The following is a 144,179-nucleotide window of genomic DNA, read 5'->3' as shown; positions in this document are numbered from 1 at the left end:
CTTTGTTGGTGAAAGGGCTAGGGAGGAAAGCTTTCAAACCTAAAAAAAATGAAACAGAATGATTTTTAGCTTATGTCCCTGGGCAGCTCGCTCTCTATAAAAGCCCATGACATTTCTTTATTTATTTACCTACTAATGCCAACCATTGAGTTCCCCAAAGTTTATAATCCTGAGGCCAGGGGAGGAAAAACAGCACTTAAGAGGGGGAAAAAAACTCGAATACATGCAGAATTATTATTTGAAATAATGTCTTTACTTTTACAGATTTCTACCTCAGTAATTCTGGCTGTCAGTGCCTATAAGTGCTTTTTAGTGACTATTCAGAGCCCGTAGTGCAGTGCAGCCCACTGCTGACCTATTCTTCGTTCTGAGGAAAGCTAATGCACTCTGTGGGCATTTCTTAAAGCACTTCAAAAGCAAGTCATTAGTAAGAATGTAAACAGAAACACACTACATAACAATTACCCAGAATCTGGGCCTTCTAACTGTGAGAGAGAAATTCTTTTAACATCTCAAAATTGCTTCTTTTGGTTATCAAATAACACCCTCTTCCAGGTTCATTCTGGTTCAAAGCCACTAGAGTCACCCTCGGTTTCTATTTCTCCTTCTCTTACTCCCTGTCAGAGTCTGGAAAAGAGTTCTTCCGCTAACTACATCTCTCGGGTATATCACTTTCCTTGACTGGACTGCAAAAGAGGATAGGCTTTCTAATTTTATAGCAAATTCGTGGTATTTATGGGTGGGAGACGCTCACTGAGTTCATCTGGACCAGCTCCCATCTGACTAGTATCCTCCAGCAGTGCCTGTGCCATCTGGGTGACCAATTGTTGTAGCTGCAAGACTTACTGGGGTGAGACAATGAGAAACCAAGTGGAAACTGAGTTAATATCAAATAAAACACAGGCTCTCCAAGGGCTCTGGAGCCAAACTTCCAAGAGCAAACTCTCAGTTTCCATTACAAAGACTCTCTTCCACCTCAAGGTAACCGAGAGAGAGAGAGAGAGAGAGAGAGAGAGAGAGAGAGAGAGAGAGAGAGATTTGAGAATGGAACACAATAATAAAAAACTGGAAATGACCCAAGTGTCCAAGAACAGATGACTGAACCAAAAAAAATGTGGTATATCTACATATACAACGTAATATAAATCATCTATAAGCAATGCAAAGAAATGTAGGAAAGGATCAACAAGTGGCCAATGGTATCAGAACTAGTGAATTGGTTTTCAGAACAGAACTTACCTGTGTGTTGGGGGGTACAGGGACATCGCAGTAAATGCAATGAGCTGCTGGGAAATTGATGGAGGAAGGTGGGTACTCTGGTGGTGGGTGTGGTATTACAATGTAGTCTGCATGAAACTATTACTGGCAGCATTGCAACTCATGTATTGCAACCCTAATAAAATAAGGTGGGGGGTATAATGTTTAAAAGAATAGAATTCAGTGGACCAGAGAGATTAGACAGGGGTTAAAACACATGCCTTGCACATGTTCCTTCGAACATCACTGAGTACAGCCCTGGAGAGTCCTGAGCACTGCCAGGGATAGTCTTAGAGATTCACACATACTGTGAGGGTGTTCCGAGCCATTCCCAGAACCACGGGGCCTAAGCAGCACCACATCGTCAGGCTCCTGCATTGACTTATTGGCCTTCATGGCTGAGAATCATGGGGAAAGGTCCCTGGGTGGTCTGCTTGGAAGATCACCACTCTGCTCACCACCCCCTACCTCCCCCCAAAAGAACCTAACTCTGGGGGTAGATGGTTTAAATTTCTCCATGTCTTATCACTACTCATGTGAGTCAAATATGTCACACAATAGTTAAAAATCAAAGAAAAATGTATTGGCTGGCATGAAAGTAAGATGCTGAGAACGGCAGACAGACCCGAAGGTGGCCACAAAGCTCCCACTTCCACTTGTCCTTGCCTTTGTGTTTCCCCTTCTCTTTGAGTGCAGGCACAAGCAGTGACCGACTTTGAGCCAACAAGACGGATCAAAGTGGAGGGACAGCAGAGTCACGACTTTGACCCTGGAGGAAACTCTCCTTACTGACTTGCTGGATGAATGAAGCCATTTCCCACAGCAAAGAGCTCCAGGTGGATACCACACTACTGCTTGCAAGAAACTGGACTCCTGGTCACAAGAATGCAAGGAAAAGAACATCTACCAGAAACTTGAGTGAGCAAGGAGCAAGGACTCATTCCCTGATCAAGCCTCTGGGTGAGAATGCAGCTTGGCAGGCACCTTCATCGCAGTCTTGTGAGAGCAGGAATGAGCACTGGGCAAAGCAGGACTCACCGGGGACACAGTGAAATGTGAAATGTATGCTGCGGGTCAGAGAGATAGCATGGGGGTTAAGAATCTCTCCTTGTAATAGCTGAGATCAGCACCAGGAGGATTACTCCATGGCTTAGAGGCCAGCCGGGCATTCTAGGGGAAAGGGCAGCTCAGATTGAGAAGGGAGCACCAAATAAAGGGTGTCTGGAGGATCCTCCCAGGAGGGGAGATGCATGTTGAAAGTGGACTATGGACTGAACATGATTGCCATTCAATGCCTCTTTTGCAGACCACAACACCCAAAAGGAGAGAGAGAGAGAGAACAAAAGGGATTGCCCTGCCACAGAGGAAGGGTGGGATGGGGAGGATGGAGGTGGGAGGGATATTATCCATGGTGGTGGAAAATGGGCACTGGTGGAGGGATGGGTATTTGATCATTGTATAATCGAAACCCAAGCACAAAAAATTGTAAATCTACAACTGTACCTCATGGTGTTTCACTAATAAAAAAAAAAAAAAGAAAAAAAAAGAATCTCTCCTTGTATCTCGCCAGCCCCAACCTGAATCCCCAAGACCACATTTTGTCCCCTGAGCACTGCCACATACGGTCTCTTGAGCACAGAGCTGGGAATAGGCCCTAAGCATTGCTGAGTATGTCCCCAAACAGAAAGAAATGTATTTGGGGGACTGAGGATACAACTCAGAGGTGGAGATCATACCTAGATACGTGAGGCAGGGGTTTAGTTTAGTTTTCGGGCTTGGTGGACACACCTGGCTCTGCTCAGGGCTGACTCCTGAAAGTTCTCAGAGGACCATATGTGGTGTCAGCACCAAACCAGGGTCAGCCACATTCAAAGCAAGTGTCTTAACCTCTGTACTATGTCTCTGCCCCGGGGCACTGAGTTTGATTCTCAGCACCACACAGTCCCAACCTCAGTCAGGTAGAGTGCTGGTGTGAAGCATGGTAGCACGTGATCAAACACTGTCAGGCTGAGCCAAGTACACACACCACCAAGTCACACATCACTAGGCACTGCTGGAGGTGTCCCCTATTTATTTATTTTTATTTTATTTTTTGTGTTTTGGACCACACCCAGTAGTGCTCAGGGGTAACTCCTGGCTCTTTACTCAGGAATCACTCCTGGTGGGCTCGGAAAAACCACATGGGATGCTGGGGATCGAACCTGAGTTGGCCGCATGCAAGGTAAATGTCCGAACCCATGATACTATCTCTCTGGCCTCGTCCCATATTTAAAATAAATGAGTGTGGCCAGCCACATGTGCTAGGGGAAAAGGAAGCTCAGATAGAGAAGAGAGCACCAAATAAAGGGTGTTGGGAGGATCCTCTCAGGGTGGGAGAATCATGCTGAAAGTAGACTATAGACCAAACATGACTGCCACTCAATGCCTGTCTTGCAAAACACAGGACCCAAAAGAAGAGAGAGAGAACAAGGGGGAATGCCCTGCCACAGAAGCAGGGTGGGATGGGGGGGGGGCACAGGGGGTGGGAGGGATTCTGGGACCCCTGGTGGTGGAGGATGGGCGCTGGTGGAGGGATGGGTACTGGATCATTGTATAACTGAAACCCAAGCACAAAAATTTGTAAGTCTATAACTGTACCTCATGGTGTTTCACTAATAAATAAATAAATTAAATAAGTGTCATTTTAAGTTGTTGGATTTATGGTGATGTGCTATGCAGAAATAGAAAACTAAGTTCACTGAGAGAAGAAATGGGGGTCACCAGTCTGTCTCTGCCCATCCTGAAAGGCAATCAGGATCATTCTGTCCTGTTTTTGCTAAGTGCCCTCCTCTGTCAATAATCGAAGGGAGAAACATTCATAAAGTCCAGGTCAATGCCTATGAGCTTCTTCGATGCTCAGGACCCTGTGATAGAAAGCTTCTTAATCAGAGAAGCTTCTTAAACAGACAATGAAAAATAATAGGCAAAGTGACATGCTGTAAAATCTTTTTCTATTATACGGGAAACTTGAAAGTAGCTTTACTCAAGATTCCTGGAAATTCGGAACAGAGGAATCTAATTTATCTTCACCTGTCTATACAGCCCATGTTTTTACAAAAAAAAAAATCACTGAATCTCTACACCTGTGAGTTCATATCATAGTTCTGAAATAAAAATGAATTAAAAACCAAAAGCGCATAACAAAGACTTCCACATTTGGAGGTGTTTTAAAGAGCTGTAAAATGGTTAAACTCTACCTATCTTAACTTTTAGTTGTATTTCCAAGACTTCTGATAATTTCTTCACAGTTTATTACCCAAAAATTAACCACATAAATGGTGCATTGGAAAGAGGCCAAGGTGGTTTCTTCAAAGACCAGAACAGAGATTTAAAAGGGATGTCCATCTGCAATTGTTTGTTTATTGCAGCACTCTTTACAATAGCCAGAATCTGAAGAAAAAAAAAAACACCTGAGTGCCGGAGAACAGATGACTGGTTAAAGAAACTTTGGTACATTTACACAATGGAGTACTACGTAGCTGTTAGAAAAGACGAAGTCACGAAATTTACATACAAGTGGTACTACATGGAAAGTATCATGTTAAGCGAAATGACTCAGAAAGAGAGGGATAGACATAGAAAGATTGCATTCATCTGGGAAACATAAAGTAACAAAATAGGAGACTAACACCCAAGAATGGCCGAGATTAGTACCAGGAATTTTGCTCCATGGCTTGGAGGCCAACCACACATGCTAGGGGAAAGGGGAGCTCAGATAGAGAAGGGAGCACCAAATAAAGGTATTGGGAGGACCCTCCCAGGATGGGAGAAGCATGTGGAAAGTAGACTATAGACTAAACATGATTGTCACCCATTGCCTCTTTTGCAAACCACAACGCCCAATAAGAGAGAGAGAACAAAAGGGATTGCCCTGCCACAGAGGCAAGGTGGGATGGGGGAGATAGGGGGTGGGAGGGATACTGGGATCTGTGGTGGTGGGAAATGGGCACCGGTGGAGGGATGGGTATTTGATCATTGTATAATTGAAACCCAAGCACAAAAATGTGTAAGTCTGCAACTGTACCTCATGATGTCTCACTATTAAAAATTTTTTAATAAAAAAAATAAATACTTTTACTATATAATGAGGGATATATATTATTTTGTAATAAAGATACCTCTTCAACAAATACTTTTAATATATGCACGCACATAAGAAATATAAAATGCTTAAAACTAGAATGTTATCATAGTTATAGCTAAATAAAATTAAATTATTTTTTTTAAAAAAAGGGATGTCCATATACCATCTCATAAGGATGAGGAGCAGGAGTTTCTTAGAGGCTGCTTGAATTTTTATGAGGATAGTGGGTAATAGAATAACCTTTTATTAAGTGTCTCCTGGCATAATTTGGCAGAGGTCATCTTAGGCCTTATGTTAGTCTTATCCACCTTTCCTGAGACTTGCAGCTGCCATGAGGAAAGGAGGTGATATTTGATTCCAAAGGGTATATACAGGCCCTGGGTCTTGGAGCCATAAATGAAGGTGCATGATCAGAGCAGCCCAGATCAGGGCTCTACATTTATTATTTTAATAGGGCATTTACACAACTCGAAGGCCCTTTCTGTCCTGGTGGAGAAAGTTCCTGTCCATCTTATAAATGTATCAACCAAACCCAACAGATTAGAGATCTCCTTGTTCCTCGTGCATGGTGGTGGAACGTGTTTGCCAGGCATGACCTGGGTATGAGCCCTGGTTTGAACAGGTTTAACCAAGTGGTTGGCTAAGTTCTGCTCTTGGAGCTGTTCTCCAGGCATGTATCACAGTTCTGTGTGCCCTGTTCAATGACTTTAACTAACTTAACTCAATGATGGCAAGCTACCTGTGACGTATTCAATATGCCAAACACAGTAACAACAAAGTCTTACGATGGAGATGTTACTGGGCCCGCTCGAGCAAATCGATGAACAACGGAGGACAGTGACAGTGAATGATAGAGAATGAAGTTAAATATCTAAATTGTGTCTTCTAAACTAAGTGCTTTGAATATTTTTCCAAATAGAGGGATTAAAACAAATCTGATCTTTAAAACAAACAAGCAAAGAAACAAACAAAAATTAACCACATAAGGTCACATATATAAAAATGTAAAAGATGGTCTCAGACTCTATAAGTCACATAATAAGTAGAACATAAATGTAACTTATAGCTGACATCTGAACTAAAACCAGTTATAATTCAGATAATGTATGTTCACAATTCCATTCCATGAGTCATATCCTTCACTTATTAATATCAGTGTCAAGTATATTATTAGTGACAAGATTATCTAGCTACTGTTCGCAATATTTAGTTCTCAGTTGAATTTTACTACATACACTGATTATACAGCTGATGTTAATGTTAGGTTATTCCTGGTATTAAGCACAGCAGGTAGGGTGTTTGCCTTGCATGCAGCCAACCCAGGTTCAAGTCCTCCCTCCCTCTCAGAGAGTCCGACAAACTACCGAGAGTGTCCCGCCTGCACAGAAGAGCCTTGCAAGCTCCCCGTGGCATATTTGATATGCCAAAAACAGTAACAAGTCTCACAATGGAGACGTTACTGGTGCCCGCTCAAGCAAATCGATGAACAACAACAGGAGGACAGTGATACAGAACAGTGATTAATCATAATATACGGTACAAACTGAGTTAAGTTCTAAGTTAACTTCTTGGGCTGAGTTCATGAATAAGCTTACTTTTTTGAATAGTATTTACTAATTATTTATACATATTGAGTTTACATGACAAAGCAGACATAGTATCACCCATATAATGATGACTAGTTGCATAAAATAGACCAGAGCCTAAGTTTTGAGTCAGTAAAGATGTTGCATTTCCAGAAATCCTAAGGGACAAAGTATGAGAAAGATCTGGAAAATGACCATCCAGATTGACTTTTGGATAAGCTGTGCTAAAGCAAGTCAAAGGTCTGGAAGAGGAATGTAGCCACAAATCACTAAACAAATTTTCAGAGCCCTCTACATTTTTAGGGCATAGTTCTAGCGCTGGGGTTAGAGCAGTGCCTTAGACTGACAAAATCCCTGCTTTCACTGTGGTTGGCAAACAAGTAATCATCAATCAAGCAAATAATGCATCCTGGGCATCCCCGTGAGTGGGAAGATGAGACAATCCAAGACAATCTATTAATGACTACTACTAGCCAGCTGGGTAGAGATAGATTAGTCAACAAAACAGAAAATGATCCCCACCCCACTCAGATCACCTCCATGGATAACATATAATAACACAAGTCATGATGAGTGTGTCATTAATGAAAGAGGAAGCAGTCATAGCTGGGCGTGACTGGAGAGAGATGCAGAGGCAGCTTTGAATGGGATGAAAATCCTTTTTGAAGAAATGACATTTTAGCCGAGACCTCATGTCAAGGGGCACGGCATACAAAAATCTGGGAGCAGAGTACATGAGGGAGAGGATCACACAAGCAGAGGTCCTGAGGCAGGGGAGGGGTTTAGAAGAGAAGAAGAGAAAGAGGAGGAGAGACAAGGAGATGGGGCCACAGAGTGGTCAGGGGCCAGTCCCTGTAATGTCAAAAGGGTCAACTTTGGACTGAGGGACATGATTCAAGTGGTGATGGAGCACATGCCCTGCATATAGGAAGATTTGGTGTTTAATTCCCACACTCCACATTCCCCTCCTAACCCCTCCTGGCAGTGGTCCTGGGGGCCGTGAGACTCCTTCAAGCATTGTTATCTTCTCTCTGACTACAGTCCTACCAATCAGGTTCAATTACATTCTGGTATATCCCAGATTTCAAAAATTTTCTGATAGTCAACACCCAATTTTTAAAAAAATTATTTATTAATTTATTTATTTATTCTGAATACCCATCCCTCCACCAGCGCCCATTTCCCACCACCACGGATCCCAGTATCCCTCCCACTCCCCATCCCCCCATCCCACCCTGCTTCTATGGCAGGGCATTCCTCTCTGTTCTCTCTCTCCTTTTGGGTCAACACCCATTTTTTTTTTCTTTTCTTCCAGCCAAGTTTCTTCGAGGAGTCTAAATGTGCCACTTCCAGCTCCTACTCCAATTCATGCATCACTTCATTCAATGGGGTCCCTTCTCTAAAGCTGTTCTTGCAAATGCCACCATTGATCATGAGATATTCCACATGACTAAACCCACAGGACCTTTGTCCTTAACTTATCTGACTTGGCACAGTTGATCAAGATCTCTTTCTAGTAACTTTCCTCCTTCTATGTCATCTCAGCCATCCTCACTTTCTCCTGCATCTCTGACCCCTCCTGGGTCTCTCTTTTGGGAATGACCCTAAATAAATGTGGGTGTTTATGTAAAAAGAACACCTTGGGCCTTTGGTTTAACAGAGCCCATTTATCCTCATGGAGGGCTCAGGACGAATTGCTTATGCACTTGATACTCCATGGTGATGAATGTTGAGTCTTAGAACAAATGAAATCTGGGCTCACACTTTTTCTGTAACCTGGGCAATAAAATGTGTCTCCCAAACTCAGTCTTCTCATCTGTAATATGGCTTTTTAACAGCAGCTTCATAAGGCTCTTAGGAAGTTTAAATGCTTTATTCTTCTCAAAATTCTCCATCTAATGCGTAGCACTGTTCTGTTGTAACTGTCCTTCTGAAGCTAAAAAAAGGAAGGAAGGAAGGAAGGAAGGAAGGAAGGAAGGAAGGAAGGAAGGAAGGGAGGGAGGAAAGGAGGGAGGGAGGAAAGGAGGGAGGGAGGGAGGGAGGGAGGGAGGGAGGGACGGACGGACGGACGGATGGACGGACAAAGAAGCACCTTCTATATGAATAATAGAGAGAAGAAAGATAATGGTAAGGTAGGAAAGAGGACTGGAGAGATAGTACAAGGGTTAAGGTGTTTGCCTTGCACATGGCTGGCACTGGTTCAATCCTGGGCACCACATAAGATCCTCCACTGACAGGTATGACCCCTGAACAATGTCAGGGGTAAGCCCAGAGAACAGCCAGGTGTGGCCCCCAAACCAAACTAACAAGAAAACTAAAGCAGGGAGAGAGAAACACCCACCATCATTAAATTGTTCTCAGTCAAAGCTAATGAACAACAAATAAATAGTCTCTGTCTAACCCTAACATCATAAGTGTGGAAAGGAATTTCAAGCCTGTTCAAAACACCTGAAGCAAACATCAGTCCGCTAGAAGCAAACATTGATCGTGACTGAAGACTGAAGACTGAAACTGAGTCCCATCAGACATTTTCCTCTGTGCTGTTACGGCAGGAGCACTGCACAGAGCTGGGCTGGAGCTGCACCCCTGTGAGCGGCAACCCCACCCCCGAAGCTTCAGGTTCCTCTACTGTCATTTGGAGCTAATTACAGTGTGGATCTCATGGGGTTGCTCTGAAAATTAAGCGAGTTAATATAGATGAAGTATTTGGAACGGTACCTGCCACGGAGCAAACTCCTAATAAATATTAAGATGAGAACAATGACTACTATTTTTAGGCCAGCCAGTGGTGGCATTCTGGCTGCAAACCCGCACAAGCGATCTGCATTCAGATAACAGAATTCGTTGGCCATAGCTTTCATTTCCCTGCAACAGATAACAGGTGGATGCACTACAAGAATTCATCTGCAAAGCTTCCTTATCCTCAGGCTTCTGAAAATCCAGCCCCTCGGGGCATAGGCAGGAGAAGAGAGAAGCAAAGTGACTTGTAGGTGTTTGTTCCACTAGCTCCCTGTCTGCTCGGCTGCCATGCTCGAAGATTGACTTCTCCCCGGAAAGCCGGCTGGAGTCAGCTGCCCCCTCTCACCACAGCAGGACCCCTGCTCTCCGGGATCTGATCTTTCTCCTTTTGCAGGACCTGACTAGAGGGGGAAAGGCCCCCTGGCCCTGCAAGCCCCGGGCTGTATTATTATCTCCTGTTCTCCTCCCTGCCCTGAACCTATAGTTCATAATCGTTCCTTCATGGATTTCTCCCCACCTACCTGGCTGTTGCCTGCTGGGATGCAGGTCATCCCGGCTATGTGACCTCCAACCACGTGGAATGGGAAGAAAAAATAGCACCTGGAGCACTCTGTCCTTGTGGGGAAATAAAACACCCGTTGTGAGAAGGCCAAGACCCCCTGAGAGCTGTTCCGTTTCTAATGTTTGTCATTCAAGGTTGTAACTTGCACAGAGCAAGGGAATCAAATCCTTCGAGCATTCATTCTCCCCACTGACCACTGCTCAGGTCAATGTTACTTCCTCTGACAAACTACAGGATAAGAAACCTTGCTGGTGCTACTGCATGACTCCACGAATCAAAGTTTCCTCTACAGCTACAGGCAATCCACCAAGACACAGGTTAGCAATACCCCTGTGAACAAGTTCAAATACAACGGTCTCTAATCCTCCCTCACCTTTTGTCCAAGCTGGCCTCTCCAATAGTTAAAAGATATATCCCAGCGTTTTCCCTGCTAAGAATCAGTCCAGCTAGGCCAGAATCAAAGGGCTGGTGTGCATGCTTTATAGATGAAAGAGGAGGAGGAGGAAAAGGAGGAAGAGGAGGTGGAGGAGAAAGAGAAGGAGGAAGAGGAGGAAGAGGAGGAGGAGGGAGAAGAAGAAGAAGAAGGAGGAGGAGGAGGAGGAGGAAGAAGAAGAAGAAGAAGAAGAGGAAGAGGAAGAGGAAGAGGAGGAAGAAGAAGAAGAAGAAGAAGAAGAAGAAGAAGAAGAAGAAGAAGAAGAAGAAGAAGAAGAAGAAGAAGAAGAAGAAGAAGAAGAAGAGGAAGAGGGAGGAGGAGGAGGAGGGAGGAGGAGGGGGAGGAGGAGGAGGAGCGGGGAGGAGATATAGAAGGCTATCATACTACTAAGTAACCCAGGGCTATAGCTTTGAACTATAATCAGTGGATTAATTTCAAAGATGACACCACCAACAGCTTTTGACTTTAAAACATGAAATAATCATTAATTACATCTTTAGATCAAACTACACGAGAAAATTGCTCAAGAGCTCCTTGTGACCAGCTTTAGTGATAAACCACAGACCCAATTCAACGAAATGGACTGAGCATCATCCATACTGTGGAGCTGGCTGGGCTAACGAAAGGCTAAAGGAGCACTGTGAGACTGTCTCTCTGCACACTTTCCACCCATGGACTCTGGAACCCAAATACCTAATGGCAAATGGGAACAGGAATGCCTGAATTACATTTTATGAGGAAAATTAGGGGATGGAGTGAAAAGTGGAACTAGAAGAGGTATTCAGCATGGGGAAAAGGAGGGCCAGAACAGAAGAAATAGCACAAAGGAGAAAATTCAGACTCACGGCCGTGTGCTACACTGACACGTATTTCACAAATCATGACATTACTGGGCTTGTCTTCCCGCAAACCCCACAACTAAGTGGCATTCACAGCTTCTGTAAATGGTGTTGGTCTCCAAAACACATGGTGGTGGATGAAGTGTAAGTTTATGTGCTCGAGAGATATGCTGCTGAGAGCTGCATAGAAATAAGAGTTTTTTTTCTTTTTACAGAAGAATCATATTCTGAATGCATTAGAAGACGGAGCTTTATGGGCAAAATGCTCAAGTGAATACATTATAAAGTGAACAATCAAGCCCTTATTTTGGGCTCTCTCTTCATTTATGTGTATAAAGTTAAACAGTTGCTGTGTGTGTATGTGCATGCGTGCGTGCGTGCGTGCATGTGTGTGTGTGTGTGTGTGTGTGTATGAATGTCGAAGACATTTAAAACATCTCTGGCTTTCAAACACTAAAAGACGAAGGTGATTAAAAGTCACACCAAATGTCAACCAAGAAGAGATGATCTTGGAGTCATTCTAAACAAAGAAATGAAACGTCTTTTATTCCAGACGTCTTGGTGCATACCCTTTAGAAGGCTAATGGAAAAAAGAACAAAGGAAGAACCTTTGATGAAATCAGAAGAAAAAAATGCCGAGGTTTAGCATAGGGTAGATCGTCTCAAGCAGGAGGCCCCGTTCTCTTCGTGGCTTTTAGAACCATACGAGACTTTATTGAGGGTTTAATTGCTATGAGAATCTCATCATCTGTTCTCAGGTTAAATTATTTTATTGGTTTTAAATGCAAAAAAAAAAAGAGAAGTCTTTACTTTGCTGAGGCAGTGTGCAAACAAAGAACTTACAAAATTGTGTAATTTCCAACTCTTCTTAACTGAGGTCTGAAGTACATTGAAGTTGTGTGCGTTTATTCAAATTTTTCTTTTAAAAGACCACTGGGATGCAAAAGTACTGAATTTGAATGGGAAGGATTAGAATGAATTCATATATATTTTTCTAGCTCTTAGAAAGTATAAGTTTCCCAAGACAGGAATTTCAAAGGGATAGGGCACATGCATTGTGCACTGAAGGCCCCGAGTTCAATCCCCAGCACAGCATGGTGGCCATCACTGAGAGGTGGTCCCTACAGGCCTCTAGGAACTGACAGTGAGGCCTGTACTTTTAAAAAATACATAGCTGGGGTCAGGAGAGTTCATACAGCAAATATGGTGCTTGTCTTGCATGTGGCTAGCCTGGGTTCAATTCCTGGAACCCCGTAAGTCCCTGAAGAGCTGCCAGGAGTGATAGCTGAACATAGAACCAGAAGTAAGCACTGAGAACCACTCGATTTGGCCCCCAAACAAAAACATAATAATAAAAAAAATACACAATTGGAAAATATGCCCATTAAATTGATCTAGGAAATATTAAATGTAACCAGATATTGTGAACTAAGGTAAAGGTAAAGGTAAAGGCCCTCCCGTTGATCGTCGATTTGCTCGAGCGGGCCCAGTAACGTCTCCATTGGAGACTTTGTTGTTACTGTGTCTGGCATATCGAATACTCTCGGTAGCTTGCCGGGCTCTCCGAGAGGGGCGGAGGAATCGAACTCGGGTCGGCCATGTTGGCCGCTTGTAAGGCGAACGCCCTACCCGCTGTGCTATCGCTCCAGCCCATATTGTGATTGTGAACTAATTTATAAAATTATAATAAAACTAAAATTTAAAAAATGGGCTGGAGCCATAGCACAGCGTTTGCCTTGCACGAGGCTGACCCAGGTTCGATTCCTCCACCCCTCTCGGAGAGCCCGGCAAGCTACCGAGAGTATCTCGCCTGCACAGCAAAGCCTGGCAAGCTACCTGTGACGTATTTGATATGCCAAACACAGTAACAAGTGTCACAATGGAGACGTTACTGGGCCCACTAGAGCAAATCGATGAACAACGGGAGGACAGTGACAGTGACCATGATCTAGAAATAATGAGCAACAGAAACAAAGAGTAGTCTTAATGGATTGCGGTCTTTATTATTTCTCACTAAAATCATTTCTTACCAGGATAAAAGGTAAAAGGTAAAGGCCCTCCCGTTGATCGTCGATTTGCTCGAGCGGGCCCAGTAACGTCTCCATTGGAGACTTTGTTGTTACTGTGTCTGGCATATCGAATACTCTCGGTAGCTTGCCGGGCTCTCCGAGAGGGGCGGAGGAATCGAACTCGGGTCGGCCGCTTGTAAGGCGAACGCCCTACCCGCTGTGCTATCGCTCCAGCCCAGGATACTTAGGCGAAATGGTTGATTCCAGGTTAAAACAAAAAATATGAAAGACAGATTCGGAATATCTCATCACACAAGAAATAAGAGAGCCTTCAAATCCTACCAGAGTTATGTCAAAAAAAATTCAAGAGTCAGTTTTTAAGAAGCTCCTACTAGACAGACGGTAATGAATTAAAACACAGCAATATGTTTAAATCTGTGGCAGAAACATGGAAAGTGATAACAGAATTTTTTTCCTTTTGGGGGGGTGAGAGATAATACAGCGAGTAAGGGGCTTTCTTTGCACACAGACGTCCTAGGCTCAATCCCTCACACCACATATGGTAACCGGAACCCCAGTAGGAGTGATCCTTAAGTACAGTCAGGAATAAGCCCTGAGCACCCCTCAGCGTCAATCAAAAAACAAAACAAAAAATTTCTCTTCTGCAGAGGATGAGCAAACCAACTCCTCAGTTTGAAAACTGGTAAACAAAGAGAATCAAGCAATTATTCTCCCTTGCCTGTATGAGCTGAATTTCAAAGTAACCAGGAGTTGACAGGAGGGAATTCCAAGGGGCTCTGTCTGCAGAGGATGTCCAGCTAATAAATGAGGGGATGGTCAAATTAGAATGCTAAACATCTTGTAATTCCCAGTCAATAAATAGATTTACAAAAAAAATTCTGAGTCTTACAGAAATCATTCGGAGTAGAATCTGATGAAACCTCTAGATCTTACTACCAATTTATATAAAATGCAGCAACAGAGGTGGTTAAATGACACCACAGGGGACAATCAACAAACTCCAGATTCACAAGAAAATCGACCTGTTTGTTTTTCAACAAATAAATTACGAAGTAGAGCAAGAGAAAAGGAAATATAAATATAAATATAAACAAGTCCAATTCAGGTTATATGCTTGTCTATTTGCATCCTATTATATGTCTTAAATATGTGTGTGTCTCTAATATGGATCTATTCTGCATCATGTGTGTCTTAAAACATTACACACATCTATGATATATATATTACACACATATATAAAAGGTCCTATTTTTAATGAATAGGATATTATTATACTTGTCCTTGCCGGGGCCCCTTGGAGGGGAGTGGGTTAAGTTTTCCTTCCTGCCCCGACCAGGGCTCCGGCAGCCGAAGACCTCCAGAACCAGCCACCACCATGCTGAGACCACTCTCCACACGCATGAAGGTACCGGCAGAGGAACAAAGGCATGCGGGTCCCGGGGCTGAGATCTCCAAGCCTGCTTGGATCGGGGATGAGCATCCTCCACCCAGATCTTCCATATTCCAGGAGGCGGGGGTCACACCCATCAACTGGCCCCCTGGAGCTGTGTAATCCCATCAATGGCCAAGACCCAGAGACTATAAAACCCAGCTCCCGGAAGACATCTTATCATCTCATTCCTACTTTGGACAAACTGGCAGGCTACCAAATGTAACCTGCCCACACGGCAGAGTCTGGCAAACTCCCCGTGGTGTACCCAATATGCCAAATACCAGTAACAATGATGGGTCTCATTCTCCTAACCCTGAAAGAGTCTTGAATATGGCACTTTTTAAAAAATCTCAGGGCTAGGACGAAGGAGACGTTACTGGGGCCTGCTCGAGGCAATCGACGAAGAACAGGATGGTCGTGATCGTGGTTGTACATATAGTATATATAGTTGCTTTGATTGCAAAAAATCACAAAATTAAGTGTGAGCCTACAAAATTATAATCTAAGTAAATTTGGAAAACATAGGGCAGCTTCATCTGAGATACATACATTTCTTGGAGAAAGTTTAGAATTACTGGAATCTTCGTAACTTATAAGTTTTTGCAAATCTATAAAGTTTCTATTTTGAAAATTGAAATCTATCTGACATGGATGAGAATATGATAGTCAACTTTTGTCCATTTTTTACCACATGTGAGATTCTGTGCTGAATATTTTTGAGAGGCCCTCTAACACTGTTCTTCTTTTTCAAATTTGACCATTTTTAAATAGGATCTCAAGAGTTTTAGCACCTTTAATCTAATCCACAAAAATTTGAACAGAGAATTGTGAACAGAAGATGCTTAACAAGCACTCGTGAATTGAGATTTGCTCGTTGCTCATTCAGTTCATAGGAGCTGAAAATGAAAAACTTTTGTCCCAGATAAATTAATAACCATGGACACGTATATTATTAAGCTATATAGAATAGGGGCTAGAACAGAAATGAAGAATGCACACTGTAAACTGATCAGTGTCCTCCCATTGTTCATCGATTTGCTCGAGTGGGCCCAGTAACGTCTCCATCATGAGACTTGTTGTTACTGTGTTTGGCATATCAATATGTCACGGGTAGCTTGCCAGGCTTTGCCGTGCTGGCAAGATTCTCTCGGTAGCTTGCCAGGCTCTCCGAGAGGGGCGGAGGAATCGAACCCAGCTCAGCTGGGCTGGCTTCGTGCAAGGCAAACGCCCTACCGCTGTGCTATCGCTTTCCATCAAAAAAAAAAAAAACAAGCACAAAATTTGTAAGTCTACAACTGTACCTCATGGTGTCTCACTAATAAAAATTTAAAAAAAAAAGAAAAGGAAAGGAAAAGGAAGGAAGGGAAAGAGGGAAGGAGGGAGGGAGGGAGAGAGGAAATTAATTGAGGGGTTGAATAACTGCAGCACCCATGTTCATTATTGTTTCTGAAGAATTTTATTGTCATCCTTACTGATCTGTGGGATAGGCAGGTAAGAAAGATTGGAACTTGCCCAGGACACATGAGTCAATGGCATTTTTGCCAATTTCTCTAACAGAATCCGAGAGGAAGCTGTTCAGTTGCTGGAGGTATTAGGCAAAGAGAGGCTTCCATCGAAACACTAGACACGTGCAAAAATGCTTTTCTTTCTTTTGGTGTTCAGGGAGTCAGCATCTCTGGAATCCAGGCTGAGTGAGGTAAGACTGACTCCCTCAACCTGACTTTCCCTAGAGTTTAAAATAAAAATAGGCATGTGACCTGGGCTCTGCCAGCCAGGCAGACCTGCACAGAGCAGACGCGGGAGCTTACAACGCTAAGAGGGAAAGAGGGACGTTCACTGTCATCAGGAGAGTGGTTTGAGAGGTAGTGGCCACAAGGCTGAGAGCCCAACAGCGGTGCAGCGTGGATGACAGCTCAAGTCCTGTCACAAGACACCCTAGCACTGAGAGCTCAGTACAGTTGGCATTTTCTGGTCAGACCAGTTCTGAGACTTGGCATTGGATGCTGTTCCAGGAAGCTCAACCTGCATCTCGGCTCTCCAGTTCTTCCAACAATTCTCTGAGCTACCCAGGAACAATTTTGCCTTCTCAGTCAGAATCACTTCATCTGTCTCTTGTTTTAAAATCTCGACTAAGGGTCTGGAGAGATAATACAATAGTAGGACACTTGCCTTGCATGCTGCCAGCCTGGATTAAATCCCTGGCATGCCATATGGTCGATACCACTAGGAATGATTCCTGAGTGCAGAGTCAGGAGTAGTCCTTGAGCACTGCCAAGTGTGTCCCCAAAACTAAAAAAACAAATAAAATAAAAATCCTGATGGAGACTCACGAATACAGTCAGTGCTTTATTTGACTTCTAATCCCATAGTTGTATATACAACACATCCATGGATCTTACAAACAGTTGAATGCAAGCTAACATATAAGCAAGCTGGAAAAAAAGGTCATCATTTTTATTTGATAGTTTCATTGCTTAATTTACTAAAACTTAGGATATTTAAAAAATTTTGTTTTAACTCAATGTGTTCACAATGGTTATGACATGTAGTTTCAGGTCTTTTGGTTGATTTGTTTTGTTTCTTTGTTTTGTTTCTCATTTGAGGGCCACACCTGAGAGTGATCAGGGGTTACTCCTGGCTCTGCACTCAAGAATCACTTCTGGGATCCTCCAAGGATGGGAGATGCATGTTGAAAGTAGACTATGGACCGAACATGATTGCCACTCAATGCCTCTTTTGCAGACCACAACACCCAAAAGGAGAGAAATAACAAAAGGGAATGCCCTGCCACAGAGGCAGGGTGGGATCGAGGGGTTGGGGGTGGGAGGGATACTGGGATCCATGGTGGTGGAAAATGGGCACTGGTGGAGGGATGGGTATTTGATCATTGTATAATCAAAACCCAAGCACAAAAATTTGTAAGTCTACAACTGTACCTCATGGTGTTTCACTAATAAAAATTTTTAAAAAATGAGAATAAAAAAAAAGAATCACTCCTGGAGGTGCTCTGGGGACAATAAGGGATGCTGGGTTTAAACCTAGGTTGGCCACATGCAAGGCAAACCCCCTACCTGCTGTACCATCTCTCCAGTCCCAGCTTGTTTTTATTTTTGTGGTGCCAGAGATTGAATCCAGGGCTTTACACATAGGAGGCAAATGCTCTTCTGCTGAGCTAGCTACATCGCTGGCCCATCTTGTTTATGATATTGTTAAGTAAAAAGAGGCAAGATGTAAAGTATTTTGTTGCACACAGAGGAATAATTTATACCGAATGTTAACAGTCATTACCTTGGACTAGTGGGATGGTAACGATACTGATTTCCTTCATTTTGCTTAAATGCAGTTTGTAAGTTTTCTACCCTGAAAGTACAATTCTTATATGGTGAAAGGTTACTTAAAAACACAGAGAAGGTGGCTGGAGCAATAGCACAGCGGGTAGGGTGTTTGCCTTGCACGCGGCTGACCTAGGTTCAATTCCCAGCATCCCATATGGTCCCCTGAGCACCGCCAGGGGTAGTTCCTGAGCGCAGAGCCAGGAGTAACCCCTATACATCGCCGGGTGTGACCCCAAAAGAAAACAAAACACAGAGAAATATCTGTTTCCCTTTCCTTTCCAGGCAGGTTGGTCATTATTTCCCATCTCTGTTGAAATGCTTTGGCAGCACCTTTCACTGGTCCCCACATTCCCTAGGGGAGTAATCCTATAGATCTTAGGGAGTAATCCTATAGATCTCTCTGGAATGAGTTGGTCTCTTTTTTGATGGTGTTGGGAATCAAACCCATGACCTCATTCAAGGAAAGTGCTCTAACACCCAACCAACCCTACTGGCCTCTCTATCCCCAGCTTGGTTAGTCAGAACTGAGCTAGTTAGGACTGAGTGTGCATGGGACATGGACCTTGGGCTGCAGACAGACCTCAGAGGCTACACACAGAAGGGGCAGTTTCTAACTGACTCACAGTAACAGAACTGCACCCCCGTCCTTATTTTTTATTGAGGTACTGTAGTTTACCTTACTGTCAATAATAGTTTCATGCTTGCATTGTTTCATCACCACACCCTCTACCAGACAGTCCACTTCTTCAACTGACATCTCAGGGACTGCAGCCTATACCTCTCCCTAAGCTCAATTTCATAGGTTGCCTTTCCAGTTTTGTGGTCTGGTCATTTTTTATTCCCTTACTATATTTCTGTATGTGCCACATGTGAGGGAGACCATTCTGTACTTGTCTCTCCCCTTCTGGCTGAAAGCTCCATCCACCTAGCAACACACGGCATCTTTTCTTATAGCTGAGTAGTAGTCCATTGCATAGACGTGCCATAGTTTCTTTATCCAGTCATCTGTTCTTAGACACTTATCCAGTCATCTGTTCCAGATTTTGGCTACCGTGAATAGTGCTTCAATAAACATAGAAGCACAAATAACTTTTCAAAATATAGTTTCTGGATCCTTGTAGCAGGTGCCAAGAAGTAAAACTGCTAGCTCAAATGAAGACGCTCAATTCTTAGCTTCTGAGAAGAGCGTCTATGTTTACCAGAAAGGTTGAACCAGTTGACATTCCCACTAGTAGTGGATGAAGATTCTTTCTCCCCCCCAGCATCCATGCTCGCAGTGATTTTTTTTCTTTTTTATGTGTGTCAGTCTCACTGAACACGATGGTGTCTCACAAGGTGATGTCTGGATTTGCATTTCCCTGACATAAATGATGTAGAGCGTTCTTTCATATCCCTACTGGCCATCTGCATGTGTTCAATGAGGATGTCTCTTCCTCATTTCTTTTCCCGATTTTTCCCCATCTACTTCCAAAGTAAAGGTAAAAGGTAAAGGTAAAGGCCCTCCCGCTGATCGTCGATTTGCTCGAGCGGGCCCAGTAACATCTCCATTGGAGACTTTGTTGTTACTGTGTTTGGCATATCGAATACTCTCGGTAGCTTGCCGGGCTCTCCGAGAGGGGCGGAGGAATCGAACTCGGGTTGGCCATGCTGGCCCCTTGTAAGGCGAACGCCCTACCACTGTGCTATCACTCCACTTCCAAAGTATAGAGAGGAATTAAGGAATGTGACTGACTGATCCCAGGCTCACAGGATGTGTGATGACCCTGATATCCCCTGATTGTCGGTGTCCACCACAGCCCAGGTCCAGGGGGCCCAGTGAAGGAAGGTCCTTCTCCCTGTCCTAATGGGAAAGAAGACAAGAAAGCCCTCCTCCCCACAGAGACAGCCATGTGGACCTGCAGGTTCCCTCCAGGCTGCAGTTCTCCGGTATCAGCAAAATAATACCCATGTCATCAAATAAAATAAGCCACATTGGGGCCTTGTGATCCCATGCACAGCATGACATTTTAATGGGATTCCAGCTCTTTTTGCTCAGAAGACAGATACTCTTCAAGCCTCGAAGGTTTATCTATTGATCTTAACCTCTTTCTTCATAAAGTATACAAAAAGAACAAATCTTAAAATTGCAAATGTGCAGTTCTACTTTGCTCTTGTCTTCTTCTTTGCTCCTTCAGATCCAAGAGCTAAGTTTCCCAAATCAGGACACTTTATACTCAAACCATAAACCCATCTCCCCAAGACTGTATTAGCCTTCCACCAAGCAGCTGGATACAACAAGTGCTTCAAAAACCATGGTCAAATAAGCCAGCCAAATCTCAGAGAGCACACCTAATCTCTCTCTGACAGCTTTTAGGGCAGACAATAACCAAAGTCAATCACTTCTTCCTCTGGCTCTCTGATAATATTTTCCTTCCATTTATTTTCGAGTTGTAACTAAGGTTACTTGGAAGTGACAATTTAAACACAAAGGCCAATCTCTACCATCCAGCCTTGGAGTGGCTCCCCTAATGCCCCAGAATGTATGTTATCAAAATGCAAAATTCCAAGCACACAAAAATAGAATAATTTACTCGTATCTAAAGATCTTCTGATAAAACGTTTCTGACAGCATTGTTTTTTAGGAAATCAAACAAAAGGTGCTTAAGGAACAAAGAAGTTGGTGGTAAGTTCTTCCCAGTAAAATCCATAGACTGCCATGGCCTTTGGAGAGTTGGGACACAGAGGTGACAAAGGTGGGGCATGAAGGTCAAGGACACTGAGATCAGTGACTCTATGACACCCAGACGAGGCCAATCTGTCAGCTCCTAGGCATCTGAAAGGCATCAGGCATCTTTGCTGCCCTGCTTAGTCACCTATCGTGAAGTGAAGCACAAGGTTAACAGTTCCTGATGTTGGACCAAGAGGTGGACAGAGTTGGATGCTGGGTCAGTTGGCTGGAACTGACTGCTTTTCATTCAGGATGCTCGGGTTTGATTCCTCGAAGCAATCCCCAAGTACTGACCTAAAAGTAACCCCTCAGCATTAGCAGTATAGCACTAAACAATAAAATGTTCTTGATGCCGGCTTCTACAGACCATCCACCACTGTGTTAGTGCCCCTATTTCTGGTCATTTCTCACCAGGGTCAATGTATTAAAGGGAAACAAGAAAACGAGTGGAATTAAAACTAGACCAGAGAGTTGGTCAGAACAGATAAACGGATTAACTTCACCATAAACCCAAAACTCAGGACCAAGAATTAAGTGGTCCAATTAATCAGCAGTTGTTACTACAAACTTTTTTATTAGCCAAGTTAAAACGGAAACATTTAGGGGCTGGAGCGATAGCACAGTGGGTAGGGCGTTTGCCTTGCACGCAACCGAACCGGATTCAATTCCCAGCATCCCATATGGTCCCCTGAGCACCGCCAGGAGTAATTCCTGAGTGCAGAGCCAGGAATAACTCCTGTACATCGCTGGGTATGACCCAAAAAGCTAAAAAAAAAAAAAGTAACCATTTATATTCAGAAATACATACCTAGAGTAAAGGGAAACGCTGATCAGATAGTTTTGTGAGTTTTGTTCTTTCTGGTCTCTTTGTTCATTTCAGTGACTAATATTATTTTGAGGGTGGGGGTTCTGGATCACACCTGTGGTCCGGGGGTTTCTTCTGGCTGGATCCTTGCTTCCCTGGAAGGGGGTGGGATGACTCCCACTAGTGCTCCTGGAAACCATGGAGTGCTGGGGATCCAGCCCAGGGGATAGGGTTGGATCCATCACTGGGAGTCATCTCCATGGTCATGAGAAAAAAAAAAATTTTAAATCAGTGAAAAGTGTTCAAGTGAGGGCCACCCCATCATAGAACACTCTGAGTCTAAGATGGAAGAGCTCAGATGAATTTCAGACAGTGTGAAGTTTTCACCCATCTAATTCCTCATTCCCAGATCCTTCCTTGCCCACACTGCCCTTGTAAAGCACTCTACTACTCAACTTCCAGGCACCCGTGTGGACTGATGACTCAACTTTCTTTTTGTTTGGGGGCTATACCCGGTCTTGCTCAGGGGTTACAACCCACTCTGCACTTAGGAATTACTCCTAGTGGGGCCTGGGTACCATAATGAATGCTGCGGATTGAACCAAGGTCAGCCGTATGCAAGGCAAGTGCCTTACCCACTGTACTGTCACTCTGACCCCCATTTTTTATGTTTACTTTATGGGGGGTGGCACAGTCAATGATGCTCAGGGCTTCCCCTTGCTCTGTGCTTAGGAACTGCTCCTGGCCAGTTCAGGAGACCATATGAGGTAACAGGTGAACAGTATGCAAGCAAATGCCCCATCCACTGTACTATCCCCCTGACTCACATTTCTAAGATCTGACTGGTATCGTCTCTAGTACAGATTCCTCCCATGCCCTCCTGCAGCAGGAAATAAAACCCGAGTATCTGAAGGGTGCCTGCTGTACCCATACTGTCCACATGAAATCCCCCTCCAAGTCCTGATGCCTTTCATTGCTCTTTGATATGTCCCTGGTGTCCCGTTCTCCCCAGCACGCCCACCAGCCACATTCCCAACCACCACCTCCCCATCCCGTTCTCAAGCAACCTCTAAGGCTTTGCCATCCATGTGGCCAAATGTTTACAGACAGATTCTTTCTGGTCTTCAATCTTGGGAAAGGACCCCCTGATGTCCTTCCCATTGTCCTCGGAGTAAAGAGCACCATTTCCTGAGCTCCTGTGGTCTCTGGCCCTCACTCCAAATCCAAACAGCTCACAGCCACCATCTCTCCCAGGGCCTTGGGGCACCTTATCCTTCTCCCCACAGTGACTTCCTGAGTGACCCCAATAGGCTGGGCCTCCCCTCAACCACGAGCACGGACCTCTCCTCCGCAACACTTACCCACTAGAATGACAACAGTGGCAGTTGTGTGGCGTCTGTGAGACCTGTCATCCTGAGGAGGGAGGCCACACAGGCTCTGCCACTGTCACCCAATTGGTTTCAGCCACGGGAGGTGCCCTGTGAGTGCACAGCCAGTATGGACAGAAGAATGACTCCAGGAGTTCTGAGGAAGGAGCTGGTACTTGGATCTGGCGGTAACAGGCTGTCATACTCATTCTCTGTGTGTAAGAATTAGTCTTTTTTTTGGGGGGGAGGGGTCTTGGAACACCCAGGTTCTTCCGCCCCAAGAGGACCTTAAGGCTCAAAAAGGGGAGGCCATGTTATTTGGATGAGCTTTATTTTTTTAAAGATAGTAACAGCATATTTTCATCCTCTTAAACATCTGATGAATGGAATTGATTAAAGTAAAAATAACGATTTCCACTGCTACACTGCTATAGCAGCTGCCTAAACTGAGAGGTTGTCCAGGAACTGAGCAGGCAGGAAAGCTCTCCCCCCACCCCTTGCTCTCTGAGTGTAAAGGAAGGTGGTGACAGGCTGTAGGAAGAGGGCAGGGCCCTGATGTGTGCACAGACTCACCCTCAGCCTCCTGAATCCACTTCCTGGCTCTGCCGTCCACACAACTGTGAGATCTTGAGGAAGTCACATACCTTTTGTGCCTTGGGGTCCTCCACAGTGAAAATAAGGGCAGGAGGGGGCAACAGACAACAGTGAGTTGCCTTGAGCAATGAGTTATGCCGTTCATAGTATTTATAGTATTAAGTCATTATAGCAACATGCAGATGTCTGTCCTTTTATCATAACTAGGTATTTTTGTAAAAGCTGCATTATATTATCATAATATCAATCATCTGGCTAAAATGAGATTTTGGTTTTAATGGAACTCAATGCTTCAAACTAAGATGTTAAAAATTAAACTATACTTAAGGCCCAGGAGATGGTACAGTGGTTAGGGTGCATGCCTGTCATGTGTTTGACTGGGGTTTTATTCCTGGCACCCCATGATCCCTGAGCACCCCAAGAACAGCCTGGCCAAGGTGTCCCCGAGCAGTTCTGAGCAGATAACAAGCTCTGGCTCTTAGGCAGAACCAAATGGACTGCTTGGCCAAGAATTGCAGCTGGAGCCCCTCGAGCTCCTAAGTACTACTTGGAAGCTCCCTCACTCCCTACCACCAACAAATGGATTCCTAAACAGTAATGAAAATGATCAACTTGTTAATAGAACATGGATGCATCTCTGAAGAAGTACTGAATGAAGAAATACAGATACAACCGGTTCCAAACCTTATAAGTCCATATTTTAGCTGAAGTTAAAAACAGGCAAAACCACTTCATAATTGCAGAGAGCAGAACAGTGGTTATCCTGAAGTACTGGCTGATATTTATGACAAGTCAGAGAGAACTTGCAGGTAGCAGGAAGAAGGGCAGGGAATGTAGCACGCCTTGATTAACGTGCTAGTTATACAGGATTTTAGCTATGTGGACATTCAACAAACTGTACATCTGAGATTTATGCTCTTTACTATGTTCAAGCTATAACAGAGTCTTTAAAAGTCAGGCATAAGGTGGGGTTTGGAATTTTTATTGTTGGGGGGATAGAGACAGAGACAGAGAGAAAAAGAGAGAGAGAGAGTAAGTGAGAAGTTTAAGAAAGTTGCCCAAGATTGAACTCTACTTTGAAACCAAGTCAAGTCAGCCGTAAGGTACAAAGGAACTGTGTGAGAGGATTCCACCTAACCTCGTTCAGCCTAAACCCATTCAAGAAATCTATGACACAGAGAGGGCAGTTTCTCTGAGGTTCCCTGGAGAAGATAGTATTCCTGGTGCCTGCCAAATTATTACTTCGGTTTCTGTTTACTGATCAATTGCCAAGATCAACTCTGATGTGATAACACGGGAACCCTGGTTCACACCAATGCCAGCAGTTTACTGGCCAATGTATAGTTTTCTATGAAAAAGCACTAGAGGGAAATGGAAGTGTTCTGGGGTTGGAGAGATAGTACAGCAGGCAGGTGCTTGCATGTGGCTGACCTGAGTTGGATCCCTGGCAGCCAAACCCTACCAGGAGGGATCCCTGAGCACAAAGCCAGGAGTGATCCCTGAGCACTGCTGAGTGAAGCCCATAACCCAAAACAAAGTATTTTTTTTTGAAAAACAACCAAACAGGAAGGAAGCACTCTTGCTTGACACAAGGATACCAAGAGTAATGCTAGCTCACAGGATCTTGCTAATGGTTTTCACAGCTTTTCACTATTCTTTTTGGTGAAAAAAATCACTTAGGTAGGCAATTCCCAACTCTTTGTTTATTTCTATAAAGTTGCAGGTAGACAAGTACTTAAGTGTAAGTACATGTGCAATGCATGTACTGACACAGGAGTGCATATGTGTACCTGTTCCAAGATGCTACTTTTTCTTTTGTCTTGTGTGGACCTGGAGACAAATGTGGCTCTTCCACTTGGGGCCCTACATAAATGTGTATATAGCCACAGATAAGATCTAAAGTCAGAGCCACTGAGCAAGAGACATCCATAGACAAGACACGTGCACATATTTCTTTAGATCTCCCTATACAACCGTCGAGATGCCTGCATAGGACAGCATGAGTGGAGGAGATTGTAAACAAGAGCTTCACTGTGAGCATCAGAGAATCCAGTCCCTGCTCTGTGGACACAGAGATCAGCAGGATCTAGAAGATACTTCTCAAGAAGAGACAGACTCTGGGGGATTGATTCCTAATGAGGCAACTGAATTACCGTCTGCCCAACCAATCCCAAGTCAAGCCACAGCTCTGATGAGGGGCACTGCCATGGTCCCGCCCTCACCCCTCCAGCTCTCATCCAACCATTGGCTAGTGTACTGTGCTTCTCGGGGAGGGCTGAGAATTAGGTTCCTCTCTCCCAGAGACAGCTCATCTCCTGGGACCCAGTGATGGGCAGGTATGGAGGAAAAACTCCGATGCTGTGAACTCAAGGGGGGCAGGGGGGACAACCAGAAGCCATATCACAAGCCAGAGGTCCCTACGCTCCAAACTTTAAGATCACCCGCTTGTCTGAGTGCCTTCAGCATTTACAGCCTAGTCTCCCCCTGGCCCTTCCTGGTATCTGCTCCAGGAAGCCTGTTGCAAACCATCTACAAAACCAGGGTAGACCTCAGGCCAGTTTCAGCACCACGGCTCAAATATAAAGGAACAATTAACGGTAACTTCAACAACATCCGTTGGCAACCCCGATGGTGTAAGGGAATGAATGAGCCCAACACGCCATGAGATGTAAACAAGCCCCCTGCTATTGCCCAAATAGAGGAAAGAGGAATGGAAAGGAAGAAGAGAGTGTGTGTGTGTGTGTGTGTGTGTGTGTGTGTGTGTGTGTGTGTGTTGGGGAGTGGGGAGGGGGTGCTAAAATGCAGAATGAACAGGTAAGACTCACTATGCCAACACAGTGAGCCGAAACTTAACCACCTTTATGAGCACATTCTCTCTACTTCATCAAGGGGAGCCTCACTCTACAAAAAAACTACAGACATACTCAATTTCCTCCCCAGCACCTAGCAGTTCCCCCTCCTCTACCCCGCCCGTGACCCCTGACTCCTTAAACCCTGTGCTCCATCCACCAAGAGCTCTTTGGAAACAGTCTTTGCCCCACCAGTATGTTATGTCTCACCTGTAGCAGCTTAGACATATGGGGAACAGAATCTTGAGTCTTTGGACCTGCATTTCTCCCGATGCAGCCTTCAAATACCCATCAGGACTTAGGTAAAATGGACTTCTACCCCTGGCTTAACCATTCTATCCTCAAGGCTAACAAGCACCTACAAAGAGTAATAATGTGTGCCATATAGAAAGCACACTTTATACTTTTTTTTTAACTTAAGCCAAGGATGCAGCAAAAGGAATACATTTGGGCAGAACATGGGGTGTTTATGTGAAAGTGGGCTTCTTCCTTTCTTCAGCTCATTTGAATGAGGTGTATTCTATTCATGGCTTTGATTCCAATTTTCTCGCAGATTTCTCTTCTCTTTCCTCTCACCCCTAAAATGCATATCTGTGCACATGTAAAATTTCCTCATGCTAGAACAGGTTAGCATATTCATCATAGGATATTTGCAGAAATAACAAAGATATGCGTGTATACAGCTGTATGTCTACTACTCAGCTTTGGTCATTTTGAGAAGAACCTTTTATACTTGTGTGTTTCCCGATAAGTCCACTCATTCTACTACAAAGCAAAACAGGAGCTGTGTCAATTCAGAGACGAGTGTGATTCCTTGATGCTTCTTGGGGGAACTTCCTGCTAGATACTCTTGATTCACAGCCAAATGGTTAGAGTTCTGGCCCTTAGGTTAGACTTCTGGGGAAACACAGCAAAAGGCAGCCCTGCTGGCAGCTGAGGTTGGAAAGCACTTCAGCCTGGAGAGTTCCTGCAGCAACAGAGCCCACGGGACCAATGCTGGACATTTGGCCACTTTATTTACTCTCTAATAAGATCTTTTTTAATGCTGAAATGTTGGTTTTGTTTAGTTTGTTTGTTCCTTCCTTCTTCTTTTCTGATATTCTTTTCTTTTTATGGCTTACAGCACAAGCGGGGGGGGGGGGCTTTTTTAAAGTCATGAATGTTAAAGCTCTTAATTTAATTACAATATGTCGATTCAATCATTCTCAAAAAGAACAAGTAGCATTTATTTTAAAGATGGAGGATTAGGTGGTGAATTGGGTAATCAAAGTTAACACTATGATAATCTTGTTAAGCTACAATTAAAAGGGTGGAGGAATAAGATACATAAAAAGCAACAGTCTTATTTTTACTCGAATTTATTCAACATGTACCCAGCATGTAGACATATGTGCACAGGAGCATACAATACACACCATTATCTATGCAACCAAAGATGGAGAATTTTTGGTGGGTATGTATTTTGTAAGGCCGAAAGACATAAACTCAAGTGATGGTGCATTGTAGGCCAAAATGAACTGGGGTTTGCTGGCATTGACTAAGTTCTATGGGACAAATCCAACCCACCATTAATATTGTACTCCCTGGGTGTTGGGAGTGATCTACATTTGGAAATCTTAAAACTAAAAAAAAAATCAAAGGGCTAGAGTGATAGCACAGCAGGTAGGGCGTTTGCCTTGTATGCGGCCAACCCGGGTTCGATTCCGAGTATTCCATATGGTCCCCTGAGCACCGCCAGGAGTAATGCCTGAGTGCATGAACCAGGAGTAACTCCTGTGCGTTGCCAGGTGTGACCCAAAAAGGAAAAAAAAAAAAGCAAGGAATCAACATTTTGGGACATGTGAAAATGATGTGAACCATTTTAGCAACCCTGAGTTGGAACACTACGGTGCTCTTTGGTCTACATATTGTCTCCAGCTGCATCTGCATGACTGAGAAACGATGATTCTAGGCAGAGCACCCCAGACCAGCTTGCTATCTGGCCTCTTACAGAGAAAGCATGTAGACCCCGGGTGTAGGAAGGGACGTTCCTTCTGCCCAAGGTTATGATGACAGACACGATGTACTAATGCTGCTTTCCTACATCCTCTTCTGGATGTCTCCTTTCATGCTCCCATAAGAAGAAACAGGAAGGTCAGTTTTCATCATTCCCCCTTTCACAGCTGGAACTGAGGCCGGTCCTATATGGAAACTTGACTTGTCCAATGTCAGCAGGTAGGAAAGGGAAGCATGTCCTTACAAGTGACCCGTGTTCTCCACGACCCTGGAGCAATGTCAGGGAATTGGAAAACACACACACACACACACACACACACACACACACACACCTGTGCGTGCACACGCACAGACACAAACACACATACCACACACACACGCAACACACACAGGCACTCTCACACACACACTTGCACACACACATACACACACACATCCTAAGTGAAATGCATGTATACATTTATACATGTATACATACAAGGGGGTCCAGCTGGGGAGTTGGTCAGGTCTGCTGCTGAGGCTCCAGGCAAAGAAATCTTGGGGTTCCAGGGCTTCTGGAGGCTATTCTTATCTTGGACCAGAGAGTACCTGTGCTAGCCCTGCCTACTGACAACCTCTGGGAGACTCGAAGTCCTGTTTGCAGTGCCGGTCTCCTGCTGCCTCCCCAGGTGGTTCAACAGAGTCTATAAGAAACCCGAGAGAAGCAAAGAAGTCCACATGGCCTAGTATTTAGCACAATCTGGCACTCCGTAGTTATGACCTGTTTTCAAATCTGTTTTTATTCTCTGAGTGCCAGAAGTGCTGAGACTGTAAAACATGAGTTGATACGAACTTAGATTAGGCAACTAGAGAGCCACAAGGAATGCAAGGAAATGTGGACACAAATGAGGCTAGACTTTTGAGGCCAGAGAGATAGTACAGAGGGCAGGGTGTTTGCCCTGCATGCAGCCAGCCTAAGTTCAATCCCCAGCATCCCGTATAGTCCCCTGAGCCTACCAGGAGTGATTCCGAATGCAAAGCCAGGAGTAATCCCTGAGCACCACCAGGTGTAGCCCTAATCATCCCCCCGCTCCCCACCCCCTACACGCAAAAGAAAAGGTTAGACTTTCTTATTACCTAACACTATGAAAACATTCCATCTGTGGAACAAATTTTAGGTCCTTTAGGACAAAACTCTCCTAGGTAATACTAAGGGGGAAAAAATAGATTCTTGTACTTTCAAGCTATTTGGAAGAGAGGTATGAACACTATTTTTTACAGCTGGAGAAAAAGGCATTAGGTTGAAGCTGAGAAATAAGCAATTGAACTAACCATCTATCTAGAACTCTCCCGGGGGTTAGGGAATGTGGCTTGGAAAAGAGGTAGAGAAAGAATGGACAGAAGCAGGAGAGTTAGGCAGCCCAGTGAGAGAGGAAGTCAATCTCAGCCCAGTGATGCAGTGAAGGCCCCGACATTGTGCCAGACACAGAGCTCAGGAAGGAACATTTAAGAACCGAGGCTCACACCTCACACTCTCTTTTCCATTTTCCATACTAATCACTGCTTTTTCTTGGGAATAAAATATTGACTCAAAAATAAAGCCTCCCGTAGGATTATTATTCATGAACCTCCTCATCCCACCCAATACCCAGTTACATTAATGATTTGAAACAAATGTTGGGGGTGGGGGACACACAAAACTTTTGACCTTAACTGTTTTCAGTCTGTCATAAAAGAAGCCCTCTTTAAATGAATGTGATACAACAAAACACTTTTTGAAAACTGCACGGCAGAGGACACTAGTGCTGAAATCAGTTTAGATGGCTGGCCAGCAGGTGGAAAGGGCCAGTGAGACAGAACAGGGGCAATACACCTGCCTTCCATGCCGACCACTACAGTTCAATTCCAGCCATGATATGGTCCTCCAAGCACTGCCAGGGGAAGCCCTGGAGGTTCTGAGAGCTGTGGTCAAACCAGTACTGCAGCCTTGGGACTCACATTCCTGTAGACCATGGATTAAAGGGGTGAAGCTCAGAACCCCTGATCACCCTGGAATGCTCCCTCTCCCCTCACCATACCTAACAGGACAGGAATATTGGAACATATTTCACATATCAAAGGACAAGTGTTCAGATCATTTCATTGGCCACCATCCAGAGTCGCATGCCCTTCTCTCCCAGAAGGGAGCATAACATGGCACTTGCCATAACCATGCGGCCAGACCCTGCACCAGGCTGTTTCATTCGGGGCACCCCAGAGCGGAAAGGGTGAGACACTTCTCCACCCCAAGGGACCCTGCCCCAGCAGCCCAAAATCACCAGAACTCAACCGCCGCCATGCTCACGGCCGCTCTCCACATGCGTGGGCTGAGCCTCATTCATGAGTGAACCTTTTCCTGAACCACGCAGCTGCAATTGCAGCCGTACAAAACTTCATACAACACACCCATACTCCAAGAGTACCACACCATATTTTATGGGGTTCAAAGTAGGAGGCAACCAGTCTTAGAGGGAAGTATATATTTTTTACAGATATATATATATATATATATATATATATATATATGCACACAAGGCTGAACCTTCAACATGTTAGTGATCTCTTATAGAAGGACTTACTGGTCCCTTGGTGAAAGACAACAATCTTCACACTCTTTCCTCTAAGGAAACTTTTTTGTAGCATTTTCAGCGTTTTTTTTTTTCATAACAAAAAAATACAAAATATGTTATTTCAGTTCTGCTTTGGGACAGGGGTTGGGGTTTGGTTCAGAAATATCCGAAATATGGTGGTAGGAAGGTTGAATGGTGGTGGGATTGGTGTTTGAATATTCAATGAAATCAAATATTGTGAACTACTTTATAAAATAAAAAAATGAAAAATAAATTAAAAAAGAAAACAGAAAAAAATACAAGTACTGAGAAGAACTTTAGTTTCAGTGGCATTTGCGCATGTCTGTGTGTGTGTGTGTGTGTGTGTGTGTGTGTGTGTGTTTTTACAGACTCTCACCTATACTGCCAGGTTAAGATATAAATTGTATTCTCACTAGGGATCAGAGTAAAAATTTTTTTTAATTTCAAAATCCGCCAAACTACAATGTGAACCACTTTAGCATAGACCAGCATAAAAATCCTAATCAAGAAGCCAACTAATGCTTTCACATGTGCACAATAACATTTTTCTCCTTTTAAAAATTTATCCAGTCTATAGATTATTTTATCCTCTTGACAGATGTATAGAACAGAATACACAGAATTTTAAAAAATTAAAGTTTTTTATTGACTAACCATGTTAGTGTGTAATTGTTCCTATAAGTGAAATTTCTTTGTATTTATTTATTTTATTGCATCACTGTGAGATACAGTTACAAAACTTTCATGTTTGAGTTTCAGTCATACAAGGATCAAACACCCAATCTCTCCACCAGTGCACATTCTCCACCACCAATGTCCCCAGTATTCCCTCCCTTTCCAACCCTGCTTCTGTGGCATACAATTTCCTCCATGCTCTCTCTCTACTTTGGGGCATTATGGCTCACAATATAGATACTGAAAGGCTATCATATTTGGTCACTTATCTACTTTCAGCACATGTCTCCCATCCTGAATGATTCCTCCAACCGTCATTGACCTAGTGACTTTTATTTTGTTTTTTTTGGGGGGGGGGAGGTTAACACTCAGCAATGCTCAGGGGCTACTCCTGGCTTTTCACTCAGGAATTACTTCCGGCCGTGCTCAGGGGATCATATGGAATGGCTGAGGATCAAACCTGGGTCATCTGTATGCAAGGCAAATGCCCTTCCCGCTGTACTACTGCTCCAGCCTCTAAATTTCTTTAAATGACAAGATTTGTCTTCTTTATGTAAAATATGTGACAAGTTGGGACTGGAGTGATAGTGCCCTAGATAAGGTGCTTGCCCACAGCTAACCTGGGCTCTATCCCTGACACTGCATATGGTCCTCCTGGTCGAGCCAGAAGTGATCCCTGAACACAGAGACAGGAAGCACCAGGAAACACTGAGCCCCATCTGGCATGGCCCCAAAACAAAAAAGTAAAAAAATAAATAAAATAAAATATGTCCAACTTACAGAAGGCAGGGAGGATTTCTGCATACTTTGTTGAGTGTATCTCTTCTTCAAAATAAGGTACAACTAAACCACAACACCCAAAAGGGGGGAGAGAGAGAGAGAGAGAGAGAGAGAGAGAGAGAGAGAGAGAGAGAGAGAGAGAGAGAGAACAAAAGGGAATGCCCTGCCACAGAGGCAGGGTGGGATGGGGGGATGGGGGGTGGGAGGGATACTGGGACCCGTGGTGGTGGGAAATGGGCACTGGTGGAGGGATGGGTACTTGATCATTGTATAACTGAAACCCAAGCACAAAAATTTGTAAGTCTACAACTGTACCTCATGGTGTTTCACTAATAAAAATTTTTTAAAAATAAAATAAAATAAGGTGCAAATGCGCTGAAGAAATAGTATCGCAGGTAGGGCACTTGCCTTGAATGTGGTCAACCCAGGTTTGATCCCCAGCACCCCATATGGTCACTGAGTATATCAGGAATGATTCCTGAGAGCAGAGCCGGCATAAACCCTGATCACCACTGAGCGTGCCCACCAAAATTAAAATAAGGTTCAACTGTTAATACAAAATTAATCTCTAATAAAATATATTAAAAGTCATATCCAAAGATGATTACACTGCTCAGAATGATAGTTTATTAACTCCTTTGTGAAATAAACACTTGCAATAGTTTTTCACGTAATTAATCCCTCATGGAGGCTGGACATTAATTAGGGAAAGGACTGTTTTTGCCACCATCATGCCGCTGCGGTCTCCCAGAATCACCTTGCAGAGATCACAGCAAGATGGAATTTCTCTTCTGCCAAACACTGCACTTCGGAAAAGAGAAGGTCACCGGACTCTCTCAGTTACTCTCCTATGAATAACAAAAAGTGTTTAAGTCAACTAGCTCCAAGGTAATGGGAATTTGAAATCAAGCTCCTCATTAATGCTGAATGTGATGGTAATTGATTTTAAAGGGACGGGGTGTGTCAAATTACATTTTACCTGGTAGGACTGAAGATTTCCAAGAAAACGGGGTGGATGTTTTAGAGACCCCTTGAGGACTATTTGAAGAAGATAACCCTAAATCACTATAATCAGTGCTAGATAGGGAGGCTTATAAGGGTCACCGGATAGCTGAAGAAATACAAAAAGCCAAGATTTTAATGCTTAAAATAAATATTTCTTTAAAATTGTATCTAGTTGGATGTCTTTACACAAGTCATTCAGAAGTGCTATGATGTAAGAGATCATGAAATTATACATATAGGGGGGAGAAAGGAGAAAAGAATTTTTCTTTATTTAGGTGAAAGGGCACACAGTATTCTGTATAAAGATTGCAAGGAAAATGGTATCTTAGAGAAACTCAAGAAACATTACATTTCAAACAATTTAGAAATACATTTGCTGAGATGCCTTAAAGATGAAAAATATTCCAAAGTCAAAGAAGGCTATGAAGCACTTCAATAAATGGCTTCATAAAATGTGAAAGTAGGAACTCATATCTCTAAATTAATTTTATGTGATTTTAAATATATGCAAGCAAACTATTAAATTAAACCTAAGTAGACATTTTAGTCTCTTCATGTAGAGGGACTAAAATATAGATATAAATATGGACAGTCCTCAAATGGGCACATTCAAGTTGATGTAAACCAGTTTTTTTTTTTAACCGTTTCATTGGAAAATTGAGGACTACTTTATGATCAGAGTAGCTTATACATAGGCACATGGTAAACAAAACAAGCAGCATGCCAGAAAACAAAAGATAGTCAATAATTGCAAGTGGATGAGGTGAAAATACAGGTTATTGTTACGATACATTAGAATATCAGTAACAGCTATTAGACCGATTCTTATCAGCCAAAAAATGATCCTTGATGCCTCTGTTCCATGTGGAATGCAGATTGTGCATGCCCTGGCTCATCTCTCAGAGTCCACTTCAAAGAGCCCTTAGGACTGTGACAAATGACCCCAGCTGTGACAAATGCACAACCAGCTTCCCACCTCCAGCCCGCTGTGCTGTCTCTAGTGCCTCTGGGGTGAAGCACTGTAGCGCTGTCCTCCCGTTGTTCATCGATTTGCTTGAGCGGGTCCAGTAATGTCTCCATCATGAGACTTGTTGTTACTGTGTTTGGCATATTGAATACGTCACAGGGAGCTTGCCAGGCTTTGCTGTGCGGGCGAGATACTCTCGGTAGCTTGCTGGGCTCTCCGAGAGGGGCGGAGGAATCGAACCCAGGTTGGCCGGGAGGGCTGCGTGCAAGGCAAATGCTGTGCTATCGCTCCAGCCTCTGGGGTGTGCTCCGGCTAATACTGGCAGCTGTAATAGTTCAGGGAATTGAATGCCTCTAGTAGGAAATGGTGGAGAAAAATCTTAGTTTGCCCCTGCTCGGTGGACAGGGAGAAAGTACATTCTTGTAGGACACCTGCAGAACCACCTCAACATTAGCCACCAAAGAAATCTGTTCATTAACCCATTCCTCCCTGGCTATCTTTCCATCCCCACCTCAATTTCTTCACTCTTTAACTCGTGTTTCGGGGGATTATCTCCCAAATAGATGACTTGCATCCAAGTCAGGCCAAGCGTATAAATGACTTCATTGACAGATAGTGGCTGTGTGCTTCTGAAAGACAACCAGAGCTCTACCCTCATTCTTTCCATGAGAATTAGTGAGATCTTTGGGAATGTCCCATTCACCCCCTCAATACGTTTTTCACAATTCTTTACTCAAGCAATGATCTTTCCCTTGGGCTTTATAGAGTATGTCCAGATAAACTGAACACAGTTTCAGCCTCAAGGACCTTACACTTGAAAAGGAACGAGAAAGATGGAGTAAGGTAAGAAATACTGTGACAAAAGAAGATTGATACCAGAGAAGAAGATCGGTGGCATTTCTACTTCCAGCCGAAGATTTCATCACTACTCAGAGAGAGCAACTAAGTTTGGTTGAGGGAATTCATCGTTTGAGAACCCAGAACCAACTCACAACGGGGCCGTTCCCAAACAGATGCAGCCTATGAACTGATCCAGCATTTGGAAACAAGCACTGAACTGGCAGCTCCCATGTGATCCATCTATCAGGCGCTATAATGCAAAGGCAGATAAAGCACAGAAACGAATGAAGCTTCCTTCCCTGCTGTTCCCTGACCATACCAAACATGCTCCCATCTCAGGCTCTTTGTTCTTTTTTTTTTTTTTTCTTTTTGGGTCATACCTGGCGATGCACAGGAGTTACTCCTGGTTCATGCACTCAGGAATTACTCCTGGCGGTGCTCGGGGGACCATATGGGATGCTGGGAATCGAACCTAGGTCAGCTGCGTGCAAGACAAACGCCTTACCCGCTGTGCTAGTGCTCCAGCCCCACTCTTTGTTCTTAATACTTGGCTTGCAAGCCTAGAAGCCCTTCCCCCAACTATCTACAAGGACTCACTCCAGTCCATCCGTAAGTTCTCTCTGCCTGAGGCCTTTCCTGACCACTGGGTGTAAAATAATAGCACCCTTCACCTTGTCACACTTACTGCTGTCCCTGCTTATTCTTCTTTGCACTTACCACCATGTGATATTGCATATATTTGTGTGTTATCCTTTTTTAAAAATTAAAAAAAAATATTTATTTATTTATTTTTCTTTTTGGGTCACACCCGGTGATGCACAGGGGTTACTCCGGGCTCTGCAGTCAGGAATTACTCCTGACAGTACTCAGGGGACCATATGGGATGCTGGGAATCAAACCCGGGTCGGCCACGTGCAAGGCAAATGCCCTACTCGCTGTGCTATCGCTCCAGCCCCCGACTTTCTATTTTTTTTAATTAAATAAGACACCTTGATTTTAAAAATTATTCATGATTGAGTCTCAGGCCTACAATGTTTCAACACCAAACCCTTCACAGTGTCAACTTCCCTCTAACAATGTCCCCAGTTTCCCTTCCACCCCCCCCCCCCAGTCTGCCTCTATGAAGGCACATTTTTTTTTTAGGCACTGTGGTTTATGATAATGTTCCTGATAGAGTTTCATGCATGACACAGTCCAGCACCACGCCTTCCACCGAGTGACCACTTCTTTCCACCACCGTGACTGTGCCCCCTCCCTGTCCTATCTCCCTTCTCTGGGGTTAGCTTCCTACTGGAGATCAGTTCTCAGTTTCTGCTGTCTTTCAGCATTTTCTCTTCCCCACTATTCATAGTTGTTTGAAATCTCTTCCCACTGAAAGGCCAGGAATAGTAGTAATCCCCAACTTCCCAACCCCATCACGGCAACCCCAGTAGCCCTCCAACAGTGTCCAGACCAGAGAGGTGCTCTATTTCATTTCATTGAAGGAATGAACAGATGATTCATCATTAGAACCTCAAAATGAAGTTACTACTCACCCCAGCTGCAGTTTTCATAAACTTGTCTGGAATCGTGACACAACACCATACAGATTCCAAGGATCTGAGAGGACACATTATTTTATAGAAAATCGAGCATGCGATTTTTATTCCTTTTTAAAAAGGTTTATAATGTAAGTGGCAGGTATCGGCAAATACAATTGTTTTCATTTGATCACAAATTGGCATAGGCCACACGTGGTAACTCAGTGGTATAAATAAGAAAGAGCTCCTTAAATTTTAGATCAAAGATACTTTATCCAGCTTAGTAAAAAAGCATTCATGTCTCCATGCAACAAATATTTACTGAGTGTGTGTGATAGCTATAGTGTTTATGTACAGTGCTCTATTTTATTTTTCTCTGGAAAAATTCACTTTACTCTTCACTCTAAAGTCATATCCTGCCATTACAGATAGGGAAAGCTCATCTTTTCGAACACACTGAATGCCTCCTCCCATTACTTTCTATAAGCTTATTTATTTATGCCCTGATCCCTGAGAGGCAATAATCACAGGAAACACTTCAGGAGGATTTTTTTATTGCATTCAGCTAATTTTATTTTTAGTGGGGGGTGGGGCTTCCAAGATGTGCTTGAGAGGTTAGAGAAAAGGGGATGCCCAGCAGTTCAACGCTAGAATTTGGGACTGCTGGAGTCCTGAAATGACAGGGATTATCCAGCCACCCTAGTGGGGCTTGGGGGACTCTAGGACCCACCCAGAAGCACTGGGGACCCCCAGGACTTCAATATGATGCTGAGGGCAGGGAACATCAGTGACCAATCGTGCAGGAAATCAAACCTGGGTCAAATGCATGCTAGGCATGTGTCCTAACTGCTGTACTATCTCCCAGTCCCTCATTCAGTTAATTTTCAAGGTAAACATTTTTCATTCTCATTGAATTTAGGAGAAGGAACTACCATACTTAAACATTGAATGCTATTACAAAAGCTATATAATCCATTGTCGATGTCTAATTATGCAGGGCTAATTGGTTCCACCACAAATTCATGTTCTCCAAAGGCAGGAGGCCGTCATAGTTGGCTGATAATCTTTTATTCACCCCTAATTGACTCCCTGCTCCGTTTCTGCAACGCACACAACTGTCTTTGTTGTTTTACTCATGGTTTCAACTCTCTTACCTCTCCTTTGACTGAACTCGGAACTGTGGCCATTTTTCTTTCTTTGCACCTCAAATTCTCCGTGCTTCTGTCTTAAAAGGATCCTTGATTTGCCTTCATCCAGTAAGCTCTCATCTTCTTGAAGATTTCAGTCCATCAACTGAGCTCCTCCCATTTTCAATCTCTTCCCTTCCGCAGTTTCCACTCCACTTACAAAGTAAGCTCACGTCTTCCTCCCTCCTTAATGAAACTATTACATATCCTTGACCATGGCATTCATTTGATACATGAAGCGCTCTCTCTCTCTCTCTCTCTCTCTCTCTCTCTCTCTCTCTCTCTCTCTTTCTCCTTCATCATCCATTTTATCAAAAAGAAAATCTGTCTTCACTGATTTCCATTAACATCACCCCCTACATTTTAGCCTCTTGAATCCTCGCTGTCACTTCTTCCTGCTTCAAAGAGAATCAAGGAGTGGGGTCGAAGCAATAGGACAGCAGGTAGGGCATTCGCTTTCTACACGGCTGACCCGGATTCAGTCCTCCGCTATGCATATGGTCCCCTGAGCCCTGAGCTCAGAGAAGAGACTAAGACCAGTGCTATGTGTGACCCCCCCCCAAAGAAACAAAACTAAAAATAATAATCAAGGAGAACCACAGGCCCAAACCAATGAATGAGCTTCCTTCTTGATATAATTCCAAGGAGTGTGCTTCATGAACGATGGCTGGTTCCTTTCTTTTCCAAGTTTCCATGACACCATCCTACTTCCACATTCTGCCCAAATGTTCCTTGTGTTATCTTCTTTTACCTTTGCCTCTAATATATAAACATTCCCTGAAGGATCCTTACTTCTTTTCCTTCTTAGCCATTCCTGAGAGGCCAACATTGCTCTTAAATCAATGATTTACCCATTCCTCTGTACACCAACCTCTGTCTGAAGAACTACTTTTATATTCCAGTCCCTCACTTTGGACAAACTCGACATGGTCAAAGCTAAATGTTCCCCTTCCTCTTCTTCATCCTCCTTTGCACCCTTTAGCAATAATCCTGAAGCTCCCTCAGCTGGACCCGACAGTGCCCTTCTGTGTTCTGATTATTCCTGCGCCCTTTCTCCTGAGTCCATCATTCCCACTGCCACCTCATCTCCTAATTGGCTAACAGTCTCTGTGATATACTTGTCATTATTTCATTCCATTCATCACAATGAGACTAGATTAGCCTCCCAAACCACGGTTCTGTTCCTATGGGCCCTCCTATCAACCCTTGCAGGACTCTCAAGTACCTAATAAATAAAATTTGCACTTCTTCGCTTGAGAGGGAAGTGGCTTCACAACCTTGAACAAACCTCTTTCTCACCTCATTGCTCATTACATCTTTTACCACCCCCCCCCCCCCGTATGCCATTCCCCGTGTGGGCAGACACACACACACACACACACACACACACACACACACACACACACACACACTTTCCCATCAGCCTGCTCTAGGCTTTGTAGCTCTTCCTTCCCGACCAGTCGTAATCCCACCTCTACAAATCACAGCCCCAAATGCTCTCCTTTTCTTGGAATTCTCCCTGATTCTGCCTTTTGAAATCATGGCTATAACCTCTCAGCCCCACAGCAATGCAGAATATGTTTTGTGGTTTTGTTTCTTTGTTTTTACTACTTAACCATTTTCTACCCTTTTCATGGTTACATGCATGCACATTCAGACTCTTTCCAGACCATAATGTAGGATAGTTCCATTGGCAAGGATCTAAGTCCCCTTATCCTCCAAATCTCCAGCTATCCCTCAAGATTTCCCAAGCCCTACCTAGAGAACACAGGGTCTGAGACAGAGTTGGAAATTAACAAATAGTTGTAAATCAGTTCTTATCATCCAAAGGGTTAACTCTGAATGGCAGTGCTTGAAATTGTCTTTTTGCCCAAATTGCTTTATCCCCTGTAGGACACAGTCAGGTCTCCCCAGGGTATCATGGTTTTAGGCCTTTTGGACCCAAAGGTCAATTTTCAAATATCTTTTACTCTCAAGTTTTCTGAAAAGAAAACTTCTTCAAGAGCTGCAGTAATGGAAAAACAGAGCATTAATGCTACTTTATGTGAAGAAAACCCATCCACGCAAAACAAACGGCTTGCTGCAGGCAACATCAAAGGTATAACTGTTTACCAGATGGAATCACAGGATTCAAGCTGTATCATTAACCTCACTGGGCCATGCCTTAGAAAGGCCACTGGCATCATATTTTTAAAAGAGTCACATTTACATTCGAAAGAAAACCACCAAGTCCTCAGTTATTCATCAGGCTGGTGTATATTCCCAGTATCCTCAAACTTCCTTGGAAGCCTTTTACTCCGGATTTTATGGAAAGATAGCCTTAAAAAAAAAGCCTCTTAGAATGCCTTTTAAATTCCATAAGTACTTTTCTCAGAAAGAAATTGGCAGTGATAGTAAGAGAGTAAAGAACTAAGATTCGAAATTCATTTCTAAATCTATCCTTAAATCTTGGATCAGTTCCAACAACCTCGCATTAAAATTTTAGAAGGCTCAAAGGCTGGGGGTGGACGGGGGGGGGGGGGGGCGGGATGCACTCCACTATTCCCAGCTTCAAGAGCACCTGGCCTATATGTCATCCTTAATTAAGAGAAGATAAATGGGGAAGGGGGAAGACAAGGCCGACATGGACAGCCCTGGCTTTATGATTTCCAACGCGATAAAAAGAGCATGACATATTTGCCAAAGCAAACCCCAAAGGATTTTTTTTAAGGAAAAAAAAAAGATCTCGTAAGCTTCCCACCACCACCCATGCAAATATATAGTTCCATGTTCCATATTTCCTTCTATAGGCTTTGCAAAGAGGAGTGGACAGCCAGTTTTGGATTCTGACAGCAATGCAGTAGAATTTAAGGTGTCAGGGGTGAAAGCAGGTTCAACTAGTCACACCGTATTTTAATAAAGAGGCATCACGATAACCAAGTGTAAGGGTGTGTGCATTCCCAGGAATTCCACGGGAGAAGGGTAGCCCGGAGGTCTGCGAGTAGAATACCCCGAGAGGAATACCCCGTCTCCCTTCCATCTCTCTCTGCGGCCCCACACAAGCCATCTTTATCACGCAGAGAATCATTAAACAGCTACAGACTGGATGCAATGCTGTGTCCTGCCTGGCTCCCGCTGAGTGACTTATTGCCAGCCTGACATTTTCCAAATTCCCTGCTGGCAGGCTCCATCCACTGGAAAAGCAGCAGCCCCCCACCAACTAGAACCCCATCGCCATGAGGCTTGGGGGATTTCAGATCCTACAGGATGCCTGACCCCTACCCCCAGCCCTTGTGACAGGGTGGAGAGTGGATGGCGCTAGCAGCAGCAGCAAAGTATCCCCTTTGCTAAGGAAAACGCCCTGCTTGTGTGCTCTCCACCAATGTTCAGCAAACATTTCTCAGTAAGATCTTGGCTTTCTTTTGAAGCCCCACCACCACCAACCACACCCCGACCACCTCTTTCTCTACACACCTCCAGAGTTCATTGGACCAGAAACAACGTAAAGACCACCCATTCTTCACCCCCAAGATGTCCAGGGTTTAAAGGTGAGGAAAGGTCTGCCTGACACTCAAAGTTGTGGATACAGCAAGAAGAGCGTGGCCGTGAAAGCCCCCCCGCTCCCCGGCCCCACCAGGTCGGACAAGAGATAAACAATAGAAACTGCAGAGTCAGGGCGGCCGAGACCCCTGCGGAGGGAACGGAACGGGGGTTCTGAGAAGTGTCACTGCCTGGAAGCTCCCTGCACAACGCGGGTGCCAGCCAGCAAGCCAGAGAGGGTACCCAGGATCTTATTTCGCAAAAACCATAAGCACACTTTCCGGGTCAAGAGGCCAGAGAAAAGGGGAGACCACCTCCCCGCACCCCGCCCCGCGCTCCCCCAGGGGCCATCCCCACGCAGGAGCAGGACGGAGACAGCTCGCAGAGTTCCAGGGTCACAAGAGCAGACGTGGTCCCACACTCTTCAAGTCAGGGACGGGGCGAGTCAGATCTCCGGGTTTGGGGACGCAGCTTGGGGGGGGAGTGTGGACGAGATGGCTCGCAGGAGTGCGCGCACACACACATGCACACACACACACACACACACACACACACACACACACACACACACACACACACACAGGCGCGCTCGGGCTTTACAAATCCGCCCCTGCCCCGCCGCCTCCCCGCGCTCCAGTGCCAAGCGCATCCTGCCCACTTCTCCGTTGCCATCACCACGACTCTCGCCGGGAACCTCAGCCAAGAGACGAGGGATCCTAGCGGGGATTCCTGGAAATGGCATCCCCCGACACCTTGGGTTCGCCACCCCCCATCCCCTGGCCTCTACCTTTTACACACACGCGCGCACACACACGCGCACACACACACGCACACACGCACGCCACTGTCACCAGGCCCGCCCGCCCGCCGCTCCCCGGCGTGCCAGCGCGCGCCGGACCCCCGGCTCTGACCCTCAACGCCCCCCCGGTCCCAGCCCCGTCGGCTCGAGGGCTGCAGCCCTCATCCCCCCAACCCCCGGGATGCGGCCGGGGGGTCCCCGCTCAGCCGCACTATTGTTCCAGGCAGCCGCTCGCCCGCTCCGGGGCGCCCTGCAAGACAGCACCCGGGCCCCGTCGGGGGCGGGCGGCATCCACGCCCCGCAGCCCCCCGCAGCCCCCTTTGCCCCCCACCCGGCCGACCCCTCCTGGCCGCGGTACCTGGCCTGACAGCTGCGTCCGCGGGCCCGCGGGAGCGGCCGGCGCTAACGAGCGCGCGGGCGCCCAGCCTGGGAACGAAGCCGCCGCGCTCCCGCCGCTCCTCCCCGCCGCGCCTGCATCATCTTCTCCCGCGGCCGCCGCCGCAGCCGCCGGCCCCGCAGCAGCCCGCGCCCCGCTCGGGCTCTCGGGCTCCGCAGCCGCCGCTCGGGCCCCGGGGCTCGCGCGGCCCCACCCCCTTGTCCCCACCCTCCCGCCCGCCCCTCGTGACGCGCGCCGGGGCCGTGCCGGGCCGGTCCGCCGGGCGGGGAACGCGCGCGGGGAGGAGCGCGCGCCAGGGGGATGTGCGCGCGCGCGCGCGCGTCGCGGGCCGGTGCCGCCGCCTCCCACGCCCACTCGCGTGTGCGCGCGGCGCGCGAGCCCGAGCCGTGGGGGGCGGCGTCCCGCGCCCGGCGAGGCGCTCCGGGCGGGGCGCGGAGCGGGGTGCCACCGCCCCTCGTGCCCCGCTCGGGCGGGCGGGTCTGGGCGCGCTCGAGCCCCGCCCGGGCGGCCAGGCCGCTCCTCCGGCTCGGGATTGATTGGATGCGCCGAGCCGGAGACGCGCGATCGCATCCCTGGGTCGCATCCCCGCGGGGACCCTCCACTGTCCGGGGCTCAAGCCGATATAAGTAGGGGAGGAGACGGGGTGGGGGGGGTGCCTGGTTTCCCAAGTGGCCAGCCCCTGCGCGCAGACCAGGCCACGCCGCGGGGCCGCGGAGCCCGGCCGTGCGTGGGTTGCGGCTGTGCGGTCCTTTTCCTTAGTTGCTTCCGAGCTTTTTTCCCCCCCACTGGCCAGGCGGCTGGAATACCCGCCCCGCGCGCTTCTTGGCCCCACGGAGGCGCGAACCCGGACCGAGCGCGCTGCAGTCCTGCTTTCCCGTCACCAGGGAGCGCGCCGCTGGGAAGATGCGGAGTGGGGGGCGCTGGAGCGGCCGGGCGGTTCGGGGGCCCGGGGCGGGATAGGGTGGGGTGGGGTAGGGTGGACAGCATCGGGAAAAGGCGGAAAGCCTCTGGGTTAACGTATCGGGGAATGCTCGGCTGGCTTTTCCTACCTGCTTCTCTGTGGTTGATCAGAACTTGAAGTCTAAAGGACCGAGCATCAAGCACCGGCCCCGAAGAGGCCGGGAGGAAGGGATGGAGGGAGGGAGGAGAGCGGGAGGGGACCCTTTGGCAGCGGGGACCAGGTGGCAGGTGGCCTGCGTTAATGAAAAGCGGTGCGCCGGACAGGCCTCGGGAGACCCGCGTTCGGCGCCTGCCTCGGCTGTAATTGGCGGCGTAATAGGAGCCAAATCAACCCCCATCCTCGGGTCACAGATTTCTCAGCCGTAAATTACGTTTGCAGGGAGCCTGGCGGCTTCCGAAGGCTGCTTCGCACGCATGGTCTCGCTAGGAAAATGAAGATGAACCTTCTTTCTCCCCCATCCTTGGGGACATGGATCTTTTTTTACACGCCGTGTTTCCGTGTTATTTAAAAAATAAAGGACGACAGAGAGAGAGAGAGAGAGAGAGAGAGAGAGAGAGAGAGACAGACAGACAGACAGACAGACAGACAGACAGACAGACACGGAGACAGAGACAGAGAGAGAGAGAGAGAGAGACAGAGAAGAAGAGGAGGAGGAGAAGGAGAAGAAGAAGAAGAAGAAGAAGAAGAAGAAGAAGAAGAAGAAGAAGAAGAAGAGGAGGAGGAGGAGGAGGAGGAGGAGGAGGAGGAGGAGGAGGAGGAGGAGGAGGAGGAGGAGGAAAGGAAGAAGAAAAGAAGAAGAAGAAAAGAAGAAGAAGAAAAGGAAGAAGAAGAAGAAGAAGAAGAAGAAAAGGAAGAAGAAGACGAAAAGGAAGAAGAAAAGAAGAAGAAGAAAAGGAAAGGAAGAAGAAAAGAAGAAGAAGAAGAAGAAGAAGAAAAGGAAGAAGAAGAAGACGAAAAGGAAGAAGAAAAGAAGAAGAAGAAAAGGAAAGGAAGAAGAAAAGAAGAAGAAGAAGAAGAAGAAGAAGAAGAAGAAGAAGAAGAAGAAGAAGAAAAGGAAGAAGAAGACTAAAAGGAAGAAGAAAAGAAGAAGAAGAAAAGGAAAGGAAGAAGAAAAGAAGAAGAAGAAGAAGAAGAAGAAGAAGAAGAAGAAGAAAAGGAAGAAGAAGACGAAAAGGAAGAAGAAAAGAAGAAGAAAAGGAAAGGAAGAAGAAAAGAAGAAGAAGAAGAAGAAGAAGAAAAGGAAGAAGAAGACGAAAAGGAAGAAGAAAAGAAGAAGAAGAAGAAGAAAAGAAGAAGAGAAGAAGAAGGAAGAAGAGGAGGAAGAGGAGGAGGAGGAGGAGAAGGAGGAAAGGCTTGCTATAGAGGCAGGCTGTGGGTGGGGGCTGATGGAAGGGAACCTGGGGACACTGGTGCTGGGAAATGGACACTGGTGGAGGGATGGGTGTTGGAATACTGTATGACTAAAATCCAATCATGAACAGCTTTGTAAGGGTCTATCTCACAATGATTCCATAAAAAGAAAGCTTTAATAAAATAAAATAAAGGACTTTAGAAAAACAATCCAGGGGCCACATCGCCTGACACATTCTTGAAATCTTGAATGTTAGCTTTGAAATTCTTCATAATGAATCTTTTGTCTTTCATATGCCAAAAGCCCTCCCCCCTTCCACTACATTAGTAAAATTGATTTTTTTAATGAAGTCACCGTGAAATTACCAAGTTATTTATAATTGGATTTCAGGCACACAGTGTTTCAGCACCAATCCCTCCACCAGTATCCACTTCCCTCCACCAGTGACTGCCCTCATTTGCCTCCCACCCACAAACCTGCCTCTAGAAGATGTTTATTTTCTAAGTTTTTACCCTGTGGCTTACAGTACTGCTACTGATAGGTTTCATGCATAACTCTTTTTTTTATTGATTTTTTTTATTAGTGAAACACCATGAGGTACAGTTGTAGATTTACAATTTTTTGTGCTTGGGTTTGATTATACAATGATCAGATACCCATCCCTCCACCAGTACCCACTTTCCACCACCATGGACCCCAGTATCCCTCCCACCCCCGTGCCCCCCATCCCATCCTGCCTCTGTGGCAGGGCAATCCCCTGTGTTCTCTCTCTCCTTTTGGGTGTTGTGGTCTGCAAAAGAGGCATTGAGTGGCAAACATGTTCAGTCCATAGTTCACTTTCGACATGCATCTCCCCTCCTGGGAGGATCTCATGCATAACTCTTGACTCCCTTTCAGCACCACATCTCCTCCTGGTTGAATGTTTCTCTCCACCTTAGTCTTGCCCTCTCCTTGTCCTACTCCCTAAAATCAAAATCCTATGTATCCGAGAGATAGCTCTTACCTGTCCTGTGTCATTACATTGTGGGGATCTTCAGGGGGCAGTCAATGACAACAGGGCACCTGTTCTAGATATGGTCCCTGATTTCCCCAGGCAACCCAATTCTCTGGAGGAAAATGATGCTAAACAACCAAATTGATAACTAGATCCAAGTTTGATGGGTCCCATCAGCACCAGGACTAAGGGGTTGCCAAGGAACCCTTTCTAAGGATATCAGCATTTAGTTTGGGGGTTTCTTGGTTTTGGGGAGATTCTGAGGGGTATACCCAGCAGTTCTCAGGGGTTACTTCTGGTTCTGCGTTCAGGAATTACTTCTGGCTATGCTGGAAGACCATATGGGACGCCCAATATCAAACACAGCTCAGCTGCGTGCAAGGCAAGCACTCTACACACTGAACTATCACTCCAGCCCCCGAAATGACAGTTTAGGCTTCCAGGAGACAGTCCTGTGACACTCACAGGAAGAGAGAAGGAGCCTCTATAGGTGACAGACAGGCCAGAGAGGAGCAGCTGTCAGAATGCACAGGACTTTGTGGGCGATTAAAGGATTGAAGTCTTTTGAGTCTTCCAAGATCTCTTCGAGGAATTAGTGATGATCATCACACTTAAGTTCCTGAATGATTTAGCCCTGCAGGCATATTCCCAAAGTTGCTGCAAGGAGGATGGGGACCAGGATCAGGGTCAGGCCGGGCCTCATTCGGACTTACGCTGCTTGGAGGGAGACTGTGTGGTTTTCCAGTTTATACCAGCTGATCTTCTGTTTGTTTTTCATTCTGACCCTGCTTTTATACCTACCAGGGTGCAGGCTTTGGGAGTGTTTCTCTGTAATAACTCCCAAAGGTCACCTTTCTTGGTTTGAGGAAGGAAATAAACCTTTTAAGAATTTCTTGTGTGTCGGGCTAGAGATAGTATAGAGGGTACTGTGTTTGCCTTTTTCAGCCAACCTGGATTTGATCCCCAGCCTCCCATATGGTCCCCCGAGCACTGCTAGGAGTAATTCCTGAGTTGCTTGGGCAGGAATAAATCCTGAGCACCGCCAGATGGGGCCCCCAAACCAAAAAATGTCAGTGTGTATAGGTATATAGGAGGTCAGGGCAACAACAGAGCAGGAAGGGCACTTGCCTTGCATGTAGCTAACTTGGGTTCGATTCCCAGCACCCCATATGATTGTTAGGAGTGACCCCTGAATGCAAATCCAAAAATAAACCCTGAGTACTGTGGAGTGAGCCCCCCTCACCCTCCCCAAAAGAAAATAAACAAGCCAGTGTGTGTTTTGAGTGAAGACTCACGTACTGTGCACACGTCTACTTCATGATTCTCAGATCCTCCTTTTCCTCCTCCTCCTCCTCCTCCTCCTCCTCCTCCTCCTCATCCTCATCCTCATCCTCATCCTCTTCTCCTTCTCCTTGGTTTGGGACCACACCAGGCAGTCCTCCAGGGCTACTTATATCCCTGTGCTTGGGAATCACTACTAACACAACTCTGGGGGTACTGTGTCATGCAAGGGATAGAACTGTGTCATGCAAGGGATAGAACTGTGTCATGCAAGGGATAGAACTGTGTCATGCAAGGGATAGAACTGTGTCATGCAAGGGATAGAACTGTGTCATGCAAGGGATAGAACTGTGTCATGCAAGGGATAGAACTAGGTTGGTTGCTGTATGCCTTATGCCCTGTACCAACGTTCCAACCTCAGATCCTTACGTTTTGCTTTTTACCTTGTTTCTAGCAAGGCAAAGGTTCATGCTACATGTGTGAGAGATATAGCTTACTATTTTACTTCCCTCTAAATGTGGTGTCAACTCTGTGCAGATTAGAGAAAGTATGTGAAATTAGTCCACAAATATTATGTCCTATAAAAGAAAATAATAGTGGTTATGAGGATAATATAGAGACCTCGGAAACAAATTGCTTAATATTCATCTCTGGGAAATTCGCTTTCTTTGTTCCCTTCTCACTCCCCAGGAAAAATCAGAGCTCTGACTATTCCTTAGAGACAGTGTAAAGTATCTGCTTTTTTAAACTTGAAAATAGCAAAGCATACCAATATTTATCATTAGGTAACAAGATACGATGTTTATATTATGTTAATGTTGAAATTACAGGACTGCATATTTTAGGAACGCAGTTTTATTGTCACTATCATTACAGTCAAAGTCACATATTACAATGGTGTTGACATTTATGGACTTGGGGTGAAGTACCATATTAGGTGGCACATGGGCCTTTGTCTCTGAGCTTTAGGAAACTCAACCCAGATTTGCTGGTGGATAGATGTATGTGGCATTCATATCTGTGTCACCTTTTTCTCGGACCTTGTTCTTCTAACTCTAGCTTTCTTGCTTCACTGATATCTTTTTACCTTATTAAAAGTAGCCTTAAAATGGGGCTGGGATGATTGTATTGTGGGTACCACTTGTCCTGCATACAATCAACACAGGTTTGATCCTTGGAATCCCATATGGTCTCCCGAACACTCTCAGGAGTGATTCCTGAGTGCAGGGCAGTGAGTATGGCTGGGTGTGACCCCCAAACAAAATATACAAACCAAAAGAAGTAGCCTTATAAGCCCCTTCAAATGCTTGTGACTACTACCTCCATTAACCAGGTTATTTCTGTGTCCTGGATGGCAGCGTATAAAATACTGCAAAACCAGACACTCACTCCAGCAGGCAACACGAGGAAGCCATCTGCCAAGGAGCCTGGCTTTAAAGGAAAGCCTGTTCGTGGCATGTGGAACAGAGGTCTTCGAGTGTTCTGGGAAAAGCCTATACTTGGGGCAAACTCACTCTCTCCACTGGCTCATCACTTTCTCTTGTGTCACCTAACATCCCCACTGTAGTAGTCTCCCTGGTACCTACACGTACTGGGACAAATACTTTTTGTTGCTTAGGAAGATGATATTTTAGTCTCTTGGTTTTTTTTAAAAAAAAAAAAAGATCTGGGGCTGGAGCAAGAGCACAGCGGGTAGGGCATTTGCCTTGCACGCAGCCGACCCAGGTTCAATTCCCAGCATCCCATATGGTCCCCTGAGCACCGCCAGGGGTAATTCCTGAGCGCAGAGCCAGGAGTAACCCCTGTGCATCGCCGGGTGTGACCCCACAATAAAAAAGCAAAAAAAACAAATTTTTTTTCAAGATCTGAAAATTCTTGGACTCACTAAATTCATTCTGACTTGTGGATTGACCCAGATCTTGCAGACTTTAATGTGATTCTAGACAATGCAAACCCAGGCAATGCCTCTCTTGGTAGCATTTGAGGTCTCATAATTAAGCCCCTGAAAATGAAGTTCCTGAATGAGTGTCATGGGAACAGATGTGTGTGTGTGTGTGTGTGTGTGTGTGTGTGTGTGTGTGTGTGTGTGTGTTTTGAGGTGCCAGGTTTCAAGTCCAGGGCCTCCTACTTGCAAAATGGGGGCTCTACGACTGAGGGACAGCTCTGGCCTTGGATTTTCTTTTTGAATGATTTTTCTCCTCTCCATGGCCAGCAAATGCCGCCCCTTGTCATATTTAGGTCAAACCTAGATGTAACACAGAGCTGACGCAGGAGAGAGCAAGATCCAAAGACCAGAAAGAGAAGAAAACGGACAAAGGCAAGTAAATGCCGCAAGTTCCCTGCTGGTCTCAGGCTGATTATATGAAAAATGAGAACTTTAACTTACACATATAGTAAGAAGGAATTTGATGGACGAATGTCTTAACAGCAGCATATTAGGCACCCATTGAAAGATTCCACGCCCAGGCCTGGGGAGTGGTGCAAAGGGCCTGAAGCACTTTGCAGATGAGGACCCCAATGAGTGCTCTGCCAAGAGTGCTCCTTGGACTTTGCCAGGTATGGTCCAAAACAAAGACAAAAACTGACCTCCATATCCACAGACTTTGTTGTTGTTGTGAATAACATTAAAAGTAAAAGCTTACATCACTAGAACCCTGTAAAATAATTCTCATCTTGACAGACTCAGGATACAAAATGACATAGGAGAGGATTACAATTTTTTAAAAGTATACCAGAAGAAAAAATAGACCAAAATGATATATTCATTCATCCAAGTAAGAGTGTTCTTTCTATGTTCTGCTTGTTAAAGTTTCTTGCAGTGTGCATCTGTTCTTAATCATTTGAAAAAATAAGGTCATTAAACACGTGACCATAAAAATGCAAACATGCAAAAATAAATAAACCCAAACAAACAACCCCCCCCAAAAAAACACTATCCAGTCACTTTGCATTTCTAAAGCGTTTTTACCCCAGATTTGACTTCCCCTGCCAGCCTTATATCAAATACCACAAGCTTCAAGGAAGCATTTTCAGACGGTGTCACTCTCATTGCTCTGCCTTATCAGACAAACATTTGTTTGCAGTATTAGCTGCCTTCCAGCCTCGATGGAATGTCAGAAAATGAAAAGATGATAAAACTGTTTGTTCATTCCATTTAACGTTTGCTCATACACTTAGTTGCTTTCCAATTTATTTCAGTAGAAACATGCTCTGAACATGGTGGTCATCTGGTAGGGATGGCATAAAACACCGCCATAACTAATTAATTCTACAAACTAGGAGTAATTTTACCAGAGGAAAATGGAATTGTTTCTATATAAAACACAACATCACAATCAAAAATATATTTCCTTAAAAATAAGATCTCTTTTATATGTGGGACTTAAAGACACTCCGTCAGGCAGTAAAAAGGAACTGAAGGCGACATAACAAGTGAACTGATCCACAAAATTGAGGTGGAGTGGGGGAGGGGTGGGTGGATTGAAAAGGAGGTGTATTGAGGTCCTGGGTACACTGGTGATTGTGTGTGTCGGAATTATGCACACAGGAAACCATCATTAACCGTTTAGAAATCACAGAACCTCAATCAATTAAAAAAAAAGACACTGGGAAATTTAAATGCTCTGCAATTTCAGGAATCCTTTTCTCTCAATATGCCTTAGCTACAAATTTATAATTTTCTGTTGTCCCATTAACAGCTTAGAGCCAATAGCTTAAGGACAATATATAGGATAAAATATAAAACTGAGAGCACTCTGAAGTAAGGCAGAAGAAGAGACATATAGGATGATCTCACTGGTCTGTGGTATGTAGAACACTGGGTGAGGAAATGTACTGTGATAAAGGGGGATGCCTAGATCACCCTTGACTCTAGGGTTTAGAGAGGACAGGGAAGAAAAGAAATCAGGAGGAGAAAAAGAGCACTGGAAATAGAGTGAATGGGCGTCAGGGCTTCAATTATACCACTGGTATGGGAGAGTGGTATAGCCGTATGTGCAAAACACAGATACAACAAAAAGGAAAACATGAGATCCAATGTGCCTGTCAAGTTGACAGGCGGGAATGTGATAGGGGTTGAGTGGGGAGGGAATATGGGAACACTGGTGGGGAGAAGTTGATACTGGTGGTGGGATTGGTGTTGAAATATTATATGCCAAAAACTCAATAATCAACAACATTGAAAATAAGTTTTCTAATTAAAACAATTTTTTAAATAAAATTTAAAAACTGAGAGCACTCATAATCATTTTTTTTTTACCTTTTGCTTTTGTGCCATACCCAGCATGCTCAGGGCTTCCTTCTGGCTCAGCATTCAGGGATCATTCCTTGAGGAGTGCTCAGGGGACCATATAGGGTGCTGGGAATGGAACCCAGGTTGGCCAGTGCCTTACCTGCTTTACCATCACTCTAGCCAGAAAACCATTTTTTGTTTGTTTGAGGGCTACACCTAGCACTGTTCAGGACTCACTTCTGGCTCTGTGTTCAGGAATCACCCCTAGAAGGCTCAGGGAATCATATGAAGTCTCAAAGATCTAACCTGGGTCGATCGTGTGCAAGGCAAGTGCTCTACCCACTGTACTATTTCTCTAGCACCTTCTTCTTTAAAAATTATAAATCAAGAAACCAACTGGAATGAGTCTCTCTGGCACACATGCCACCTTATCCTTTGCTAGAACTGCAATAACAGAACCCCTGCTTAGTCCCCTTTCTGTGTGGGGTTCTGATGTAGGTGTACTGCATCACTTCCACATCTAGTCTAGCAGCCCTTCAAGATTCAGAACTAAATGTCACTACATTCTCTTAATATTCTCCCCCACCAAACACCCAGTGTGAGGTAAAGCACTTAGGAACCAGTCATCAAAACTTTTGTGGGGGCAGAGAGATAGTATAGGAGGTAAGGTACCTGTCTTGCACACAGTCCTCTCTGGTTCAATCCCCAATACCACACATGAACCTCCAAGTACTCCCAGGAGTGATCCTGGAGAGAGTTAGCAGTAAGAACTGTGTCTCACTGGATATGGCCCTAAGGGCCATATAAGTATATTATTGAATAACCAGCAAGTTAGTCAATAATATACTAACTTATCTCCCAATCACTCCAGTTTAGGTTGTTCAAGAAGACTATTGTGATGATTTGGCTTTGAAATATATTTTTTTCCTTTTTTACTACTTTTGTAAGCACTAATAGCCTCTGGGAAAATGTGATAAAGCCAAAGAATCCAGGTAAGATTCATGATCACGATCACAATCATCCTGTTCGTCCATTGCCTCAAGCAGGCACCAGTAATGGCTCCTTCGCCCTAGCCCTGAGATTTTAAAAAGTGCCATATTCAAGGCTCTTTCAGGGTTAGGAGAATGAGACCCAACATTGTTACTGGTATTTGGCATTTTGGGTACGCCACGGGAAGTTTGCCAGACTCTGCCATGTGGGCAGGTTACATTCGGTAGCCTGCCAGGTAAGATTAGGTTATTTTATTTTATTTAATTATTTATTTTGGCTTTTTGGGTCACACCCGGCGATGCACAGGGGTTACTCCTGGCTTTGCACTCAGGAATCACTCCTGGCAGTGCTCAGGGGACCATATGGGATGCTGGGAATCGAACCCGGGTCAGCTGCGTGCAAGGCAAACGCCCTACCCGCTGTGCTATCACTCCAGCCCCCGACTAGGTTATTTTAATAGCAAATCTGATGGGTTATTTAATAGCAAATAAAAGCAGTATCAATACTTTTTTTCAGCTCTTCATCATTCCCTCTGCAAGCTAAGGGAGATTGTCTCTCTCCCTCTCTGTGTCTCCTCTCTTCCTCTTCCTCTCTACTCTCCTTCCTCCCTCTTCCTTCTCCCTACTCTTTTCTCTCTCCTCTTTACTCTCCTTGTCCTTCCTTCCTCTACCCTCCCTTTTGCTCTCTCACACTCCTTTTCCTCCTCCTACTCTCTCTCTCTTAACACACACACACACACACACACACACACACACACACACACACACGCACGCACGCACACACACCCCAGAAGTGAGATTTTGAGAAATTCTCTTTGGTTGAAGTCCTTCTCCTTAGGAGTTTCCCCCCATATGCTTGCCTAGTGCCAGTATTCAGAATGAGTAATAGCAGTTGAACTGCCAGCCTTGAGCATATTAAAAGTATCCAGTAGGTTATATATCAAAAAGCTGCTAAATATTTAAGTGTTCATTCCACAAATGGCATCACATTCCTAATGCATGCTAGTCACCGTGGGAAGCATGGGAGGGACCAAGTCAAATATCACAAACTCCCTACCTGCAAGGACTTTTCCTCCTTCACGAAGGCAGGGAAATGCATCGCAGAGACACCTTGTTCTGATCAAAAACCCCAGAGGGTAGGAGAGTTCGACCAAGTGGTGCCTTTACTGTTCCTGTTACTATTATGTGTTCGTTTCATTAAATAAGATGTGTTCAGGGGATTAAATCAGCTCTCTCTTTTCTAGAAGGTTAAATCTATAGTTGCATCAGCTAGATTTTTTTTCCCCCGTGGAAGAAATTTCATTTCCTAACAGTAAAATATAGTGTAATCACCCAAATTTGATGATGTCCACTTAGCCAAAATGGCTTGTGAATTTCATCCAGGTGAGACAGGTATTTTATTTTTCATTTGGGTCTGGGCTCCACCTGGCAGTGCTCGGGGCATATTCCTGATTTTCTGAGTTCAGGGATCTCTCCTGGAGGGCTCAGGGGACTGTATAGGGTGCTGGAAACAGAAAGTGACTGGGTGCGTGTTAAGTGCCTGTCCAGCCCTATGTACATGTATTTTTAAAGCACCACGGGAAGATAAATGTGCCTGTTTCCAGAAACACAATGGAGGCCGAGTAGACAAATTATCTGAAAGCTGACTTTTTTACCTTAGACTTTTTCTGTCAAACAAAAAACAGACTTAAGATGAGAGGTATTAGCATAAACTTCAAAAGCAAAACAAAACAAAAACAAAAACCCTTTCTACTTTTTTAGTCCTTGGAGAAATGTATCTTCTATCCTACCGTCTACATCAAACTCATATCTTTTTATTAAATTTGATGGTGGAGATGCATCTGAGTTAGGTCCATTTTACTACGGATTAAATTTTGAAAGCACATTTTAATTTCAACATTCATGCAGCCGAGCGCTGCTAAATTGAACAGGCTGTGGTTATGGGAACTGCAGGAACTGAGATGAAACCAAGAAATCTGTTATTGGAGAAACCTTTTGAGAGCTGACAGATTTTAAGTCACTCTTAATAAGGTCTGATAGGTGAAGGAATAACATGTTCTGGGATTCAGGAAAGCAGCTTTTCACCCTGCGTCGCCATTTGGGAATTATTTTCATCCTACTGCTGCTGCTAAAACCCTCTCAAGAAAATGGAATTGAATGGGTCTCAATGAGCTGCATAGCGTAAATTTGAAATTTGCGCAACAATAAAATTCTCTTGCCAAGTGGATAGGTAAGGCTGCTCGAAGAACATCAGGCGTGCATTTTAATTCTATTTGCGTAGAACAAAGATCAGTTCTTGAGGCTTCTGTAGAATCTGCTAAAAAATGGTTCCGAGATTTTAGCTATGGACTATCTCGGGGATACAGAATCTTCAAGTATGCTCACATTTCTCTGTGGATTACACATTCTGGGGTCAGACAATAGTTATGACATAAAAAAAATTCTAGGATCAAATAAGGCTGACAAACCCTGGAATAAACTAAATTGTATTGTTTGCTTTTTTAGATGTTTTCTTTTTTCTTTTTTTTTTTTCAGGACTTCTAGAGCTTCCATGGTGAATTTCCAGAAGGGGATAGAAATGGAAGATCAGAAGCATTTCATGTTCCTTTTGGGGAACTAGAGAGATAGTACAGGAGTTAGGGCACTTGTCTTGTATGCAGCCAACCCTGGTTTAGTCTCCTGCACTGCACATGGTCCCCGCCCTGGGCACCTCTACTAGTGATCCCTGATCAGATCAGGTGTGGCTCAACCTCCTCTCCCCCAAAAAAGTATGTTGAGGAACAAGCAAGACTACGCCATCACTTTCCTGGTCCCCTTCCATTAAGAACAAATATAAAAGATGGCATTTTATAACTGTCGGTGTAAAGATGCATATATTAATATTCTACACTAAAATTTTTGTTTGACCTACCAGTTTTTAACATCTGGTTTATTTTTATTTATTTTAATTAATTTATTTGGGGGCTTTGGGTCACACCTGGAGGAGTTCAGAGCTTACTCCTGACTCTGAGCTCGGGGATCACTTCTGGACCAACGGGGTGCTGGGGAATCAAACCTGGATCAGTCATGCACCTGCTGTAATATCACTCTGGCCCTACTTCTGGTTTTAAAATGTGAAAATTTTGTGTACCTCCATTGATTATTTGGACCCGAGGCATTCTACCTATTCTATCTGAAGTTGCCCGAGGACAGGTGGCACAAGGGAGGAGTTACTGCACCAAACCTACTGTGCTTGGCAGGGCCTTCAGAGGCTTAGAGAAGGCAGCAGGGTGCAAGGCCTTCCCATGCTTTATGGGATGCTCTCTCTCTCTCTCTCTCTCTCTCTCTCTCTCTCTCTCACACACACACACACACACACACACACACACACACACAGGAGGAAAATTAGAAAGCCAACTGAATCAAACTCCTGTGTTACTGATTCTGTGTGAAAGTTCTCCATTCTGACATGCTTCTTCAGCTCAGTTACTATATTTCATGTTCTCACTGTCAGTCTCCATGGGGTTGGATAAACTACCTGGAAGAAAAATTTGTACTCAATTCTATCACTTCTATTTCTGAATCTAAACCTACACGAGAAAGCTGAGAGCTTTGATGGATGCTACCAAGCTACATTAGATATAAGACCTTCAATTCATGAGTCCATTGTTTTGCTCCCAGTGAAGTCGTAGGTTGGAGATACTGAGAAGTGAATATTATCAGGGGTAAGGAGCTATGGGTAAGTCAGCTGGACATGATTCTGTACTTTACTTCATTAGCTATGTCAACCACAGTGCCAGAGTCTGACAATGCATCTTAAAGATAAATGGGAGTTTTATTTAGGATGCTCAATTCTAGACAGCAGTCTGCTAAGTTGGAGTAGTAGTTTACTGTTAAGAACACATGTACGAGAGAAGATTACCCAAAGACAGGAAACAAAGGCCAGGAGGACTGGTTCTTGATAAAAAGTTTGCCACAACACAAGGCTCATCCTTTAATAACAAGCTAGTGATCTCTTATAGAAGGGCTTAATGGCTCCTGAGTTAAATACATCAATCTTTATACTCTTTCCTCTAAAGAAACGTTTTTGTAGCATTTTCAGTGATTTTTCATAACAAACAATACAAGTTATTTTGATTCTGTTTTGAGACAGGGGTTGGGGTTCAGGATGGAGACACTCAAAATATGGTGGTGGGAAAGTGTAATGGTGGTGGGATTGGTGTTCAAATATTAAATGTAATCAGATATTGTGAACTGTCACTGTCACTGTCCTCCCGTTGTTCATCGATTTGCTCGAGCGGGCCCAGTAACGTCTCCATTGTGATAACTGTTACTGTGTTTGTGAATACGTCACTGGTAGCTTGCCAGGCTTTGCTGTGCGGGGGAGATACTCTTGGTAGCTTGCCAGGCTCTCCGAGAGGGGCAAAGGAATTGAATTTGGGTCGGCCATGTTGGCAGCTTGCAAGGCAAATGCCCTACCTGCTGTGCTATCGCTCCAGCCTATATTGTGAACTACTTTATAAAATTTAAAAGAAATTTTAAAAAAACTTGCCACAATGGGAGGAAAGCACTTAGGTCAGAAAAGGTACCACAGTTACAATGATATTGGGAAGTGACCAAGAACTGGGAAGTTGGGGCTGGAGCGATAGCACAGCAGGTAGAGCATTTGCCTTGCATGCAGCCGACCCAGGTTCGAATCCCAGCATCCCATATGGTCCCCTGAGCACCAGGAGTAATTCCTGAGTGCAGAGCGAGGAGTAGCCCCTGAGCATCGCTGGGAGTGATCCCCCAAAAAACAAAACAAAAACAAAAACTGGGAGGTTATGAGAGGTAAAGGGATAGACATGTTGACATGTTACTCTCTCAGTAAGCGTATCACTAACCAAAGTGCCTAGAAGGAAAAGAAAGTGTCTGCTGTAAAAGCAGACTAAGGGTGGGAGGAAAACTGGAACATTGGTGGAGGGCCGGGTGCTCAAACACGGTACGGCTGGAATTCAATCATGAACAACTCTGTAACTTTAGAGCTCATGGTGATTCAGTAGATTTTTAAAAAAAAAAAAAAAGCAAGCACATCTACTAAAAAATAAATGGTCACTTTCTGAATTGAAAGCAGAGAAAAATGGATCCCAGAAATACACAAAATATATGCACATAGGACATGGGTCCATCTTAATAGATGTGAAATTTCAAATAAGTGTATAAAAGAAAGACCATAGAAACTAGTCTCCTGACCCTGAGCCTGGCTGTCCTCACCAGGGCCCCTTGGAGGGGGGCGGGTTGAGTTTCCCTCCTCCCCCAGAGCAGAGCTCTGGCAGTCAAAGACCTCCACAACCAGCCACAGCCACGCTGAGACCACTCTCCACACACATGAAGGTACCGGCAGAGAAACAAAGGCATGCGGGTCCCGGGGCTGAGATCTCCAAGCCTGCTCGGATCGGGGCTGAGCATCCTCCATCCAGATCTTCCATCTTCCAGTAGGCGGGGGTCACATCCACCAACTGGCCCCCTGGCACCGTGTAATCCCATCAACGTCCAAGACTCAGAGACTATAAAACCCAGCTCTGACATCTCATTATCTCATCTTGCTTTGACAACTTGGCGGCTACCGAATGTAACCTGCCCGCATGTCACAGTCTGGCAAACTCCCCGTGGCGTACCCAATATGCCAAATGCCAGTAACAATGATGGGTCTCATTCTCATAATCCTGAAAGAGCCTTGAATGTGGCGCTTCTTAGAATTTCAGGGCTAGCACGAAGGAGATGTTACTGGTGCCTGCTCAAGGCAATTGAGGAACAACAGGATGATCGTGATCATGATTGGGATAGAAACTAGAAGGCCAACTATCTATGACAAGATAATCTAGAGTATAATCGTATCCTTTACTCCCAAATTAATTTGATTTCTAGATGCTCTAAACATAAAAATGTAAAATACCTGCGAACATTTCATAATATGGCATGTATAAACCTTTTAAAGCATGACACAAGCCTCACATTTGGAAAGACAGGGAAGAAAGATTTATATTAAATTTTAAAAATTTATCTCCCCTAGAGAACAAAAGGGAATGCCCTGCCACAGAGGCAGGGTGGGAGGGGGGGATGGGGGGAATATTATCCATGGTGGTGGAAAATGGGCACTGGTGGAGGGATGGGTATTTGATCATTGTATGACCGAAACCCAAGCACCAAGATTTGTAAATCTACAACTGTACCTCATGGTGCTTCACTAATAAAATTAAAAAAAAATATCTCCCCAAAATATTGGGAAAAAAATCTTAGAAAATTATTTCTATGACATAAAGGACTATACAAATCGACAGAAAGTAAATAGAAACATGCAACAGAAAAAAATGACTAGCTATGTTCTAGAAATAAAATACAAATGACCAACAGTAGGTCTATGGAAAATGTGCTCAACCACTCTCTCCTACTTAAATACAAAATAAAGCAATGATAATACTTTATATCTATTAGAATGCAAAAATAAACCCTGATAATACTCCATTGTTGTTGAAGATTAAAAAGGCACGGATTTTCATGGCACACCCCAGGCTGAATATAGGTAAGCATTGGACAAGCCTGATTAGTGTAGGTTTTAACCCAGAGTTTCCATTTATCAGGATTTATCCCACAGAAATACTCGTGCATCGGAAAAACCCAGGTATGTGGAACTTTGGCTGGCGCCAGATAATCTTGTCATCCAGATCCCACATCCTTCTCTCCCGAAAGGGAGCACAACATGATGCTTGCCATAACCATGCCACCAGACCCTGCACCAGGCTGTTTCATTTGGGGAGCCCTGGAGAAGGAGATGGGTGAGAACCCTCCCCACCCCAAGGGACCCAGCCCCAGCAACCGAAAACCTCCAGAACTGATGGGAGCTGGAGTGATAGCACAGCGGGTAGGGTGTTTGCCTTGCACGCGGCCAACCCAGGTTCGATTCCCAGCATCCCATATGGTCCCCTGTGGGAAGCTGGCCCTTTAACTGACCAAGGACCTACGTGCCTGTGCTATGTATGGTTATCTTGGCCTACGTGACCCCGAACAAGCGGGTCCTGACTAGCGCAAATCTGGTACTGCGTCTGCTCTGACCGCAGCCTATGAGCTATGTATGGTTGTCTAAAGAAAACATTTGTCACAGCTAGCCCAAGAATAAGAAGTAACTAACACTGACTAATCAAGCACATGAAATATGTAGTTTCTGTAACTCTCCTAACAATATATGATATGACCTAGTGATGTAATTGCCTTCCGTGATGTAAGCATAGTTTCCTGCATCGCAAAGTATATAATACTCCTGCTGCCCTGAATAAAGTTCTGTCCTGTCTGCTGTCCTGTCCTGTCCCTTTATCTCTGTTTCTAAACTGCACTCTATCTCTTGTGTCTTGAGTCTTCATTCGGTTGGTCCCTCCTTGCACCTACGGATCCTAGGGCCACCTCCTCGGGCTGGAGAGTGGTCTGGTGGGGCACCACCAGGAGTGATTCCTGAGTGCATGAGCCAGGAGTAACCCCTGTGCATTGCCGGGTGTGACCCAAAAAAGCAAGAAAAAAAAACCCCAAAACAAAAAACAACAACAACAACAACAAAAACCTCCAGAACTGTGCTGAGGCCATGCTCATGGTCCCTCTCCAAATGCTTGGACAAGAGCATCACCCACGAGTGAATTTATTCCTGGACCACGTGGCAGCATTTGTGGCCTCGCGATACTTCATACCACATACCCTACACATACTCCAAGATTACCACACCACATTTGATAGGGTTCAAAGTAGGAGGCAACCAATCTTAGAGGGAAATTATACATTTTTAACAGATATATATATATGTATATATATAAGCAAAAAAGGCTCAAACTTTAACAATATGTTAGTGATCTCTTATAGAAGGGCTTAATGGACCCTGGGTGAAATAAAACAATCTCCACACTCTTTCCTCTAAGAATACTTTTTGTAGTATTTTCAGCGGTTTTTCATAACAAACAATACAAAATATATTATTTTGGTTCTGCTTTTGGGAAGGGATTGGGGTTTGGGGTGGAAATATCTGAAATATGATGGTGGGAAGGTGTGATGGTGGTGGGATTGGTGTTTGAATATTAAGTGTAATGAAATATTGTGAACTACTTATAAAATAAAAAAATTACATAAAAAACTCACGTAGGATTTCTATTTTAAAAATCAGACATTTAAGATAATTTTGTATTGTACAATTACACAGGCAAATCTTCAGTGTAGCATTTTGATAATAAAGAAGAGTTTATAACCAAAGTTTTCTTATCAATAGGGAATGGGCTATATCAATGAATATGGTAAATAGCTTTTTTGAGGGGGTCACACCCGGCAATGCACAGGTGCTACTCCTGGCTCTGCATTCAGGTATTACTCCTGGCGGTGCTCAGGGGGACCGTATGGGATGTTGGGAATTGAACCCAGGTCGACTGCGTGCAAGGCAAATGCCCTACCTGCTGTGCTAATGCTCCAGCCCATTTTTTTTTTTAATGAGGGAATTCCATGGGTTCCTTTAGAGAGCTATTTTTGCTTCCAATATATTTAGGTGAAAAATCAAGTTACTTAACTGTTTAGAATGATCCCACTTTGGGGGCTCCCCAGCAGTGCCTGGGGGTGTGGGGACGCTCCTGGTAGTACTGAATGCTGCTCTATCCTCTCAATGCTGGGGTGACCTTCAGGTGCTGTGGGCCCAAGTGGCTTCAGGGATCAAACTTGGGGCCTTGCATTGAGTATAGCACTCAGTACGGGTGCATATGTTTGCCCTCTACTAGATTAAGAAGTGTATGTTTTTGACTGCCACTCAATGCCTCTCTTGCAAAACACAGTACCCAAAAGAAGAGAGAGAGAACAAGGGGTAATGTCCTGCCACAGAGGCAGGGTGGGATGGGGAGATGGGGGGTGGGGGGGATGCTGGGACCCGTGGTGTTGGATGACGGGCACTGGTGGAGGGATGGGCACTTGATCATTGTATAACTGAAACCCAAGCACAAAAATTTGTAAGTCTATAACTGTACCTCATGGTGTTTCACTAATAAAAAATTTTTTTAAAAAAGGAAGGGTATCTTTTCCCCTAGTTTGACAAAGGGATTTTATACATTTTCAATAATAAATGAATGTCTTACTTATGTTGGTTAAAATCACTTATCATCACAAATTAACTTTTACTGATACATTTTCTGATAATTCCATTTGTCATTCCCTTAAGTTTTGTTGAAACAAGGAATAATAGAAAATATATCTGGTATTGCCCTGCCAAAGGGGCATGCCAGGGAGTCTGGAGGAGCCCTTAGGGACATTTCTGAGATTGGTGTAGGAACACTGTAAACCTTAAAACAACTCTATTATGAATAACTTTGTAAATCATGGCATCTTGATAAAAATTTAAAAAAGCAAAACAAAACTTGGGGCCTTGGTCATGTAAGTCACATGTTCCACTGCTTTGAGGTATTTCCTTGTCACCACCCCCCAAAACATTTTATTTTTTACATGTTATTCACCCACTCCCCTCCAAAAATTCCAGAATAACATACCAAAGCATAATAGTGATAGTCAATTCCTCCTTCTAACACCTTTTTCTAACATAAATACCTCTAACACCCAAATCTTTCATATCAAGCATTTGTTATTATCATTTTTTCTTTTTTTTTTCTTTTTGGGTCACACCTGGCAATGCACAGGGGTTACTCCTGGCTCTGCACTCAGGAATCACCCCTGGCGGTGCTCAGGGGACCATTGGATGCTGGGAATCGAACCCGGGTTGGCCGCGTGCAAGGCAAACGCCCTACCCGCTGTGTTATTGCTCCAGCCCCTGTTATTTTTTGTTGTTGTTGTTGTTGTTTTTTGTTTTTTTTTATAATTTATTTATTGAATCACTGTGGGAAAAGTTACAGAGCTTTCGGGTTTAGGTCTCAGTCATGTAGATATCAAACACATTTCCCTTTACCAATACTTATTTTTAACCCCGAACCCCAATAGACCCCCACCTCCCACCCCTCCCAATTCTTGTGAGGCAGATGAGTTCTAGTTAATACTCTATCTACTTTGACTAGATAGATTATTTCACTAGAAGATGCACAATTATTGTTTAGAGTTTACGACCCACCCCCCACAATCAGACATGCTGAAACAGCGTTGTGAAATGATTTGCTTTCTACAACTTGGTTTAAGAATAAAATGATGTTTTGAATTTCTGCTATTTTACTTATTGACCCTGGAAGAATTTCTATTAAAAGTTAGCTAGTTAAGAGATTGGTTTCTGTGCCCTGGAGTCGTGGCCGTGCCAGAGAGCCGCTCGTGGGGGGCAGCTGGCGACCTCGGTGGGGCGTGGGGGACGGCCCACAAAGCCCCCCTTCCCCTGAGGTCCCCGCCGCTCCCCCGAGCCCGGCTCAAACCTGCTTTCCACAAGGCTCCCGTGCGGCCGCCATCTTTCTTTCCAGAGAGGAGCGGGCGGGCCGGTCAACGCCCTTCCCCCTCCGGGCCGGCTTGGTGGCGCGGTTCAACACAAGTCCATTTGCTTTTCTGCTCCAAGCGGCTGGTTCTCTGTGCTAAGTCCTTGTGCCTCCTGGGCCATGGCCGTGTCGGAGAGCCGCTCGTGGGGGGCAGCTGGAGACCTCGGTGGGGCGTGGGGGACGGCCCACAAAGCCCCCCTTCCCATGAGGTCCCCGCCGCTCCCGCCGAGCCTGGCCCAAACCTGCTGTCCACAAGGCTCCCGTGCGGCCGCCATCTTTCTTTCCCTCCAGCCCCTGTTATTATCATTTTTAAAAACAATGAAGTGAAATGGCTTTCACAGAGGAAAGAGATGATGAATAGAGGAAAATCTTATGCACTCACATTGGGCTGGAAGCAGTCACAGAATGGAGTGCACTTAATGTCAGTCTTCACATTTTTCATTTTGTTTTATGGGGAAGTGCGATTCTCACATCTGGCAGTGTTCAGGGGGTACTCCTATATCAGTGTTCAGGAATCATTTTTGTTGGTGCTTAGGGTAGTGTGGTTCTCAGGAATCAAGACAGTCTCCTACATGCAAATCATGCACTCAGCCTATTAGACTATCACTCTGGCCTCAAGGAAGTTATTGTTTGCTCAGAAAAAGAGAGATTTAAAAATTTATTTTGGTTTTGGGGTCATACCCAGCAGTACTCAGGGCTTAATCCTGGCTCTGCACTCAGAAATTATTTCTGGTGGACTCGAGGGATGATATGAGATACCAGGGATGGAACCTGGGTTGGCTGCATGCAAGGCAAATGACCTACCCACTGTATTATTGCTCTGATCCCAAAAGAGACATCTTTTAAAAGAGAGTAAACAGGGCTGGAGAGATAGCACAGCGGGTAGGGCGTTTGCCTTGCATGTGGCCGACCCGGGTTTGATTCCCAGCGTCCCATATGGTCCCCTGAGCACCACCAGGTGTAACTCCTGAGTGCAGAGCCAGGAGTGACCCCTGTGTATCACCAGGTGTGACCCCCCCAAAAAAGCAAAAAAATAAAAATAAAAATAAAAAAATAAAAGAGAGTAAACAAAAGTTAGCATAAGATATTTTAGTAGAAGTGTCTTCTTTTCCTGAAAGGGTTCTTTTTCCTGACTAAAGTTCTTACTAGTTAGCTACCTTAAGTTCTTAAAGTGCTTCATGAGAGAATTTGTGGTTAGTGAATCTTTCTCCGTATGCTGACCTGTGCATGACTGCTAGTGCCAGACAGAATTTGAAAAGGTGTTGCCATTGGCTGAAAAATTAATGTAGACTTTTTCACTCAACAGAAACCTAGAATCTATGAAGAGCATATGCTATGAGTTGTCCCTGCTTACTCCAGACACTGTGGCGATTGTTTGAGTCATCTTTTGTGGTATAAAAATACAGACTTTTACATTCTCCCTGAACGTATTTTGATAAAAAAAAAAATGAAAGAACACTATTACTCATACCACTTCCATTTGAAGAAGAGACTGTTACCAGGCTCTTAAAATTTGTTTCTTCTCCATTTTTTTTATTTTATAAATATGTAGTCAATCGTACTATACAGTTGCATAGCTTATCCTCTACATTTATCACTCTTCATTACAATTTTGTTGTTGTTGACTTTGAGGGACATACCTAGCAGTGGTCAGGGCTTACTTCTGGTGCAGTGCTTAGACGTTACACCTGGCAATGCTCAAGAGATCGCATGCAGTGCCAGAGATCAAACTGGAATTGGCCATGTGCAAGGTAAGTGCCTTACCTACCGAACTATCTCTCCAGCCGTCATCACTGTATTTTGTAAAATTACTTTGTGATCGTTTTTAAGGGGCATACGTTTTTACAAGTGAGCTAATATTTTCCTGAATTACATTTATTTTTAAACTGTTTTATTGAATCACTGTGATAGACCCTTACAAAGCTGTTCATGATTGGATTTTAGCCATACAGTGTTCCACACCCATTTCTCCACCAGTGTACAAATTTGACTTTCATTTTCAGATTTGTTTTGGTTCAGGGACCACACTCAGTTTTCTTCCAGGTTTACTTCTGGTTCGGATTAAACCAGTCAGCTGCCGGCAAGGACAAGTACCTTACCTGCTGAACAATATCTCTGGCCCAATTTTCAGATTTCCTTAAATATAAGTAAGACTCGGTAAATAACTTTGTGCATCAGACTTTCCTTTTTCGGGACTCCCTGGAGGGTGTTTCCCAAAGGTGGAATTACTGTATCAAGGCTGTCAGGAGTCTTGAAATAAAAACATTACTGAAGTGTTGATTCCTATGAACATTCCCACCAGTAATGAGTATGGGCGCCTGTTTCATTATAATCTTACACGTACTTGATGTTATTAAAAACAAACAAACAAAAAACCCAGAAGTATTTGCTAATTTGATGGGTTTAAATTTTAAGAAATCTTTTATTGTGCATTTCTTGACTATTACAGGGTATTTTTCTACCCTGTTAGTGACCTTTCTTCCTTTCATGTTTGTATGAGTGTGCATGTGTGTGTGCGTGTGCACGCACGCGTGTGTGTGAGTGTGTGTGTGTGTGTGTGTGTGTGTCTAGGTCCTTTCACGTACCTGGATCTTAGAGCTATTCCTGTCAAGGTATGAGAATTCATGTATTCATAGATATATTTGAAACTTTTGAAATGATTCTAACTGTACAGAAAAATTGCAACTACAGAATAAACATTCACTTTTTGGTGGTGGGGACTTCTAAGCTGTACTAAGAAGGTGGGAGAAGGTGGGAGTGGTGGTGGCGAGGGTAATCCCACCCGGTTGATTCTCAGCTAAATGGGACAGTGGTTCAAGACTGAGGATGCGATGCTCTTCTACCATGGATAACACCGATGATGCTGGGTCCACCAGAGCCACACTTGCTCGGGTGACCATGCAGTATTGGGGATTGTATACGATTTCCTGGCCTCAACATTCACTTTATAAACTGTCGCATTCCAACACAAGCCACCTTAAATTAATGGCTTAACTTTTTTTCATTTTTCATTTCAGACTTAAAAATTGAATTTATTAGGCATTTCTTGCTTACTTACTGAAGCCAAAGATAGATGGACAATCCCAGTCAAGAAATTCAGTATTTGCTTCTAATTCTATCAAGATCTTTTAAAGGGAACTGGAATAGCAGTATAGTAACTAAGGTGCTTGCCATACACACAGCTGACCCAGGTTTGATCCTGCCATCCTGTATGGTCCCCTAAGCTTACCAGGATTGACTTCTGAGTGCAGAGCCAGGAGTAACCACTGACCACTGCCAGTTGTGGTGCCAAAAGTTAGAGAGACACACCCACAAACCACCTCCGGCTCAGCTATATAATTGGAGACAAGGCCTCTCTGGTTCCTGATCAAATTGCTTAACGGCCATGATCCCAGAGACTCAGAGACTAATCTCGGAACCCAGCGGCTTTTGGCAGAGATGCATCCGGTCCCCTCAATGGGTTACCAGTGCCGGACCACCCCAGGGGGAAAAGGGTGTTGTCCTTTTGCCTGTGCCCCCTCCAGAGGCCATTGGACAGTCAGGTTTGGGGCTGCAATGACGAGACATATAGGGACTCACAGGTTGGGGGTGGAGCCAGCCCTTTCCTCCCCACCCCAACGAGATCCTGAGTCACCGCCCACGAATGGCCTCTCTGGCTCCTGATCAAGCTATTTAACGGCCATGATCCCAGAGACTCAGAAACAAATCTTGGAACCCAGTGGCTTTTTTGCAGAAATGCGTCTGGTCCCTGTAGTAGGTTACCGGCGCCAGCCACCCCAGGTGGAAATAGGTTTCATGCCTTGGCCTGTTCACCCTGGAGGCTCGGTGACTGCCATCCTCCAGAGGCCATTAGATAGTCAGGTTTGGGCCCACAGTGATGAGACATGCAGGGCCTCATGGGATGGGGGTGGAGCCGGCCCTTTCCTCCCTGTCCCAATGAGACCCTGAGTTGCCGCCCATGAATGGCCTTTCCGGCTCCTGATCAAAGCTGCTTAACCATCATGATCCAAGAGACTCAGGAACACATCTCGGAACCCAGCAGGTTTTGGCAGAATCCCTCCAGATTTAATGTTAAAATTTAAAATGTTAAATTTTCAGAATTCCAAAATTGCACAGCACTACTGCAACCATGCAACATCATATGTTATTCATAACCAGCAATAGAAAACAAATTGTCTACTGTTGCCTTTTTGGCAGATCTGACTGTTGGGGTAAAATCTCAAATAATGGTGGGTCTGGTGTCAAAATATTGAATGTAATCAAAGTAGAGAGTAACGTGGAAATCATCTACCCCACAGGTAGGGGGAGAGGATGGGATGGGGGTTATCTTGGTTTTTTGGTGGTGGAAAATGGGCACTGGTGAAGGGTCGGGTGTTTCATTGTATGATTGAAACTTAAACCCAAAAGCTTTGTAAAAGCTCTCCCATTAATAAATAAAATTATAAAAAAAGGGGAAAAAAAAGCAAGTTGGAGTTCATGCCCAATTCAATCAGCCTAATCAATGACTGAATAAATAGCAATAAAGGTAAAAAGGTAAAGGCCCTCCCGTTGTTCGTCGATTTGCTCGAGCGGGCCCAGTAACGCCTCCATTGTGAGACTTCTGGTTACTGTGTTTGGCATATCGAATACGTCACAGGGAGCTTGCCAGGCTCTGCTGTGCGGGCAAGATACTCTTGGTAGCTTGCCGGGCTCTCCGAGAGGGGCGGAGGAATCGAACTCGGGTCAGCCATGTTGACTGCATGCAAGGCAAACGCCCTACTCCTACATAAATATATATATATATATATACATATATATACACATACATATATATATATATATATATATATATATATATAGTGGGTCATGGAGGTAGCTCAAAGGGGTGGGCCAAATGTCTTGCATGCTTGAGGCCTTGAGTTTAATTCCTGGCACTGCATGCTTCTCCTTCAGCACCACTAGGTGTGGCCCTGGGGAACCCAGAACCAATGGGCCTAAGCACCAAACCATCAGGTCGACATTCTGGAATAAGTATGCCTGGGAGAGGCCACAGGGATCCAGAACACTGACCTATTTTTTTTTTTTTTAATGATGCATCTCTTTGCAGATCTTTTCATTTCCTGGCCTTTCTTGCCGACTCACTGAAGCCAAAGATAGATGGACCAACCCAGTCAAGAAATTCAGTATTTACATCTAGTTCTCTCAAGATCTTTTAAATAGTAACTGGAGTAATAGTACAGCAGCTAACGTGCTTGTCATACACACAGCTGATCCAGGTTTGATCCCGGCATCCCTTATGGTCCCCTAAGCTTACCAGGATTGACTCCCGAGTTGTAGAGCCGGGAGTAACTCCTGACCTCTATGTAGACGCTTCATGTTTCTTAGCATATTAGAAAGCATTGCAAGTGGAATCTGCTGTATTTCAGTATGTTCTGTAATTGCTATTAGTATATGAATAGACAAAATGCCCTGAGTGACGCTTGAGCACAGAACCAGGAGAACATTCTGAGCACTGCTGGGTGAGACACTCCCCCGACAAATAAATGAACAGACCAAAAATATATGGTCTTTGAATAACAAAGAACAAATTGCATATTTATGTCTAGCACCTTACTGAATTTTAATTAACTGTAGAAACCATGTTTTATTATGACAGCTTTTCTAACACAGTTATCATTCATAAGTAATGATGCTTCATTGGGCTGGAGAAATAGCTCAATTAACTGAGTGCACGCAGAGTATATGGAGGCATTAGGTTCTGTTTCTGAGTCTACACAGTCCCCTGAATGCTACCAGAAGCAACCTGTGAGCACCACCAGGAGTAGCCGCTGAGCACTGCCAGGTGAGGCCCCCAAACAAAATTGTTTTTCGAAATTTGGATTTTAGAGCCATAAATTATCTGCATTGGTTGTAATGATAACTCATTGTTAAATAACAGTTTTAATGACACATTTTCTGTTTAGAATCATGTGGGTATTGCTTGAAGATAGCTTTTCCATATTAACAACCTTTGATTCTTAGGTTACTTCGGTTAAAAACTGTGGATAGGTGTGATTTAATTTTATGCCTCTGTACTATCAAAGGACATGACAAAAGGTTTTTATTCCCTTTTTTTAGACTAAAGTGATGTTAGTAAAAAAATAATCTTGAAGTTTCTCAGATATGTTAAACATCTCCTCTGTGACATATTATCATTTATCTATTTTCTTACTCTTTGTAGAAATTTCTTCCATTACTTCTGTGAAGACTGCTTATACAGATAAAAAAAAATTCAAAACAGGAAATGATACATAGGGTATGCTGAAGAAGTTAAGTACTTGAGCTTTTCATGCAGCTAGTAGTACGTATGCATGAGTGCATGGAAGGATTTATTTGGTCCCTTTATCCCTCCTAATGACTGGAAATGACACACATGCCTGGCTCTAGGGGTCTGCACACAGCTGTGGTGCTTACCTCAGGTTGTGATACTCAGATATCTTCCCACAGTGCTCACAAGGGATGAGCTTTTTTGAGGCTTGGCGTTTGCCTAGGTGCCAGCCAGGGCCACTGACTTTAGTTGTGATGCTCACATTCTTCCTGTACTGGTCGCAGGGGTCGTGGTGGTGCTCAGCAGAGACCCTTCGGCAGAGATACGCCTGGCTATAGTGCAGTATATGGTGCAGGAAAACTGCATGCCGCAGAGACAGCTGAGCTGCCAAGTTCAAGACCAGGGAACTCTGCACCAGGGATTGAACTCACAACCTTACTCTGTAAGGCCAGAAAGGCATTCTCAGCTACTAAGCTATCTCTCCAGACCTCAGGGGTAGGGGTAGAGTCTTATTTGAAAGAATACTGGATCTTTGAACACCCAGAAATCTTCTATCAATACTTCTCAACTGAGATTTTATTAAAGTTAGGCCATAATCAATTTGCATACTGTAATGAGCACTCAGACTATTTTATGTTGCCCTCTAAACAACAACAACAAAAAATTCAACATCTTAATTTTACTTATAAAATTTTATCAAAAAGAATTACTGCACAAAAATGATCATAACCTTTAGGATTATGGCAACTCAAGAAATTTGCTTTCTTCTGTTTTACAACATTCTGTGGAATGTTGCTTTTGTGATTAATATTGGCATCAATTTGATTAAAACCTAGATTTCTAGATAAAATTATATTCTTGTTATCTTTCAACGTACCTATACAATTCAACAAAAAAAAGGGTTTTTTTTTGAGGATTTACATCTAGAGTTTATAAATAGTGGTTACAAGACAAACAACTCAATTTTAAACCCAAGAAATAATTTGAATATACACACCACAAAAGAAGGTCTATGAATAGCCATTAATCACATAGAAAGATCAACATCATTATCAGGAAAGTGCATATGAAGACTCCAGTGAGGTATCAATATACTACTAGAATTCAACATAGTTTAATGACTCAATGGTAGAACAAATACTTCACCACGTCTGAGGCCCTTGGTTTAATACCTAACTCTGTAACAACAAAAAACTGAAATTAACATAGTTCAGATGAGGGTAACATTATTGCAATAAACAGATCCAGAAGCCACTATGAAATACTTATGATTTTATTAATGCTGCCATTGTCATTTGTCTTACTCAACAAAAAAGGAAACACTTAAATTCAACATGGTGTAACAATTCCAGTTTAGTACTTAATCACACCTACATGTGCCTGTCAAGTGTTTGTTAAAATAATAAGGGAAGTATGTTGCCTTCTATTAATTAGATGGTTTGGTTCTTAAGAATCTCCCACCTGAAACAAGAATTACAAATTAATAACAGCAGGCTGTCCTTATAAGGCCAGGGAAGTAATTAGCTGTTTTGTTATGTGTCCACAAATATTTAAAAGACAATACAGCTAATTAAAACATGAGTTTAGAGTTTGGTTTTACAACCAGGGAATTTCGATTCTTTTATCTATACCTTTGTTCCAACTGCACACTTGTAACTGGCTGAGACTGTGGCACTGCTCTTCAGACTCCAGCAAATTAAGTATAATTTTCTTGGTCTCCAGTTTATGGGCCCAGCACGTTTCTGCTTTGGCACTCTGTTAACCCCTAAATTCCAGTTTATAGTGTTTTCTTCGAATAGATGGTGACCAACTGACTGTCTAACTTGGAGAAATAATCCACTGTGCCTTTATCAGTATGTAGTTGATGTGTGACGTGTGTGTGTGTGTGTGTGTGTGTGTGTGTGTGTGTGTGTGTGTGTATCACATCAACTTTTGATTAGCAGTAATGAAGTTTGCTTTGACAATGAATTGTACCCCAATAAAGGGCAACATTAAAAAAAACTATTTAAATACATCCATTTAAAAGCCAGGTAAGAAATATCAGAGAAAAGATAAGACAGGGCTGTAACGGGTACAGCGGGTAGACTTGAGTTCGATCTCCAGCATCCCATATGGTCCCCTGAGCACTGCCAGGAGTAATTCCTGAGGGCAGAGCCAGGAGTAACCCCTGAGCACCACTAGGTGTGACCCAAAAAAGGAAAAAAAAAAGATAAAACGGAAATTAAAGTCTCACATTCATATAGTCTCCAATACATGTCATTTTTATTATAGTCTTCCAAGTGCATCTAAAGTTCTATTCCACCATGATTTTCACTAATCTTTTAATAACTAATGATGCTGAATATCTTTTCATGCCTTTTCTGGAAATTATACAAAGGAAAGTTTATTTGCTTTGTCCACTAACTGGACTTTCTGCTTTTAATGGTTATTGTAAGAGTTCTTTTTTATATTATCAAAACTAGTCTCATCAGAATTATGATTTGTAAATACTGTAAATATTTTTCTTATTTTGCATTACTTTTTCTTTATTGTGAACTTTTTGACTTTTGAACATGGTATTAGAAGAGTCTGTTTTCATTTTTCTCCGTGTGACTGACGAGTTTTCTCAGCACCATTTTGTTGTTTTTATTTTACTTCATTCATTTTTGCTCCTTTATCAAATTGTCCATACACCTAGGGATGTCTCTGGGCTCTCAATTCTATTACATTTTTAAGGGTCTTTCCTTATTCTGGTACCATACCATTTTGATAACTATAGCTTTATAGTACAATTTGAAAGTGGGGAAAGAGGTGCCTTCCGTTTTCTTTTTTCCTAGGATTGCTTTGGCTTTTGGGGGGAGTTTATTATTCTGTATGAATTTCAAGAGTGTCTGGACTATGTGTTTTTTTTTTTTAATATTTTTTTAATAGGGGCTCCAGTGAGTCTGTATGCTTTGGACAAGACTGTCATTTGGACAATACAGACCCTTCCCATCCATGACCAAGGCATGTTTCCAATTTCCTAGTGTCCTGTTTTATTTCTTTTAGTAGCTATTCATAGGGTTGTTCCCCTCCCCCCGCCCCCCCTCCCCCCGGGCACACATAAGTCTTTCCCCTTTTTTGGTAAGCTAATTTCTAGGTACTTGATTTTCTGAGGTACAAATGTAAATGAGATTTTTTCAGTTTTTCCTCCCACTTCACTGTTTGCATATTAAAAAACCCCATGGATTTCGGCATATTGATTTTGTAACCTGCCATATTACTATACAATTTTAGGAGCTTCTCTGTAGTAGTCTAACATGTCACCCATGAATGCTCTTAATGTCTGTTTCTTGTCTACTTGCTATGGCAAGGACTTTTAATACTGTATTAAGGTGGTATTAAAGTGGTGAGAGTGGGCAGCCTTGTCTTGTGCCTGATCTTAGAAAAAAGGCTTTTTTTTTTTTTTTTTGCATTTTTGGGTCACACCCGGCGATGCACAGGGGTTACTCCTGGCTCATGCACTCAGGACTTACTCCTGGCAGTGCTCTGGGGACCATATGGAATGCTGGGAATTGAACCAGAGTTGGCTGCGTGCAAAGCAAATTGTCCTACCCACTATGCTATTGCTCCAGACCCTGGCTTTCAGTTTTTTAATCATCAAATTCTAAGAGTTTTTCTGTGAAAGAAAAAGGCTAAGAAAATTTTTGCTTCTGTTTTCAAGTTCTGTAACAAAGAACACAATTAGTGTATGTATTGTCTTATAAGAAAGATATTTGTAAACTGTTACAAAGCTGACAATGTACATATCTTGCCATTTTGGACTCGAGGAATAAAAAGGAGTAATACTATTTAAATTTTCAACTTTGGGAGCCAGAGAGATAGTACGGGGATTAAGGCACTTGCCCTGCTGTGGCTGACTAATCATGGTTTGAATTCCTGGTATCACACACCATCCCCTGAGTACTACTAGGGGTCACTCCTGAGCACAAAGTCAAGAATGATCCCTGGGTACTGCCAGGGTACATAATCCCCATGGCAACACCCCCCCCCCACCCCGGCAAATTAAAAAAAAGGAGGGGCTAATCTGTAGTTTCCCCCCTAAGAGAACAAAGCAACACAAGCAAAAATGTGAGTTTCAGCCACAAGGAAAGCAATATTTGCTGAAAGCAGACAAATAATAAAAGGTCTCAACTGCCCAGCCTATCACCCTGCCTCTGTTGTTACTGTTAATCTCCCAAGAAATATCCTGTTAAGCAGTTTCCCAGAGATGCAGTTTGCTAATATGGAAGTTTTTTTTTTTTTAATATATAATCTGGAGCAATAGCACAGCGGGTAGGGCATCTGCCTTGCACGCGGCCAACCTGAGTCCAATTCCCAGCATCCCATATGGTTCCCTGAGCGCCGCCAGGAGTAATTCCTAAGTGAAGAGCCAGGAGTAACCCCTGTGCATTGCTGAGTGTGACTCAAAAAGCAAAAAAAAAAAAAAAAAAAAAAAATATATATATATATATATATATATAAATATAATCTGCCACTTATTCAAATCAAGACTGTCTTTAGGAAATTAGTTCCCTTCTCTAGCACATCAAAGCAAAAACCACTTATCAAAAATAACAAATTGGCACAAATTGACGCTGTGGTTTTAAACATTGTAGTACCTCAGAACGATGCAAAACGAATACTATCTCTTGCTTCCTACCCAAAATTGGCATAAATAGTAGCAGTACATTATTTAAAATATAACCCAGTCGTGGAACAAAATAATAAAGTACTTTCATAGAAAACCTACTTTTAAGATATTCCAATCTGAGTAAAAAAGATGTTTCTTTCATCAAATACTTTTTCAGAGCATGTGCACTGTACCATTTAAATAACAGAATGCTACATGTGGCTTAAAATAAAAATGACGAGACTCGGGATTAATAAAATGTGATGGGGCCAAAAACATAGTACAGCAGATAAGGCACTTGCTTTGCACATGGTTGAACCACACTGTGAAGGTCCCCTAGGCACTGCCATGAGTGATCTCTGAATGCGGAAGCCTGGAGTAAGCCCTAAGCACCTCTGGGTCTGTCCTTCCCCATCCCATTTTTTTTTCATTAATAAAAGGAAAAAAATGTACATTGTAACACTGAAATAACTGAGCAAAATACTGCTTTATACCTTCATCACGATGATTTTCATAATCAGTCTAAAATGTTTGCTTTTTGCACACTAAAAGCAAACCCGATCATTTCTCTTACTTCGTTTTGACACTTATGTTCCAGATATAAGTGACATTTAAAATTTTCTATAAAAACAGGAAATCCAATCACTGGGTTCACTTAAACAGCATTTCACCCAACGACTACCATCACGGCAACCAAACAAGATAAGCTGGTTTGGATAGAGCTGGGCAGGATAGAGGAATTGAAAACACCATCACAAATAGAAAGAAATCACAGTGACTACTCTTCTTAGGAGATGAAAAGTTTACTCAGAAATCACAAACATATAGCAAAGACATGAAAACCACTTTCCATATCCTACAGAAACACAATAATTTATAGCTGGCTGCATACATGGTCACATAGTGAAAATCAGAGAAAATGGAGAAAAGAATGGTTCGTTCTACTTTCCTGCCACTTTATTACAACTTAGTGAGTGTACCTGTAATCACTGGAAGACAGCTGCATAGGAAAACTAGAGTCCTAGGGCTGTTTATTAATACACATCATTGTATAAGAATAATACAAAAACAAAATAGGTACAGACAAAATTAACATGCAATTTAAGCCATCATTTTGAAGGGACAGGACGGAATTCAGCATACACGTTGATGTTGTTAATAGTATGTTGTTAAAAATCACGCATATCACGGTATTTTACATGGCATGGAATTTCTTCCCCAAATAACGCTTGGCAAGTTGGAACAGGTTGAGTCTATGCAGAGGGCAAATCTAAAATGAAGACTAAGGCAAATGAGTCGATAATTCTATTAGATACTTCTGTAAGTATACGAATTTTAAAGTACCGTAATTTCATGCCTGTCTCACCACCTCCCAATTTAATACAGTCATTCTTTGTACCCTGTAAAGCTACACTGTCCAATACAGTACCCCTTAGCCACGAGCTATTGAACATCTGAAGTGCAACTAATCTGAATTAAGAAGCATTATGAAGTGCAAAGAGGCTAAAGTATGAAGATTTACTATAGAGGGAAAGGGGGAAACACCTCATTAATAACTTTTTATTTTGATTACACACTGAAATAATATTTTACTATCTTGGGTTAAATAAAATATATTAAAATTAATTTTACTTGTTTTATGTGTTTACTAGGAAACTATACCATGTGGCTCTCTTTTATTTCTATTGGACAGTGCTGAAATAAAGAATCTACAGTCATTATATTAACCTTAGAACTAAGCATTATATTCTAAGCACCCTAGAGTACTAACGTCCAGAATAACAAAAGCAGAATATCTTTAAAATATCTTATTGCAAAATTTGTTTTTTCCCTCTGCATACATTTTAGGTATTGAAAAAAAAAAAACCAAAAAATATTTACCTTAAAAAATATCAATTTGTATTGAAAGATACAGCAACTTTAGTATGGACTCCTTACTACCTGGAGAGAAAACTGTTTAAGAAAAAAATTACGGTGCGCTTAGAAGAAACTAGAAAACTACAGCGTGCAGAGTGGTCAGAGAAAAGCCACAAAGCAAGGAGAGCGAAGCTGCAATGCGGTCAGTGGGAAACTAGAGTGATCAGAACGAAACGACCGGGCGAACAGAAAACTGCAGTGAGGACAGAGTGAACAATGAAGCAATCAGAGAGAAACTACTGTAACTGCAGTGCAAACGGAAGGGAACCACTCTCATGGTCAGAGAGAAACTACAGCACGATCACAGGAACACTGCCGTGCAAACACAGGGAAACTATAGCACAATCACTAAAACTATCGCGCGCAAAGAGGGAAACACCAGAGCAAACGGTGAAATTACACGTGCCATTAGAGTGAAACTACACTGTGATTAGAGTGAAGACAGGGAGAATCTTCAGTAAAATGAAAATAGCCAAACTTATCTTTAATGCCCCGGATCTGACTTTACACCACAGATTACGTATAGCTTGTCCATTTAACTATCCTACCGGAAAAAAAAAAAATCTCAAAACGATTTTGCAACTTACTGAAATACTTTTTTTTTTTATAGAGAGAGAATCAAGCAAAGTTAAAATGAACATACATGGTGAATTCTAGTAGCAGAATCAGAAAACTATTCTTTAAAGTCTCTCCGTGTCAAAATACACATCTACTTAGTGCTGAAGAGACTTGATTCATTTTTACTTTTTTTTAAAAAGACCCACTATCAGTTTTCATGTCTTTTACAGGTTTTGTAGCAGAGTATGTATTTGACATGCAACACTTCGTCTTTTATTCTGTCCAAGTAAAAACCGAGTTAATCTAGAATGTGTGTTATTCTTGAAATAACACATACCAAAATGCAATACTGACAGTGGTAGTCTCAGTTAGACACCAGCATCACAGTCAAGCATCCAAACTCGCTGGAAGGCAGTACCCAATTATACTGGCACTCTGCTCCTCACAGCTAAGGTTGGAATGTCTGATTGCTAACTCTTTCTTTCTAAAATAGTAAAATCGTAAATAGTCAAAAATGCCCAAAGAGCGGTAAAAGCGTTAAGAGATGGAAACTACTACATCATTCACAAATTCATAACTCATTTTGAAGATATTCTGAGAAATCCTACTTCCTATTTTACTATTACCACTTCTAAGAAAGCAACCAAAATTTGAGAAGAAATACACAGGAACTACACCGAATTAATATTGGATGTTACAGAGAAACTGACTGCAATCTAGAAACAATACCAGAAGATTATAGGGTGGAGGTCAGCGGCCTAATGAAGCATTTATTCACACTTATGAATGTGCCTTGACAAAATGGTATTAAACTTTTCATATCTCCTATTGCCAGATCTTGTTCTACATAAACATTTGAATTTTGTTATACTAAGTCCAGCCTAAATAAGCCTAATGATTCACATCAAATAATATAATTCTTCCACTTGAAACATATATTACTCTAAAAGTAAATTCCTCGGTGACAAGATGACAAGAAGCTATTTTCGGAATGCTCAGTTTGATCAATAAGTGACTACATGTGTATTAAGCACCTAAGATGATTGCAGTTTATACTCATTCTGTAAGGAAAAAGGAAGAACTGCTCCAAATACAAAATGGCATTGTGAGGGAAAATACTCTATGTACATGGACATGAGCATTTCTGGCAGACCGCTGTACGATTCAATGCCCAGACGTGTGAAATGGTGCATCCCTATGACATGAAAAGCCCTCAAAATCACTTTATAAAGGTAAAGGCCTGAACTATGCTGCATAGTACTTTAAGGAAAGTGATTGCCATAAACACCATTAAGGCTGACTTCCTAAAGCTACGGAAGGAAAGCCATAAAGAATGAGCCATAAGCAACCAGAGGCTTAATATAAAGTCTCTCACACACACACACACACACACACACACACACACACACACACACACACACAACCTGGTTTATTTAGACATTTAGTGGGTATACGTGTTGGTTGCCAGTTTTGCTTGAGGTGGCTTGTCTAATAAAACTGCCTTGAATAGGAGCACTTTTAAGTAAACGTGAAAACTAAAATCCTCCAGATAAATTTTTATTGACAAACCACTACACTAATTCAACTTCTGAATTCCATTTATATGTATTTGTGTAATATACATACAAGTATAAGCTTTTAAAAGACCTAACCTAAATTTCACTTGCACTGCTGTACAGCTGCTAATCGTTGTTCTGTACATTCGAACCTGATTATGGATCTTTTGCATTTCTCTAGAAGCAAAGAATGAGAAAAATAGGCAGAAGACAGAGAGGCGTTACTTTCGACTAGCCTTTAGCAATTCGGACCTGTGAAATTCTTACAAGGCTCAAGGCATTATGCAATACACTAGACATGTATAGGGATCTGGACACAAAATACTCTTTCAGGGAAAATGAAGTTTAAAGCAAAAGAACTGCCAGTTTGAAAATCAACAGCAACCATTTTCTTCCATAGGATTTCCCGAAACTGAGAATGATGCCAACTGAAACGGTCTGATCTGGGCCAAACATGAAAAACACAATATAGAAACCATCGCCATAGATAGCACATGTCAAAGAACACTCACAACAGAGCCACAGGGACAAAAGCAGAGAGACAATGAGGCAACCACAGAGCAACTACGAGCTATTGTACCAGTTGCAGGTTATAAAAAATACTATCTACACTAAAATTTTAAGAGCTAGTTATATATTTCACATGTTTTTGCAATTTTTTTTTTGCACAGAATATAAAATTTTGTCCTAAATTGACTAAATCTTCTACACCCTGAGGAATAACAGACTAATAGGAGAAATGACAGGGTTAGCTTCATGGACCAGATCACTGTCCAAAAAGCACAAGCTACAGAGAGCGAATATTCTTGGAAGCACAAGGTTTCATCAGCAGACGAAGGTACTGCTGCTAGGTCAGCACAGAGTTTGGTTGTACAGTGTTAACGTGGCCTAAGGAGGCTGCGCCAGTCACAGCTGAGGGCTGAGGCTTCCACACCCCAGATGCACAACTGTCACAATGGTCTCCATTATGAATGTGATGTATTAGTGCCCTTGAGGAAGTATATTATTCAGCAGTTCCCTGCAAAGCACTTTGGAATCTTTAGGTATGACTTTTTTCTTTAATGACCTGATCAGTTAAAATTACATGCTACCTCATCACACGAAATTCCTCTCCCTCCCTTCCCTCTTTGTATTCCTCCCACCATGCACTCTAAAGGATATAGTTTACATTTTACCCGTCTTTTCTTCTTCTGCAACATTTCAAAGGATAAAGGTCCCATGCCCCTTTTCCTTTCAGCTACCTCGTGTAACCCTGAATTTGGGAGTCCTTCCAATCCCTAAAATGAGGCAAGGACTCAGTTGGGACAACTATACGACCTCTTTTAGGGTGGAGTGGCATTGCTTCCATTCAAAGCCGGGACGGACAGGGTCCTGGCTGATCTTTAATGATGACTGTGATATCACCAACCTCAAAGCGGTCTCTGTCATACAGAACGCAGTTTTCTCAGCAGGGCGCTTAAAAATGGTAATTAAATACAACCCAAAACTTTCTACCTGCTCATGCCGGTATCACATTCAAGGATTAAAAAAAAAGTGCTGTGGTACCATGCCCAACAAGTGGAAAAAAGAAAGCAAGTCACAATCAAACGCCGAGACTTGCAGTTTCTGTTTTCTACCTAAGCACTGGGCTTAAATAAAGTCTTGATTCCCACCCCACCCACCCTGCAGTATATGCAAGGCACTTGCGTTAACAGTGTGTATAGATTATCTGCCCCCCTCCCCCACCCCCGGATACTGTACGACTCTGAGTAGCATTCTCAGGTTTTTCCTGCTCACCACTTTCATGACAGAGTCAGTCTCACCGTTCCTCTGCCTTCACACAGGGCCCACCATGCACCAGCAGCATGTTAGGAGTATGCCCAGCACCTTGCAGGGTGCCGGGCTCTGCAGAATCTGTTGGAGAAATGGTCTCAAGACCATTGGATTCTGCTTGCTACAGTGCACTTCAGACTTGCTAGCATACTTTATTTAATGTTTTGTAATTTTCCAGTAAATAACTAAGCTCAGAAAAGCATTCTGTCAAAGGTGAAAAGGAAAGAGTCTATGCTGCTACTTTCTGTTATCCTGAAAGGCAGAGATTAAACTGTACAGCTAGTCATAGTTGCACACCTGTGTGAGACACAATCTTGTACTATGGCAGAGAATCACTAGGGCATCACTTTCCTCCCAACAGTATTAATTCTTCTTTGTATGCACGTGCATGTGTGTCTCAGGTGGAAACTGACATGATGGGATATCTAAGTACCACAATCTACCATATGCATTACTGCAAAGCGCCACATAAAAACCCAGTAATTTTTGCTTCCGTATCTTGGACCAAGATATCACAGAAGTCCATATATGGAGATTGAAGTGGTTTCAAGTGACAACCTCAATATTTTTTAATCCTATTATGATTAAGCCTTTCATTAAATTAAAGCCATGCCACAGGAATAAGGAATAGGGCTCAATGTCTGAGCCTATTGTGTCCAAAGAGATAGGAAAATTTCGAAAGAAAATATAGGGGGGAAAAAGGAGGACATTTTAATAGGTGTCAAATCTTTGAATTTTAAAAAATGACTCACGCAAGTTTAAGAAATATCTAAAATGTCCACAGTTCAAGTTGCTGTGGAAAAAGGAGAAACACAAAATGAACATTTAGGTAGATACAGGATAAGTCTTGAAGTCAAAGCATTTCTCCAGACACCCTAAGTAGGGATCTAGCTCTATTGATAAGCTAGGACCTCCAGCATTAAAAATGAATGGAAACTTGTGTTCGTAATGCAAATGGCCTTGCTTCCTTAGATCTAGAATTTAAAAATATACATTAAAGTACTCAAATTGATCATTACAGACTTTTAGTTATTGGCTGGGATTGAATAAATTTTAACAAGATAGTTAAGTGAAGAAAAACATCTAAATTAACTTATTCTATATTTAATGGCTTCCCTGAAGCATCATAAAGCTACTTCATTCACAATTCATTGCCGTAATTCATCAATTTCTCAATCAGAACTCACTTTAATATATCCCTCATGTCTTCCCTCTTTTCAGCTAATCATTAATAAATATTTAATGAGTCCTCACAATGTACAAGGCACAGACAGATTCTGGGAACATTACATTACTAAATAGGTATACTAGGGAACTGGCGGAATAGAGGAAGAGGGCGGTGTGGAGATATTTACAGATCTTATTGCTTGTTGCTTGTCAGTAGTATTCCTGATCCGCAGGATGGTAAAACAGCCTATTATTCTTCCAATGGAAGTTCCATAAAATGTGTGTCAGTATACGCCGACATTTCCTCTTAACTAATGACATAGTCATAGAAAAAAATAAAGTGAAGACTAATAAATCCCTGAACATAGATGTATCCTTTTCACCGCATGATCTCAGTCTGTCAGAAATACCGTACTACAAATGGGGAATTTAGACACCAAACCATTCTGGGGCAGGGGTGAGGCGGGGAGAAAACCTCCTAGGGCAATACTAGTTTTTCGGTGAATGAACACAATCAGTTCAAATTTCAGAAATAAAGTAATACATACAAGTCATATATAAACAGTAACCTTTGGATAGTTCGATTTTTACTCCCTACTGAAAACTTGAATAGAAGACAAGAGACCAAGATATACTGAAGTGCTGAATGGCTTCAAAGGGTTGGGGTGCATAATGCCTTAAAATACGTGAAAGTTCACATCAAAATTGGGCATAGTTTGGGGGGAAGTATAAAAATGTTGGGAGCGCGATAAAACAGTAGCTCCAATTTCACAGGGTATTTGTTTTAGTCATATCCTGACTCTCTAACATCAAAGCTTAAGGGGCCATATTACTCGGGATACATACTATAGTGCTCAGAAACAAAGAGAATACTGAGTGAGGCCAGAATTTGGCAACATCCGTGAGTGAAATAGTGGAATATCCATAGCATCCGGGTGTGAGAGTATAATACACATAAGTTAGTCCCTGCCCCACCACCCCCTGCAGGTGCTGAAAATCAAACTAAAGATTTTATCTGTAGAGGTCTAGGGTAGACCTTGAGGTATTTGATTCAAAATATGCTTTGCACCCAAAGAGTGATGAAATTATGTTCTCAATGGCAATTATTTTCTCACCAAAGTACTACAAAAGTATAAAAAGGTCATTTTTGCCCCAAGAAAGAAGAGCAGCTTCTGACAACAGGGTCCAGTTGGACAACTTCTCTGGTGTTCTTACGTCTCAGATGACAGACTGTCAATCAATAAAATAATGATGCACGCACCAGCAAAGGGCCTGTTTTTTCCCCCATAATGCTCGGCACCTAACTCAAATTCGGTGTTTCCATAACATTGTGACAAGAGGAGTGCCTTTCCCTACCCCTGGCGGATCCTCCAGAAGGCAACCTCAGAAGCAGAAAGAAGGATGCTGGTCACAGCTGTTTCATTGACTAACAGTCCACACAGGCTTAAGACTACAGATGGCTTTCACCACTAGCAAGCTGACACAGAAGCAGTTCAGACTCCTATTGCATGTTGTTTGTTCAGTGGGTTCTCAAATTCATGAGATTACGTGTGCATCCCTGAAATAATACAGGAAAGACAAGTGTGAAAACGTGAAAGATGCCAACTATGGAATTGATTGGGAAAACAGAGAATGCTATATTGGAAGAAATCCGAGTTTCTAGGAAGGAGGAAGAGATAGATTATTGGACCGTTCCCCACTCCTACCTCATGACTTGAAAAATCCAGCCCTTGTTACTTACTAAAAAGATAAGATACACAGCTCACAGTAAGGTGGATACTTTGGTACCTCATCCCTGATAAGTTGAGTACTAAAATTTAAAAAACTGCTTTATTTTTTAAAATAAAGACCGAAGAACTAACCTTCTAAGTATTCCTCTCCTTTGGCATTTGCCAGTACACTTCTATTAACCATTTCAAGAAGTTTCATCATTCATCCAGTGTATCTTCAATAACTTACATTTTTTAAAAGGAAGACTTTAATGGACATTCTATGAATATTTCTCCATTTTTTTCAGGGTCACTTCAAAAACAAAGTAAGCATATAACAAAAAATGGCATTTCAGGTTTTCAAAAAAAGTTTACTTTTTATATGGACTGATTGTTTTTGGCATATACCAAATCTGAGGTAAAAACAATCTATCAAAACTAGTAATAAAAATAATTTTCCAGTACTGCTATTACATAAAATCTTAAAATTAGTTTCTTTAAAATAACCATTTCAAAAATGGGTCTATTGGAAGCACTTTTTCATATAAATTCAGACATTTTTCACTTTGGTTATGTGGGTCTATCACGGGTAGGGTGTTCTAGAGAAAAAAGAAATGATTTGCATTTCACGTATCCATCCATCAGGCCATTTGATTCTCAGATCAACCACTAAATTGAGTAATTTTGCATTTGTACTGTTCTTAGGTAGAACTATAGCATAAATTTTCACTTTAAAAAAAATTAGCCTATGCCGCAATTGCACTGCGGGGGGTGGCATATTTGAACCACGTTAAAAGAACCAAATGACAAGAAATCTCATGTACACAAATATAAAGGATAAGAAGTTAAAAACATTAAGACTCACTGTTTAGCAGGAAGGAACTACAGAGTTACTGTATCCCCAAAGGAATGTCAGTTCTTTAACAAAATAAATCAAGATCCCCTATGGACTTTTAATCTAAAGATGAAGAACATACATAGTTAGGCAATTATGGAAACAATTCATGCAACTAAGTAAATAAGAAAGGAAAACAATATTGCACTAGAAGGGGACCTTGCAGGGCTGATCCATTTCTTTCACTGACTCAGTGTAATCAGCCATTTTCTGTACGCATTGGCGAATCTGGCCTGCTCCACGTTCCTGCACGTAGACAATACTTGATCGATGAACCTGTGCTCCATTTCCAGGCCCAGAGAGTCAGGAGCTGGGGTCCGCTTCAGGCGTTTGGTTTCCTGAGAAAAGCCCTGTTTGTTAGAGTCACTCAGTCCATCGACCTCCATTGCCTGAGAAATGTGGGGGCCTCCTGAGATGAGGTGCAAGTCACTTACAGTTCCCCCAGGGCTGTCTGCAGGTGACAACTGGGTCACACAGTGAGGAAGCCTACCATTCAAGTGATGCTGAAGGTAGAAAACATGCCGCCTGGGAAAGAAGGAAGACAAGAGAGAAAAAACAAAAATCAAAGTCAGACATTTTTAGGAAAAACTAAAATAAGTTGGTAGTCTCAAGATGTATCAATTCTTAGTTCACTGCTTCTTTGCAACCCAGAAAGAGGGAGAATGGTTTACGATGAAAGACTGGGCCATTTGGACAGATCCTTATGTACTGGATTGTGAATACTAACTGCTCCCCTCCCCAACCAAAGACTATCAGAGCACTTACTACGATGATGATTATCATGACTATAATAAGAAACAGGCAGGCCTTAGTCCAGTCTCTGCCATAAATAAAAACCCCAAACCCAAACCAAGCCTTGCTGGTATCCCAGAATACAAATGATTTTGACTAGTGCAAATAGCTCCCTCTACATGCTTAGCTCACGGCCCTATTCAATAGTTTTTTTGGGTGGTTCATCGTCTTATTATTTTGAAATCAACTGAATTTTATTCTAAATCCATCAGTAGAGTGTAACTAAGTCTCCTCACATATGAGGGACGTACAGTGTGGCAGATGAGCATGTTGAATATTACAGCTCTTGGCAAGAGTATAGCAGGGAAGGTGCTTGAACTCAAGTTCAAGACCCCGCAACACATGTGATCCCTAAGCCCCACTTAGGAGTAAGCCCTGAGCACAGTCTGGAGTTGGCCCAGACTAACCAACTAACCCAATGTTTTGGGTGCAACCCCAAAACATTCCCCAACCACCAAAATATACGTATACATATACAATATATATACATGTATATGTGTGTATATATACATGTATATTTTATTTATATACCTGTATATGTATTTTATTTATATATACGTATATATACATATATATATATATAAAGAGAAGGTGGGGGAGAGAGAGAAAGTGGGGGAGAGAGAGAGAAAGAGAGAGAAAAATAGTTTTCTATTATTCCTTTAAGGGAAAACAAGTTTTTCTGCTCTGAGACTCATTGGTAAAAATGAAGATATCTATGTCTAGAATCCACAAATTTTGTTGACTATATACAATAAATTACACAGGTATTAATGATTTACTACACATATTAGCAACTCATAAACCCTAAAAACAGAAGTTCCCAAACTTACTTGGATTCCTGTCCCTTTAACAGGAGAAAAAAAAAAAAAGGCACACAGTGTTCTGTGAAATTTACCTTCTTCAAGGCAACAAACAGAAAGCTACCCCCAACTGCATGGATTCAAAGCTGGATCGATAGGTCCCAACACACCACCACAGGATGGGGGCAGTACCCAGCACACCGTGAAATAGTGTCTTAGAAGATGATTTTCCTTTGATGATGGAGTAGGGGGAGGAGGGGGGTGGGAGGGGAGCTGTGGGCAGTGTTGGTGGGAAATATACACTGATGGAGTCATAATGTTGGGATCCTGTATAACTGAAACCCAATGAATAGCCTTGTAACTGCGTATCTCACAGCGATTTAATTTAAAAAAATATAAAAAGAAAGATAATTTTACCCACTCTTTCTGCAATTGTAGTAGACAGGGAGCATATGATGGACCTATTTACAACAAATAAAACTTAAAAGGTAAGGTAAAGGCCCTCCCGTTGATCGTCGATTTGCTCGAGCGGGCCCAGTAACGTCTCCATTGGAGACTTTGTTGTTACTGTGTCTGGCATATCGAATACTCTCGGTAGCTTGCCGGGCTTAAAAGATAAATAAACTACCAAGAATAATGATCAATGACAGACTACTAGTCAGAGTTATACAGAGGTTCTCCCAACACTTTCTTAATCCCAAACCCAAATTCCAATTAATCTTTGTCTTAACAAATAGCACTTCGGTCCCATTAAGACAGAAAATTCTGTTTCTCGTCTGGAAGTAACAGTGGTTAATATCCAGTTGTGTAGTCAGGGTTAGAGGCCACAATCCTAAAGCCACAGGTAGAGACCGGTATTGGTAGCTTCATACTGTCAATCACAAAACGGGGAGGCAGGGAGGAGAGTAAAATAAACTCCTCCAAGCTACTCAGAGTAAAGCTCCACAATCAAGAGTATTTCTTTACCTAAGGCAGGCAGGAGTAAGATGCAGTAACTTTCACAAGGGCATACAAATTCGGGAGGGGCTTGGTTTTCCCTTCTCTTACCTATGACACCAAAGGGTTTCATGTCCTGGGTAGGAATCAATGAGATCTGTACTGAACTCAACTTCTTCTTCAAGAAGACGAGGAAGATTTATCCTTGGTTCTTCTGCTGAGGCCGATGCTTCTTCATCTTTTGGAAGAATTAAGGTATGCTCACTTCTCAAATGATTTTGCTCCAACACAGAACCAACTATCACAGTTTGGCTAATCAATGACTTTAACAAAAACTGGCGGTAGTGAAAACCGCTGTGGTCAGAAACATGCATGGATGCCCAGTGTTTAGTAGAAGAGAGTTCATCAAGAAGAATCTTGTGGAAAGAAAAAAGGAAGTTAGATGAGGAACTACCAAAAATTTCTTTCTTCGACACTGCCTACGATATCTCTCTGATATGTTACTTGGTTTTTTCTTTTTTTTTTGGTATTACCATTTCCAACAGTATGTTTTATATAAATGTCTAACATAGTGCTGTTACTTTGTGGAAACTCAGTAATTGCTGGCTTTCCCCTAAAAAGTTGTAACAGTGGGGCCAGAGCAATAGCACGGTGGGAAGGGCACTTGCCTTGCACATGGCCAAGCAGGGTTTGATCCCTAGTGTTCCATGTGGTTCCCCCAAGCACTTTCAGGAATGATTTCTGAATGCAGAGCCAGGAGTAACCAAGTCAGGAATAACTCTGAGCACTGCAGGGTGTGGTCCCCCCAAAACAAAGGACAACAAAAAGACTTATAATAACATCCTTATACAATGGGCCATGGAATGTTACTCAGTTGTATTAAGAAAAAAGAGAGAGAGAGACAAAGACAATTTTGCCTTTTGCTATGACTTGGATGGAACCAAAGGGGGTCATATTAAAAATGAAAAATGGCAGATGATCTCATTCAGTAGTGGAATATAAAAAACAAAATGGGGAGCTGACAGTATGCACCGAACACAAATCCTCAGACCTTTACAATAGAACTGAAGCCACCAGGTAGGGGGTAGTAGCGGATGGGTAAGGAAGCAGTAGAGCAGAAATGACCTAAGGACAGTGATAAAGGGTCACAGATACTTTGATGAGGGTGGAGGGGCAGGTAAGTTGTACACCAAAAGCATCAACATTAACACTATTGTGACCAAGTTAAACAATAAGATTTTTAAGGGGTATGGTGCCACCAGCAGGTCAGCCTGTACCTGTGAGGTGAGTGCATCAGCAGCCTGATGGCGCCCTCAGACTTCCAGATACCCCAAAATTGCTGCTTTGCCTTTGGCCAGACCCCAAAAACTTGCAGTGAAGTTTACCAAGAAAGGAAATGGCTGAAAGTTAGGTATGTGGGACACACACCCACAAACCACCTCCGGCTCAGCTATATAATTGGAGGCATGGCCTCTCTGGTTCCTGATCAAACTGCTTAAAGGCCATGATCCCAGAGACTCAGAGACAAATCTCAGCACCCAGTGGCTACTGGCAGAGATGCGTCTGGTCCCTGCAATGGGTTACCAGTGCCAGACCACTCAAGGGGGAAAGGGTGTTGTCCCTCTGCCTACTCCCCCATGGCAGCTCGGTAGCCGCCATCCTCCAAAGGCCATTGGACAGTCAGGTTTGGGCTCTCAGTGATGAGACACGCGGGGCCTCATGGGATGGGGGTGGAGCCGGCCCTTTCCACCCCACCTCAAGGAGATCCCCAGTCGCAGCCCACAAACGGCCTCTCCTTAATGGCCATGATCCCAGAGACTCAGGAACCCAGCAGGTTTTGGCAGAAATCCCTCCACATTTAATTGTTAAAATTTTGGAATTCCAAAATCTCGCAGACACTACTGCGGCCATGCAACATCATATGTTATTCATAACCAACAGTAGAAAACAAATTGTCTACGGCTGCCTTTTCGTCAGATCTGAGTGTTGGAGTAAAATCCCAAATAATAATGGTGGGTCTGGTGTCAAAATATTGAATGTAATCAAAGTAGAGAGAGAGAATAATGTGAAAATCATCTGCCCCCACAGTTAGGGGGAGCGTGTGGGATGGGGGTATACTGGGGATTTTGGGGGTGGAAAATGGGCACTGGTGAAGGGACGGGTGTTTCATTGTGTGACTGAGACTTAAACCCAAAAGCTTTGTAACTGCTCTCACAGTGACTCAATATATAAAATTATTAAAAAGGAAAAAAATAAAAGTAAGGTGGAGTTCATGCTGAAAACAGTAACAATAGACAGCAACAGTAGACAATTTGCTTTCTATTGTTGGTTATGAATAACATATGATGTTGCGCGGACGCAGTAGTGTCTGCGAGATTTTGGAATTCCTGGCTCTGTGTTTAGAGATTACTTCTTTTAGTGTTGGGGGACCATACTGGGTGTTGGAGATTAAACCTGAGCCACCAAGTACAGTGCAAATACTCAGCCTACTGTGCTCTCAGGACCAAATTCAGGAAAAGTTTTTGACCAATTTAAACATGTATTTATTGAGGTAACGTTAGTCTGTGTGTGCATGTTTATTTATGTTTTAGCAGTATAATATGATCAAACCATGCCTAGTATCAAACTGCATATGTATGTATTTATATCAGTATTTAAGGACTTGCCATTCTTTCCCTCGACTAATCATGTTCTGACTGGCATCCAAAGAGAAAAGTCAAATTCTACAATGATGAACATTAGGGTGTTCGTTTATGAGTAATGCTGATGCTGAAGAGAAATCTAAGTATAAATCGAGAGGTAATTATCAAGTAAATTTTTATAGTTAATGAATTTATAGCAAATAAGCTTTTATTCTTTGTTGAGAATGTTACAGAGACCATGCCTGTTTTGTTCATGACTTAATTCTAAGGCAGAGGTTAGCAAACTCATCTGGCCTATTTCCTCCTTTCCAGGAAAAAAAAAAAAAAAAAGACAAAAATACTCGACCCTCAGCACAGTGATGAAAATCTTAAAGGAACAAAGAGAAAGGACCTTCTGACTGCACTCAAGGCTACTACCAGCCATTTCAGTACCTCATGAAGGGCACTATGACCCATCCTGAGAAACACTGCTTGTAAAGGGCTTAATATAAAAACATAATGCATAAATAAAGGGTTTCTCAAGAGCTCTTGACTTTTACCCCATGTCGAAAATCACTTAATATCAATGCTACATGATTTTAAAAAGATGATCAAATTTTCACAAGTGAGTTGTTTAAATTTTGCTGTCATCAGTCCTGCAAACTGAATCTCAAATGGAATGAAAAAAAAGTAGCATTTAAGAAAAGTGAAATATTTGGCCGCCTTTTGGACAGGAAGCAAATGCAAGTGAGTTGATAAGTAGAAGAAATCCTGAGGGTTTGCACATTCTATCAGAAGATTTCCATTCCATATAAGAACAAAAGAGACAAATCTGTCAACAGTGAACGATATATAAAAACACAATGCTAAAAGGTCCCTGATTTGATTTTCAAGGGTTCTGGACATTACCTTCTCCTCTATGAAGATGCCCTCTTCAAGTCCCAAAATCCTAAAGAATTCATTCCCTCTTTTCAACCTTCATGGCTCTGATATGTTTGATCATATCTACTATGAAATTTCCTCTACATCTTTTCATACCCATTAAACTCTACCAGTTAGCATTCTTACTCATTTTTAATTAATGTTTCCATCAACCCTATACTCACTAGCATCGGGGTGGACTTACATATTTTATGAATGAAGTAACTACTTGTAGCTAGGATGGTTAGGTTGTATCAGTGAATGTTTTAAAGGTCACTTTATTCAGTCACATACATTAAATGAGGAAGCTATAGCTGGTGAGTTTCTGAGAAACGAAAAACGAGATTTTCTGATTTTACGAATGAGCACAAGGGGGTGAGACTAAATATTAACCTGGGAACAGTCTTGAGACTTATCGTACTTGAAGAATGAATTTACAAAATATAAGCTATATCATTATAGCTTTTAAAACTTTGGCATGATTTCTTGATATGAATGGAAAAGGAAAAGAATCCTGCACTTTTTTTTCTTTTTTTTTGGCTTTTTGGATCACCCCTGGCAATGATCAGTGGACCATAAGGGATTCCAGGGACAGAATCTAACTTGGCCGCATGCGAGGCAAACATCCTCCCCATTGTGCTATCAGTGTACACTTTTTAAAAGAAATTGATATAATATGAAAAAATCTCTTATTTCCTTTTTTCCTTCATTTATCTTATTTTTTTTGGTGATGCCAGGTATTGAACCCAGGTCTTATGTAGTAATACACTCACTGAGACACCCTCAGTTCCTTTAGATTATTTCTTGCTGGATTTTTGACATATGAAATTTTTAAATTATCATAATTTTGAGTAAAAAACAGAAAAAAAGCATAAGAAAAGCTTCCAGCAAAATCAATTTAATTCCTAAAAATAACTTTTATCCATAATAGCCTTCTTTCTAAGATTTAAGAATATTCTAGAGAAGAAATTTTAACAGAAATGCGGGGCATTTTCTTACTAGAATAAAATGTATATGAATATGGGCATTGGTTCCTTAAAAATACAGATGTTACATTTAAGTGACTTAAAGATACAACATTGATGCAAGATATTGACAGAATAACTGACTTCTATGTATTTTAAATGTCGAATCCATATACAAATGAAAATAAGAAAACTCCAAGAGCAGTGCTATTAAACAAAAGGCTAACAAATCTAAAATGAAAGGCAACTGAAAATGCTCATTCTTCATAAGCTGTCCACCTTGTAAATTAAAAGAAAAAAAATTTGGTTTTGCTTCTGATTATAGAAGTGATACAGGCTTGCTCTTCAAGCCTGCGTTCTCCCCTGAACAGGCATCCCACTTGTTTGCGTCTCTGTTTCTTAGCTTGTTTATTCCACTCTGAAAAAGCCCATATTCTCTCTGGAACAAGTATTTCCCCTTTTCCTCTCCTCTCACGTCTTTCTAAGCAAGTTTCAATCAGTGAAAACTATTTGCTTCATACACATGCAAAAAAAGTGATAAAAAATTAACATTTGAGGAAGTATTTTTTTTCTTTTTTGGGGGTCACACCTGGCGATGCACGGGGGTTATTCCTGGCTCTGCACTCAGGAGTTACTCCTGGCGGTGCTCAGGGGACCCTATGGGATGCTGGGAATCCAACCCGTGTCGGCCGCGTGCAAGGCAAACGCCCTACCTGCTGTGCTATCGCTCCAGCCCCGAGGAAGTTTTAAATATCTATCAATATACGGGTCAGAGAGATATTACAGTGGGGAAGGTGCTTGCCTTGCACATGGTCAAACTGGATTCTATTCCTGGCACCTCATATGGTATTCCCAGCCCTATCAGGAGTGATCCCTGAATGCAGAGCTAGGAGTAAGCCCTGAGCACAGTTGGTTGTAGCTCCCAAACTAGAATATGTGTAATATATATAATAAAATAGCAAAAATTACCAAATAGTAGGCCATTCTTCAGAGATAAATACTCAATGTTCCGATGGACAACCAGGCTGTCTTTTTTCAATGCACATATATGCAGTAAACTGTCAACTCAAACATGGGATGCTTTTATTTATTCATTTTTTTTAATGAAGCAAAATAGTTTGTACTGAAAGAAACTTACTTAGAAACTGTGAGAGGAGAGACAAAGGAATATGTGTTCAAGAGAGTATACAGACTTCTGTAGAGTAGAAAAAAAAAACCAGACAGAAACTCTGAGATAAGCAAGAGATAAGAATTTAGGGAGAACATTGAAAAGTTGAATTTCCAGGCTTGCCTTGAAAAGCAAGCCTGTGGGATAGTTGTATATTGATTTTATTTCACTTAAATAAGAAGCCTATTCCTCCTGTAATTTAAAAATATTCTATGGCATTTCTACCTTCTACATATTTCATCTTAAAGACCATCAAAATCTCACCATAACTTAATTTTACCTCCACTCTTGATAAGCAAACACGCCTTTTTGTTCTTTGGGGGGCCACAAGTAGTGGTGCTGAGGGGACCACATGGGGTGCCCTACCCACTATACAATCACTTTGGCCCCAAGATAAGTGATACTCTTAAAAACTATCTCTTCATTTGTACATCTTCTTTGCCATTTGTACATCGCCTATGAATATGATCCTGTAATGCTAGCTCAGGCCATACAATGCATCAATTTAAATTGGATGGTAATATAATAAACTGTCCCCAACAGTGAATCTTTCTTCCCTCACAAAACATGAGAACCTTTAAAAATTAACTTAAATATATGTTCACTTAAATATACAAACACTTTAGGAAAAATTTTAAAAAGTCTATTGCAATTCTACACAAAGTACTGTTGCATGCAAATATATATATATATATTTTTTTTTTTTTTGCTTTTTTTGGGTCATACCCAGCACTACACAGGGGTTACTCCTGGCTCTGCACTCAGGAATTACTCCTGGCGGTGCTCAGGGGACCATATGAGATGCTGGGAATCGAACCCAGGTCAGCCACGTGCAAGGCAAATGCCCTACCCGCTGTGCTATCGCTCCAGCCCCACTGTTGCATACTCTTTATCCTCCATTTTTTAATGACTAAACCAAATAAATGCATATTACAGGGAATACAAAAAACCATATCCATACTATTACTACAAATGTGTGTGTGTTATGTGTTTACTATGTGGCAGACACCATTCAGAAAGACTCAAAATCTTATTCAGCGTAATATGTACAACACTATATCATTTTTTATCTTTATCATGAACATTTTCCTCTAAATAATCTAACATACTTTTTGGAGCAATAGAATGTCTTAATTTATGATGAACTGGTATATAAGTGATTGGCTCGTTAGACTAAACTACTCAATCAATAGACACTATTTTATCTATCAATTTTATAATGACCAGCGGTTTTGTGTAACTCCAGAAGAATACTCAGATGACTTGGGGACCCCACCAGCAAACCTTAGGCCACGGGACCACAATTCAACCCACAGGCCCAAGGACGTACTGAAGCGCAGGGTGTACATGTGATGCCAAGAATCAAACCTGGCTCCAACATGTTTCCTACTTGCGAGGCAATCTCCTGGCCCACAAACAAAGTTCACTGAGTGAGTACTTAGAAAAAAGTATGGACGTGAGAAGACACTTTCCATGTGGAGTCATACATTTAACCGACATCACTCAGGAATGTAGGAATTACCATCCCCATTTTATGGGTAAGGACACGGAAGGTGAGAAAGACTTAGACACTTCCTCAGGGCCACACACTATATTGGTGGTAGTCAAGATTCAAATTAGACCTCTAGGTGGGAAGCTACTAATTATTGCACTGCTAGTTATTACCAATAATTGCTACACTTCATACTGCTTCTTCACAAACTGGCCGGAGCACATGCTCAGCAAGTGGGAGTCTCAGGTCGACTCCCTGGCCGCCGAGGGTCTGAGCCCAGCTGGGAGCAACCCCTAAAGCAAGGGAGCCAGGAAGAGCCCCTGAGCACTGCCAACTGTGGCCCAAATATCTCCTCACACCAGAAAACAAATCATAGGATTTTTGGTGCTTTTTCTTTCTTTCTTTCTTTCTTTCTTTCTTTCTTTCTTTCTTTCTTTCTTTCTTTTTTTAATCTTCCTTTTCATTTTGCTTTGGTGAAGTATATGATAAACGTTGCTGTTCTGCCCTTCTCTGAGATTATAAAATTTCACTTTTTGGTGGAGGAGTGTGGAGGGTGGGATGGGGGGACAATTATGCATAAAGGGGTTGTTTAAAAGAGTTTTTCTGGGGGTTGGGGGGTGCTGGAGCAATAGTTCATCCCATATGGTCCCCTGAGCACTGCCGGGAGGGATTCCTGAAAGCAGAGTCCGGAGGAATCCCTGAGCATCGCTGGGTATGACTCAAAAAAGCCAAAAAATACATTTTTTTTAAAAAAAAGTTTTCCCAATTAGGCATCACTTCCCATTATTTCCAGTAATGCAGCACTTGAGGCATTTTCACATTATCGAAAGCTTGGGATGCTGTTCCAAAGAGCACCCTCGGAAAGTGGAGAGTCTACAGCTGGTACGGCACTTGCTTAGTAAGTGGCTGCCCCTGGACTGATCCCTGGCATTGCATATGCCACCCTTCTCTTCCTGCCCTCCCCTCCCCCAGCACTACCAGGAGTGATCCCTGAGCAGGGCCAGGAGTAAGCCCTGAGCACCAATGGATGTTCCCAACGGCACACTCCCATTCCAAAAGAGAACTTAATTCTTACGGTACTGCAATACCAAAATGAAGGAAAAAGAGAAGCTTGAGGCTAGAGAGACAATACAGAGGGGAGAGCACTTGCCTTGAATATGGCCAGCCTGTTTGGGATCCCATTATCCCATAAGGTCTTCAAGCAACCCCTGTAGTGATTCCTGAGTGCAGAGCCAGGAGTTACCCCTGAGCATCACCAGGTATGACCCAACAAAAAGAAAAAAAAAAAGCTCCTTGATTCTTACTCTGATAAATAATAGTAAGTATAACTGAGGCTACGTATAAGCCATTAAAACTTACTGACTAGAAACTTCCATCTCATTTCTAAACTAAAAATTTTCCAGCCAGTTTCCATATCCAGTATCTCTGAGTCAGAAGAAAATCTTGGTATCCAAAATCCTACCCTCATTTTGTAAGCCTCAGGTAAGACTTAGAAATCCCCGGGTATCTTAGACTCAGCGAAGTTTAGAAGCACCAGGGTGAAATCTCCTGATTCCGCCCCATGAAAGAAAACCCTGAGAAGGTGCGTAACTAATTTTGCTCCAACCCTAGACCACCAAGCAAGAAGAGTTTCAGTTCTCTACGGCTGACCAATCTCAGTACTCCGTACTAGTCAAACCCGAGTTGGCTGTACCACTGTTCTAGATCTAGGAATGTCAAAAACCAGACCCAGGGGAAATACATTTTTTCTTTTTTGCTTTTTGGGTCACACCCGGCAATGCACAGGGGTTACTACTCCTGGCTCTGCGCTCAGGAATCACCCCTGGCAGTGCTCAGGGGACCATATGGGATACTGAGAATCAAACCCGGGTCGGCCACGTGCAAGGCAAACGCCCTACCCGCTATGCTATTGCTCCAGCCCAGAAATACATTTTTAATTAGCAGTCTCCTCCCCTGAAGGTTTCAGGCATCATGACCCTCTCCTGGCTGCTGGCCTGCCCATTCTTCTGCTTTTGCAGAAAAGCTCCTCTCAACAGGAACTACAGAATCGAAGGGGCAAAGAAATGTCCTAAGGGAGAAGGAGGAAGAGCCCTACCTTGACGTCCAATTTGGCCAGGTGTTGCAAAACCCAGATGCGGTGGGACCAGGCATTGTAATTGCTTGGGTATCTCCCCGCTGCTTCCCCACAGACCTCCATCTCTTCTTGTATGAGTCGCTGTGTCCTTTCTGCAGGAACGGTCCCCAAGTTTCCTTTGCTTATAAAGGCAGGCGAGGAGGTTTCCTGAATCAGCTGTTGTAGCACCCATCGCCTGTCAGGGCAGCATATGGAGAAAGAATGAAGGAAGAACATGAACCAGGAAAAAAAAAAAACCAGTTTCCTTTGCTTTGAATTTAATTTCCACTCACAGACACTGTAATACAGCACCTGTCAATAAGTCCAGCGTGGGGCGTTTCTTTCTAGACCAGCTGGGGGTGGCGATATTTTCGTGCTGGTTTTCTGTTTGCTTTGCGGTGCAAGGATCAACCCCAGGGCCTCACGCGTGAGACATATGCTTGACTGCTGAGCCATACCTATATTCCTGCTTGCTGTCTAACTGTTCTACAAGCATTCAGCCCCGGAAGTGTGGCCCTGATGTTTAACGTCTGGAGGTGTGGGCCTGATGGCTGAAGCTCCCGGAGACGGGGGCCTGATGATCTGACCCCCAGAGGTGTGGGCCCGGTGGTCTGACCCCTGCAGGTGTGGCCTGATGGTCTGGCCCCTGGAGATGCATGAGAGCCTGATGGTTTGATGCCTGGTGCTTGGGAACAATCAGGGCCATACCTGCAGTGCCTGGAAGCACTAGGTGGTCCCGAGGATCTAACCTATTTCCTCTCAAATACTTGGCAGGTGCTCTACTGCTTGAACTCTCTCCTGGTCCTGTTTCTGTTTGATTGCTTTGGGTCTTCTTTGGGATGGGGGTCACACTCAGCAGTGCTCAGGGTTTCCTCCTGTCTATGCAATTAAGGATCTGGTGGGTTTTGGGGAACCACATATTATGCTGGGGATCAAACCTTGGTTTGCATGCAGGCATAGCAAGCACCTTTTCTGTAGTGTTTCTCTCAGAGATCCTGTTTTGTTGTTTTTATTTAGTTTTCTTGGTTTCGGGGTCACACGGAGCAATGTTCAGGTTATACCCCTGGCTCTGTACTCAGAATCACTCCAGGCAGTGCTTGGGGGACCATATGGGATGCTGGAGATCTAACTTAGGTTGGTCCCATGTAAGGCAAGTGCCTTATCTGCTAAACTATCTCTCTGGCCTCTGTTCTGCTGTTTTTAAAATTCATTTCATTTAGAAACTGGGCTGACAGGGGAGAAAGAAGACAAGGGGTGGTGGTGGGGGGGGGGTGTTACGTCTTTCTAAAACTTTAAAATCTGTCCAAAGGAGAATGGCCATCATTCCACAAAAATGAAACTCTTAAACTGCATTCGGCAAAAACCTGTAAAGGCCGCTGGCCTGCTGGGGACTGGGAGATGGCTCTGTAGCTCAAATCCCCTAGTAAGCACAAGGCTGCAAATCGACCGCCAGTTCTGCAGTATGCACAGACCTTATCCTGGCAGCCTGCTTGGAGATCCCCAGCACAAGGGACGTCCAGCTGCACCAGTCAGCTCTCTGCAGGCAGCACAACTGAAAGGCACCACACTGTAAAGCTTAGGGACAAAGATGGCCGGGAGGCAACAAAGCATGTGTGTGAGTTCTGGTGAACACATGTGTGACTCAAGGCACAGAATCTCTGGTGAGCACATCTGAAAATGTGAGCCCACAGCCAAGCTTGGGAGCAACACTGGTCCCTGCAAAGTCAACTAAGAGAAGGAGAAAGAAGTCAGCTGGTGTGTGTGTGTATGTGTGTGTGTGTGTGTGTGTGTGTGTGTGTGTGTGTGTGTGTCAGGGGAGAGAGGAGAAGGCAGTATGTATTACTGGCTGGTAAATACTAGTGGACTCACAGTTTATTAGTTCACTTTTTAATATCTACATGCCTTACCCTATGTATAGTTGTTTGCAAAAAAAGAAACTGCATCATGACAGCTTTCATTAAGCAAAATTTCAACATTACAGCACAGAATATAGAAGGAAACAAACAGTATAATCAGATAAAAATACCAAGAAGACTTTAAAATTTAAAATTTGCAGACTTTATCTGCAAATTTCCCCCTGGTCTATTTAAGATTTTCATTAGCATTTATGTAAATGAAATGTAAAAAAGTGTTTCTAAACACTTAATGTCTTTGGTTTTTACTTTTCTTTTTTTTTTACAGTAAAGCATCTTTTAAGACAAAATTCCAAGCCTGAAGATACAAGAAATGAAGAAAATTCATTTTATTATTTTCACCTAACAGTTTTTTACTGAACAACAAAATCTTGCCTTATTAACTATTTTCATTTCATTTCATCATCCTGTTAATCGTCGATTGCCTCGAGCAGGCCCCAGTAACGTCTCTTTCATCCTAGCCCTGAGATTATATTCACGGCTCTTTAGGAGAATGAGAACCATCATTGTTACTGGTTTATATCATTGTTTATAAAATCATTGTTTACATCATTGTTTATAAAATCCATTAACTATTAGACTAGACAATAAATTCATGGAGGCATCTTTAATAATTACCTCCCCCAAACATAAAGAAACAAAATAGGAGACTAACACCCAAGAATAGCCGAGATAAGCACTAGGAGGCTCACTCCATGGCTTTGAGGCCAGCCACACATGCTAGGGGAAAAGGCAGCTCAGAGAGAGAAGGGAGCACCAAATAAAGGGTGTCGGGAGGATCCTCCCAGGATAGGAGAAGCATGCTGAAAGTAGGCTATAAACCAAACATGATTGTCATCCACTGCCTCTTTTGCAAACCACAACACCCAAAAGGAGAGAGAGAACAAAAGGGAATGCCCTGCCACAGAGGCAGGGCAGGACAAGGCGTGGGGGGATGATAGGGGGTGGGAGGGATACTGGGACCCGTGGTGGTGGAAAATGGGCACCGGTGGAGGGATGGGTACTTGATCATTGTATAATTAAAACCCAAGCACAAAAATTTCCAAGTCTACAACTGTACCTCGTGGTGTTTCACTAACAAAAATAAAAAAAAAAATAATTATCTCCCCTGCCACCATCCTATCACAGAGCTCTTTGGAGAGTGCCATCCCAAAGGAAGGAAATTACAAACAATTATGTGGTTGGAAAGCAGCTGATCTCCAATACGGAGCCAAAGGCGAACTTACAACTAAGACACTTTGAATTGACTTTAAGATCCTAAAAACGCTCAGTAAGTTGTAAGGTGGTAATAATTCTACTGAGAGCAGACTTCTCCAGAGAACTTCCTCACTGCTCCCAACCAGTAAGTCCCCATCACCTCAATTAAGTCGAAACAAATCTGTGAGAGAGACTGGAAAGAGGAGGACTTCAGATAGTGTTTTGAAAAATTTGCATTTATTTTTGACTGTCTGCCTCAGGCCTCTAACCTAAAAATATACTGTGCATTTATGGTTTCAGTAACTTCAGCCCAGACTACACATCATTCCACCTTAGCAGCCTTTATTTATTTTTTTAAATAGGGTTCCTTTTAATAACCACCACCATCAGTACCTGCCGTCTTTACCAGGAACACAGCTAAATGCTTTATAAAATCCACGTTTCTCACTATGCCCAAATGTCTAACTATAATCTATAGGCCTGTTCAAATAGTTATTAATTAATAATACCTAATGTTTATTGAGTATTTACTATGTGCCAGTCACTACTGTAGATAGAGCCTGCAAACATTATTTCACATCCACTTTAACTCAAATTATTTTTATTTATTTAATTATTAATTTTATGTAATTATTTATTACACCTACTTATTCATGATATATTTCATTTTGTAAATGAGAAAATGAAGGCCTCAAGAGATTTAATAATTGTTGGTGAACACACAGAATCACCGAAGTTTAAAATAGGTGAGCTGACTAATTTACTCTATGAACCAAATGTCACTGGTTTACATTCATTATTCTACTCCCCTGGCCTTAAGAATTCTAAGAAGCCTCCGGCCTAAATTAACCATACCTGTGAATCCACGTTTCTGGACTCTTTGGAAACTTAGTTAAGGCCAATTTCCCCAGATGCAGGTCCTTAATTGGATTTAAAGTGCCAGAGAGAATAAGTTCTTTCCTGAAAATTAAAAATTAAAAATGAAATAATCTTCGTTACTTTGTAATTCACAGTGATTCAGTAAATAAATAAAATGAATCATTCTTTCTCTCCAAACATAATGTTTGGCTATTAATATAACTTCATCATGAAATGAATCTTCATTAAAATTTTTAAAGCATTAATATACATCACGCATAGCAATCAAGAATTTATTCTCATAATACTGAAAAGATAATAAGCAGAAGTAGAAGCAGAAGCCCCTAACCAACAGTGGAATATCCGTTTCCTATTGAGGAGTGGGTCAAAGGGTTTCCATGGTTTGTCTTGTTCCAAAACATACCAGGGCAGATCCTCCAACATTAAGACAAGCTCTAGGGGCTGGAGCGATAGTACAGTGGGTAGGGTGTTTGCCCTGCATGCGCCGACCCGGGCTCAATCCCTGGCATCCCATATGGTCCCCCAAGTACCGCCAGGAGCGATTCCTGAGTGCAGAGACAGGAACAATCCCTGGGTGTGCATCACTGGGTGTGACCCAAAAAGCCAGAAAAAACAAAAAAAAGACAAGCTCTAGTTTCCTACGGGGACCTGATACAAAATGCACAGGCGACAACTAAAAATACAACTATGATTTGGATAAAAGGGGAAAAGTAATCACTACCCAAAACAAATTTTCTTGTATTTTTAGATTTTCACTTCTGTCTTTTCTAATATGCAAATGCATTTTATTGCCCCTTTACCTTCTATCTTTCCCCATAAGTTTTTTTTTTCTTTTCTTTTTGGGTCACACTCGGCGATGCACAGGGGTTACTACTGGCTCACACTCTCAGGAATTACTCCTGGCGGTGCTCGGTGGACCATATGGGATGCTGGAAATTGAACCCGGGTCAGCCACGTGCAAGGCAAATGCCCTACCCGCTGTGCTATTGCTCCAGCCCCTCTTTCCCCAAAAGTTTTAACAAAATCTTACATTGTGTTCTTAAAAAATTTATGGGCCATGCCACCACCATGCTGAGACCACTCTCCGCACACATGAAGGTACTGGCAGAGGAACAAAGGCATGTGGGTCCTGGGGCTGAGATCTTCAAGCCTACTCAGATCGGGGCTGAGCATCCTGGGCTGAGCATCCTCCACCCAGATCCTCCGAATTCCAGTAGGCGGGGGTCACACCCACCAACTGGCCCCCTGGCGCCGTGTAATCCCATCAACGGCCAAGACCCAGAGACTATAAAACCCAGCTCTCGGACATCTTATTATCTCATTCCTACTCTGGACAAACTGGCAGGCTACTGAATATAGCCTGCCCACACGGCAGAGTCTGGCAAACTCCCCGTGGCGTACCCAATATGCCAAATACCAGTAACAATGATGGGTCTCATTCTCCTAAAGAGCCTTGAATACAGCACTTCCTTAAAAATCTCAGGGCTAGGATGAAGGAGACGTTACTGGGGCCTGCTCGAGGCAATCGACGAATAACAGGATGGTCGCCATGGTTCTATATAACCTTACAAATCAACATTTTAATTAGTCAAATAACTATCAGTAATTTTGCTGAAATTTAAGACCTTTTAAGTGGCTTATGTTAACTAACTTAATTTTCCCAACAATCCTGTATTATGTTAAACCACATGAAATTGCTGACATTCCATTTTCCTTTTACAAGTTTCATTTTAAAATCATTTCAAATTTAAATAAAAGTTTTAAGAACAACAGAATTCCCAGGTACCAAGTACCCAGTTCCTTTTATTACCGACATCTTATATTATTATGGTACATCTTCGACAACTGATATATCAACAGTTATGTCATTATTATTTAAAGTTATACTTCACTCAGAATTCCTTAGTTTTTACCAAAAGTCCCTTTTCTATTCCTGGCATTGCCCAGGACATAACATAACATTTCTAATGTTTCCTTGAGGACCTCTTGTGCCCTCCACACACCTTTTTTTTTTTTTTTGGATGGTCAGACAACTTTTGATGAGTACTGAGGATGCATTTTGTAGGCATGTATGTTTGTTTTCCTCATGGTTAGGCTGAGTTTTTGGGAGGAAGAGATTTTAAGCATCATTTTCACTATGTCATATCAGGGAGATATATTATCAAGATAATATCACCATTGATGTTGGCTTTGATTGACTAGCTGAAGGAGTAATACGTCACAGATTTCTCTACTCTACTTTTGGGAGGAAAGTCACACTTATTGCATGGAAAGCTAATCCCTCTTTAAGAAGGGTTATCTTTCTAGATCAACTATTTGGATTTTTTTTCCCCTTAAGGGAAATTTACCTATAGTTTATTTATTTAGCCATATATTTGTGTCAGTCAGTATGGACTTACCGATAATCATTTTCCCACTTGGTGACACAAGCCAATATCATGTTATCTTATTGCTTTCAATCGGCTCTTCCATGCCTTTGAAATATGCCACTAGAAGCCCTCTTCTTACACATCCAAACTTTACGGGCTCGTCCTGAATATTTCCTGTGCTGGCCCTAGAATCAACAATTTTCCCAAAAGTCTAATCCTCTTACTAAAGAATGGTGCTAGACACCAAAACCAAGGAATTTCCAGAACCCAGTTCATTTTTGATCTATACAATTTTATATGGCTGAACCTAAACATCTCTTAATTTTACAAACGAAGAAAACTGAAGTTCAGAGAAATTCAATTACCTACTCAAGATCTCTGAGTTCAAAGTGTCAGGACCACTATCATAAATTCTGCTACGAGAAATGGACAAGAATCACCTGAACTTGCTGCCAGGTCTTCTAATTACTCAAAGATATTTTACTTAGCATTCATAGCCAATGAAAAATAGAATGTTATTATAAAGTCAACCCCTTTCATCAAAAGACTTAGCAACTTTCAAAGCAAATTCAATGCAAAAAGAACTAGTTTTTTTTTTTTAATACTGAAATTTTAAACTGCTTGCAATGCTTACTGCAATCACAGATCAACTTAAAAACTTTTTCTTGTCCTATTTTTCCTGCCTGCAACACAAATAATTTTAAGTACTCATGTATTGTGCCATCATCAACAGTTTATAAAATGCAATTGAAAGTTACTCAATGGTTTCCAGAATTGCTGGAGAATATATATATAAGACAGAAGGTGTTGAACATTTGATCTGCAAGAATCTTTGTAAGGTTTAGATCAGTTAATTTTCAAAGTCCCCATTTTTCATCTGTAAATGTACTCATGAACCTATCCCACTGAAGCTGTGTCAACCAAATTTCATTAAATCAAAGTAAAAATTACTAGAGCAGATTCCAGAGGATTTTCTCAGTGGCCGCATTTGACACTACCCAAGAGTCATGAGGACTACACCCAGTGGTGCTCAGGGGATCATATACAGTGCTAGGGACCAAACCTGGGGGTCTAATACACCCTTATGCATGTGCTCTACAATATTTATTAACTAGCTCACAGACCCAGGATTACTCTCTCTTCTGTTTCATTTTTGGGTCACACCCAGCAGTGCTCAGGACTTACCCCTGGCTCTGCATTCACGGATCACTCCTAGCAGGGTTTAGGGACCATATAGAATGCCAGGGATCAAATCCAGGTCAGTCACATGGAAAACAAGGTGCCTAACCCACTGGACTATCATGCTGACCCTTTTGAAAAATTCTTTTCCGTTAGGTGTCAGGAACTGGATCAGAATCTCAAGGCAAGTGTTCAAGTGCTGAGACACATTCCAGTCCCAAGAATCTCTTTTTGTTAAAGAACCTTCAATTATCTGTAATGATGAGGAATATGAAAACATGAATGAAAATGATACTCCCACTTCTCTATTAACTGATTTCTTTTTTCACAAAACGAAATGATTTCCAGTTTTCAGTTTGCAAACTAAGTTATCTATTAGGTGCCAATCACTAGAGTCAGATACCAAGAAAACAAAGGTAGGGAAAAGTTCCTCTCCTTAAAAACTTCCTACCCTCTCAGTTGTAAATGATAGTACCTTCCTAAGTTTCCTTTGCTGATTCTTCTGTCCAACAGAAATAGAATGAAAGTCATAAACGTGAGCCATGTACATAATTTTAAATTTTCAAATAGCTACATCAAAGCAAGTATAAACATATTTATTTCAATAATGTCCAAAATGTTAACATATTAACAGTACTGAGGTTTACTTTTTTTTGGGTAGTCTCTGAAATATGATGTGTCAGCCTTACCTTACTGTGATCAATTATCAATTCTCAATAGATACACATCACATTTCAAGGGCACAATAGCTATGTGTACCAGTGACTACTACACTAGCTGGTGCAAGTCTAGAACTGTCTAGTGTCCCAGTGTTCAGTCTTTGGTTCTTGTATCTATACATACTCCTTTGGGGATCTTAAGCCAACGCACAATTTTAAATACCATCCATATTCTAGTGAATCCCAATTTATAGATGACCCAGGACTCTTCCTTGAACTCTGGATTTATACAACTAGTAAGATCCAATTCTGAAATAGTCCAAAGTAAGCTCCAGACCCCCAACCAGCTTTCTCCGTTTTACTCTGTCTCTCTCCCAAACACCTTCATTTCAGCAAATGGAAACCCATTCTTTTGGAGAGACTCAAGTCAAAAACCAGTCAAGCTTGACCTTTTTCTTTCTCTCTCACCCAACTCACACATATATCTTTGACACTGGTTTATAAACAGAGCCAAGGCTTACAGTTGATGTAATACACTAAGCGTCTCCTTCAACTGCTGAGCTGAGCGCTACTTCAAGTTTCCATAATTTCAACTCTTTCCTAGCTTCATGTGTACTCCCTGCTCTCCTACAATCGACTTTTCGTTAGAAGTCAGAGGTTCAGAAATCTACGTACAATACTCCTCAGCTAGAAACTGTTCAATGACTCCCTCTCAGAGAAAAAGTCAAAGCCTGACAGCAGCTTATGAAGATCTATAAAGTCCTATGAGATCTAGCCCATTACCCTCTAGTCTTATCTCTTGTTATTCTCTCTCATCCATCTGAAACACCGCTTTCCTTCACTAGGACACGGTAGGCATGACCGGAAGCTTTTCTACTTGCAGCTTCCTCGACCCAGAAAGCTCTTAATCCACACCCCAGAGTGAACCCCCAAAGTCATGTCAGCTCTTGCTCAAACGTTCCCTGTTGAAAAAGCAATTCCCCTCTTCCTATCCTTTCCGTTCTTTTCTATGTTCTCTTCCCTTTTTTTCTCCGTGATATGTATACCCACCTTTTACTACTATTTTTTAACAATGCTTTGTAGCCTTTCTCGACTAGAAAGAAAAAAATCCACAAGACTAGCTTTGTTCATGGCTCTACTTCCAGTGCCTAGATTCTAGCACATCGCAGTTAATATTGAGTGAAGGAGTAAAGGTTATTAGGTGTTGCGTGGACCAAAGAGGTAACATACAAAGCTGTAGTATAACCCCTGAAATATGGCAGCCATTCATAAGCCTCTGAGGATTCCCAAGCCACCGTGATATTTCCATTAAAGAAAGCATTAAATTTTAAAATGATGGGAAAATTTGAATTTATTAATTTATTAATGATAAATCAATAAATTTATTAATAGAGTAATAAATATGGTGCTAAATTTATTATTGATAAATTATATTAATATTATGTTAATTTATTCCATACATTTCTTATTCTTTATTTGAAGTATCCAATTATTCATAAGATCATTTTAAAAAGCCAAATAATGGTTATTAAAATTTTTTTAAAAATTAGTCACAAATACAAACTTTAGGTACTATACTCTAGAAAACTAACTCGAAATGCAACCTCACTTAAAATACACAGAAATGTAGATTAAATACTGTTAAAGATAAAAAGTTACAACCTTTCTCTTTACCATAAGAAAATTTTAAATGTATTCATACTGCGAAAGGGACTTCACTTTTTGTTTATTTATAATTTTTATTCTGCATCTCTCTAATAGACTTCATTTGGCTCAAGACACAAATTAAATAGCAGTACATATTGCTTAATTTAAAAAATCAATTTAAATGATCTGAAATTTAATATTTCTATGAAGTATTTTGAATGAAGCGGTGTAACAAACATACGGGACTAATAAAATGTGGTCCCACTCCAAAATGCTCAGTGATGGAGGCTTCAAGTGATCAGACAGAGATCACAGTATTGATTATTGAACAGAAGTTCCTCACTTTGCACCTCCCATTGGACTATGGGGTCTTCTCAACTACATCAACCAGCGATGTGGGAGTTAAATAATTTTGCTAATTTGACTGTCCCGATCCAAATCTATAAAGGGAAAAAGCATGGATTACGTGGTATATTATAAATCAGCATTTAGGATGAGAAGTTTACAGAGAACAGATGAATATATAAACAAAGGGACAGGGTGTATGTTCCAACGGTCAGGAAGGTACCATAGACAATGGTAGAAGAAAAGAATGTTAGAGATGTCACAGTACTGTGGTTTATAGTTCAGTTTTTCAAAAAGTTACCAGTTGGTAGGGCTTACATATCTTCAGAAATTTAAACAGTTTTAATTCCTCATGGATGAGAATGATGTACGTACCTGACATTCCACGCAGTGGTAAAGTCTGGGTTGAGAAGCAAGAGCGTACATGTGACATCTATCAATTCTAAAATAAAGAAAGGTCATATTAGAACCACACTGCACCCCCTGTCAATGTCTGCCTTCTCTTTCTTTTTAATTTATCTTCATAAACTGCTCAAAATAAACTACTTGCATATGATAGATAACATTTAAAACTCACAATATACTAGTTTCAATGTCATATAATGTAAAGGAGAGATACCTTGTTCTCAACTGTCAGGATATGAAGATTACCAAGATTTGTATCCATTTCTGGGCCAGAGAGATAGTACAATGGGTAAGGCAAGGCACTTGCCATGCACCTGGCCAACCCAGGCTCAATCCCTGACATCCCATAATGTCCTAACCCCCCCCCCCCCCAAGAGTCATCTTTGAGTGCAGAGTAAGGAGTCCTGAGCATTGCCAGGTGTGACCCTCAAACCAAAAAAATTTTAAAAGACGTACTTCTACTTCAAATAATTATCCTTGAAAACTGATGCTCAAACAACTTTATGCTATGTCCATTAAGAATAATCAAACTACCTTTCAGTCTTTTTTATTTCACTTAGGTAACATGTTTATAGTTGTGGTAACAATCATGGCTTGCTTACTGCACCTCACCACCACCCAAATGCCTCAGACCCTCCATCAACGTCCCCATTACACCTACTCTGCTGATTTTCCCACTGCCTCTTCAGACCCCCCACTGCCAGCGATCTGTTCTGTAATCCAAGCACCTGTCATCTTTCATGCCCTGTTCTACCTCCCTGCACACCAGAGGTAGTAATGTAACATCCAGCATTTGTCTTCCCCCTAACTCACTCCATGAACATGATACTCTCCTTCTTCACCTTTACTTACAGCCACTGGATTCCATTGTACATGTACACTAAAATGTCTTTCTCTATCATAGGACCATATTCGATATGCCAACCAAACACAGTAACAAGTGTCACGATGGAAACATTACTGGGCCCGCTCAAGCAAACTGATGAACAACAGGAGGACAGTGACAGTGATCATAAGACATTTGGTTAGTTACCACATCTCAGTTAATGTTCTAAGTGCTGCAACAAGCATGAGGGTGTGTATAGCTTCTCTGATTAATGGTATTACAGTGAGGAGGGTAGATTCCAAGAAGCTCAATTCTTTTCTGGGATGTCCGCATACTGTTTGCCACAAAGGCTAGACCAGACAACACTCTACAACAGTGGGGAGGGGGTGGGGGCACTGCTTTCTCACTGCAGCCCTGGCAAACACTGCTTGTTTCCAGTTTTTCTGATATATTCCATTCTCACTGTTGTGAGATGCTATCTCATTCTGATTTTCCACTTCCCAAGTAAGTGACAACAAACACTCTTTCATATGCCTACTTACCACTTATATGTCCTTTTCAGTTAAGTAAATATTAATCTCCTCTCCCCATTTTTTGATGGGGTTATTTTGTTGTTGTTGAACTTTTTAAGTGTTTTAATTAGTGAATATTTTCTCACTCACTAATAGGGCATCTTCTATTTTAGTCTCAGTTGCTTATGCCATATAAAAACTTCTCATTTGGTTTGGGGGCGACACCTGGTAATGTTCAGGACTCACTCCTGGCTTTAGGCCCAGGTATCTCTCCTGGTGGACTTGGGGGACCAGATGGGGTGTCGGGGATTATACTTGAGTCAGCTGTGTGTAAGACAAGTGTCTTACCTGCTGTATTACTGCTCCAGCTCAATTTTTTTTTAATATGATGCAGTCCCATTTGTTAGTTTGGGATGTTATCTTTGGCAACAAAACCAGATCATTGATACCGCTGAGGTTCCTCTCCTGAAGAATTCTGTTTTTGTTTTTCCCCATGTAGTTCCCGGATTCTGGTCTAACCTCAAGATCTTTCATCTTCTTTGATTTCAGCTTCGTGAACGGCGTGATCCCATTTGATTTTTTTGCATGCAGTTATCCGGTCCTACCACCATTTGTGGAAGTAACTTTCCTTGACCCACTTCATGGACCTCTATCATAAATTTAACATAAATCTGAGGAGTTTATCTCTGGGGCCTCAATTTTATTCTGTTAGTCTAAGAGTTTATCTACTTTGGGGGCTGTGAGGAGTGACAGCTCTGTATTCAGGGGTCACTTCTGGCAGTGTTAGGAGACCTTACTACAGTGCAGGGGATTAAACCCAGGTCAACCAAGTAAAAGCATCTTACCCACTGTACTCTCTCTCTGATCTTTGCATATATCTTTAATTTATTATTTTAATATACCCCTCATTTCATTTTTAATTACTATTTACCACTTCTAGTTCATCTGATAAACAGCCCATTCATAGTCATTATGTATTTAACTATTACAACTTTAAAAAAGCACTGGGCGCAGGGAGAAGTGTTAGCAGAGAACTAGAAGCCAGTCCCCAACAGCCCGTCAGCCTGACCTTTCCCTGCTCAAGGTCTGCATGCTGCACTTGACCAAGCCAAATCCCAGCACTTCTGAAACATGACTGTTGACCTATTTTCTCTTCTCTGGACTCAGGCTTGTCTATTATTCTCTCTGCAAGAAATGCAAAACCTTCTATCGCTAACAATATCAAACACATGTCTTTCTTCATTAAAGGCTTTTCCTGACATACCTGTTTGAAATCAATCTTTTATCTTTTTACGTTCTTAATCTCACTCTGTATGTGATATTTCATCAACATTATCCTCCTAATTAGTCTGTAAGTTTTTTTCCTCTCTAATACATCTTGAAATTCCTCCCTCCCTGTGGCTCCTCCTTCAAAGAAGTTCCATGCCTACCAACAGCACAGAAGAGTGATGACAGCATTGGTCTTGCATCTAGTCGCAAAGCCTGGACTAAAATCCAAGCACAAAAATTTGTAAGTCTACAACTGTACCTCATGGTGTTTCACTAATAAAAATTAAGAACAAACAAAAAGAATAAAAAAAAAAATCAAGAAGGCAAAAAAAAAAAAATCCCGGCATGTATACACACTGCCTATAGAACTTAATGCCGTTCAATTTCAGTATCCTAATCTATGAAATGGGGCTGACCTCAGCCTCAGTGTGATGACCAAGGCCATCCATTTGGTCAGCAAAACATCTTGCCACTAAGAAACGAATGGTCTTGACATTAGTCAAGAAGCCAGAAAAGAGACAACTCTTGATTGCAGTGAAATTGTCAACATTTCTAAATTTCTCAGTTTGACAACAATGACAACAAAAACTTAATTGCTATTAAGTACCAATAAGAAAATACTTGTAGGGGCCAGAGAGATAGTACAGTGGGTAAGGCCCTTGCCTTATACATGGCCGACCTAGACTGGAGATTCCCCAGCACCCCATGTGGTCTCCCGAGACTACCAGGAGTGATTTCTGAGTGCAGAGTCAGGAGTACGTTCTGAGCACTGCTGAGTGTGGTCCAAACACTAAAAATAAATAATAAACACAATGCAGGGCAAGAACCTTGTGCGATCTCTTTACTCCACTGCCCTTCCTCACTGGCCAGTCTTAATGGTCTGGACTAGGATGCAACTTCAGATGGAACCTCCTTCGGAAAGCATTCCAGTCAGACCCCCCAAAAAAAGGAAATAAAGAAAAATGTCAGAAATGGGAAAGGATCAATGACAGAAAAACACAACAGATGGCATTAAAACTAGGGCTGGAGTGATAGCACAGTGGGTAGGGTGTATGCCTTGCATGCGGCCAACCTGGGTTCGATTCCCAGCATCCCATATGGTTCCCTGAGCACTGCCAGGAGTAATTCCTGAGTGCAAAGCCAGGAGTAACCCCTGAGCATCGCCAGATGTGACCCAAAAAGCAAAAAAAGAAAAAAAAGAAAGACAATTTGGGGGGCCTGAACAGTGTCATTCTTGGACAACTGGGTGGCAGTGCAGTGAAGGGACTAAGGATGCAATGCACCTCAGGCCCTGCAGTGCTAGAGAAACCCAGACAGCCCACAGTGTTGGGGACTCCAGGGCTGCAGCCAGCAATGCCTAAGGGATCATCTAAAGCCAGCAATCACACCCCAATTCTGGGTGAGGAACATGCTAGGAAGTACTACTCCCAGCTCCCAAAGACAATTATCTTTGGATGCGAATAACATTTGTCTCTGTTTTCCCTACTGGTCACGGTCACGGTCCTCCCATTCATCGATTTGCTCGAGTGGGCCCAGTAACGTTTCCATCATGAGACTTGTTGTTACTGTGTTTGGCATATCGAGTACGTCACGGGTAGCTTGCCAGGCTCTGCCGTGCGGGTGAGATACTCTTGGTAGCTTGCCGGGCTCTCCGAGAGGGGTGGAGGAATCGAACCCAGATCGGCCATGTCAACCGCGTGCAAGGCAAATGCCCTACCGCTGTGCTATCGCTTCAGCCCTACTGGCTCTCGGTAAATCAGAGAATCTCGGTAAATCTCGGTAAATCTCAGTAAATCAGAGAAAGAAAAGTAATGTCACCCCAGTCTGATGGTGGTGTTCTACATACATTAATTCATTGAACCCTGAGAGGAACCTCAGAGACCTATGAGAATTTCCTTCTTTTGTATGGAAATTGAGAGGTTAAATAATATAGTCGAAGTCACTGCCAAATAATTTGACTAAGCACACATCATTAAGTGTGCCGATGAACCTAAACACAAATCTGTCCTGTAAAAACAGATGCGCTTTCCACTCTAGCACAGTGATCTCTTCAAATCAGGAAGGAAGCAAAAATCTAAATGAAAACAAATAATCAATAGTTGACAAAAAATACCTTGCTTTCCATACTTCATCAAACATCACTATCTCTGCCATCTCTTGAAATTAAACAGATATCTTTCCAAACAGCAGAGCCTATACCAAGAAATGTCTGTCCTGACTTACATACTTTTCAGTATATTACTATCATATTAGAAGGAAAGAAAGAATCTAGGCATATTATTAGGCATAAGAAATTAGTGAAGTTCCAGCTGAAATAAGGAGAGGGGAAGGCTACAGAGATGTCAAGAGAAAATCAACAAACTTTCTCTGCTGTGATGCATTCTTGAAATGGTCAAAAGTCAGAATTCAGCTATTATTAGTTTCCGGGTTTGACAATTGCCTCTGTTAGAAATACACTTTCACGGTTCTAGAAGTAAACCCTCGGTGAATTTGGAGTGGTTAATCTCTCCCTCCAAAACACATGCCCAGCTACCACAAAGAGCAGTTTGAGCAGTGAACACCAGAAAGGCGGAATACAGACACTGGATCAAAAGCGAGACTTAGCTAAAAACTTTGACAGCTCTTATTACTTGTAGGGCAGCAGGTAGGAGGCTGGTCTTGCACGTGACTGACCCAGGTTGGATCCCTGATATCCCGTACGATCCCTCAAACACTGCCAGGAGTAATTCCTGAGTGCAAAGTCAGGACTAATGGCTGAGCATTGAAGGGTGTGGTCTAAAAATAAAATTAACAAAGCAAACAAACATAAAAAGAGGATGGAAGTCTCCTCTTGCTACTTGTTTGACAGATGCCTGTTGAAACAGAAAGGTGGTCAGTCAAGAAACAATAGGTATATCCCTCTGCCTAACAATGTAGCTAAGAAAAAGGTCGGTAAAATCAAAGCCCCCTTGAAGGGAAGGAGCAAGTAGCCCGATGCTAGCAGTCGAAAGAAAGGTTCGCTATGGGAGGAGAGAGAAGCAATTACTGCTTCCAGGAGCTGAGAGGCTTTGAAGGGTACGTGTGTGCCTGTGTACAGGCAACTACAGCACAACGGTGACAAAGTAAGGTAATAAGATTAGCCTCAACAGAGGCAGAGAAGGGAACAAAGCCCACGAATAAGGGAAATGGGGCATGCCGTGACTGGAATAAATTCTAAACGGTTGTAAAATTCAGATGCTTCTGGATTTTCGATGACTGTCAGAAAAGCAGCACAAGTAACTGCAGACTAAAAGTTGGGGCTGGAGCGATAGCACAGTGGGTAGGGCATTTGCCTTGCATGTGACCGACCCGGGTGCGATTCCCAGCATCCCGTGTGGTCCCCCGAGCATCGCCAGGAGTAATTCCTGAGTGCATGAGCCAGGAGTGACCCCTGTGCATTGCCGGGTGTGACCCAAAAAGCAAAAATAAATAAATAAATAGAAGTAACAACTGACACTCTTGCCTCAATTTTCTGAAGGACACGGGAGACTGCAGTACACTGGATTAGTTTTGTTACCTAAAAAGAAAGTAGAGGCTACTAGTATTAGCAACTGTTGCCATCAGAATCTTACACATCAAAGGAAAAAGTTAAAAAAAACATACAAGCAGGGCTTCTTAAGACAGAAATCGAGGCTTCCATCCTCTTTTCAAACGTGCTGCTTATAATCAAATACAACTATTAGAAAATTACAGGCATCAAAATGAAATATATCCGGGGGGGTGGAGAATCTAGACTCTCTAAGGCACAGGAGAAAGATCGTAGTGCAGGCTGGGAAAGGACTGTGAAATTCTTCCCAGGCCCTCTAGCCACTAGGCTACAGCACACACAGACAAAGTATCTTCAAAAAAGCATTTCTGCAACTTTGTTTCTACTTTTACGAGTGATGCTAGAGAGCAGTTTGAAGCAACTCGGTATCATAATGATGGACATTTCAAAGACAGAATTCAAACCAGGCAAAATCTGCTATAAGAATACATTTGGCTGATGAGAAGAAATAGCAAAGGGAAGGGGTCTGAAGCGACAGCTCAATACGGTCTGGGAACAGCGGGGAGGAGGAAGGGTGGGGAGTGGGAGCTCCCGCACACACCAGGACAGAGCATGAAATTCTGCTGCTAGGCAGGACCCCAACACAGAGATGTTTCTCTTGTTTTAGGCTCAAGTGTAAATGTCTCAACCTTCAGAGTTACAGTAGTAATATATTAATACAGTCTCATTCCTTTCCCAAATCAACCATGGCTAGGGAGCAAGCACGACTTTTAAAATGATCAGTCTCCGGAACTAATACACTTACTCACCTGGTGGGATATTGAGATGCACATCATGGGTAGGAAAAATCAGTCCGAGTAAATAGGGCTGCTGGGATACGCATATACTTATAGACATGGTTTTCTACTTGTCTCCCAGAAGAACCCTAATATTGAAATACGCTTTCCAAGCATTGATGTAATCCATATAGTGAAAGAGTATAAGTTTAATTTGATTAAAAAGAAAAAAAATCTATATCAAGAATAAGGGTCACCCATGTAGGATAACACTGCTCCTCCCGCAGAGAGCTTAGGTTTATTTATTTATTTACTTACTTACTTATTTTGCTTTTTTGGGTCACACCTAGCGATGCACAGGGGTTACTCCTAGCTCTGTCCTCAGGAATTATCCCTGGCGGTGCTCAGGGGAAAGTATGGGATGCTGGGAATCAAACCCAGCTTGGCCAGTGCAAGGCAAATTGCCCTACCCACTGTACTATAGCTCCAGCCCCAGAAATTAGGTTTATTGAGTTACTCCCACAACAGTGCCCCTGAGGCACACCCAATTCCATCAAACACGAATAATCCTATTGCTTTTCTCTTTCCTTTCTGTCATTTGTTCTCGTCCGGGATCTGGATTTTATAGTCTCTGTGCAGTCTCTGCCCCTGCGCCTGGGTGTTCCTTCCCGGAGTCCCTTGGAGGGGAGCGGGTTGAGCTTTCCTCCCCGCCCCGGCCAGGGCTACGGCAGCCGAAGACCTCCAGGACCAGCCACCACCATGCTGAGACCACTCTCCGCACACATGAAGGTACTGGCAGAGGGACAAAACCACGCGGGTTCCGGGGCCGAGACCTCCAAGCCTACTCGAATTGGAGTCGAGCATCTTCCACCCAGATCCTCCAAATTCCAGTAGGCGGGGGTCACACCCACCACCTGGCCCCCTGGCGCTGTGTAATCCCATCAGCGGCCAAGACTCAGAGACTATAAAATCCAGATCCCGGAACCATCTTAACAGAACTTTTTTTTTTATGACATCTTATTATCTCATTCCTACTTTGGACAAACTTGCAGGCTATCGAATGTAGCCTGCCCACAGGGCAGAGTCTGGCAAACTCCCCGTGGCGTACCAAATATGCCAAATACCAGTAACAATGATGGGTCTCATTCTCCTAAAGAGCTGTGAATATAATCTCAGGGCTAGGATGAAAGAGACGTTACTGGGGCCTGCTCGAGGCAATCGATTAATCGATGAATTCTGTCATTTGTATGGTTTAGCAATGTCCTTTTTGTACACACATAGGAAGATGTTATGCTTTTGTAACATGGGAGTCAATTGACTCCAAAATAATATTTACTCCTGGGCATCCATCAAATTTACCTGACTTAAGCATCAGTTGCCTTTACTTCCTAACACCCCCAAAAGGAGGGTCCTGACAAAGGGACTGGATGGATCCAGGGCAAGCTGTAAGCTACCCTGGGATCAAAAGGGGACAGACCAGCTAAGCGCCCTAAGAAGTATAATAAGTTAAGAGCCTGGTCATGGAACAAACTCTGTCGTCACCCCAAAAGAAGTAACTGAATAAGGACCCTGCTAGGGTTAGAAAAGACTAGGACCCTGCTAGGGTTAGGAAACACTAAACTGGCCTGAGCATTATAGTCTAGAATATATAGGGAGATGTCCCCAGGAAGAGCCAACCTTTAAGTTTAATATGTATCTCTTACTGTGTTCATACAAAATGACTAGATATATTAGAAGTAAATTTACTATGACTGTTTAAATGGATTACTAGCCGAGGAATGGAGAAAGCAAAACACCCTAGTTGGAATCCAGCCCTTGAGCTAGTCTGGAGTGCTGAACCCTCGGATGGGATTTTTTTCCTTGAGTTAATCTCCTAGAGCTTCCCCTGAAAAAGTGGCTTTATCTCTGTTTGTTGTTATGACAATGTTCAACCCCACCTATGTACACCCCCATCCTTGATGGTTTCTACATATCTATGCTGTAAGTGGACAGTGGGGACTAGGACTATACAATAAGGACTATGAGGACTAGGATGAGGGAACGATGGTGACTGGGACTACGACCAAAACCACAACTATGATTGTGCTGTAAGGGGAGATCTCTGACTACGCTGGAGAGAAATAAACTGACTACCAACCAGCCTGAGGCCCTGTTTCTCCGCTCCCTGGTCCTTCTGTCCGATGTTGTGGGCTGGCCAGGGAAACAGCTCCTGGCCACCGAAAGCTTGCATGCAGGCCTTTTCTTTTGAAACTCACAACCTAAGTTACACAACACTTTTTTCCCCCCCTGTGGTGTTAGGGACTGAACCATTCCCAGAGATCCTATCTCTGGCTCCTCGAGAATCCTTGTCTCGAGGGGGCCACACCCAGAAGAGCTAGGTTGCCCAGAAGCATTCCCTTCCCAACTCCAGATGAGTGCACCTGGCCAGTCCTTAGAGGGAAGGAACAGGTATGCAAGGCACGCATGGGCTTGGCTCTTTGAGCCCTCCCTGCAAGGAATGCATTCTCCTGGGAGGTGGGCTGACTCTTCAGTGCCAGGACAGTAATGTGGCACCATTTAGGCCTGGCAGTGCCTGGGGACTATGTCCTGTTGAGGCTCAGCTTGGAGCTCCTGTGTGTCAGGCATGCACACAAGCCCTCTGGGCTATGTCCCCAGTCCAAGAATACATTCCTAGGATTTGGGCATGATTGGTTACTTAGAAACTGACAGCTTTCTGACAAGACTATGAATACACACACACACACACACACACACACACACACACACACACACATTTTTTTTTTTAACAAAAAGATTTTAAAGTCATAATACTTTCATTGGGCTGGAGCACAAGCACAGCAGGTAGGCCGACTCAGGTTCGATTCCTTCGTCCCTCTCGGAGAGCCCCCGCACGGCAGAGCCTGGCAAGCTCCCCGTGGCGTATTCGATATGACAAAAACAGTAACAAGTCTCACTGGTACCCGCTCAAGCAAATCGATGAACAACGGGAGGACGGTGTTACCAACAGTGCTATAATACTTTTATTAAATGTCTTTTTGACCCCTCTACTGCCAAGTTTATGCCACAAATTATTACACTATAATCTTGGGCAAAGCCTTAGAAATACCTCTAAGAGATTTTTTTTTTTAATTTTGATTTTTTTTTGGGGGGGTGGGGTTTGGTGGTAGAGAATGGGCACTGGTGAAGGTACAGGTGTTTCATTGTATGACCGAGACTTAGACCCAAAAGCTTTGTAACTGCTCTCACTGTGATTCAATAAATTAAATTATAAAAAATGGGAAAAAAAAAAGTAAAGGTGGAGTTCATGCACAATTCAATCAGCTAATCAGTGGCTGAATAAATAGCAGTACTTCTACCCAAAAAAAAGAGGTAGATTAAGGTCTGGAGAGATAGTACACTGGATAAGGTGCATGTCTTGCATGCAGCCATTGATTTGCTTTTTGAATCACTAACAGTGATGTTCAGAGGATACTTCTGGCTCTCCACTCAAGAGTGACTCTGGCAGAGCTTGGGGAATTATATGGGTGCAGGGGATCAAACAAGACTCAGCCATGTGCAAGGCAAACACCTACTCAATGCGAATTATCTCTCCAGCCCCCAAGAGGGATTTCTTCTTAAAGAATCACACACAAAATATAAACTATTGGGGGCCAGAGCAATAGTACAGCAGGTAGGACGCTTGCCTTGCACACGGCTGACTGGAGTTGGATCCCTGGCGTCCCATACAGTCCCTCCCCCCTCATACCCACCCCCAACATCGCCAGGAGTGATTCCTGAGTGCAGAGCCAGGAGTTACCCCTGAGCATCTCTGAGTGTGATCCAAAAAGCCAAAATAAATAAAGCTTACTTAAAAAAAAATATATATGCATATATATATATATATATATATATATTTGCTCGAGGCAATCGACAAACAACAGGATGACAGTGATACAATTATTTACTTGTGATATATATGAACTGGAGCAACAGTACAGTGGGTAGGGTGTAGGGCCTCTGCCTTGGGTTCTATTCCCAGCATCCCATATGGTTCTTCAAGCACCGCCGGAAGTAATTCCTGAGTGCAAAGCCAGGAGTAACCCCTGTGCCTTGTCGGGTGTGACCCAAAAGGAAAACTAAATAAATAAAATAAACTATTTTACATAAAATCTTCAAATCAGTCTCCTTTTCTAGCATTAGCAAGAAAAAGTGCTAGTTTTTTTTTTTTACAACATACCAATTATTTCAAAATGCTAAGGGCAACACTATGAGAAACAAACAAACCAAAAAAATGATAGCTTTGTTGTTGTTTTGCTTTTGGGTCACACCCAATGATGCACAGGGGTTACTCCTGGCTCTGCACTCAGGAATCACTCTTGGTGGTGCTCATGGGACCATATGGGGTGCCGGGGACTGAATCTATGAAAGCCACATACAGGGCAAGTGTCCAACCTGCTGTACTATTCCCCTGGCCCCCTGTATGTAAAACCTTTGGTGACAATATATTCCATGAAAAGATCATTTCTTGCTTAAGTCTAAGCTTCACAAGGAAAGAGAACATGTATTATTCATCTTGTTATCCCCCACAGTACTTAAAACAGCTTCTGCGATGAGTAGGCCCTTGGTTATGGCCACCAAGTGGTAATTAAAATTCTCTAGGTAACAAAGTTGTTATTCAGAATTACTCAAAGACAGACTGAGCACTTCTGAAGATACTGCTCTAAGGAAGGGACAGGGAGGAAATTTATGAAGACAGTGGAGAACATGGATGTGCAGACGTGCTCTCCAGACACCTGACTTCAGGTCTCCCTTCGCTCCAAAGGCAGAAAGAACTTGGGGGTCTAACATCAAACATAGGAAGAAAACCAGAGCAGAGAGAGACCAAGTGGGAAGTCGGATGTCTGGCGCAGAAATGAACTGTCCCAGAGAAGCCAAAGAGGTGATTATGATTATGTTCTCTGCTCATTTCAGACATACAATGACAGAGCTCAAGTTTGGATTCGCAGGACTGTGGCTATCTCATAAATCACAGAGCTGGTCCACCGTATAACTACCAACACCACACTTCACTTCTGTTCCCTCACATGCCCTTACAGAAAGGAGTTCTATGGCTCCTCAAGTCCTAGCAGACTAGGAACCAGAGAAACTGAGTTTAGAGGGACCAGGGTTCACGTCAATGATCTCTGCAGAGAGGAGGCAGGGAAGCACTGAGCATGCCCAGTTGTGCACAGGGACTGTTCCTGGCTCTGAGGATCAAATCATGAACAACCACATGCAAGGCAAGTATATGCTAACCCCTGCCTTTATCTCTGATGCCTATTCAGTGACCTAAACTGGTTTTGCTTGTTTGTTTAGGATACTTGCTTCAAATAAAATCTTAACAGATGGTCCCTATATACAAAAGAGTTAAAAATACTGCTCTGATCATCCTCAATGGGGAAAAACTGAGCGCCTTCTCTCTAAGATCAGGGACCAGACAGGGATGCCCACTCTCTCCACTGCTGTTCAATATAGTACTGGAAGTACTTGCAATAGCGATTAGGCAGGAAAAAGATATTAAGGGCATTCAGGTAGGAAAGGAAGAAATCAAGCTCTCACTATTCGCAGATGATATGATACTCTACTTAGAGAACCCAATAACTTCCACCAAAAAACTCCTAGAAACAATAGACTCGTATAGTAAAGTTGCAGGTTATAAAATCAATACCCAAAAGTTCATGGCTTTCCTATACGCAAACAGTGAGAGAGAAGAAAGCAACATGAAAAAAACAATCCCGTTCACAATTGTGCCCCAGAAAATCAAGTACCTAGGAATCAGCTTAACTAAGGAAGGAAGTAAAGGACCTGTACGAAGAAAACTACAAAACGCTACTTCAGGAAATAAAAGAGAACATGAGGAAATGGAAAGATATCCCCTGCTCATGGGTCGGGAGACTTAACATTGTCAAAATGGCAATACTACCAAAAGCATTGTATAAATTCAATGCAATCCCTATAAGGATACCCATGACATTCTTCAAAGAAATGGAGCAAACACTCCTGAAATTTATATGGAACAATAAGCCCCCACGAATAGCTAAAGCAATTCTTGGGAAAAAGAAAATGGGAGGAATCAACCTCCCGAACTTCAAACTGTACTACAAAGCAGTAATAATCAAAACAGCATGGTACTGGAACAAAGGCAGAACTGCAGACCAGTGGAATAGGGTTGAATACACTGACATCTCCCCTCAATCATATGCTCATCTAATCTTTGATAAAGGTGCAAGTAATGTGAAGTGGAGTAAGGAAAGCCTCTTTAATAAATTGTGTTGGCATCACTGGACGGCTATATGCAAAAAAATAGGCTCAGAACTCTGCCTAACACCATGTACAAAAGTAAGATCAAAATGGATTAAAGACCTCAACATCAGACCAGAAACCATAAGGTACATTGAAGATAAAGTTGGCAAAACCCTCCATGACATTGAAGCTAATGGTATCTTCAAAGATGCCACGCCACTGGCCGAGCAAGTGAAAACAGAGATAGATAAATGGGACTATCTTAAACTAAGAAGCTTCTGCACCTCCAAAGAAACAGTGACCAAAATACAAAGACAGTCCACAGAATGGGAAAGGATATTCACCGAATACACATCTGACAAGGGGTTGATATCCAGGATATACAAAATACTGGTTAAACTCCACAAGAAGAAAACACCCAACCCCATCCAAAAATGGGGCAATGAAATGAACAGAAACTTTCTCAAAGAAGAAGTCCGAATGGCAAAAAAGCACATGAGAAAATGCTCTACATCATTAATCATCAGGGAGATGCAGATCAAAACCACAATGAGATACCATCTCACACCTCAGAGACTGGCCCACATTCAAAAGAACAAAAGCAACCGATGCTGGTGTGGATGTGGCGAGAAAGGGACACTCCTTCACTGTTGGTGGGAATGTCCACTGGTTCAGCCCTTCTGGAAAACAGTATGGACGATTCTCAAAAAATTAGAAATTGAGCTCCCATTTGACCCAGCAATACCACTCCTGGGAATATATCCCAGAGAGGCAAAAATGTATTGTCGAAGTGACTTGTTTGTTCATTGCAGCACTCTTTACAATAGCCAGAAACTGGAAGAAACCTGAATGCCCAAGAACAGATGACTGGTTAAAGAAACTTTGGTATATCTACACAATGGAGTACTATGTAGCTGTTAGAAAAGATGAAGTCATGAAATTTACATACAAGTGGTACAATATGGAAAGTATCATGCTAAGCGAAATGAGTCAGAAAGAGAGGGATAGACATAGAAAGATTGCATTCATCTGGGGGATATAAAGTAACAAAGTATGAGATTAATACCCAAGAATAGCTGAGATCAGCACCAGGAGGATTACTCCATAACTTAGAGGCCAGCCGGGTATCCTAGAGGAAAGGGCAGCTCAGACAGAGAAGGGAGCACCAAATAAAGGGTGTTTGGAGGATCCTCCCAGGAGGGGAGATGCATGTTGAAAGTAGACTATGGACTGAACATGTTTGCCACTCAATGCCTCTTTTGCAGACCACAACACCCAAAAGGAGAGAGAGAACACAGGGGATTGCCCTGCCACAGAGACAGGGGGGATGGGGGGATGGGGGTGGGAGGGATATTATCCATGGTGGTGGAAAATGGGCACTGGTGGAGGGATGGGTATCTGATCATTGTATAATTGAAACCAAAGCACAAAAAATTGTAAATTTACAACTGTAAAAAAAAAAAATAAAATAAAGGGAAAAAAAAATACTGCTCTGGCTACAGGTGGCCTAATGTGTCCCCTACCTTCTGCCTCCATAAAGCATCACTATGGATGAAATTCTGAAATCTACAGATACTCCACATTCCCGACTTGACAGGGAGCTTTGCAAGGGCCCAGTCAGTGAAAAGATACAGAAGCAGGATGCGGGAATGCAACTCCCAGAGAGAGTACCCACCCCTGTCAGAGTGTAAACTACTTCTCCAACCCAAAGGAGGCCGACGGTTCGTACTTACCATCTTTGTTCAGCCACTGCTTTCTTGTTCTGTACAAAAGGAGCTTGTTGTGGACGTACGGTAAGAGGAACTTGACACACCAGCTCTCCACGCCGAGTTTGTTTTCCACAAGAACTATCGGACTCCGGTTATATCTTGCTTCAGGACATGGGATCAGGCCAATTTCATCTCTTAAATGTGAGACATAAAAAGAGGATGAGAGACAATGCCAGCCTCACAAAACCTTTCAAACCCTGCACAATGTACTTCAGAAAACTGTACGTATTTCTCTTTCTTAAAACTAGTTCACCCACTAACTTAGTAGAAACACTACGTCTGCAGGCTTGTTATTATTAACAAACAGGAACATGTGAAACGCTGTGCTATATGCCTTTACCAACAGAATAAAAACCACCCTCATTTAATCTGAGTGAAAATTTGAAAATGTTAAAAAAAAATCTTTTTGTTGTTCTTGGTGTTTGCTTCTGGACCACACCTGACTCTGCCAAGGGGATCAGCTCAGAGGACAGTACCTGGTCCTGGGAATGGACCCTGGCTTAGCTACGTGCAAAGCAAGCATCCTGCCCACTTACTATCACTCCAGCCACTCTTTCAAAATTTTAAAAGTACACATCTGAGTCTTGCAAAAGAAAGCGTGGGTGCATGACAGACTTGAGCATTTGGTGGCCGAGAGCCATTTCTCTCGCCAGCCCACGACGACAGACGGACAAAGGATGGGGAACGAACGGAGAAACAGGGCCCCAGGCTGGTTGGGAGTTTATTTCTCTCTCCCCTCTCCAGCGTAGTCAGATCTCTCCCCTTATGGCACAATCACAGTCAGAGTTTTGGTTATAGTACCCATCATCAGAGTTCCCTCACCCCCGTCCTCATAGTCCTTATCAAGGGCAGGATTCCATCCAGGGTGTATCGCTTTCTCCTTTCCTCAGCTAGTAATCCGTTTAAACAATCATAGTAACTGTACTTCTTCTAATGTTTCTAGTCATTTTGTATGAACACAGTAAGAGATATATTAAGCTTAAAGGTTGGCTCTTGGGGCTAGCATGATAGATAGTACAGTGGGTAGGGCGTTCGCCTAGCACGCAGCTGACCTGGGCTCGATTCCCAGCATCTCATATGGTCCCCTGAGCACTGCCAGGAGTGATTCCTGAGTACAAAGCCAGGAGTAACCCCTGTGCATCACCAGGTGTGACCCAAGAAGCAAAAAAAAAAAAAAAAAAGCTGGTTCTTCCTGGGGACATCTCACTATATATCCCAGACTATAGTGCTCAGACCAGGTTAGTCTTTCCGAACCCCAGCAGGGTCCTTCTTTTGGGGTCATGGCATGACTGAGGCTTAAAAAGTAAAGTAAAGTAAAGGCCCTCCCGCTGATCATCGATTTGCTCGAGCGGGCCCAGTAACGTCTCCATTGGAGACTTTGTTGTTACTGTGTCTGGCATATCGAATACTCTCGGTAGCTTGCCGGGCTCTCCGAAAGGGGCGGAGGAATCGAACTCGGGTCGGCCATGTTGGCCGCTTGTAAGGCGAACGCCCTACCGGCTGTGCTATCGCTCCAGCTCTGACTGAGGCTTAAGTCAAGTAAATATAATGGATGCCCAGGAGTAGATATTATTTGGAGTCAACTAACTCCCATGTTACAAAAGCATAACACCAACTGTCTTCCTGTGTCTATACAAAAAGGACACTGCTAAACCCTACAAGTGACATAAAGGAAAAAGAAAAAGCAATATAGGATTATTATTAGTGCTGGATGGAATTGGGTATGCCTCAGGGGCACTGTTGTGGGAGTGACTCAATAAACCTAAACTCTCTGCGGGAGAAGCAAGGACAACCCAATGTTATCCAGCATATATCCTATTAACTTGGTGATTCCACTGCTCAGAAATTATGACTTGGTGATTCCATTGCTCAGAAATTCTATGCCAAAATCTATAAAGATGTTTGCTGAAACATTACAACAAAATTGAAAACAATCTCAGTGTCTATCGATTTCAAGTGGGTTAAGTCGGCTTCATGTGACAAAGCTGTAAAAAACTGATGGGGACCTGAGTATTATGGTATGACAAAGGCATCAACATAAGTGAAACCAGGAAAACCTCTGCCAAGAACAGGATAGAGTATAAAGTCCTTCGTATCTAAGCTTAAAGACATGCATATAGGGACTGGAGCAATAGCACAGCAGGTAAGGCGTTTGCCTTGCACGCAGCCCAACCCGGGTTCGATTCCCAGCAGCCCAGATGGTCCCCCGAGCACCGCCAGGAGTAATTCCTGAGTGCATGAACCAGGAGAAACTCCTGTGCATCGACGGGTGTGACCCAAAATGCAAAAATAAATAAATAAATAAAAAGACAACAACAAAAACACTGTCCTCCCATTGTTCATCGATTTGCTCGAGCGGGCCCAGTAACGTCTCCTTCGTGAGACTTGTTGTTACTGTGTTTGGCATATTGAATACGTCACGGGTAACTTGCCAAGCTCTGCCGTGCAAGCGAGATACTCTCGGTAGCTTGCCAGGCTCTCCGAGAGGGGCGGAGGAATCGAACTTGGGTCGGCCATGTTGGCTGTGTGCAAGGCAAATGCCCTACTGCTGTGCTATCGCTCCAGCCCAAGTACGAGTTCTTCGTCAAAGTCTACCCCTCTTGTCAGGTTGGCAAGGTGGTTTTGGACCAGATGGGCGTTTCGAAAGGCTATGGATAAATAAAAAGACATGCATATAAATTTCAAAGTTCATCTTTCCAGATATAAAAACATTCTGGAGAGAGGAACTTTGTTTAATTTAAATGTTGGATTTTTATTTTGTTTTTTATTTTGTTTTTTCGGAACATCTGCCAGTGCTCAGAGCTTCTGGTGGGACTGGCTGGGGCTGTAACCGAATAGGTGAGAGGGATCGAACTGGGGCCCTGCCCATTCATTGTTCTTTCTCTCCAGCACAAGTAATGGTTTTCTATACATTCCTGATCCAGGGTCAGGCACTAGGCCCTCAACACACTGCACTGCCTTCTGGCCTGGTGCAGTGGCATCAGGGGCCCTGAGGCCCAGATTAAAATTAAACGGTAACACAGTGGGTAGGGCCTTGAATGGGTTCGATCCCCAGTACCCCATCTGGTCTCCCAAGCTCACCATGTGATCCCTGTGTGCAGAGCCAGGTATGCCTGTCCCGCTCCCCCACACACACTTAAAAAAAAAAGCCAACAAGTGCTTGCCAGCCTGCGAATGAACAGGCACAGAACAGAAAACAAACTCATGGAAAGTTCTTGCCACTGTTCCTTTTCTTTATACTACTTTATACGATTTTTAAAAAATACTAATCATCACTGCTAAAATAGAAAATACATTTCAGAATGTCATCTTTCACACACGGCGCCCTCTATAGTCGTCAACCTACCTCCACATAAGCTAAAAATGTAATAAACATAGAGGGTAGCTGACTTACATAGAAAAGAAACAACAACAATGTGCCTGTCAGAGAGGGAGGCTGGGGGTTGGGAGAGAGCTTGGGGAATGCTGCTGCAAGGAGGTGGTGGCATTGGTATTAGAACCCTGGATGCCTGAAACTGCTATAATTAACCTTGTAAATCACAGTGCCTTAGTAAAAAAAAAATATATATATATATATATAAGTCTCCTGCTCCCACGCCTGGCTGTCCTCACCAGGGCCCCTTGGAGGGGGGAGGGTTGAGTTTCTTTCCTCCCCCCCTCCCGGCTCCGAGCAGAGCCCCAGCAGTTGAGGACCTCTGGAGCCAGCCCTGGCCATGCTGGGACCACTCTCCACACGTCCGGATGGGCCTCCTGCATGAGAGAACTGGCAGAGGAACCCAGGCATGTGGGTCCCCGGGGGCTGAGGTCTCCAAGCCTACTCAGATTGGGACTGGGCCTTCTCCACCCAGACCCCCCTCATCTTCCAGTATGTAGGCGTCACACCCACCAGCTGCCACCAGCGCCAGGTTGGTCCCATCAACGGCCAAAACGCAGAGACTATAAAACTCAGCTCCCAGAAGCGCGTGGCCACATTTGCGGCCGCATGACATCTTATTTTTTCCTTTGGAGAACCTGGCAGGCACCAAAAGTATCCTGCCCGCACGGCAGAGTTTGGCAAACTTCCGTGTCGTACTCAATATGCCAAATACCAGTAACAATGATGGGTCTCATTCTCCTAACCCTGAAAGAGCCTTGAATGTGGCACTTTTTAAAATCTCAGGGCTAGGATGAAGGAGATGTTACTGGTGCCTGCTCGAGGAAATCGACGAACAACAGGATGATTGTGATCGTGAGGAAACTAAGGAAACTTAAATGGAAACTAAGGCGCTAGAGTCATAGTACCAGAGTTAGGGGACTAGCCTTGCACGTACCCAAACCAGGCTTGATCCCTGACCTCCCATAAGGTCCCTTGAGCCTGGTTAAGAGTGATCTCTGAGCAGAGCCAGGAGTAAGCCTGAGAGACACTGGCTATGCCCTACCCTACATCCCCCCCCCCACAATAATAATAATAATAATAATAATAATAATAGAAAACAAATAAACAACTGCTTAAGCAAACCATTATAGCAAAACTTGTACATGTGTCTTTTGCCTATAATAGTTAAAAAAATGTGCCTACATGAAACATTCTTACATCGTACACCTTACAGTTTATGATTAACTAAAACTTTGGAACAAGAGTGCCTGACATAACATTTTTCAAGTATCTAAACACATTTTTGTTTTGGGGCCACACCCAAGCAGTGCTCAGAGGATATCCTGGCTCAGTGCTCAGGGTTCACCCCAATAGTGCTTTGGGGCCCAGGCAGGGCTAAGGATCTAGCCAAGGCTCCCACCCGCAAAGCATGTACTCCAGCCCTTGAAGCTACCTCCACTACTGTCTAAATAGATTTTAAAATGAGTTTTTATAAACCAGAATAAATGCTTCTCAGAGCATGTCTGTGGCCTTTTCATTTAACATCCTGTCAAGAAGCCAGTGGATTGATAGATGGGAAGAGAGGGAATCATTCAATATCAGGTTTTATTGTTTAATTTATATTATTTGGAGGGTAATTGGGTCACACCTGGCAGTGCGCAGGGGCGATCCCTGGCTCTGAGCTCAGAAGTGATCCCTGATGGTGCTCGGGGAGCAAATTCAGAGGCAGGGACTGGACTGGGCGCATGCCTAAAGCAGGCAAGGCTATCACCTTATCTTCTGTACTATCCCTCAGGTCCCCAGTATCAAGTTGTATAAAAAACCTACCTGGTTTGGGTAGGCCTTGGTTACAAATTGGTGGGAAGCTGTCAAACTAAAAATTCCTTCTGGAAACGCTAAACTGGACCACGTAGAAGTCACTTATTTTCTATTAATCTCTCCAAGAGTGAACAGGAATATAGGAATAAACAAGCATGCTCTGGGAAAGGCTTCTTTGACTTTTTCCACTCACAACCTCTTTTTATCTGAGAAATTCTCTGTAACCTCAGGTATTTAGGTATATAAGATTAGACTCTAAGTCAGACATTTACTGATAATAAATCTGTAGCACTGTCCTCCCATTGTTCATCGATTTGCTCGAGCAGGCACCAGTAACATCTCACAACAAACTGAGAGACTTGTTACTGTGTTTGGCATATCGAATACATCACAGGGAGCTTGCCAGGCTTTGCTGTGCGGGCGAGATACTCTCGGTAGCTTGCTGGGCTCTCCGAGAGGGGCGGAAGTATCGAACCCAGGTCGGCCATCTCGGCCACGTGCAAGGCAAACGCCTTACCTGCTGTGCTATTGCTCCAGCCATGAAAAAAAAATTATTTTAAAGCCAACTGTTAAGATTTTCGTGACCCACCCACATTCAGGGACATGAGACCATACGAGGTTGTGACCCACAGGGAGGGCTCTGGCTTACTGAGTCCCTCATCATTCTTTCAAGGTAATTCAGCTGGTAAATAAATAAGGGGACATAAGGCTTCCTTTGTGACACGGGCTCACAGCTGATTCAGTGGTTTGGATTTACCATGTCAATAGTACCTAAATATTTCTGAGTACTATAATATATCGGGTATGGTCTAAGATTTTAAAAATTTTTAGATGTGAGGCTGGAGAAATAGTACAGTGGGTAGGGTGCTTGCCTTGCCTTGTGCCAATCCGGGTTTTATTCCCAGCATGCCACCTGGTCCCCGAGTACTTCCATGAGTAATTCCTGAAAGCAGAGCCAGAAGCAATCCCTGAGCATCACTGGGTGTTGCCCCAAAACAAGCAAATTTAAAAAAAAAATTATTTTATAACTAAAGAATAAAAATTTTGAAATGAACAATATGCTACGGGAAGGCTGATCATCCCTACATGTGGGATATAATACTCAAATGGTGTTCAGAGAAGAGTGATCCTTGACTCTCTAAAAGTACACACAGCCTCTAATTTTCTTCTAATGAAGCAGGTCAAAGGTGAAGCTCCATCTATGGCCAAGGCCTAGTCTCACGTCACTGAAGAGCCCCATAGGCCTTGATCTCCACCTGTTAACTGGTTAACTCTGAAGAAGGGGAAACACTGCTTAGTCTCAGCCGGTGCTAAGATTTTATGACTTAGAAAGCTGGCAGCTATTCCCCTGTAAGGAGAATGGAAAGTCATGTCATGGAATATAAAGCAGTGAGAAAACAACAACAACAACAAAGACTGAAAGGCAAGGATGTGGAAACAAAGTACTCAATAATTTAATCTTCTGAGGTCCAAGGTTCTGTCATCTCTTTTCTACCACTGACCATCAATGTGGATTTAACAAGACACTTGCCGGACTAAAGAGAGAGCGCAGAGGGTAAGAGAGAATGCAGCCGCCTTGCACACGACTGACCTGATTTGTTCCCTGGCAGCACATACGGTCCCCTGAGCGCTGCCAGGGGTAATCCCTGAGTGCAGAACCTGGAGATATCCCTCAGTACCATCAGGTGTGACCCAAGGAAAAAGTCACCTACTATCAGCTTTCTCATCTGAAACAAAGGAACAGCATGCCCTCCTGCCTGTTACGAAAATAACAAATACAACACAGAGAATATTGTGAGCTATAAAACCTAAGCTAAGATGAACTATATTATCATTAATTCCATTAAGATGCTAGGGCTTAGAAAAATAGCTCATCGGGACTTGGCATGCAGAAGGTGAAAGCTTGATCCTGTATCATGAGAAGCGACCCCTGAGCAGGGGTTCAGGAACAGCCCCTGAGCACTGCTGGGTATGGTCCAAAATACCACAAGAAAGGAAAAAAGATTCCAAGATTGCCTTGTACTCAGTTCAAGCTGGGTTCAAACCCCCAGCATCCCATCTGGTCCCCCGAGCACTGCTGGGAGTGATTCCTGAGTGCAGAGCCAGGAGCAACCCTTGAGCACTGCCAGGGTCGCAGTGAGCAAGGCCCTCACTGCCCTTCCCAAACAACTGGAAGTTAAAGCAAAACGCATTAAGCCTCTATCAAATGAACTGACCCTACAACAGTGCTTTGCTACTTTCTAACAATATTCACTTCTGGCCAGCAAATCCACTCAAGTGGATGAGCCCATGCTTTGCATGCAAGAGGCCTGGGCTCAATTCCCAGCATCAGCACCACAAGGTAATCCCCCCCTGCCCTCCACCCCACTTCATCATCTCCCCCCCCACACACCCGCACCCCTCACCACCCCCAGGAGCAATCCTGACACATAATTTGGGAGTTGCCCTTGAGTACTGCCATGTACACCCTTCCAAATATATGTGTGTATGTGTGTATTTACTTCGTAAAGACAGGAAGCTTCAGTAAGCTCCTAAAGATCTTGACTTGAATTTAGGCTTGTACTCCAAGGCCTCTTCCCTTAGGTGATAATCCACTTCAGACAATTTAGAACAGTTTTCCGGAACCATTTTTCAATTGGAAGGGAACTGGGTCAGGCAGCCAGCTTAAAGGGCATGAGAGCTGCCCAGGTTCAATCTAGGTCACTGGAGTAGCCCAAAAGGACTGCGGGGGTAGCTCCCTCCTCGTCCGCCCAGAACGTGAGACAAAAATAAACAGAAAGGGACTTAATTTGTCAAGGGTCTCACTTGGTCAAGTAAGGAAACAGGGGCCCACTGCTCACGGTTAAGATGAAAGTCTCAACTTCCTCATCCTCAGCCCAAAGTCCTTGAACAAGAGACTTAAGTGAAAGCAAGCAGGGTTTAAATGAATTTCTTCTACACTTCTGTGATTTAAACTCGAATTGCTGGGCCAGAGCGATAGTACAGTGGGTAGGTATTTGCCTTGCATGCCACCAACCCAAGTTCAATCTCTGGCATCCCATATGGTTCCCGTGAGCACCAATAGGAGCAATTTCTGAGTGCAAAGTTAGGAGTGACCCCGAGCATTGCAGGATGTGGTCCAAAGACAAACAAAGCTGAAATTTAAAAAATCAATTTCTTGGGGCTGGAGAGATAGCACAGCTGGTAGGGCATTTGCCTTGCATGCAGCTGACCCAGGTTCGATTCCCAGCATCCCATATGGTTCCCTGAGCACTGCCAGGAGTGATTCCTGAGTGCAGAGCCAGGAGGAACCCCTGTGCATCGCCAGGTGTGACCCAAAAAGCAAAAAAAAAAAAAAAATCAATTTCTTAATCAAGAAAAGCTAGAGGGCTGGAGAGACCACTTGGGCTAAGAGCAGACTTTGCAAGTGGGAGGCCCAGTTCTAACCCAGCACTTTATACAGTATCCTGAGCACCAAGCAGACACTTGAGTTATCCAGTCCAAGGACTTACTTCTCTGGGCCAAAGTCAAGGTTTATATAACATTGTTACTTTGTTCCTCATGTTCAGACAACACACAGCATATGTGTACTTTTCAGAAACATCATTAGTCATGCAGAGTAGGCCTACCAGGCTATTTCTTTACAAAAAAAAAAAAAAAACCACTAAATTAAGTTAGGTCTCTCTCTGTTACTATTTTCTCAAAATAACTTAATTCTTCTCATGTGAATTATCCTTTTTATAATATGTGAATTTGTTAAAGTTCCATTAGGGAAGAGATTCGGGGGAGGTAGTCCAAAGGCCTAGAGTCTGCAGAGCACCCAGAAATGCAGCTCAAATGTCTCCACCACCAACAAAAAGAAACAAACTTATTCATTTGCATTAGCCACCATTCAAGCACCCATAGTTTGTGTTTGTATCTATGCACTATAGATATACACCAACCCTGGTACTTTTGAGTGCCCTGAGCACTTTGGTGGAATTTCACCCTAAAACAATGACAGGAAGTCACTGAAGACTTTTAGGGGGTTTCAATCAATGTAATTCAGAACAGGGAGGCACTACAAACCTGCCTGGCGCCAGCCTGTCATGCCACTGAACGCTCCCTCTCGGATTCTTCAAATATAAAAATGCTAATGCTTTTCTAAGTCTTCCTCAAAGAAGAGAAACTAAAGATTACTATATTTATCAGGCATCTGACCTCCACAAACTTTTTTAAGAAAAAGGTCACCACATGCTGGGGATGTGGCTGAGCAGTAAAACACCTAAGACCCTGCTTGAGAGCCAGAGCCGTAATACAGCGGGTAGAGTGTTTGCTTTCCGCACGGCCGACCCAGTTCAATCCTAGGCAACCCATATGGTTCCCCAAAGCACCACCAGGAGTGATTCCTGAGCACAGAACCAGGAGCAACTCCCCTGAGTATCACTGGGTATGAGAGTGACCCTAAAAAAATCACAAATCAATCACAAATCATCCTGTTATTCGTCGATTGCCTTGAGCAGGCCCCAGTAATGTCTCCTTCATCCTAGCCCTGAGATTATATTCAAGGCTCTTTAGGAGAATGAGACCCTTCATAGTTACTGGTATTTGGCATATTGGGTACGCCACGGGGAGTTTGCCAGACTCTGCCGTGTGGGCAGGCTACATTCGATAGCCTGCCAGCTTGTCTAAGTAGGAATGAGATAATAAGATGTCATAATAAGATGTCATAATAAGACTCAGAGACTATAAAAACCAGCTCCCGGAACCCTAAAAAAAAAAGAAAAAAGAAACTTGCTTGACCCCAGTAACCTGCAAAAAAAGGAGAAAAGTGGGGTCGTGGCTGGAGATGGCACTCAGTAGAAAGCACAACTTCATATGTGGGGTCCTGAGTTTAGCCCCCGTACCACAAAAATACAAAAGCAAAAAGGTCCCCAAACACCAGGGATGAGAAAATAGGCCAGTTTTCTTTTTTTCAGGATCTCTTATTTGCACTGAAACTCTCTTTCTCAAACAGGTATTGAAAGACTGACATTCAAGAAAGCATCAAAGCATTCCTTAGAAGGTCCAGTACCCACTATGGCTACGCCGGGGATTCATTCCAAAGACTTTCATTCTGAAAAAGGCCACAGTCAGAAGGGGAAGGAAGGGGCCACTGGCAAAGGTGACAGGGTCTCTGCTCTGAGGCCAGTAGCCTTTTGCTCCAATGAGGCACAGTCTCATGTCTCCATTTTGTGTGCCACATGGAGCAGGACATCCGAGGGCTTCGAAATTCTTTTCTAAGCAGCAGCTCCAAGGAAAGAGAAGACTTCACGGAGCTGTCGGTTTGGCCCCCCTTTATTTCTTTAATTTTTTTTAAGGAATAAAAGCTTAAAGGGTTTGTCTGTTTAAAATGACTCTTCAGGGGCCAGAGAGATAGTACAGAGTAAGGCACTTGCCTCACATGTGGCGGTCTGGGGTTCAATCCCCAGCATCCCCGCATCCCCTGAGCACCACCAGGAGTGATTCCTAAGTGCCGAGGCAGGAGTAAGTCCTGGGTATTGACAGGTGTGACCCAAAAGCAAAACCAAAAAAAAATAAGTTTTAAATATTTAAATATAAAATAAAATAACTACCAGGCCAGAGAAAGAGAGAGAGAGAGAGAGAGAGAGAGAGAGAGAGAGAGAGAGAGAGAGAGAGCTCAAAGGGCTGGGGCACACACATTCTGTAACGTTGGAACCTAGTGCCACACGGTGCAAGTCGGGCACTAAACTTGAAGTAGCCTCTGGGCAATTAAGGTATGGCCCCAAAACAAACAAACAAAAAGCCACATGCTCCACTTTTCCTAATAAAATATTACAAATCGACTCCATCTACAAAAAGCGTGATACCCCGTGCAAAACTTCCCAGCCAGGTTACTTTTCTTGGGGGGGTGGGGGGGTGGGGAGGTGGAGGGCGGAACCGAAGGCAGGGTGGGATAAGAAAAGTTACATTCTTGCAACTTCTGTATCCTCTGGTCCTCTCTTTTGTATCCGGGTAATGCTCACACGCCTCTCGGGGAATAGTTACACTTCCCTTTCACTAGAGGATATCCAAGCAGAAGCATCAAAAAGAAAACACTCTCTTGGGGCATCGCTCGGCCCGCGTCCGAGTTAGAAGGAAAGGAAAGGAGGGAGAGAGAGAGAGAGAGAGAGAGAGAGAGAGAGAGAGAGAGAGAGAGAGAGAGAGAGAGAGAGAGAGAGCGGAGAGAGAGGATTCCTTCTTCCTGGGTGTCCTACTTAAGCGAGCGCAGAGAAGCGACGACATCCCGGGGAACTCAATCAGCGAACTGCTGCTGCTACAAAGTGTCGAGCTTCCAGGAGGGGCTCGCGCCCGGGGAGGCTACAACCGTTGCAAATGTTGCAACAATGTTTCCCCGGGGGTCAGACAGGCTCAGGTCCCAAACTGCCGCGGGCTAGCGGAGTGGGGGGGGGGGGGGTTCTCGGCCCACGGGAGAGTGAGCGCGCCCCGGGCAGCCAGCAGTTCCCTCCGGCGTCCAGGTTGCAGCCTCGGGCTGGGGTGGGGGGTGGTGTTTCACCCACCGCGCGAGCGTGCCGGGTGCCGGGTGCCTCCCGGCGGAGGGGGTGCGGGGTGCGGGGTGTGGGGTGCGGGCTTTGCGGACACTCGGGGCCGAACGCAGAGACTTTCGAGTTTGGGGAACTCCAAGGAGGCCCGGGGCGCGCTCCCTTCGGAACCGGCGAGGTCGCTCGGAGGTGTCGGCCCCCCAACCCCGCACCCCGCACCCCGCACCCCGCACCCCCCACCCCGGCGGGTTCCGGGGGCGCCGTGCGGGCCCCGCGGGCCTCGGTCGGGCTCTGCGACCGCGCTCGGCAGCCGCCCCCCACGCCCCGAGGCCCGGCCCGGCCCCGCCCCCGGCCGCCCCCAACCGCGACCCCCGACCCCGACCCCGACCCCCGCGCCCACGCGCCGCTCACATGTGCGGGTTCCTGCGGAAGGCGTTGGTGATGTCCTTCACCACCCGCTGCACCAGCACCGCCACCTCCTCGCTCGTCTCGGCCATGTTGGCGGCGGCGGCGGCGGCCTCGGCGACTCGGACGCGCCTCCGGGGCCGCGCACCAGCCCCAGCGGGAGTTCCGCGGGGAGCGCGCGCGCGAGCGTGTGTGTGTGCGTGTGCGTGTGTGTGCGCGCGCGCGCGCGGGTTCGGCCGCGCCCCCGCCGCCGCCGCGCCCGCCCCCGAGCACTTCCGGGTCACGCCGCTGGCGGCGCGCTGCGGGGCGCTCGGGGTCGGGGACGAGCCGCTCGCCGGGCCCGCGGCTTCCCGTGTCCCGCGGGAGATGCTGCAGTAGATACAGTTGCCAAGTTACAGCAGATACAGTTGCCAAGTTAACCACCTCCGGGCGGGGGGTGGGGGTGGGGGGAGTCACATCCTGCCGCTTAACGTCTCGTCCGCTCCGGACCGAGGGGGTCAGGCTGGACCACCAGAACCACCCATCTCAGCCCTTGAGTGCCAGCTTAGACCCCGGGAACTCGTGGGAAGAAGTTGAACGGAGCCTTTTCTCCTTTTTTTTTTTTTTTTTTTTTTTTTTTTTTTTTTGCTTTTTGGGTTAGTTACTCCTGGCTTTGCACTCAGGAATTACTCCTGGGGGACCATATGGGATGCTGGGATTCGAACCTGGCTTGGCTTGGCCACGTGCAAGGCAAAAGCCCTACCCGCTGTGCTATCACTCCAGCCCCCGAACGGAGCCTTTTCAACTTCTCTTTTTGCCACTGGAGATTCTGACCGAACTGGTGGTCGGTCACTTTGTGGTCCCTGCGTGTCAGTTTCAGTGCTGAGCAGCCGGTTCAAGAAAAAATCAGCCTTTAAAGTTTACTTAATACATAGAAGGAGGAAAAGGGAACATAAAGACTCAAATATTTGGGGGGCCCGAACGACAGTGTAGCCGGGAAGGTGTTTGCCTACCACGTGGCCAACCTGGGTACAGTTCCCAAGCACCACCTTTGGTCCCTGGAGCACCACCAAGAGTGATCCCTGAGCCCACAGCTAGGGGTAAGCAAGCATCGCCAGATGTGACCCAAAAAGACAAGCAAAAGAGTAAAACACTTTAGGGGGCTCTTTGGTGCAGGAGAGAGATATAAAGCTATATAATGACAAAAGCTATATAATGATACATAATACAATATAGTATAATACATAATAATACATATAATACATAATAAAAAAACAGCTCATGGAACCATGCGGCCGCATTTGCAGCCGCGCGACATCTTGTTATGACATCTCATTCCTACTTTGACAAACTGGCAGGCTACCGAATGTAGCCTGCCCACACGGCAGAGTCTGGCAAACTCCCCGTGGCGTACCCAATATGCCAAATACCAGTAACAATGATGGGTCTCATTCTCCTAAAGAGCCTTGAATATAATCTCAGGGCTAGGATGAAGGAGACGTTACTGGGGCCTGCTCGAGGGAATCGACGAATAAGGATGATCTGTGATCTGTGAATACAATATATAAAAATATAATAACAAATACGTATATATGGCTAAATAAAATAAGACTTTCTATTGATAGAATTACTAGAGATAAGATCTGATAAGATTCATGTTTCTTATTTTTCGGTTCTTTGTTTTTGGGTCACACCTGTCATGCTCTGTCAGGGTTTCCTCTTGGCTCTGATGGGATGCTGGAGATGGAATTCTAATTGGCCACTTTTGCAACCCAAGCGCCCTACCCTCTGTATTCTCTCTAGCCCTATGATTCCATTTTTAAAGTTATTATTATTATTATTTTATTGGGCTGGAGCGATAGCACAGCGGGTAGGACGTTTGCCTTGCATGCGGCCGACATGGCTGACCCAAGTTCGATTCCTCCACCCCTCGCGGAGAGCCCGGCAAGCTACCCGTGATGTATTCGATATGCCAAACACAGTAACAAGTGTCACAATGGAGACCTTACTGGGCCCGCTCGAGCAAATCGATGAACAACGAGAGGACAGTGACAGTTATTATTATTGCTGGAGCAATAGCATAGCGGTACGGCGTTTCCCTTGCGCGCAGTCAGCCCAGACGAGCCGGGTTCGATACCTCTGTGGAGCCGGGCAAGAGTATCTTGCCCGCGTGGCAAAGCCTGGCAAGCTACCCGTGTATATTCGATATGCCAAACACAGTAACAACAAATCTCAAAATGGAGACGTTACTGGGCCCGCTCAAGCAGAAATCGATGAACAACGGGAGGACAGTGTTTGTTTGTTTGTGACATTCTCTTTCCCAATATTTCTCTTAGCAAAACCCCTCTTCATCTACTTGTAGCAAAAGGCAAATTTTAATTTTTGTTATAATTAAATTATGGTCCCTTGTGCATATAGACTGCATTTTCTTGATTCATTTATGTGTCCTCAGACAAGTGGGTTGTTTCCAGATCTTGGCTAATGTAAATTGTGCTGCAGTGAATATGAGTATGCACATATCGTTTTAAATTAGTGATTAAAATTGGCATGAAATTGACTGGATCATAGGTAGATCCACTTGTTAGTACTTTGAGAAATCACCGCTTCCCTTGAGTGTTTGACCAATTCATTTTCTACCAAGAGTAAATGAGGATTTCTATTTCTTCATGCCTCTGCCAATGCTTCATTCTAGTCCTTTTTGATGTGGGCCATTTTCACAGGTATGAGGTACAATCTCATTGTTGTTTTGATTTGCATTTCCTTACTAAGTGATGATGAGCATTTTTGCATGTCCCTTTTGGCCTACTTTGAGAAAATGTCAGTTCTCCCTATTTTTGATGTGGTTTGCTTGTTTTGTTTTATGAGTTCCTTTATGACCTTTGATTCTGGACTTTATCAGATGTAAGGTATGCAAAGAGTATCTCCCATTAGTTAGGATATCTTTTTTTTTCTTTTTTGGGGGTCACACCCAGGGATGCACAGGGGTTACTCCTGGCTCTGTACTCAGGAATTACACCTGGTGGTGCTGGGGGACCATATGGGATGCTGGGAATCAAACCTAGGTTGGCCGCGTGCAAGGCAAATGCCCTACCCCCTGTGCTATCACTCCAGCCCCCAGGATGTCTTTGTTTTAATGAGAGTTTCTCTTGCTGTGCGAAAAGATTTTTGATGCAATCATCCTTGTTTACTTTTGTTTTCATTTACTTTATTAGTGGAAGTGAGTGTCCCTAAAATCAGTATCAAGCAATATTTTGCTTTTATTATTCTACATAGCACAGCGGGTAGGATATTTGCCTTGCACGTGGCCGACCTGGCCGACCCAGGTTCGATTCCTCCACCCCTCTTGGAGAGCCCGGCAAGCTACTGAGAGTATCTCGCCCGCACGGCAAAGCCTGGCAAGCTACCCGTGACATATTTGATATGCCAAACACAGTAACAAGTGTCACAATGGAGACATTACTGGGCCTGCTTGAGCAAATCGATGAACAACGGGAGGACAATGACAGTGACATTCTACATATTTTATGAGTTCAGGTCTAACATTCAAGTCCTTAATCCATTTTGAGTTAACTTATATGTGTGGTGTGAGATAGTGCTCCAGTTTGTTTTTTCTAATTTTTTTTTTTTGCATGGGTATATAATTTGCCCAGCACTAGTTATTGCAGAGAATTTCCTTTCTTTGCAGTATTCAAACCCGGGACTTGGCTTTCCCGTACAAGCACTCCAGGCATCCCCTAAGACCCTCGGACAAAAGCAGCCCTGAGCTTCTTCTTCTTCGTCCCCAATGCTGTACCGGTCTTCTTCCAGCCCAGGTCAGTTAACCCGCCAGTATTCAAACCCGGGACTTGGCTTTCACCGTGCAAGCACCCCAGGCATTCGCTAGGCCCCTGGGACAAAAGCAGCCCTGAGAATTTCCTTTTTTTTATGCTCTCTTTATGCTCTTGAGTCATTTACATCATCAGTTCATATGTGAACTTGTATAGGCTACCAACTATATTGCATTGGTCTGTCTGTGAGTCTATCTGACATTGGCAATATTTTTCTAATTTTAAGACATTAATATTTGTGCTGGGGAGAAATGCAAGAATTAAGGTGTACCAATTGCCTCAACCCTGGTTCAGTCTCTGGTACCACATGGTTCCCTGAGCACCATCATTCTGTGTTTAACCCCTAAACGCAGAAGCAGGAGTAGCCCCCAACCACCACCTGATGTGGTCCAAGCACTGTAGCACTGTCCTCCCATTGTTCATCGATTTGCTCGAGTGGGCACAGTAACGAACCTCTCTGATGTGGCCCAAGAGCTCCTCAAATCAAATAGATAACAACGAGTGTTCAACTTAAAACATTTTTGTGCTGGAAGTCCCACTGAAATTTTATGCCATATATTTAGTAGTATGCCAGATCTCAACCTTATCACTGTCCCAAAATTTCAAATTAAGATTCTACTCGCAAAGAAATAAGAAAAGGGCAATATAGTAGTCAAGAAGACACAACATCAGTGTCTTCTTATAAATTAAGTAAAGTCAATAAGACTAATGTCCAACTTTATTATCGAAGACCATGTCAACAGAAGTAGAGATTAATGAGCCAGAGAAGTAGCATGGGAGCTAAGGTGGTTGTTTCCATGCATCCGGTCCCAGTTCAATCCCCAGCAACACCACGTGATCACTTCTGAGCACAGCCAGGAATGGCCCCTGAGTACCCCTAAGTGTGACCTCCCAAACAGAAAAAGAGATTACTAATTATATTTTAAAAGAGATGGAGGTAAGGTGCTTGCCTTGCCCATGTCCTTCCCAGGTTCAATCCTTAGCACCCCATATATCCCCTGGGCCCTACCGGAAGTGATCCTTGAGTGCAGAGCCAGGAGTAATCCCTGAGCACCCGCAGGTGTGACTCAACAACCAAATAAATAAAAATAAAATTTAATAAATTTATATTCTATAAAAGGTCAGACTTGAACACCTTAAGAACTTACCATCAGTACTCATCAATACACTGGCTTGGCTCTTCACACGCTACCTGTCTGAATGCAAGGTTCCATCCCAATGGAAAACCAGCAGGACTGTACTACTGTACAAGAAGGGAGACATCCACAACATTGGCAACTATCGCCCAATCTGCCTGTTGTCTGTCATCTACAATCTGTTCACTCGAGTTATCCTGAATAGGATTGGCAGAACGCTAGGTGAAGGACAACCATGTGAGCAAGCCAGGTTCCGAAAAGGATTCAGCACGATCAACCATAACCACGCGATAACCAAGCTAACTGAGGTTTCTCGGGAGCTTAAGGTGCCGCTCTGTCTAACGTTCACTGATCAATAAATTTAAACTGAATACTAACTTTCAATATCAAGCACTATTTAACATTTCTAAAGAGTTATTTTATAGACCATTATCTCTTAGCCTAAACATGCAGTTTTTTTTTAACTTGACAAAGTGGGTGTTCGTAAGATGCTAAAGATGAACGTGACTTTAAATGATCAGATAATACTGATGTTAGAAACCAAGTGGATCAAGGAGTGAAGGTGGAGTTGTGTTACATATTCTTTTTTTCTGAGTGACTTTTTGTTTCTTTGATTTGACAGTTTCAAAATATTGTTCACTTCTTTTGTCCTCTTCTTTCTACTTAGAGAGACCCAGGAGACCCATGATGTAATCTTCAGGGAAATGAAACAGGGGAAAATGTCTAGAGAGAAAAAGAACCAACCCAGGCTTGCATATGAAAACAGCTAGGGAGGCAAGTGTCTCTCCATGATGTAATGAGTGTTTCCTGAGTGCTGAAGATGTCAGATTGTTAGAAGAATTTTCTTACTAACATGCCTTTTAAGGGATGACTAAAAGTAAGATGTAAGTATAAATGTAAGTATATTACTTAGGCTATTTCTGATTAGTTTGTACTTATTTTGTGGTATAAAAATGATAGGTAAAATAAAGAAATATATATATCTATATGTATATCTATATAGAGAGAGACTTAGAAAGGTAATAGAGGGCTGGAGCAATAGCACAGCAGGTAGAATGTTTGTCTTGTATGCAGCCGACCCAGGTTAGATTCCCAGCATCCCATATGGTCCCCTGAGCACCACCAGGAGTGATTCCTGAGTGCATGAGCCAGGAGTAACCCCCGAGCATCGCTGGGTGTGACCCAAAAAGCAAAAAAAAAAAAAAAAGAAAGGTAATAAAACTTTTATTTTGAGTATAGAAGAGATGTGAATTTCATTGTGAAATCTCTCCATCACTGCTTAAAAGACCATCTCTTCTTTCATGTTCCTTCTAAAGTTAATTTTTTAAAACTTTTTAAAAATTTATTTATTAAAAATTTTTAATAGTGAGACATCATGAGGTACAGTTGCAAACTTACACATTTTTGTGCTTGGGTTTCAATTATACAATGATCAAATACCATCCCTCCACCAGTGCCCATTTCCCACCACCACGGATCCCAGTATCCCTCCCACCCCCCATCCTCCCCATCCCACCCTGTCTCTGTGGCAGGGCATTCCTCTCTGTTCTCTCTCTCCTTTTGAGTGTTGTGGCTTGCAAAAGAAACATTGAGTGGCAATCATGTTTGGTCCATAGTCTACTTTCAGCATGCTTCTCCCATCCTGGGAGGATCCTCCCAACACCTTTATTTGGTGTTCCCCTCTTTATCTGAGCTCCCTTTTCCCCCAGTATGTGTGGTTGGCCTCCAAGTCATGGAGTAAAATTTCTGCTACTAATCTCAGCCATTCTTGGGTGTTAGTTTCCTATGTTAAGCGAAATGACTCAGAAAAGACATAGAAAGATTGCATTCATCTGGGGAACATAAAGTAACAAAATAGGAAAATCTAAAGTTAATTTTATTCTAAGTAAAATGTAGCTTAATACTGATAATTTGAGATGCATAATTGTTGGAGGAATTGAGATCGCAAAGAAAACTTTAAGCAACAAAACCACTGTCCTTACTTTGTCATAAAGCTACTGCAGGGGCTTGAGAGAGAGCTTGGCAGGCTGAATACATCCTTGCCATATAGTCTCACATGGTCCCAAGCCCCTCCAGGAGTGACTCTCAGGCACAGAGCTGGGAGCAGCTCCGAGGCACTGTCAGCAGAGGCCCCCCAAACAAAACAACAGCAACAAAACCCGTCAAGCACAAGCACTCCTGGGAAGCTCTTACCAATTCTGCTGCACCTACTCAAGTGCTTCTCAAGTAACACCCAGAAAGTGCTTCAGACCTCAGGCTGGCTGGCTGCCCATGCTTCTGCCTCATCTGTTGTCTGGAGACTAATGGCTTCTTCTATTTCCTGCTTTCTCAATCTGTGCTCCTGCTGGAAAATGCCGCTCCAGAAGTACATGGGGATTGGACTGGAGGGATAGTACAGCACAGATCATGAGAAATAGCCAAATATAGGCCATTCCCCCCCCCAAAAAAAAATTCCACTACTTCCAACATTGTTTTTCACACTTCTGTGGACTGATTAACCCTCGTTAGGGCTGTGCGATTATTGTAAGATAATGATTAGGCTGAAGTTATCAGAGACTTGACTAGCTTGAATATTCAAGATCATTTCTTTAGGCATATGCCTGATGCCTTGGTGCTTCTTGGTCCCTCCTTTTCATATGGCATCCGGTCCTTTGGGTCTTTCATAGCAAGTTGGTTCCAGGAAATCATATATGTTGGCTCACTTCCAAGCATACTGGAGGTCAAGCCAGTTAACATATTAAAATAAAAAAAAGATACAGAACTTACCCAGAATTAAGTAGATGAAGAAGGTCCTACTGGGAGGAGGGGAGGGGAAGGTCAGAGCGATGTGTGTAGAACATTTGTCTTGCATATATCTGACCTGGGTTCAGTCCCAGAACCCCATATGGGTCCCCTGAGCAACACCAAGAGTTATTTCTGAGTGTAGAGCAAGAGTAAGCACTTGTGAGTAGGGTCCAAAAAACAGAAAAGGAAAAGAAAAAGTTTTAATGGGGAAGTACCAAGAGAAGAAGACAATATCTGAAGAGAGTAAAGAATGGTGAATACTTTTTTTTTTGTATTTTTAGAAAACCTATATATATTACCAGTATTACATAGGTGCTATGGACTAAATGTATTTCATTAAAAGTTTTAAGTTAAAATCACTTTGTTTGTTTTTGTATTTTGGGGTTACACCCAGTAATGATTAAAGGCTATTCCTGGTTTTGTGCTTAGGGGACCATATGTAGTGCTGGGGACTGAATTAAGTTGGAATCCTAACCCACAGTAGGATGTATTTATAAATGTAGCAGAAGAGGGTTAGATAGTATTAGTATTAGTATAGTATTAGTTAGATAGCCCTTAAGAATCCGATTAATGTGGGACCAAAGAGATAGGACAATGGATAAAATGCAAGCAGCTGACCCAGGTTTAGTCTCTGGTACCCTATATGCTCCCCCAAGCCTGTCAGGAATGATCCCTGAGTGCAGAGCTGGGAGTTAGCCCTGAGCACAACAGGGTGTGGCAAAAAAAATCAGATTACTCTAAGAAGAAAGGGTGAAAAGATACATATAGCCAATTCAATAAAAATGAAGCTCATTTATGGTTAGTAGCATCATCCTCACAAATAATCTATTTGATGAAGTATTTTAATTGAATAAATTTGGGGGGGGTATCAGGCATATGCATAGCTTGCCCATGAGGTTGACAAAAGTGACCAAAACATAGGCCCTATTCCAAATTAAAATCTAATGGACAGGAAAGAGTGCTTGGCAATGAGAATTTTCCAGAAGGAAGTAATACCAAAACATGATTTGAAGAAGTTGCCAAATCACAAGTCCTGAAGTGCCCAAAGACATGAAGGTAAATCCAGACGAGGAAACCAAGAGACAGAGAACCCAGAGATGGATGGATCCCCTCAGAAAAGAAAGAAGTCAAAAATAATCATTCCATCTATTCAAGCCTCTTCTGCTCTTCCCTTTGGCCACACTTTAGTAACCAAGTCCCAGGTGCTCAGTTTGGGGAACTGTAAAAACAAGCAGTGTGCATTCTCAACCGCACACATCACAACTTGTGGTGTGCTCCTTTCTCTTTCCTGCCCTCTCTCCTCCTCCCTCCCCTCCCCCGCCACGTGTCCACACTCCTTTCCTTCTCCCCCTTCCTTCCTTACAATTCTTACAATTCAAAACAATTCTTTTTTACTTCACCATGCTCCTCCTCCTGAAATTCTTTTCTGCAAGGAAAGGCAGCAAGAGTTAGGACTGATGTTTCTTTTCCTGCAGAAAATAATTCCTCACTCCAGTTTGAGTCTGTAACTTCCTGAATGTGGGTGGTGGGGATCATTTCCTGTGTCATGGATGTAGATCTAATGGATTCCAGGTGCAACATAAAAGCTGCCTAGTTGGGTTGGTGGGAAACTAGCATCTGTGCTGCTCAGATGTTCATAACAGGCATCACCAGCCCCAACCCAATCCAAGCAACTCCAGCCAACATCCCATATGGTCCCTAGAGCACCACTAGGAGTGATTCATGAGTGCAGACAGGAGGAACCCCTGAGCATCGCCAGGTGTGACCCAAAAACCAAAAAAAAAAAATTTACCCTGACCAATAGTCAGATGACCTGCAATATAATTCACAAGCCACACAAGGAATTCACTTTTTGGTGGAAGTCATTTCTCCCACCTGCGCACAAAGGAACAAGTTTTCTAAAGCATACTAACATTGACCTGCAATGTTCATTAGATGTAATTGTAATTTATCTACTAAGACTTTCCTTTTATTGCAGGGAGTTAGATGTGGGGGTGGGAGGACTTGGTAAAGTATTTTGGGTAAATAAAACTTTTAAGTCCTTTTAAGGACATTTCCTAGTTCTGAAGTAGCCCAAAAGCATGAAGCCCACATCCCTTTGACATGCAAGTCCTGAGCAGAAATTGAGGCACTGCTCAGATGCAGAAATCTAAGCCCCCCCCAGAGAAAGGTGGACCCCTCAGAAAAGGAGAAACAATGAAGAATCTATGAAATTTTTGAAGGCACCATCAACAGTGCAAGAAATGAGACCACGAGAAGACCATCAATAGCAAGACTTTCCTGTGACAACATGGATGAATTCTATGTATGCAGAGAACTCCAGGAAAAAAAAACATTTAGAGGAATCACATAAAATTTCCTCTAGAAAGCTAATTGGGATTTGCTTTTCAACTCCATGTTCTCCTTTGAACACACATCTGCTCACTTGCTCTTCCAACTCCCAAGAAGGCTGGTGTTTCAGCTTGGAAGCAGGCCTCACATGCTGAGGGAAAGGCAGCTCAGATAGAGAAGGGACCATCAAATAAAGGATGCTCGGAGGACCCGCGCTGAATGGGAGATGTGGGTTGAAAGTAGACTATAGACCGAACATGATGGCCACAGAGGTGGGGGGGGGGGGGGGGAGATACTGCGAACATTGGTGGTGGAGAATGGGCACTGCTGGAGGGATGGGTACTCGATCATTGTATGATTGAAATGCAAGCATGAAAGTTTGTAAGTCTGTAACTGCATCTCACGGTGATTCATTAAAATTAATTAATTAATTTTTAAAAAATGAAGACTGTGTTTGTTCTTGAACACATTATTTCCTCCCTTTCTCTTCCCTCACTTTATTTATTTTTGGGTTAGGGGCAACACTCAGTGATGCTCAGGGGTTATTCCTGGCTCTGCCCTCAGGAATCACTTCTGGTAGTGATGCTCTGGAGACGATATGGGACACTGGGTACGAACCTGTCAGCTGCATGCGAAGCAAATGTGATACTTGCTATACTATTGCTCCAACCCTCTCTCTTCTCACTTCTAAGTAAGTTTTGTTCAACAAAAACTATCTTGTTTTGCTAATTTCACTACGCCCTGAAATTCTTTTCTGTGAATGAATGTAATGGACCTGCAGAGGTTAAGACCGACTTTCATTTCCTGCGAAGTCCAATCAGGTCCAGCCCGAGTTCACAGCTCCCCGATACTCAGGTGGAAGGAATCATCTCCCACGCCTTGCAGAACAAGTAGGCTTCAGGATCAGCTTGAGGCTGCCTCCTCGGGCTGTTGGGACATAAGTGTCTGAGCCACAAACGTGCTTGACGCAGAGTTCGCCAGCCTTGACACTAGCCAGGTTT

At 43.3% G+C, this 144,179-nt stretch overlaps 1 protein-coding gene and 1 long non-coding RNA gene across 2 annotated transcripts; one reads left to right on the top strand and one right to left on the bottom strand.

Annotated features, from left to right (window-relative positions):
- Positions 1-64,066: 64,066 nt before the first annotated feature.
- Positions 64,067-112,176, top strand: LOC130028029 (uncharacterized). Its single transcript, XR_008793146.1, has 2 exons — positions 64,067-64,123; positions 112,077-112,176. It is a non-coding gene; the product is annotated as an uncharacterized LOC130028029 (long non-coding RNA).
- Positions 82,496-133,228, bottom strand: PTAR1 (protein prenyltransferase alpha subunit repeat containing 1). The gene is made up of 7 exons (XM_056118781.1): positions 133,128-133,228; positions 121,008-121,177; positions 106,096-106,162; positions 99,498-99,602; positions 95,515-95,728; positions 86,364-86,668; positions 82,496-84,249 (listed from the first exon to the last, which is right to left on the bottom strand). The coding sequence occupies exons 1-7, from the start codon at positions 133,211-133,213 to the stop codon at positions 83,907-83,909; spliced, it is 1,290 nt and encodes a 429-aa protein (XP_055974756.1). The 5' UTR covers positions 133,214-133,228; the 3' UTR covers positions 82,496-83,906.
- Positions 133,229-144,179: the final 10,951 nt, after the last annotated feature.

This window comes from Sorex fumeus, unplaced genomic scaffold (assembly GCF_029834395.1).
Source record: "Sorex fumeus unplaced genomic scaffold, SorFum_2.1 ptg000038l, whole genome shotgun sequence".
Taxonomy (NCBI): Eukaryota; Metazoa; Chordata; class Mammalia; order Eulipotyphla; family Soricidae; genus Sorex; species Sorex fumeus.
Note: the sequence above shows the minus strand (reverse complement) of the source record. Positions and strands in the feature narration are given on the sequence as shown.

Coding starts and splice junctions, on each gene's coding strand:
- PTAR1 (XM_056118781.1), bottom strand. CDS start 133,213: ATGGCCGAGACGAGCGAGGAGGTGGCGGTGCTGGTGCAGCGGGTGGTG. Junction 99,603..106,095: donor ACCACTGCGTGGAATGTCAG/GTACGTACATCA, acceptor TTTAATTTTCAG/GAAAGAACTTATTCTCTCTG. Junction 95,729..99,497: donor CCAGAAACGTGGATTCACAG/GTATGGTTAATT, acceptor CTGCCCTGACAG/GCGATGGGTGCTACAACAGC.